This window comes from Betta splendens, chromosome 4, assembly GCF_900634795.4.
Source record: "Betta splendens chromosome 4, fBetSpl5.4, whole genome shotgun sequence".
Lineage (NCBI taxonomy): Eukaryota > Metazoa > Chordata > Actinopteri > Anabantiformes > Osphronemidae > Betta > Betta splendens.
The window spans coordinates 4082577-4223175 of record NC_040884.2 but is presented as its reverse complement, the minus strand read 5'-3'; the positions used below and the strand labels follow the sequence as shown (position 1 = coordinate 4223175).

The 140599-nt window shown below is 47.8% G+C and overlaps 9 protein-coding genes across 13 annotated transcripts; 5 read left to right on the top strand and 4 right to left on the bottom strand.

Annotated features, from left to right (window-relative positions):
* Positions 1-16235: 16235 nt before the first annotated feature.
* Positions 16236-17409, top strand: cfap144 (cilia and flagella associated protein 144). Its single transcript, XM_029148632.3, has 4 exons — positions 16236-16472; positions 16682-16741; positions 16818-16921; positions 17222-17409. The coding sequence occupies exons 1-4, from the start codon at positions 16352-16354 to the stop codon at positions 17312-17314; spliced, it is 378 nt and encodes a 125-aa protein (XP_029004465.1). The 5' UTR covers positions 16236-16351; the 3' UTR covers positions 17315-17409.
* ebna1bp2 (EBNA1 binding protein 2) lies at positions 17343-20351 on the bottom strand. The gene is made up of 10 exons (XM_041070580.2): positions 20280-20351; positions 20119-20203; positions 19721-19804; positions 19444-19616; positions 19214-19337; positions 18981-19070; positions 18723-18798; positions 18516-18606; positions 18228-18396; positions 17343-18032 (listed from the first exon to the last, which is right to left on the bottom strand). Exons 2-10 carry the CDS (start codon positions 20191-20193, stop codon positions 17985-17987), a joined length of 930 nt encoding a protein of 309 aa, XP_040926514.1. The 5' UTR covers positions 20194-20203; positions 20280-20351; the 3' UTR covers positions 17343-17984.
* Positions 20352-32547: 12196 nt separating this feature from the next.
* Positions 32548-42386, top strand: LOC114853847 (transmembrane protein 125). Of its 2 annotated transcripts, none has more exons than XM_029147672.3 (2): positions 32548-32831; positions 40368-42386. In XM_029147672.3, the coding sequence occupies exon 2, from the start codon at positions 40698-40700 to the stop codon at positions 41394-41396; it is 699 nt and encodes a 232-aa protein (XP_029003505.1). In that variant the 5' UTR covers positions 32548-32831; positions 40368-40697; the 3' UTR covers positions 41397-42386. The 2 variants fall into 2 exon arrangements, with proteins under 2 accessions (XP_029003505.1, XP_055364133.1); XM_055508158.1 differs by having other exon boundaries at positions 36695-42386.
* A 1201-nt stretch (positions 42387-43587) lies between these two features.
* On the bottom strand, positions 43588-60502 carry ap1m3 (adaptor related protein complex 1 subunit mu 3). Of its 2 annotated transcripts, none has more exons than XM_055508157.1 (12): positions 60384-60502; positions 55515-55671; positions 54950-55017; positions 54737-54867; positions 52102-52249; positions 51398-51524; positions 49482-49624; positions 49155-49226; positions 48848-49006; positions 47572-47697; positions 47071-47146; positions 43588-45134 (listed from the first exon to the last, which is right to left on the bottom strand). In XM_055508157.1, the coding sequence occupies exons 2-12, from the start codon at positions 55648-55650 to the stop codon at positions 45112-45114; spliced, it is 1209 nt and encodes a 402-aa protein (XP_055364132.1). In that variant the 5' UTR covers positions 55651-55671; positions 60384-60502; the 3' UTR covers positions 43588-45111. The 2 variants fall into 2 exon arrangements, with proteins under 2 accessions (XP_055364132.1, XP_029004782.1); XM_029148949.3 differs by lacking the exon at positions 60384-60502 and adding an exon at positions 59874-60060.
* Positions 60503-60596: 94 nt separating this feature from the next.
* Positions 60597-65704, bottom strand: c4h1orf210 (chromosome 4 C1orf210 homolog). The gene is made up of 4 exons (XM_029149246.3): positions 65534-65704; positions 62516-63010; positions 62244-62435; positions 60597-61694 (listed from the first exon to the last, which is right to left on the bottom strand). The coding sequence occupies exons 2-4, from the start codon at positions 62571-62573 to the stop codon at positions 61519-61521; spliced, it is 426 nt and encodes a 141-aa protein (XP_029005079.1). The 5' UTR covers positions 62574-63010; positions 65534-65704; the 3' UTR covers positions 60597-61518.
* Positions 65705-72893: 7189 nt separating this feature from the next.
* Positions 72894-85500, top strand: tie1 (tyrosine kinase with immunoglobulin-like and EGF-like domains 1). Of its 2 annotated transcripts, XM_029148362.3 has the most exons (24): positions 72895-73270; positions 74069-74362; positions 74466-74576; positions 74689-74844; positions 75126-75257; positions 75490-75624; positions 75698-75826; positions 76572-76717; positions 77249-77393; positions 77469-77624; positions 77730-77870; positions 78570-78872; positions 79274-79564; positions 79835-80028; positions 80127-80273; positions 80348-80411; positions 80577-80687; positions 81979-82169; positions 82301-82414; positions 82815-82885; positions 83791-83831; positions 83919-84015; positions 84112-84211; positions 84305-85500. In XM_029148362.3, exons 1-24 carry the CDS (start codon positions 73192-73194, stop codon positions 84374-84376), a joined length of 3420 nt encoding a protein of 1139 aa, XP_029004195.1. In that variant the 5' UTR covers positions 72895-73191; the 3' UTR covers positions 84377-85500. The 2 variants fall into 2 exon arrangements, with proteins under 2 accessions (XP_029004197.1, XP_029004195.1); XM_029148364.3 differs by lacking the exon at positions 78570-78872 and having other exon boundaries at positions 72894-73270.
* Positions 85501-87614: 2114 nt separating this feature from the next.
* mpl (MPL proto-oncogene, thrombopoietin receptor) lies at positions 87615-91458 on the top strand. The gene is made up of 12 exons (XM_029147166.3): positions 87615-87773; positions 88159-88279; positions 88417-88595; positions 88684-88838; positions 88908-89034; positions 89119-89233; positions 89317-89486; positions 89637-89779; positions 90108-90282; positions 90360-90441; positions 90542-90629; positions 90748-91458. Exons 1-12 carry the CDS (start codon positions 87665-87667, stop codon positions 91204-91206), a joined length of 1923 nt encoding a protein of 640 aa, XP_029002999.1. The 5' UTR covers positions 87615-87664; the 3' UTR covers positions 91207-91458.
* Positions 91459-91598: 140 nt separating this feature from the next.
* ddah1 (dimethylarginine dimethylaminohydrolase 1) lies at positions 91599-134751 on the bottom strand. 2 transcript variants are annotated; one of them, XM_029147169.3, is made up of 6 exons: positions 133902-134751; positions 104605-104704; positions 103718-103791; positions 100761-100880; positions 96382-96525; positions 91599-93806 (listed from the first exon to the last, which is right to left on the bottom strand). In XM_029147169.3, the coding sequence occupies exons 2-6, from the start codon at positions 104693-104695 to the stop codon at positions 93690-93692; spliced, it is 546 nt and encodes a 181-aa protein (XP_029003002.1). In that variant the 5' UTR covers positions 104696-104704; positions 133902-134751; the 3' UTR covers positions 91599-93689. The 2 variants fall into 2 exon arrangements, with proteins under 2 accessions (XP_029003002.1, XP_029003001.1); XM_029147168.3 differs by lacking the exon at positions 133902-134751 and adding an exon at positions 130605-131723.
* Positions 134752-135133: 382 nt separating this feature from the next.
* Positions 135134-137670, top strand: ccn1 (cellular communication network factor 1). Its single transcript, XM_029147167.3, has 5 exons — positions 135134-135339; positions 135526-135766; positions 135957-136301; positions 136392-136594; positions 136691-137670. Exons 1-5 carry the CDS (start codon positions 135292-135294, stop codon positions 136991-136993), a joined length of 1140 nt encoding a protein of 379 aa, XP_029003000.1. The 5' UTR covers positions 135134-135291; the 3' UTR covers positions 136994-137670.
* Positions 137671-140599: the final 2929 nt, after the last annotated feature.

The window sequence follows — 140599 nt, the reverse complement described above, 5'->3', positions numbered from 1 at the left end:
AAAAGCATATGTATTTATGTGGCAAGGTCACTTCGCTTGGCACTTTTAAGAGAGCTGCTCTCGGAATTTAATACCGTCGTTATGGGATGTTTGAGCAGGAAGAGCAGCCGTCCAGGTTGTTTAGGACACGGAGACAAACAGCATGTCCGCCGATTGCAGCTGTTAGGATGAGTAACACGGTAATCAAGGAGGTCATTAGGCTAAATGGGGTTCATCAAACTACGATGTAGCGGAAAGTGTCCACACGTTTCACATGATGTCACATGGTTGTGGTCTGAGCCATGAGCTGCACGTGAGATGCTGTAATTGATTGGTGTGAGTCATCGTTTGGGCCTCGGAGGATTTGAAATCCACTGCTGTTGTGTTTTATTGACTTCCAGTGAGGAACTCTGCTTTTGTTGAATACTGAAGAAAAAATCAAAACAAATAAGCCACTGTAATGAAACATGTCAGTGTTAAAACCTTTCTTCTGCATTTACACTGTGTTGGATTTCCATAGATTCTCAGTCCTAAATCCATTAGTCAGAACTCATCTTGTAACTCAAGTGACTTTTTGTAAAGGCTGTTATTTTGAGTGAGCTGATGGACGTCGTCGGCAGTAGTCCCTCTATTTATTTCAGTAAGTAGCTGCCACATTGTGTATCAGGGTTCAAGCCAGAGGGTCTGATGTGTGTGTCGAGCCGCCGCACACTTCACATTCTCTGTCCCACCCTGTCCTGCAACGGCCCCAGCTGGTGTCTGGTAGCAATGTCTGACCTGGAGATACTGGTGTGGGGTTACACTGCAGCTGTGTGTGTGTGTGTGTGTGTGTGTGTGACTAAAGCATCTTCATTAAGACATTGCTTAAGTTCAGCCAAAGTAAAAAATAAGAGAGCTCTGGTCCAGATGTGACCAGGCACTGCTTTGATGTGGCTTCACCTTAGTTCTGTGTCTAATGTTTAACCTTCCGTGATCAAATACGTGTTTGTGTGGAAAGTGAAGATACAGTTGGTGAAGATACATGGTTGGTCCATGTGTCAAAGCAGCAGCGCTTAAGGCCATGAAGTATTATATGAGAAATAGACCGACAGACACGGACAAACAGGGAGCGATCAATAGATCACGTCAGGGACAACCCAGATATATCTGTCTGCGCGGATCACACGGATTCCGAGCAGGTCAGGTCCGTCTGTGCTCTCAAGGCCAGGATGGGGATTTCACAAACATATAAAAATAAAAACCACAAAAAGCTAAAAGACGGAAGCAACAAAGACAACTCGAAAACTCATCTGTGTCTGAAAAATCAATGTCGGGCGAAGAGACAGTTTTCCACTGTTTTCGTTTACTGGAGGATCTCACAATTCTCAAGAAACACTTTAAAACGAGAACATAAATATGTTGAGTGGATCAACGTGGCGGCTCTGTAGCAACAATGCAACATCTAAAATACCCCAAACCCGGGCATTAATGTATATCCAACTCTAAAAAGTACATACTGTATGCAGCATTCACAACATGAGGCCTTTAAAGCGTATTCAGCCGTTCTGGGGACGTGTGGTCCATCTGTCACCTGCTCCAACACTAACAAGGCCCTAATAGAGGACAAGTGTCTGGTCCGCCCTCTGACAGAGACGCTGGTAATTGACTGTAGCTGGTTTCCAGTCCGACCACCGCCACCCTCCATTTAACAGAAGAGCAAACACGGCCTCAAAGACGGGCCCTGTGTGAAACCCGCGCTCTCACCAGCGCCCTCACAGCTTTGAAAACATCTTTGAAACAGGCCGGCTAGAGTTCTCCCGGCACCGGGGCACTCGGCCCGTCCCGGAGCGCTCGGGTTTTTCCACACACGCATCCCAGCGGCCTCGGGGACGCCCGGCGGTGCCCGCGGCCGCAGCTGTGTGCCGATCCGGTTACCGTCACATGGTGCCGCTTGGCCCCTGAAGAACTGCCGCTGCAGTATTAGAAACCGAAGTCGACCGCGCGACCGCACTATCGCTGCCTCCAGGAAACATTACAGCGTTAAAGACATGTTGACACAAAGGCCCCAGCCCTGAAGCCCTGCAGCGGCATCGAGGCGAGCCTCACAACCAAATCACTCCATTTTAGCTGGGACGTCTCCGCTGAAGTCGAACCCGCGTCCAGCGGCTGCGTTCGCGTGGGCGGGTGTTGATCTCAGAACGCTCTTTCAGGTTGCAATCTGTCACACGCTTGTCGCGCTGTGTTTCCTCCCTCGCTTCCTCTCATCAACATGCTCTGAACGCCCGCGCCTCATCAGTAATCAGCCCCTCCCTCGGGCTGCGGCGGCGGGAGAGGCCTTCGGGGGAGCGGTCCGGTTATCTGGCATATAAATACTTTGTAATGCAGGTTGGAAATGTCAGCACTTTCCTCTGAGACATTAAATCGGTTCTACTCACCTTTATAAGCTCACGCCGAGCAAGTTCGGGAACTTTATGGAGCGAGGGGGGGCAGTAATAACACTGATGCAAAAACAGCCCGGCTGCCGGCCCATTACAGCCGTATTTATCCAGCTTGCTTCACATTTCTATTCTATGGACAATTCAGCGAACCCAAACCCAAACAACCCCCTCGACCACGTTCTGACTGGTGGTAACTCGACCCACGGATGGTATTCGCGTCCCGATCTGTTTCTAACACACTGGCACGCTCTTAAAAGCGATTGATTAAGTCTAAGGGCCAAAGGAGTGGACGCTGGCGTTGGACGTGCTATTAAACCTATTCTGAGGATGAAGAATAACAGCTGGCGCAGATGGGGCGATAGCAGGAAGCCTGCAGCCCGCTGGAGCCCACAACCGGGCCGCCGCCGCCAAGATCAACAGCACGGCTTTAAACATTTTACTTTCCATTTTAGTTGAGAGAGATTATTGTCACTGACCGCTGCCAAGACCGAGATGTTAAAAACACAGGGAGGACTGAGGATGACATGCTAATAGTCCTAATAGTGTCAGGAAAAAGGCATTTTTCTGCGTGTCAGCTTTCAGCAGAGCATGTGTTAAAGGCGTCTATTTCAGTTGTGTTTTGACGGGTCGGGGATGAGTCGACCCGTCAGCGAGTCTGGCTTTTTACTCACCAGAACTTTCTGTTTCAAAATAAAACGCTTCCCTGGATTCAGCCGCGCGTCCTGCTGTTGACAGTCGACCTACACGGATCCGGGGCCCGTCTCCCCTTCGCTGCCTCGGAGCCAAAAATGGCTCATTTTACCAAATCTCTGATGGCTCTCTCAGGGGAAAAACATCCGCGGCTGTGACTAAGACACTTCAAACACTTTAATGCAGGACGGTTAACTGATGGGAGCAGAACGCTGAGTACATGCTCGAAATTGGGTGAACACAAGATATTCTGACACTTCACTTTCCCAAGTCCTAAGTGCTAAATGTGAACCACTGTACTGAAGCTGGGAATTCATGGGCTGCTGCTGTTGAATTTACATAATATTCTGTATGAGTAACCTGAGCCGAGTGAGTACCAGCGGTGGCCACTGTTCTGTACATATAGCATTCAGCCAGAGGTGCAGACGGCGCAGAGATTGTCTTATTCTACTGGTTGCATGAGTGCACTCATCTGCTTCTGAAGATTAACCAATCTGTATCTGTCTCTGCTTCAGTGGACTGCCCACTCTCAGCACACAACAGGCTATGAATCACAAGCCCGGTTCAGCGATGCTCCGTGAACAGCTCCACCAGACGGGCTTCGGCGCGTAAGCGGTGCAGGGAGCAAAATAGTGGAGATGAAGCAAGAACGCAACGCTCAACATTAACAAACGAGCCACTGAGATGAAGGAGGAGTGTTTCAGGTTTCATTACTCCATCATGTGACCACTCCTTAGTCTGAAAGATGCTGTTTAGTGTGTCTGATGCTAGAAGCAGCTTTTTAAAGACAACTGATATCTCCACTGATGACTTAATGATCTGCAGTGTGTTTATCTATTTGGCAAATTGGGTTTCAGCTCATCTTCGGCCTGTCGTTCTGTAAACAGACTCAAGGGCTTAAAAACAGATGCTGATTTAGCAGAATTTACTCAGTTTTTCCTATTTGACGTTAGTGCAACTGAGCAACAAACCCAGCAGCTGATGAAAGATTGAAAATAATATGCATAAAAATGTGTTTTTTTATAATATATTAATTTAATTAAATTGTGTTGAATGTTATTATTACCAACTACTAGACTTGGTTGTTGTTTGTTTTTGTTTTCTGTGAATGGGTTGTTTCAATTTAGAGTGGTACAATTAATGCAATATAATATTTTTAAATAAGAGCTTAAATTATGGTTTCAAATACCCAAATTAGAGCTCTTCGTGTTGCTAAGGAACTGAATGAGCTGTTATTTTCTGTTGTGGTGTTGGAGCTCAGTTCGCCCAAATCCTTGATGCCTGAGGAAAATAGAGCCATTTTTTAACCACTTGAGTGGAATTGTTTCCTGTTTCGTAGTAACAAGGTTTCCAGTGCAGAGGGTTCGAGAGAGCTGCAGCATGTGTGGCAGAGAAAATGTCTATTTCCACGGCCACAGTTCAAGCGCGGCGTGTTGGAGCTTGTTCGTGGACGTGCGAGCGTCACTCTCTCAAAGACAATAACAGAAACGGAGCCGAGTGGAAACAGACACTCTGTGTAGCTGCTTTCGTGTCAATATTACTCTTTCCCCCTCAGTGATCATGTTTCTGTTTCCTCAGCCCAACACACACAAGTGGCCACTGTGTCGATCCTTCGTGTTACCACCAAGCTGTGAGCCCTAATAGCACAGCGCACGCTAACACACCTGGCTGCTAGCTTCTTCAGTCATCCGCCACTTTTGCCACTGATGGATTTTTTTCCCCTAAATATTTGCTCTGTAACACAAGCTGCTCTGTCTGGTGTTTTCACTTCAAACAAAGCCATTAATCACCTTAATCGCCCTCAATTAACCCCCTGCGCCAGATGCTCGCTCCACACGTCATAGCCGCGGCTGCAGCTCACTCGCTAACGCGCTCACCTCTGCCAAACAGGTGATGAATCACCAGCACGGGCTCGTTCGCATTATATCACAGCTTCAGGTGCAGACGGACACGAGCAAACTAACAAGAGGATGGCGATTCAGGAGGCACCAAAGCGTGAGCGTGAGGCACTTTCAACAGTTAGATTTCTAGCCTTTGACCCGTCATCATTGGTCAGTGGATATTACATTATATTGGATATTACTAGCCTCGTATATCTGATATAAATAAGTCAAAATCAATCCAGTAAAAGAGCTCAGAGTAAGCAGCTTTTTTTAGAGACGTTACCCGCAGGGTCAGCTTTTATCCTCGCACTGATGATTGCTCATTGGGTTACTCTCGCCGGCTCCACTGCCAAATGTTTGATATCCAAGATGGAGGTATGCTCCCTTTGAACACCGTCGGCGGCACTCCTCCGTTACGGCCTTGAACGAGCTCTATCGCTGCAAACGGTGCCAACTGTGCTTGTTGACAGCAGATTTAATCAGACACACTCGTGGCGTTCACAGGGTAATGTGTGCATCACAGAAGGCCGCCTTTCTTTGTGCGACGTGAAGTGCTATTAAAAACGGGGGGATGAGCAACCGGGCCTCATCGTAAGGACAGAAGACGGCACAAATGTGCTGAGGAACAGGCGCCAAGCACTCAGAATGTTGACTGGAACCAATCAGTCAAAGAGTATCCGCCGCTCTGTGACCATTAACCAGATTTAAACCTTTGTTTAACCATTACACAACAACAGTTTGTAACAAAGGCCTAAAACTAAACAGCCATATGATCCTATTAAGTTAATTATGCCTCTGGACAATGTTGCTCAAGCTCAAACATACTAAACATTCAGAGCTTAGCAGAGTCTGAATGCACTGCTGCCGGTCCCAGCTGGGATCTCATCCATCTGACGGAGTCGTGACAAAACGAAGCCCAGGCCCGACTCCCTACACACATTGTATACAATGTATACAATGCATTGAACAATGAAAAGAAATGGCTAAACTTAACGCAGAACCATTCATGACCGTTGTTGTGCCAAAACATCTATTCTTGCTATTTTTTTCACGTTTTTTATAGAGACACAAATAAACCAAAACAGTGAGGAACGCTGTAAACTGCTGTAGGAGAAGTGTAATACTTCTAGACCTGTCAAAACCCAGTTGAGGCTGCGCCTTCCAAAAATGACAAATGCTCGACTGAAGCGAGACGTTTCTTTAAATAAGTCATTCAGAGCGAGCTCAGCCTCTGTCCAGTTGGAGGCTGATGTAAATGTGAGGTGTCCTAAATTGGCCTGAAATTGCGGCGTGCGGTCACCAGTGTTTTCGAACAATCCATCACGCTAATGCGTTGGCCAGAATCGGCCGACCTGAACTCCAACAGAAAGGCCTCAGTCGACGCCGATTAGCAGCGCGTTCGCAGACAGGGGCCGCACTGTTACAGCAGAGGAAACAAACGGGCAGACGGCGATGGAAGGACTGAGGCGTTCCTACGTCAGCGCTCATTACAGCGCGGGGGCTCTGACCCGGAGGCCCAGCGACCGTCCACCGTTCAGGGTACGAAGAGTGAAACCCTTCCTTCCCGCGTCAGCGGCGCGTTAGATGCTCGAGGAGCCGAAGCACGGGTGAAAAAACGGCGCTTCCTCAGTGTGTCCAACCCGACCCACAGCTTTGTTGTGATAATTCCCCGGTACAGAGGAAATGCCTGAGACTCTCAGACTCACTTACTTAAAGAGCATGAAGCTATAAAGATAGCTAGAGACAAGAGCATTATGATTTTGGTCTGGTGCAGCAGTAGATAATCTGAGAGCAGCTTGTTTGTTGCCTGGTGCCTATCTACCTGTTTTGTTTTGTTTTGTTTTGTTTATAGGAGGCTGATGTTATCCAGCCTCGCTGCAGCAGGCTGCTCTGAATCTGTCTCCAGGCTCACAGCAAAGGCAGCCATTTGTTAAAGGGTTGTGAAAACGGTCGAGGTGAAGAAACAGCAAAAATAAGAATACGCTACGGATTTGAACCCCCACCCGCTATCGGGGGGAACGATTCGCTGAAGAACCCCAGCAGCGACTCATCTGCAGTGACACACGAATGGCGGTTGTTGCTGCATGTTGTTCCTTCTCCTCAACGCACAGCGTGCGACTCCGGACGAGGCTCCTGCACCTGATGGAGGCGTGCTCATAGGCAGCGGCTGTGACGTCACACGGCGAGGCAGGTGGCGTCAGACTGTCATACAGCGGTTGGACCATGGCTGCAGGTTCTAGTGCCACAGATAGAATGGCTGTAATGAATGGCCTTGTTTCAGCGGCGCTGCGTTGCTGTGTGGTACCACCTCCCGGGTCTAAAAAAAAGCCAACTCGTACTGAAAAATGGAAAATGAAGAAATGTCTTACTTTCGCTTTAAAATGATCCTATTTTGAGCCAAACTATCTACGAACTAAAAACAACTTTAAAAATCACATTTAATTAAACAATTTTATGTGCACATAACCTAAAGACAAATACGGAGGTTTAGTTACTTTAATTAAACAATTATTTTATTTTATAAATTTTTAATTTATTTTTGGAGACTTCAGGTTTTGCATATGTTTTCTTTGACGTGGTTTTAACCCTGTAATGTCCGACACCACTTGAATGGCGCAGAAGCAAAGGCTTTAGCCTCACTCCCAGCAACAGGTTAAATCCGTCCCTGTAACGTAGCGTCTAACAGCCACACAGGCCGATAAAGCAACTTGTTTGCTTACCAGAGTGTTTTCCTTTAGTAGTTTCGGTTCTGACCTCACGTTTTGCACCTTTTTCGCTTTGGTCGCGATGCTGGACGAACGGTGCAACTGTGCAAACCAACGCGAGCAGCTAATTGAACCAATCAGCAGCGCTGCTGCTGTGATTGACAGAGGGGAGGAGCCAACCAGGTGAGGTCAAAACAGTTTCTGGTGACGCGCGCGTCAACTAAAACGACATTAAAATATGATGAACGGCAGTGTCCAAAGATCGTGCAGAACCCAAAACTGTCGCATAAATACGACAATTGTCGTATAACTGGCAACACTGGCCGTATTAGTAACCACACGTCCGCAGGCAAGCGGCACAAGCGCGTGTCTGTGAGACACACAGGCAGAAATCTGCGAGCGAGCTCTCGACATCTGTCATTTTGGAGCCACAGCAGCCGCCGCGGGGCGGATGATAATCCACGTGGGACAAATTAGGACGCTGAAAGGACGGAGCGGCCCCTGATGAAGCCGTGTTTGCCCAGCGAACGTGCCAGTGGGCCGTGCTAATAAATCGCTTTGCTTTTTCCAATTCTCTGTGCCTGGGAGTTCTTGTGGGACTCAATAATGAGCATTTATTTCGTCGCTCCTTGGGGAGAGATTTGCCGCGGACACATTACCGCTGCCTGAAGTCCACGCGGCCACAGAATGGGCCAACACAATGCAAATATTACAGGGTTATACAATACACGTCAGCCGTGGCAGCGACTTTGAATTATGGCTTTTGGCTTTTTGTGGCTAAATTATTTCACTGTGATTTATGTTCGAGAACGCGACATGTGCGTTTTATAAGCTTTTCGATCCAACACAAACACACTTTTTGTTCCTGACTATTGAGGTGACTCTGAAAACTTGAGTTCACTTTTCATCGCACATTACTTGTTTATAGGAATTCTATAACTGGGTTTAGGATTCAAGTAACTCGAAGAATAAATAGACGCCAAGAGAAGAGAAGGTGTGTGAATTTGCTGTAACAGATTTTGTGTCGTTTAAGTGGACACAACATCAGCATCACGGGTCTGGATGCGTTCCCCTGTTCACAGTCACCGTTTCCATCAACACGTACGCAGATCTGCAGGGCGGCTGTGATGAATGTGTCTCTCCAGGGAGGTGAACTCCGAGGACACAAACCCAGCAACTGTCACGCACGCAGCCTCGAGCCGCTGGCAGAGAGCAGGCTTTAATAAAAGCAGGCATGACAGGTAAAAATTTAATTATTTTTAAAAGTCACCGACTTCAAAGCCAATCTACCAGAAATCTCCACCAACCCCGGAAAAATTATTTGCTGCATGCAGACAGCTCAAACTTTTTACCAACAAACGACAAAACCCTGCATTTTAAGTGTGACTCTGTCAGTCAACGGGTTGTGCTTGTGCTGATGCCAGACGAAGGTTAGAAAAGCAACTTTAATTTCCTCGAGATGAATCACACGCAAAAAAAAAAGTAATGAGTTTGATACTAAACTTAGCTCTACACACCACCCACTGACACGAAGAACAGAAAAGCCTTCGCATCACCTTGACTTTAAGTTTGAAGCTTCTTTCCGCAGGGATGAATCATTTCCCCGTGTGTTTATCGGCTGTTGCCTAGCAACAGACACGTCACGATCAATGGAAAACGTTTCAAATTTCCATATCCTATATGTTTACCGTCTGTTTTTTTCTGGTGAGGAGTGACCGAGCTCAGAAAAGAAACATGCACTACAACACCTAACCCAGATATTAGTATCAAAAGTGCTTCCTTTTCACAGCTGCTGCATTTTTGAGCTTTTAGGACCATTCACGGGTTCACGTCGGTTGTAAGACAGCGCTGTGACAAATACGAGAGTTAATGTTGAAGGACTTGTTGAACCCCACGCTCGCTGAGAATTTGTTTTCCTTTGTCTTTGGTGTCAGCCTCAACTTTTCATATTTTTCCAGGAAGCGAAATAAAAGGCGTAAGGAGACGTACGGTCGCAGATCACTGGCAGCTGCTGCTGCTGCGAGGACAAATGTAATCCATTATAAATGAAGCCTATTACAACAAATAATGTGGCGGGAACACGAGCCTCCGCTCATGAACCGCCTTTCATGCTCTGGGCCTCACGTTGCCAGCACTTTATTTTCTGACACATTACCATATCAGAGACACAAACATTAACACCTGTGCAAACAGCCGCACAAACAGAGAGCCACGCTGTCCTGGCGGGTTTTAACAGGGGAGCTGGAAGAGGACGGGCCAGGTGAACAGCCTGACGACGGCCTGTTGGCACCGGCTGCTGGCGGAGCACCAGCGCTCCATGTAAAGCCATGTGGCGCGGTCCAGGTGTGCGTGTGCACGCGTGTGCATGTGTGTGCATGTGTGTGTATGTGTGTGTATGCGTCTGCATGCGTGTGCACGCGTGTGCATGTGTGTGTATGTGTGTGTATGCGTCTGCATGCGTGTGCATGCGTGTGTATGTGTGTGTATGCGTCTGCATGCGTGTGCATGCGTCAGCATGCATGTGCACGCGTCTGCACGCGTGTGCAGCGCGCGGCTATATGTGGGACCTGTTCTCCGTCTGGGTGCCGGAATGCGCCGGTCAGCAGTTCCGCCGCCACGGGGAACGCTTCACAAACAGAGCGGCGCCTCAGCTCTGCCTTCACTGGGACGCTGCCACACACGAGGTGCCCTTCCACGCAGCTCAACCTGACATTGTTGGTGTAAAGTTCACGTTTTAAGAAGCGGCAGTCTGGATGAGGACGAAAAGCCGCTTCTGTGCACTCGACTCACAGGCCAATCTGCACGTAGAGTGAACCCCAAACTACTCCAAAAGGACCTGGAAATATGCAAAATTAGATAGAAAGTATATATTTTTTTAATTTATTTTGCTGTGAGTGCACACAAACCAATAAGGTCTGTTATTGATTTGCAACACTTCAAAACTTTCCTGTGTCTGTAAGTGAGTTTCTGGGGCATGTTCCCATTGATGAAAAAGCATCATCATGACAATGGAAAAAAACTTTTGAAAAATACGTCCATTAAAATCTTTTTTAGACTGACAGCTGAAAAACAACCGTCCAGTTTGTGAATGCCCTGAGAGTCCTTCTGATGGACAAGCCTGATTTTGATCAGCTGCTACTTCACTGACCTGGCTCCAAACGCTGTAGTTTTAATGCTCTGTCTGTCCGGGAGTCCATTTAGATTTAATAAACTCATCAATCTCTATCTGCTCTTCTCCAGGCGCGGCCAAATCCGAACGCAAGTGACTGCTGTTCCAGTCCTGCAGCTTGCAGCCAGTCGCCTCATTGATAAATCCTCTAATTGAAGTTCACTGGGAAAAAACTGAATTTATCTGAAAGGAACAAAACAAATGGAAGAGATGACAGAGATGTGATGCTGATTGAAGAGCCTCCGAGGAACAGTTGGGCCTCTTTCATGTTAACACCTTCCTAATCATATGAGCGCACACACAGAGCTGCTGGATAACCTGCTTCATGATCCCAGTTGTTAGTGAAGCCAGATAATCCCTGAATTCTCCCGGAGTCAACTCTTTGCACCTCAATGACACTAAAACTTCATTCAGGCCCGGCGCTTATTCACGGAATCTTTAACAAGTCCAGCGTGATTGGAAAGAAAAGCATGAAATGTTAGACTGAAAAGAAACACGGCAGTGAGAGTGTCGGGCTCAGCAGCGTCACACCGGGTTAAATAAATGTCAGGACTCAACACAAATGTTTTACTTGACTGAAATATCCTCAGCAGCAGAATCTAATCCCCCGTGTGTCAGGCCTTTCCGGGTCCCTAGCAAACACTCCACCGCAGCAGCAACCTGAGCCGCCTTTTGTTGCTCGGGGTAAAGTGGAAGCTGCTGACAGATCTGACATTTAGCTGGACGCGCGGCGGGAGCCGGGGGGAGACGGCCGGAACCGCCTGGTTCTGAGCAGGCGCACGCGGCCCCAGTGCAGGTGCCGGAGGACCGTTCACGCCGGCGGAGGACTTTCAGGGTTTAGGAGCTCATTGTGTAGAAACTGAATCCCGTGCGTGACCTCCGCCATCATCGCACCTCGTTCGAGCCGCGCCGGCCAAACGGCTCCTTGAGCCTTGAGCCGAGTGTTATATGGGGCGTTTTAAGTGTCCTCGCTGATGGCTTGACATATTTATTGTCCTTGCGCGTCATGGCTGGTTTCCAGTCTTTCACCAAGTCCGCGGTGGGAGTGATTAAGTGGCCCTCTTCACTTTCAGCCTCTCAAATCGCCGCCAGATGAAAATCTCGCGTCTCCGCGAACGCCGACTTTCCAGGAGGCGGACTCGTATCGATCACGGGAGGAATCGCGTGGTGGAGTGTGAATGGCCGCCAATGCGGCTAATGGGCCAAGCGGCCATGACACCTAAATGAACACAAAGAGACACACGCAATTTCAAAAGTAATGAAAAAAGGTTTCAAAGTGTTTTAGTTACACTGCTGGAACGCTATAACCAGAGGTCTTGCTCCCCTTTCACTTAAGTGGAATAAATGGATTCCAAGCCATGACAAAGCCTGATCTTCTTCCCAGACAAAGTGGCCACTTTGGACAGGAATGTGACACGAGCGATAACCCCGCTGCTCTCTCCCCATTCAGGACATTTGAGCCGTGGATGCTTATGTTTGTGTCATAAGCCCCAAAGCTACAGAGGGTTAATGATGCAAAGCAACACGTACGGAGGGAAGGCGCTAATCAGGAGGGTGGAGGACGGAGGCTGGTGCCGAGGGCCACGGGGTGGTTCGGACCTGAGGTAGAAGCCCGGCTAAACTCTACCTGATGTCCCACAGAAATAAAAGTCCTGAACAGTGAAGAAGACACTTTTACTCCCCAACTTTATATCGGTGCAATAAATCTTAATGTTGCATGAACAGAGGTAGATGGGCCACTTTTAGTGCAAATTCAATATCTGGCAACTCTTTTTTTCCGCCAACTTCACAAGGAGTTTATCTTATGATCAAGATCAAGTGTTCCATCCTTATTATCAGTCGTCTTTTATGCAGCCCTTTTACTAGAATAATTGACATTGTCTGAAATAGTAGAGCTGTGAACGCTGAAGGTGTGTTTGAATGGGAAACCATTTAAATAGAGATCAAAACAACAAACCCTTATTATTTAGACTAATGTAAAAAACAGGCTCACGTCTTTTTCTCAGGTCGCATTTACTGACGTCCAAATTGTTTTCTTACGTGTTTTTTCTTAAGTGTTTGGAGCAGAGGAGGATCACGTTGAAATCTCAACGGGGCTGATTTTGTTATTTCACAGTGGTAACGAGAAACAGCGCATTAAAAAATAATGTGAAATTCTAAAAGAAGATTGCCTCGTGTTGCGATACGTCTCCAGTGAGATGTCAGAACAGAAACCCAGCGGAAGCGCTACAGAGCCTTGAAATTGTTTCGCAGCTTCCTACGGCGAGGCCTGATATGAAATCACCGGGCTAGAATCCCCCTAAACAAATTAAAAGGACAACTTCGCCTGCAGGCGCGTTGCTCTTAGAGAAATTAAACTTCCGCCGCACGTCATTAGGCTGCACGACTTCTCTTATGTCCAGTCAACGTTGTGCTGACGCCACGAGGGCAGATGACACAATGTAAATAAATCAATCCAATCATTTTTCTTTGACGTAGTATTTAAGTAGAATAGGGATGGCCCTGAATGCAGCACGAACAATTATTAGCCAACGACTTTCTGGGGCTGCTTTACTTTACAAGTGATCAATAATCCTACCAGCAATTAAACATAAAAACTCTGTTAAATGTGATGTGATGATACAAAGCAAATCATACTGAGGCACAAATGTAATGTTGCACATGGTTTCCTGGTGAAAACTCTTTGTAGGCTACTTTACACACTGAAGTTGTGCAAACCTGCGCTCACTGTCCGACCTCTCACGGGTTCGTTATGTGTCCGCGTGCGGCTGATGTGCGGCACAAACGCGGCTGCGAACGTCTCGGTCGGTCAGACAAAACAGGAGATTATCCACAGGCGCTGCGGTGACACGGAGCCACCATCTGATCGGGAGACGGCGTTCCCATGAGCGCGGCGGCTCCAGCGAGGCCGGGCGCCTGCCGCGCTATCAAAACAAAGGGGAAACAGCAGCGTGCACGCGTGTGCGATCACCTGTCGCTCCCAGTGCAACGGGAGCAGACAGAAAGGTCGGAGGAGCCTCCTCCAAAGACAAGACCACAAACCCAGCATCAGATAAGTAAACACAGTCTCTCCACAGAGGTAAAAAAATCTGATTAAAAGCTGAGATAAATTATTATCACGGGACGTGAGGAGACAAAGGGCCGATCTGCCGTTAGACTAGCGTTCTGGTTGACTGGCAGCCACAGACAGAGCAGACGGGTCCAGAGCCAAACCGCAAAACCACATTCCCACAGTCGCTGTGAGGCAGAGCATTCCTCGAATCGCTTGTGTTCACCAGAAATTCATGCTGAGATGATACAAGGCAGCGTTTACACCGTTTAGAAACTGAGAATGCTGCTGCGGTGCCATTCCTACCTGTCACGGGCAACAGTTCTACTGGGCCTACGCTGGCATGTACGGCATCATTATTATGTTCCCAGCATGCACTGTGCTCGCCTCAGCTGTGAGGGTCCCCATGGTCCCCCATTGCCTTTCACTGGTGATACTGGAGCGCTTTCAACGGAGCCGGCCCCTTTAGAATTCCATTCCCGGCTTCGCTTCTGCCACTGAAATTCAATTTACATTTTTATTAAGTGGTGCTTGATTGAAAATAGCACGGCTTCCTTTGAATCTTGCTCAGACTCTCCAAGCAAAGGTCAGCAGCTACGAGGTGGGACAAAGCTACGGCGGGGTCTCGCTAAGGTTAAAAGCCTCCACACACATTTCTACCGAGCAGAGTTCATTAACCGTCAAACACGCGTTGAAGTGGAGTCGCTGGAGTGTGACAGACATGAGTGTTCACCTGCTGGAGAATAATACAGTTCACAGGGCTGAGATTAGTAGCCAGTGGGCTCTCGGTGGTCTTGTTTGGTTTCAAATTTAAAAGGCGACTGGGACGCGGGATTGGCTCAAAGCAAACGAGAGGAGCGATTAGGAAGAGGAGGAAAATGTGACCCCGACCTGGTCGTTTCCTGAGTCGTCACAGGTTCAGACTCTCTGTCATTGGCCAATTAACACCTCACAGCCAATCACGCCTTCTTCCTGTGCCAGTCCAGCAGCCAATCACGTGCTTTGATTGGAATTAAATTGACAGACATTTGTATTAATCAATTTATTTTTGTGCAAATTAATGTTTTTTTTTACTCATTTAAATGGCAGAAAGCTTCCGTTCAGAACTTTCCTAACAACTTCGTCATGTCCTCACAGTAACTGGAGCGCGCTTTTACCACACGTTGGTCAATGCTAACATTTCAACACAATTGCCTCTTCCCTGTTTGATCGTGAAGGCGGTCAGATCCCGCGTTGGCGCCTCCGCGTCAGAGGCACCTCGCGCAGACCTTGTCGCTTCTAATCAGCTCACTCGCCACCTGCAGTAGGAGGTTGAACGAACCGGCCTTTCACTGTTCGCAGCCCGAGGAGCTCCAGAGGCGCTGTGACGATGAGACGGCTCGACACCGTGACAGCAGCCGGGGAGCAGAGCTTGACGCCACGCGCCCTCGCGTCCCCTCGTGAGGCGCGTTGCTCACTCTTCCTCGCACACGTGCACGAACACCGCAGGGTCCCGTCACGCACACACAGCGGGTTATTACCTGCTTCCATCACATCTCGCTAAGCCCGAATCGGGCCATGAGGCGGGAACAGGGAGCGTGTAAGAACAAAGCCGAGATGAGAGGGGGGACGAGGGGGAGGAAGAGGGGAGGAAGAGGGGAGGGAGCCAAACGAAAGAAGATCTCCTCGTGTGAGGGGACAACTGGTGAAGTCAGCAGGCGGTGCTGCCTTGTCACCGCTGACGGGCCCTGACGGGGCACGAGCGCGGCCATACGTAATATTAACAAGATGTGAAAGTGCTGTTGTTGCTGTGACACCACAGAGAGCGGGCGAAGTCAAGTGTGCTCCGGGAGACGTCGCTTCACTTCGCAGTTCACAGCCCACGCCGTCACAAGGTCACGTGGGTTCGGAGCAGCGTTTATTGCGCTCTTGAAATGTGGGTTCGAGTCATCGGCCGCGTGCGCGTGCGGTGTTTCAGTAGGAGCTGGAGGTCCTGGTAGGATGAGGAACTGTCGTCTGTTCCCGTCACAGAAGACGCACGAGCCTAAATAGCGAGCGCGCGCTCCGCTCGCGCGCGTGTGGCCAGATCCCATCAGCCGCTCTTTGACTGACACTTAAAGCGTTCGGTTGCCCCAGGCAAACATATCACCATGGCACAGACCTATGTCGGTAGAAAATATATCAGGTACTTACAAAGCTATAAAGTATACGTGCGTGTGTGCGCCATGATTCACATTGTTTCCCGCCCGACGCCCATGAACGCAGTGAAAGCATTACTTTGAACGGAGGACTGCCTGGCGCGCTCGTGCACACTGTCCGAATCTGAGCGCGTGGCTCCATCGTGCGTCCGCGCCCCGACCCTGCACCTGTGTGTACTGTTGCCAGGCAACGCGGACAGAAATCAGACGTGAAGCTCGAGCGCCACAGGTCGCTGAAAGTCTCCGTTGTCTTGGCACCGGGTCCGACATTTGCTGTGGAGCATGGCGGCCAACGAGAAACGGGATCTGGTCCATCAAAACGCAATTCACGTCGAGACGATCCGGAAAGAAGAACGGTGCCAGAAGCTGCACACGGAGTTCAGCATCAATCCACACAGGAAACGTAAGAGTCGACGTGACGTAAATGTTGTTAAAGACGCTGTGCGCTCGTATTAAAACGTACCACGTGGTTTACCACGTACCATTTCTTTTTCCATCCTACAATAAAACCTTAAATCAACCTAACACACTTCTCACAGGCTCCGCTTCCACAGTTCATTCGCTCTTAACCGCAGCTTTGATTGTGTCAAACATTGAAGCTTTGTGTTTCAGTGCACGTGCTGCCTGACAAACCCATGTCTAAGAAACCGACGGAAGCCATTGCAGAAAACTGTAAGTACCGGTTTCCTTTCAACCACAAGGATCAGTCATCAGAGGTCTGTGTTAACGTGTTCCTCTGAACCCACAGCCGACTTCCTGGGAGTCTTCCATAAGGCGCGTCAGGAACCCACCAAGAAATACCGGATGCCACAGACGGAGAGTCAGGAGATCGGATGGGTGTCCACTCCACTGGTGAGAAACGCACGGTCACAGCTCAGCAGAGGAGCTGTAGCTGCACGAGCAGAGTTCATTTCTATACAAAACAGCCCATGCTGTTGAGCCCCATATTTATGAAAAGCACCAGATTTGTTTTTTTTTTTGTTTTGTTTGGTAAATGTGACGTTTTTTATATTCAGGACCAACCCTCATTTACAAAAGCTGCTGCCAAATCTAGGTTTAAACGGCAAACATAAAAATCTATGATTCTTGTGCTAATTACCACGCTGAATTTCACTCTGAACGCTAATTCTGTCTCTGCTCGTTCTTCCCCAGATCTCGAATCGCAACGACGACAGATTAAACTTTTTCAGATCCAGCACAGACGTCACCAAATACAAAGAATCTGCCCTGCGGTCATCGAGTTAGACCGTGAAAAAGTGAAAGAAAACCTCCATAACGTGAACATGTAGTTCATATTTACTCGTTTTTCATATAAACAAGTGTCTGCACCAACAGACGTCCTTTTGCGTCATCGCCGCCTTTGTGAACTAAGAAAAAAATACAAGCAAGCACTCTCAGCCATTACATACTAATCATACTATTGAATGGGAAAGGGCAAAACAGACAGCTGCTCAATATTATAAAATGTCACGTCACACGGGAGGGAATCAACGCGTCAAGAAGCTGAGTCAGGGAACAAAAAAACAGTTCACACCAAACTGCGCACACAGTAAATGAACTGTCGAGAGTTTGTTGTAGGTAATAACACAAAGCAGCGTAATCTCTCACCTGCATTGGGACAAAACAACAGCCACAAACATACAAGTTGTTTTTGGACATTAACATTTTTATCTTAAAAGGTGGGAAAAACGTTTGTATTTCGGGCAGCTGCTTCCTTTTCTTCATCAGTGAAGTCCTTCAGAAAGCTTCCTTAGTAACGCAGCAAAACGACTCCCTCTGCCGCGTGAAGGTTCAGTCCTCCACATTGAGCCAGATACATTTTATTGTGTCTTCCTGTGGCGCAGACACGAGGAGAAGTTGTGTAAAATCCCTCCTAGAAAGTCTGAATTCAGTCTCTTGACCAGCGTCTGCTCATTTATGAGCGAGACTTCATCTTCCTGCGTACGGACTTTCCTGGTCGCTTCTGAAAAGACAGGAGGAAATGAATCAATCTGTTGCTTTTCTAAAGCAAAGAAGTGCTCATAGAATCACCTCTGCCCGTGCTAATATCTATATTTTATCATTCATTCAACCACATAATTAATGCATTTGGTATAAAAACAAATTCAGTGCCGGTTTCATATCCTCGTTTGTTAAAATTATTAGGCGTTTGACTCACATTTTTCCCTCCTTTGCCTTTCTTTCCACCTTTTCCTTCCTTGCCATGAGCCACTTTGGCACGAAAACTGGAAACATCGTTGTAACTCTCCTTTGTGTTCCATTTCTTTCCACTCTTCTTTCCTCCAAAACCAAACTTCTGGTCCTTGTACTTTCTCTTGGAGCTGGGGCTGTAAAAGTACCAGTAAAATGTTAACTTCTTCTGAAAAGGCCACAAATGGCAAGATAAATATTGAGCTTAATATTAAATGACTCATGCAATGTACAGTACTGAAGTGAAACACCTCACCCCTTCTTGTTCATGGCCTTCTTCGAGCCCTGAGCAGACTCTTTACCCGTCTTCTGGTCTCCATCCAAGAAATCCAGCTTGTCAGTCATTCCTTGAATTAGAGATGAGCAGAAACGTTACATTCTAACAAAAGGTGTTGCTATTCATGAACTCAATACACAAATCCACAGTTTAATAAACGTGGAAACAAAAATTACACCAACCCACCTTTTTGGTATTTCTTTACAGCGTTCATCATAGCTTTCTTTTCCTTTTGTCTCTTCTGGATCACTTCTATTTGCACCTGGCACATGTTTGAAATGCATGTTAATTTTTCAAAAAAGAAAACGTAAAATGTAAAAATATTTACACTGTGACACAGATTCTGGCAAGACACAATAAACACATAGGCAACATTATATCAAAGTTTGTGTAACGCGGGAGAAAGGGAGAGAAAAAAAAACAAAAAACAAAACAGGGACCAACCTTTTTGCCAAACTTCCTTTGCTCTCGCAGTTTTCTTGCCTTCTCTGACTTCTCCATGATCATCTGCTTTGTGAGGAGCTTCTTTCTGATCTAAATATAAAAACAAACCACATTTAATACATAAAGAAAATATTTGTCACTACATGCATGTAACAAAGAACCTTTACATTTGTCTTTCTAAAATGAGTAGAATTAACTGTAACGTCTCCTAAAAGACAACAGACACATCTCACCTTCTGCATGTGCTGGTCGGACTTTGCCATCTCTGCAAAGTAATCGTCGGGCCTTTTTGTGGCTATGCCCATTTTGTTTAGTAGAGGCAACGCTTCTAAAACAGAAGCTTGAGCCTGACGGTAGCTGCAGCGAATAAAGACCAAAAGATCATTCAGACTAAAAGTAAACTGTCTGTGGCACACATAGATAAAAGAGACGAATTAATCTGGATTGAGTCATGGTCACATACAAGAACATCTCTCTCTGGAAATCATCATCTGCGTTGACATCTCCATTTGCCAGATTCTCAACTTTCCCATCAACCTTGGAAAAAACGTCTTCAGCCGGCGGGTTCGTCAGGTCCAACCTCTCCACCCAAGGAAGACTTTTACGGAAGTCAGCAAGGCATTGCTTCAACCCCTCCTACATCACAACATACAACATGTTATGAGTAATGTTTACTCGTACTTACTTCTATTCCAACTAAAACATGTTTGAACGTGACCTGCCTCTCAGCACTAACTCACCACACTGTTCACAGGCGTTCTGGGTTTATTTGCAACAACGTTCATCCCTGGTTTCAACAGCCCTTTGGCGAAGGCTTCTTGCAGCTAAAGAAAACAACACATGGAAATGTAAATTAACTCAGGTTTTAGTTACGTTTGCTTTGAAAAGGCAAAGTAATAAAAATTTAGATTAATCCCGAAAGCACAGACTAGCGTTATGCTAAAGCAGACGTAGCAATGACGCCTCCTAACTTATGGTAAACAAGTTTAAGTTCTTATTACATTAAACTAACCCTTTAGACGAAAATAGCAAAGCTTGTTTTAACAGTCGCTTTGTGGCCAACAAGGCAATGTTTAAACGCACTTCTGATAACGTTAGCTATCGTTAGCCACTGCTAGCACGTCTAGAGTGAACTCACCTCACTGTCCGATAATTCGCTGTTCTCCTCCTCTGACTCTTGGCCGAGCATCACGTCCTCGTCTGCAAACTCCATGTTCCCGTTTCTAATAATAAGATAAGTGTGACTTAAATGCCTGTAAACAAATGGCTGCTTGATATAGTTGTGCTGCTGCGCCTCACATGTAAGAAGAGTTTCACGTGGGGAGGAAGTGACGCTGCTTCATGTTTCACCATCATAGTCCGCCGGAGGAAAGCTTGTGCTCCATCAAAGGTTCCTACCTTTAAAAACCCGTGAAGAGTTGTATCGATCTAGTTCATTAAAACTATGCCAAGTACCTTTTCATTCTTATTTTAATTACACACACAAATACACGCATTCATACAGGAGTAGAGGTAAAGTTTTAAAAACATTCTTTTTCTAAAATGGTTAGCCACACATCAAACGGTCTAATTTGTCAATTATGCAGATCTAAAATGCAAAATCCATTATCTGAAAGAATCTAGCTCCTTTAAATCTTTACCGCTTTGATTGTGCAAATGAAGCTGCATGAGTTTTACTTGCCACCTCATCAAGAAAGACGCTATTGACATTCACTTTTTCAAGGCTCAGTTTCCCCAAGTCAATTTCTGTCACTGTGATGAAAGACGATTGAGAGAAATGTCTGCAGTATTGGACCAGTGTCACTGTGCATTTGTCCTTCAACGTGATCAAGGAATAACGTGGCCAATAACCTGTGCTGCTCTGACAAAAGGTAAATTCTGCAAACCTTTCTTTTCTGTGACTTTTAAATAAATAAGTACCCTGTGCAATCGAAGAGCAAGAGGAAGTGTACAATCATTCAGTTAAATGTGGACAGTTGTGAACACACGTTGCATTCATCGTTTGTGGTCACACAGAGAGGAAGGACCTAAGTTTAGGCCTGCGTTTGCACATGCTGAATGCTAAGTGCTTTGGCCAAACACCATAACTCCATCCTACTGAAATGTCATTTGAAAAAGGTTGTGTTTGAGCAAGGAGTTGTCAAACATTTGTGCGTCAGTCCATAAAATAGATGACTACCTCTGACCAGAGTTCCTTTAACTTTAGATGGGGACAGTCAAGGCATTAGGATTCTGAAAACATTCTTCGTTTTAATTCTAAGTCTACTGTGACAGCTCCGGCACGTTATTTGCGACAGTGCTGTAAAAATGCTGCATTTCAACCATTAATTATAGTAATGAATCATTATTAATGAACAGGAAGTCATCTGCAGCTGGCATCAGAACAGTGATTATGTCTTAATTTGCCAGTTTTCATTGTCCTGCAGTGTCTTTCTTGGCAGGAGTCGAGTGAAATGAATAATGTTTTTATTTTTAATGAAAATCTGGTCTGTAACATTCTGGCTTGGGACAGTAACTTAATTCTTTTAGACAGGTTTGTAGGACATTACCTGCGTATTGTTTTTCTGTCCCACCTCACATGTTGCGTTATCCTCTCCTTTCTTTGGCTGGTTGTCAGTTTGAAGCGTCATCTCTCATATTGATTTACAGGATCTGACAGGACAGGTTGACCATGTTCCCTCAAACTGACATTAGGTTTGATTGGGTCCAACAAATATTTGTCAATATTATAATAATTAACTCCACTGATTAGGACACATATTAAAACCCGATTGGACTGAAGTCTGTCTTTGGACTCTTGTGTGTGACTCTTGTGACTCGCATGTCGTGATGTTTAGCATTTAATTATGCTAATTCCATTTATTTTAGAGCACAAATCCTTGCAGACACAACAGAAGAGCCTCTGTGATGTACCACTGCTCATTTCAGATGCCATCACTCTCCTTCAGAGGCTTATCCTCCCAGTCCTCAAAGCAGAAGCTGCTTGATCTCCCCTGAGACTGACATTCTTTCCATTCTAATGGAAATCGATATTTGGATCTGTACTTCACCACTCTTAATTCTTCAATTGTCTGGCATGGCCAGATGCCGGCGTTGAGACATCTTCAGAAGGAGAAACACCATAATTTCCATTTCTGTCATTTTAATCGCTTGAGCCAGACAGAAATACAGTCCATTGAATGCTCATCTCAGTGTCAGTCTTCGTCTCAAAGCGACAGGTCGCTCCTGACAGCAGATCGAAAATAAGTTGCTTTCACTGTCAGGCTCCTCTCTTAGTGTTATTCCTGGCTGTTTGGGACAAAAACAAAAAAGCAAGAACGCAGCCATGAATGTCTGAGCCTGGGTTGGATCATTGCACTCGGTGTGGAGCTCTGCTGACACACAAGTACACAATAGTCTGGATAAATGGGCAGGGATGTTAATTTGGGTCATTTTGTCCTAAACAGTCCTCATTACGTGGACATTTATTCCTTCAAAACATCCGTGATGTGACTGCTGAACAGTTGGCCTGCAATGACTCGTGAATCACTCCGTCCTCACGAGCCATATGCTGTTGTCTTGTACCACAAAGAGCGGCCATTAAGCATCTAAGCCCATTGCTTCTTGTGGGTGAGAAGCAGACGCCAGGCCTCTTTCCATCGGAGGACGACCACACAGTCTCTCAGTTTCCCCTGTCCTGTTGTTCTGAAGCTCCAGGCAAATATATGGATAGATTTCACTTTGCACAGTGGGACTTGACTTTAGCTCTTGAGGGCAACGTATCATTTATCTTCAGTGCTATTAGCGCAGAGTCGGGAGTGGGCAGAACGGCTGTTTTTAGTCAAATCAGCATTCATGAGCGGCCGTCCTGATGGTTTATGGGCCCCGTCCCGGGAGTTTAATAACACTGCCATGGAAACTGAGAGACAGTGAACAATGGAGAAGATGAGCAGCAGAGACAAGAAAGCAAAGTGAATGCTCATGCGGTTCTTATCGTCTGCTGTAGCCTCCTCGCCGCCCGCTGCTCCGCGTTGGTCCGGTCCAGAGGACGGACATGCGCTGGAGTGAAGATTAGGTCCTTTAGGTTTGGACAGGTTTGCTTAAACGTCGGTTATCAGTTGTTATCGTGCCCGTCATGATGCTGCGCCGACCCGCGGGCCTGAAGGTGCAGATCGCTGATACGGCTTAAACGCAGGTGAGCAGAACCCACTCAAAGCACATTTAAGCCTTAAAGTATGCTGCCCCCATCATTACCAGGAGGAGGTGCGCTTCTTTTTTATCAGCCGTTCTCCACATGGTCACCTTTTCAACGTTTAACACATTTACTGATTCCCCGACTGAGGAAATCTGTTACTGGGCAACATTCAAATGGGAAAAACCTTGTTAACAACCAACCCTGAGGATTTGTAAACAGGGAAAAGGTGGTGTCTTCTGCTGAGCTCTCCCTCTGAACGAAACCAAGGTGGGTTCTGTTCTTAATTAAGATTAAAACTTTCAGAACCAGTAGCGCCTCCTATAGGTTCAACTCATCATTACACTTTGCAACGCAAAGTCTCCCGTTACTGGTGCAGCTGCTGATTCTCGTCTTCGTGTCTTCTCCGTTTTGTGCCCCGCGCATCATCTGCCTGCAGCGTTTCATATGAGCGCCGACGTGCTGCGCCGCCTCAGATGTGATGAGGCTGCACCGTTTGCTTCCACAGGAGCGCTTTCCCCTCTCCGAGCAGTCAGCGTGTTCTCCCCCCGCGCGGCCAGGTGTTCTATTGCCCAGCCGGGGCGTTCCATGTATCAGCACTTCTCCGTGACTTTCTGTGCTCATCATCTGCCTCCTCCTTGTCTAAATGATGTGAAAATTGCACGCTTGCATGGCCGTGCCCCGGTGCATCGCTGGGATAGGACGCGCGCTGAATAAATTGCAAAAAGCAGCATCATCTGCGTCCCGGCGGTAAGAGGCTGCCTCCCTATATTCTGCTGTAGGTGTGTGGCGTTATTGTTAATTTACCATCCAAACATTTAGAAGCAAAACAAACCTGGGGTCCGCGCCGTCCAAAAAACTGCTGCTGTGGAGCAGTGCATGGAAACAGAATCCACAGGACTTAGAATGAGGAGTAGCCACCTCACTGTGTTCATGCAGATGTTACACTGGTCATTTGCAGTGAGCACATTCCAGCACACGGCTGTGGAGGGTTTTCAGGCAAAACTAAATGCTGTTGGACGGTCTCCAAAAACAGCATCACAGCCGACCTGACGTTTGTCTGAGAGCGAACGGAGCCGACACTGGACTTTACACGTGCGGCTGAGCACAGTAGCAGAGAGGAGGATCCCATGTGCAGCAGAGTCAGTGGCGTTGAGTCACTGTAGAATTACTGAAGTTCAAAATAGACTGTGAACGTCTAAAAGTGACAAGAAGCACAGGAAAAAAGGACGTTCAGGTTGAGACCGTCACTGATTACAGCTCAGTATTAATATCATAAAAGGCAGTCATATTTTAATATTTAGTAGATAATAAGCTGTGAACGTGTCAATGAACCACTCAGTCACTGGAGCTAAAGGGACAGATCATAACTTTAATATTATCATAATCAGTTCAGTGCATAACTTGTTGAGAATATTGTCTTCAAGTGTTTAAATGCATGTATTTGTGCATCATTCTATGGCAAATGTTGCCATAGAATGAAACGGGGAAGGCTCTTATTACTGGATTGCATCATTGCTTTTATAGTGAATTATGAAATGGTTGCACGCTGGAGCTGAGGGCATAGGAGGCTGAGGGTCGGTGCTGAGCTGCAGAGATAGAGGTCATCACGCGTGCACCGAGCTTCAGGGATCAGATCTGAAGAAGTCTCCTGGTGTCTTTAATGAAACGTTTACAGGCACCTTGGTTCCTCTCCTGCCTCCTGGCTCCCTCCTTTCCCCCTCATTCCTCATCTCTGTGTCCTTCCTCCATCCTGACGCTGATTAGAAGCGAAGAGACAAATTAATAGGGGGAGCACCAGGCTGCCAGCTTTCCTCCACGAAGGACATCCACAGAATTTTTAAGGGAAATGCGACGTCAACTTCCATCAGTGCTAAAGGGGGCAAGGTGTGTGAAGACGCTGGTTCGTGTGTGTGTGTGTGTGTGTGTGTGTGTGTGTGTGTGTGTGCGTCTGCGTTAAACTGCGAGCTGGAGCAGCGCAGGGCCCATGCATAATCACCCTATTATATTCTTGTGAATGGAACGGTGAATTGATCTGATTAGAGGCGAGATGAAAAGCGGAGGGGAGAGGCCCGGCATGTAGATCAGCTTCCCCACGGAGGAGGGAAGGAGGAAAAAGGAGGAGACGGAGGCTGGAAGCGAAGGACGGAGAACGAACTCGTCAACATGTCCATTCAAGGCCTGGAACCTGTGATCGAGGCACAGCATCTCCTTCAGCAGATGTTTGTGCACAGCTGAAATCTCCTCACTCGCCCTTGGGGTCGATATGAAAAAGTCAAGAGGAGAAACCACTGCTGGACACACGCTCAGCCTTCATGAAAGTCAATGTGAAACACACACACAAAGGATTTACGGAGTCAGAACCTTTTGTGCGGAGGATTTAGGGGCCGAGCAGAATCGACCTTGTTCTCTTTAAGTCTTGGCCGCTGTGAGAGGACGGAGACACAGTTTGGGACACGCTTTGTAACGTGTCTCTGTTACAGCTCACTCTCTCAAACTGAGCTGAGTTTAGTTTTCAGGTCACGTAAACCAGCAGTTCTACCACTCACTGGTACCTTCATGTAAATGTTAACGTTAACTCATTGACCCGTTGAAATGTGCTTCACTTTACCAGTACCCGTGCATTTGCTCCCTTCTTGCAGAATTACTGGGTTTCAACTAAATCTCTGGCTGTTGCCAAGAAAGAGCCAAGAAGCAGCAGAGTTCACGCGTCGTGATCAACAAATAGCAAAGGTTTGGAAGGGATGCGAAGAGAAGATAATGTGATAATGTGCCCGGACGCACATCGGCAGCGCAGAAGAAGAAGACGAGAACAACAGCAGCCTTCAGACGGATCCCTTAATAGGATCATTATGTTAACGCGGCTTTGTGCTCTGCTGGAAACTCTGAGGTCATCAGTTCAGCTTCATCACAGTCGCATCACGGCGACGCTCGCTGAAGTTCTCCAGTCCAAGAATCATTTCACTCTTAGTTTTCCCTTAATTTAACTCCACAGTGTTCAACATTTTTGGCGTTTAGCGTTTGAAAAGTCCTTTTGCAGCAGCAGCAGCAGACGTTTGTCCGGTGACACGAGGCTCCAGCGTCGCAGCATCAGCCTGTTCCAGCAGCACGTCCCACTTCCCCTCTGAGGACTCCGGCCTCGCCGCACGCGCCACACAGCTCTCAGTCAGCGGTTCTCTGGGAGGCGCGGCGGTAGATCATAATTAGAGCCAATCAGAACGGAGCGCGCAGCCTGCTACTTCCTGCCAGATCGTCCATCTGCCGCACGCGGGCTTCTGTGCTCCACCAGCGCTCAGTCCAGCAGAGCGCTTTCATTTGTGGGGAATGACTTGAACGCACGTCCTGGCAGCCGCTTCCACGCACGTGCACGTGCACGTGCACGTGCGGCTGTGAGTGTCGTGTTCACAGTCAATCAGCACAAACAGATATTTGATCCTGAACGCTGGCTCTAACGGCGCCTTGTTGGGAGGATGAGGACATTTTCTGCTCACTTCCACTCTTCTTCCCTCACTTTCTTTGTTTCCAACTCTCCTCTTTCCCACTCGGTGTGTTCCTCCCTCCATATAATTGCCTTCCTCACTGACTCATTGTCCTCTCATTTATCTCCTGTCTCCCCATCTTTCTGATTACTGCTCTGCAAATCGGGTTTCTCCATCCCTCTGTGCCTCCCAGTTACTTCTCGCTGCTGAAAGCTGCTGTATGGACTCTTTTGTTTGCAACGCGTGGACTTTTCCTGGACAGCTCCTCCATTATCTGTAATGTTGTATTATAACATATTATTGCATGTTTTATATATAGCATATAATGGTTTCCTCCCTTGTGTCTCGGTGCTGTGGTGCTGTGGTGATTCCCTCCCTTGCAGCGCTGCCTTTCTGCTTCCTCCCGAACCGGTGACTCTAAATCCAGCTCCGGTGCCAGTGGTGCCTGACTCCATGTGTCAGATCGGTGATGGACTGACAGACAAGCTGTCCAGGGTGGAGCCTGCCCTTCCTCACCAGTTAGGATGACGATGAGCCTTTACAGCCATAATCGTCCTGTTTATAAGGTTACTGTGCTTCTCAGCAGCACAAATGCATTGAACACATATAGAGGATAAATAATTACTCACCCTCTCAGCGATAGCAGCGTATTATTCCCTATTCATCTTGATTATCTAATAACATTGATACCGTATCATTGCAGAGCACTGAGATGAATTGTGTTACTACTTTCAGGCCAACAGTAAATATCTTTACCAGACTTGTGGAGACTGTGTCTTTGTTCCATAGTAATTAATCCGTATACTTACTCAGAGCCATTTAAAGCTGTCTGTTTGTTTCTCTGGTGAAATCCTGGCAGTGCTTAAGCTCTAAATAAAGTCTCTAGTGCCTCATAGTTTTCTGTGACTGGGCCAGTAATGGAGTTTCTGCCTCTTATTGTTTACTGACACATACACAAGGGTTACGGCGCGAGCGGAGTCCCTTTGGCTTCACACTTCATTAGAGGTGGACAGTCACACCCGAATAATTCGACGCTAAGCTAGTAGCAACGTTCCTACATTCACCCCACAGACGCGTCGTCCTCTCCTCTGTCATGTGATGCGTTCGGGTTGTGAAGTTAGGAGCCCAGACGTGTCTGAAGGTGTGAATGATAATGAATCTACCTGCAGAAAGGTGATATGTGTAATTATGAGTTTCAGGTGAAGGCCTGGCTGCGGTGCCAGCTGTGATGCTAATGAACATCTCTCACCAGACAATAAGTGCTGCTCGATGCTGTGCCAAAACCCCCAAATAGCTTTGTTTTATGGTTGTGAAAATAAATGCTTTCCAGCCTACTTTTAAAAGTCACCTCTATTGTTTTTTATGTCCAATTACTGAACCTCGCGTATGTTGTCAATGGCTGCATTTCCAGGCTGAACCGCACTGACGTGACGCCGGGGATGCTACGGTTCAGCAGCCTGGAGACGGAGCACGGAGCCCGAGAAGACAAAGGCTGAGCAGCCAAATATCAGACGCCCTCCAGAGAGCAGCATCCAGCCTGAAGACGAGGCCGCAGCTTCTCATTGCACTTCAGATGTGACATTTATGAATTATTTGAGCACCTACAGTAAATACTGCATGTGTGAACCATGGCGTGGGGCACTATATTTTGCTTTATTTTACACATTCCTGACAAAGAGGGTTTTTAAACCTCCTCTAATTTGTATCTGTCAGACCAATGTGCTCGGGGCAAAGACTCCTTTTGCAGAAATGCGACTCAAAAGCAGCGTCTCCTCCTGTCGCATGGGATTTGCTCGTCATCGATCATATTTGCATGAGTCTGTTTAAACTCTCCTGCGCGTCCGCGCCCGCTGAGCCGCGTGCTCGTCCATCACGCGGCGGCTCAAGGTGAATGAGCTGCGGCGTTGTTCATCAGCGATGGCGCCGACACACGAGCTCCCGCTCAGCGGCCGAACAGCGGCGACAGAGCGCTGCCGGAGCCGGGCCTCGGAGTCAGAGCACATCTGAAAATGGGGACGGAGAGGGGAAAAATGAAAGAGGTTCAAATTGATTTTGGCCACAAGTAGTGCATTTAATCAGGCTGGTTACGCGCACGCTCCCTGCTCCACACAGCTCATTAATACGTCCCCAAACTTTAGCCATTCATCACCGCCTTTGTAAAAGTCACGTCCTCCGAACGACGCCGTCCGTCCCTGTGGTTTGGGTTTGTGCGCACGTCGATGGTGTCGACTATGAAACGGGATGTTTGTCTGTGGGAAAAAGCAAATGAATGTGACTTTGTGGTGTGAGTGTCAGGAGTGCGTGTGCCTGGTACGCTCGCCGCCCATTCATGAATAAAGATTGGCTGGAAGTGCAGCAGCTGCTGTTCACATGGCGCGCTCTAATTATAACCATTTCAACACCACTGCTTACATTTGAGTTGGGTTTCATTTGATCACATCGCTGGAGTCGGACCTGCCAACAGCTCCGTTGATTAAATAGAAGTTATATTTATTCTCTTTCATGGCATATCAAAGCAGGTTCACGCACAAGTGGGACTGAAAATACAACTGGACTTCAAAGTGTACAGTGCAATTTACAGTGTGGCAGATAAAATGAAGAGTATGGAGAAAATTGGTCAGATTGTGATTTAGTAATTTGCAAAGCAATTAAACTAAGAAACCACATAAAAGGCACAAACTGTGCACTTTGAGCTCTACTGATGGAAGTCAAGAGGACACAGGAACAACAAGTTAGCATTGTTTCACCACAGGACGCCTGCAGAGCCGCTCAGCTCTGGGTGGAACTGTTCCCCCGTGTCAGCTGATCTGGGATCTGCCCGCTGGCAGAAGACCCAACAATCTACAATTAACCAGCATTTTAATAGGTTTTAAAAAATTTTGGCTCTCCACCAAAAAAGGGCACATAGATTATGTCAGATCGCTAGAAACAGCGAAAACAAAGCGTTATTGATTTTTAAAGCTTTTTTGCAGCTGTTATTAGACAAGAAAAGTTTCTTCTCCCCTCGTCCTCGGGGAGCGTGCGTTTCATCCCGCCAACTTGGGCCATCTTTAATTTAAATGGAAATGAGACGGTGGTCTTTATAGATCGAGGATCAGGTCCCTGATCACTGCTTGATCAGTGTGTGTGTGTGTGTGTGTGTGTGTCTAAGTATGATTTCCTGGTCACTTTTCAAGGTCTTGGCTTTAGATTCTCCTTTAAATTCTGGATAAATAATCCATAGAGGATCTACTGTTGGACACTGTGTGACCTGCTGCAATGAAACAGGTTTAGAGTCAAGTAGATGCATTTTCTAATGCGTGACATGGGACGTGAGGCTAAGTGAGAGGCTTCGTAGTGTGCTGTGTGGGTCTATGCTAGCCCGACGGTGTGTGTGTGGCTAGAAGTGTGTGCAGGTGTGTGGGTGTGAGAATCTGTGCCTCTGTGCTTCCATGCATGCAGATTGAAGATGTACAGAAGCGACTGGATCTATTCCTAAACGCATCAGTAACTGCTTGCAGTGTCCCAGGTCATCTCCCATTTTCTCCCCTCCTCTCAAAAAACTAAAATGAACCGAATGACTCCAATGTTTCTCCTCAAAAAGCACATAATCAACGTTATCTCTGCATTTCAGGGAAAAGGAGCTGATTTGCTACAACTGTGTCACCGCTGCTCACAGATTGTCGTACATCTGTCGGCGACATCGTTCTCTCTTTCTCCCAGGTGGAGCTGGAGGTATATTAAACGCAGATGGAGCTTTTCTGCCACGGGGAGCACCTGGAGAGAAACACGGTGCTTTTGAAGAGGAACATGATGAAAAACAAGTTATTGAGAATCACGGCGCCTCAGCCTCTCGGCTCGTGGGCTCTGAGCTGGGCTCCAGAACCAATACAAGCTCTTAATATTTAAAGTATCCCTGCCTTGTTTCAGTGCATTTTTAATTTACGCTTTTCACAGCTGTGCATCGCCTCAAAGGGATGTGAATTATTCCGGTGGTATGAAAGCGCTGCCCACATGTCAAAGCGGGTCTTTGAAGTCTGAGGCAGGTTCTGGTTGAGTAAATCAGCACAGATACACAAGCGTTACATTATCACTCAAAGGCGTAAATAAACGTAACATTTTCATTATGTGTATGCGTGAGTGAACCCTGAGAGCAACTTATGATTAATTCAGCAGGAAAGGAGCATGCAGTTATGGCCACGACATGCAAGTGATGAGCGCGTGTGAAAAGCATCGCAAAACATGACCTTTTGCAGTTTTAATTTAAATCTGAATAAAACACACCGCTGTGAGAATACATCAGCAACATTTTGCCTTCAGCTTCTCTCACTGGGTCCGTTTGAATCCATTCATTGTTGATATTTGGCTTAGCTCAGCAGGGGGGCTCATAATGCAAGCAGAAATAAATTAATGAATGAAAAAACTACAGCCCTCTTTACCTCCGAGTGAGAGCGCTCGCTGGATTTGGAGTGCAAAAACATGAACTCAGCTACTTGACAATGTTTTCGGGAAACAACATTTCATTGTGTCTGACATGAGTTTCAACAGATGTCTAAAAGAGGTGTCTGAAGGAAGTTGATTGAGGAAGATCCTTGAAGATGAACAAGATTAAAATACTGTGCTTGTGCTGCAGTGTGTAAGAAACTGTTAGTTCATTATTACTATCATTTAGTGGTGCATCAGTCTCAGAGGAGGTAAATGTATGTGACTTAGAGGCAAAAAAAATCTATTATTAATAGGATTTGTGCCAGAGATGCCACAGGGAGACTCTGTGAACGTAGAAGTCGTTAGCATTCTGGATATAAGCTAATAACCTGGTGATCATATGCAACAGCATAATGTCCAAATATGTTGACAGAGAGTGTTTGCATCGAGCTGCAGTCCCACTGTTCATGCCCTCGCACATCTCTCATGCACAACACACTGATCACTTCTTCTTTGGTCTAAAAATAAGACTTCTCTGTCTGCACATGCTATTCTGTGGAAGCACATTGTGCAAGTGACTAACTGTGAATCAAGCACTTGATCTAATTTTGGTTCGTGGCCCTGAACAGGATTAAAATACTGAATCCCAAACAGTAGGAGATCAGGAAGCAAACAGATCGATGCAGGAACTCTTAATAAATTATCTCCTCCCTTAATAAACATTCATGAATGTCATGTTAGTGACGAGTGTGGGAAGTCGAGAAAGTTTAGAAGGCAGTAACTTTTAAAGATAACTGCTATCTTATTTTCTTATGTTATTTAGTTCCTAAACCAAACACCAACTCAACATTTACATAATTGTTGCAAAGTATAATGTACTACTTTGTATTGTATGTTAATACAAAAGATTTGAAGGGCTGAACAACTGGTATAGAAGTGGTTGTGAGTAATGGATCAATGGGGACTGAACCGTGGAGCAGTGGGCAGCCGCCCCCCCTTCCCCCCCTCAGAACCACACCTGGAGCACCTTGACATACCAGTGGACATAACTCGGTATATGAAATGAGAGTTTGGAGCGGAAATGGAAATTCAGTTGCTGTATATACGTTAAACACATAAGTCAGGATGGAGGACGTTCATATCAGATAAAAGTAAACAGAAAAACAAGCGGGTCTCAGAGGACGAAAACGAAGCAGATCCATAGAAGCGAAGCTCCTCAACAGACTTAGTGTGACTTGACTCACGAAGTGATTGATATGAGAATAAAGGCTCCTCTCTCTTAATGGGAATCATTTATAACTACATTAACACTCGCTCGATAACGACCGTGTAGCGCGGAGACAAATAACACGCGTGTCCTTGGGGACTGGACGGGTTAAAGCTCCAGCGCGCAGCCTCCGGACCTCCCCGCTCCAGCGCGAGCCGTCGCTCCCCGCCTCGCGCGCTGCGGCTCCCTGCGGGGGACCCGTGCGCGGCGCTCGACTCACCGACGCGCTGTCCCCTCCCACCGGCGCGCGCGGCCACACCTGCATTAAACGGGGAAAGTCCGTCCAGCGGAGGCAGAGCGAGCCGGTCGCGCGGGCGGAGAGCGCGCAGCCAGGACGCGCGGCCACGGACGCGGATCCCGCCGCTTCGCTTCGCTTCGCTTCGCTTCGCACGCGGGGTGCTTTGACGCGAGCCGAGCGGACGCAGGCGGCGCTGGCGCTCCGTGTGCGCATTTACGCTGGTTCTGGATGCGAAATAAGGACGGACGGAGCTGCACTGCGCGGATCAGAGTCCGAACAGCAGGGCGCACAGGTAAGAATAAGAACGGGACGCGGGCGGAGGAAAACTTTACTCAGCGACGTCTTCTTTCGTTCCTACCTGTTCTTGCTCCTCATATTTCCCACCTGACAATTAAACACGCACCTGAACAGATAACAGATGCCGATAATATCAATAGATATCCGCAGGCAGCTTTAATAGCGTATGGACCTTATTGATTACATATAGCCCAGATGTTCATGCATTTCATCCGAGACGGTTTTTTATTAGGTTGAACCTAATATTTAATATTTATCTTGTTATGTATTAGACCGTTGTTAGCTGTTTGCTATGAATATTATTGTTGTCCTTGTCATGACACGTCCCTTCCAACGACCCTTTGATCCTGACCTGCTTTAAAGTTCAACTACAGTAGACTATTTAAACAAAAAACAATCTATTGTTCTTAGCTGTGACTGACCAATAAATCTTTACAAAGTAATTATTAACCGTCTCCGGATATGTGAACTCTGGACACTCCTTTTCCACATTACCCCAGTTTTATTACCTGGAGGAAGCTGACCTATGAGCCACAGGACTGTTGGATTTGGGGCCACCTTTCTCCCAGTAGCGGCAGTATAATGTTTATGCGTCCAGGGGGTTCCCAGAAGATTGGATTGCCTGTTCAGTTTCCATCAAAAACAGGGAAGTAAAACGTGTTGACACTGTATCACGCCCTAACCTTTGCACCAGCAGAACGATCTGCATTCAAATACGCCACGAGCAGTAACGGCGAAGGCCTCATATACATTTCATAGGGTTTCTGTCAAACAGACACAGGTCGGTTTTGCTGCATTGTGAAAAATCCATAAACCACATAGAGAAGAAATGTGGTGGACGCTGTGTTTAAGATACTGTCCAGGCGCGATCCGTGCTCCGACACATCTGTTGTCACATTATTCCTAAAAGCAACGATGACTCATGACGGTGCACCTGAGGCAGTTTGTGCAGCCTTGCTCTCCCCACACCTCAAACTCTTAAAAGACCTTTTAAGATTAGATCTAACACTTAAAAGGAGCGAAGCCTGAAAACAGCATGTGATAGGCCTCATTAGAAAAAGCCCGAAGTCACTGGATGAAAGAACAGAAGAAAAAACAAAGTGAGTCAGTGATTGAATCTGTGGATGACTGTGTAAAGTGGAGGAGTTATATGAGCTGTGTATAGGTGAGCTGCTGGTGTGTGTCTGTGTGTAGTTGTGTGACATGGAGTAGAGAGTAGAATCTTAAATATCCCCGAGAGGCATTTTGTTTCACAGTCAGCAGATACACAGACTCAGGCATGTACTGTGTGTACAGCAGCTGTACTGACTGTGTCCATCTCTGTCCCTGGGCATATTACACACCCACCAATAAACACAATCGGCTCAATAAAACAAATTCAATATAGCTGGAGTTAGGGTGTAGAGTGTCAGACATTTTGTTTGGAGGAAATTCACACGTCTCATATTGCTTTCCATAACTTGCATGTTTTTTATTATGCGAGTCTGAAGTCATTAGCATCTTTGGGACACTCTGACGAATGCTAACTTTTGCAGACTCACAGTGACAACATGCGCAGTCCTAGGTTCCACAGGCCTGTGCGACCATCGTTTGCTAATTAGGGCTAAACACAAAGTACATCTGAAGCGGATGAGATAATCATTAGTTTCGCAGGTATTTGACCACACGCTTTCTTAGCCAGGACCAGTTGCTAGGCAACCAGGATGATACAGGTCTAGATTATAGTCAAAGTGTAAAATAGTAAACTTTGTGTGTTCATCGATTAAAAGTGTTAACGACTGAGCTAAAGGAGGCAATTTCATTAGCTTACCCCATTTGATGTCGGCATGCTAAACTAAGCTAAGCTAACAAGCTGCTGACAAGCTTTTAGTTTCAGCATATGGACTTGATAAGAGTCTAAATGACCTTGAACGCACCGAGTAAGCTAAAAGGTCAGTAGAATTACTGTACACATCGTCCTGTGAGCACCATGAGTGTCTACAAAATTTCACAGCAATTAGTCACATTAACGAGACGGGTCCTTTAAACCACAAATAGATTCTATGGTGATGCAAGAACTAAAAGTAATAGGATTCAGGGAGCATGAATGGCTACAGACATTCTCAGGATGTTTCTATACCAACTAAGGCAGCAACCCATGTGGCTAAAAATACCAAAGCACAGGTTTCTCAATCTAAATCAGAAGATGCTGCTGCAGTGTGGAGATGTCACTTCAGGTAGTCAACAAACAAGACAGACAGTCAAACTAAAATTAGGAGTACGCCGAACGAGAGAAAGCTGTTCCCATCAACCATCATCAGCATGAGGAGCGAAGCAGAAGGAGACCAGCATGTTAATTGGCGATCTGATTAGCGTTTGAATCTTGCAGCTGTAGGAAAGAAGCTGCTCAGGTTCCCCTGTAACACTCAGACTGTCGGGTTAAAGCAGCGCGTGGCCATCGTGCTCATCGTCCTGCTCGTTTTCATCCAACTTTCAAATAAAAAAGCTATTTATCCGGTCTTTGTGTACGAAGATGGAGGCCTGGAAACAGGCTTCTTGAACTGGTCACAGTATTTAAAAGCCCCATTTGGTTTCAAATGGCCAAGACAAACCTTGAGTCTGTGTATTTTTATCAACACCAGTGAGAAGAGGAAGCTCTATTTAAACACAGTAAATTACGAGTAAGACGTTTTCGGTGGATTTTCATGAATCGTGTTTCGATTAAATGGATCCGTATTGTTAATGTGTGCTAGTGTTGGCAGCTGACAATACTCAGGAGTTTTACTGAGGCTGATGGATAGGTGGGGTTTTATTTGCTGGGAGTGACAGGAAGTAAATACAGAGGGGCAATGAGGGGGTAATAACAAGAGACTCTCACTGAGAAAACAATATAAACACCACAGCATGAAAACAGACGCGGCGCGCTGGGTGGACGCATTTTCTTGCATGCATTAGTGCCACAGGGGCTTTGATTCCAGCAGCCTTTTACCTGGAACTGCATGGGGCAATGATGGGTAGCACCACCCCATCTATCTATCGCACAACACCAAAATGCCAGAGCGGACAGCAGAGATAAGAAGTTAGCTGGATAAGGGAGTAAGAAGGAGAGCGAGGAGAGTGAGGAGAGCAAGGAGAGGGAGGAGAGCGAGGAGAGCGAGGGCTAAAGGGGAGAGACGGTGAAGCAGGGTGGGGAAAGCAGATGGAGACGGCCGTGTGTGTGTGCTCGCCGGTGGACACGGCGTCAGGGGGCAGGTCCTGGCTCCGGTCGGGGCCACGTTGAGCTGTACGCTGAGAAATGAGCTCGCTCAGAAAGGGGTGGAATTAAAGCATCGCCGAGGCAGCGCTGAAATACGAGGGCTCCGTGTAAAACCTTCGGGAGCGTGAACAGAGCCAAGCCTGCGTGCAGCGTCCTCCCTGCGATGCTGGAAGGAACGGTATTGTTCTACAGTTTGATTTAGAAAAGCATTTTGAAATGATTACGGTGAAGGCAGAGTATGGAAAAAGCGATTCATCCATGAACGGTATTTAAAGGCGCTATAAGTCATTTCAAACCACAGACTCCATGCTGGTGGTGACGGCCATAACAATAACTAGGCCCAGTAGCACTGGAATAAGAACAGGAGGCTGGTGCAGAAAGTAACTTAGGAGCTTTGAGGGAGCTTCAACTGCTGAGAGGCAACTCGCTTTGTTTCTGTTGATGCCTCTTGTGTAACATATTAATTATTGCAGCTTAAAGATTTCTAATATCTATTATTGATAAGTGTAGCTGAGAGAGGTGGACTGCTGCTGAAACCTGCTGATGGCTGGAGAGCTGACCTCCCTGGGACAACACGCAGCCAGCGTTGAGGCCTTTTCATTCTTTCTCGCTCTCTGTCTTAGGTTTTCCCTCGTGACGCCGTGACTGCCCGATTGTCCGCCCGCTGTTTCCGGACAGCGTGCGGCTTCCTGGGTGTCTCAGGCCTCCATTGTGATAGTAGACACCAAAGAAAGATCCAGCTTGCCTGCATAAAGCCCTATTCAGCACCGTTCCTCTTTGCCAGATACATTTGCAACCCTAAGAAAAAGCCGTGAAGGCTCAGCACTATCCCCGGCCCAGAGCCCTTCCCTCCGTCGTCAGCCCTCCTCCCCTCGAACCCCCGTAACCCCGGCCCACTCGCTCGGCCCCATTCAGAACCCCAGATGACAGCTCAGAAACATCCGTTAGCCTCCCACTCCACACAGGCATTCTTTCCCCTCCCTCCAGCCCCCGTGGCGCTTGGCACCGATGCCCATCGCACAGACAGATGGAGCCAACCCTGACCCCTTGTCCACGCCCGTGGGGACGCCGGGAGAATAAACGCCTGAGTAGAGGAGGGTGTGTGAGGAGAGGACTGCTTCGTCACCACGGCAACACTCGCCCGGCGTCCCGCGGCCTCGCCTTCAGCCCAACAGAAACGCGCTCCGCCCCAAAGGCAGCTGCAGCGAAAGGACGTCATTTCTTTCCTTTAAATCGCGTCTGGTGTGTTTTTGGTTTGATTATTCAGCAGAGGAGTCTGTTTCTGCGGGAAAGAAGGCGCAAGCATGACAAAACTCTAAATGTAGACGACATACACTCGAAGAAAGAGAAGGACTCTCAGTTTATCAGTCTAAGGCGACACCACCTTAGACTGGAGTCTCATCCTGAGCTCCATCCTTGATTCACCCTCCTCTAATGGCATCTAGACAGAAGTAATAAAAGCTGAAATGCACAGCAAAAATTTAGCTATTTTTCAAATGCAAATCAGCATAGAGGAGTTTTTTATGGTAAAGGAGCTGCTGGAAATGTTCCTTCCCACCTCTGAATGATGCAGCTGTTGTTTTTCCCCGACTGGGAAAAAAAGACACACATGCGAGCGCTTCTTTACTGTAGGTGTTTGCCTCCATCCAAAGCTGTAACATCCTGTGTTGCACCGCTGCAAACTCATCCAGCGTCCGCTTTGTGCAGCCAGATTTGCAATTTAACTCCAGAAACCCCCTCTGAATTCCCAGCGCTCTTCCCAGATCTGGACTTTGGCATGTGCGCGTTCCCTGGCTGTCGCCGCCGTCTCCGCCGCCCGCTGACCGCGCTCTGATTAGCCTCTAACGCCAGACGAACCGCGCACCAGCAATTCAAATGAGACACTAATGGCTGGTGAAACGGATGCAGCGGGCCGTCAGAGGAGGGGGGGATTACCCGGTCCCAAAGCTTCCCAGGTAATTGGAGTGCAGCGCAGCGTTTTCAACTGCGGAGCACAGCTCCTCTGGCGACGTCGCACGCTGGAAGCATAAACGTGGCAAAAGGGACAAAGAGGAGGACAATGAAAAAGCTGCTCAGCATCCACAGCTCATGACTTCTCAGTTTCATCATCATTAGCATAACAGAGGGCGTGCACACACTTTGGTCTTTGTGTTGATGACCATTTTTAAAAGCTTTGCATGCAGATACTCTACCGTGCATAGAAAGGTACATTTCAGCTCTCTGTTGCTCTGAGCTTTAATTGGCCAAAATGAGAGCAAATTAGTTTTTACCGTCAGGTGCAGCGGCCCGTCGGAGGATCCATATTGTATGAATATGCAAAGCATTGTGGGAGGAGTGTGAAAATTCACAGCTAAGGTGTAAGGACTGGTGGCGAGGCATAATGTGCTGGTGGGTTTTAGTTCACAGGTGTAAAGAGTTTGGTTCCTGGGTGAAGGTGTTTCCAGACAGCAGGAGCTGAGCCGAGGCGCCCACAAGCTATTTGTTCTGCTCCGCGGCTGACAACGCGGCGCGCGTCACTTTGTGCTGCTGTAATTGGTTGCTTTGTAGACAATGTTGTTGCAGCAGTCACACTGTGAGACTCCAGCTCTGCGAGTACGATCCACCGCCGCCTCTCGGCCTCTCTCTAATAATCCGTCGCCTGCCTCTTCGGTTCCAGACAATCACGGCGCTGCGGTTCCGGGCGCCGGAACGGGTCCGCGGCCGAGTTCGCCGCGCGGAGCTGGGAGAATTGTTTGTGCCTCTGCTGCTTAAAAGAGGCCCGGCGGAGAGCGAAGCAGCGAGTCGGCGCTTCTGCACAGATATTTATGAGGCCAATATGACACAGCTGATATGAGTCTAGAGGTCACGGAAGTGATGAAGGAGGGAGGACGCGCTCCCCGCGTGTGCGCAAGCGCAGGGAACGGCTCGAAGTGAGATGCACTCACGTCGTTAGGGCCTCGATTGAATGGGAAGAACCGCGGTGCGTTCAGGCGCCTCCCGGACGCTTTCCTGCCGCGCTCCACTGCGACGCTTCAACAAAGTAGGGAGACGTTTTCAAAAGTAATAAAGTAAAAAGATGGAATGTCACACACACGCGCTGTTTTGTCACTCTCAACACCTTTGGCGCCTCCGTTTCAGACACACGCACCTCAATTACAGAGCTATTTCTGTGGCGCTACCTGCCAGTGACTCGGAGCCCAAACCAGCTGGGATTAATTAGTGGCTCCACCAACACGCGCAGAAAACACCACTTTCATCCCTCACGATGAACGAGAGGCGGTGCCAGTGACACACACACACACACACACACACACACACACACACACACACACACACACACACACACACACACACACACACACGGCGACACAGGTGGTTTTCACATTTTCACCTTCCTACTACTAATTTCCAAGTGACGCACGAGCCTCCGTCAGGTCCAGGATGTGAAGCGCTTCCAGACAGCGTGTCGCCAATAAACACTCCTCCCGCTCTGCTGTAATTACCTCGCTCTTCATTTCACACCTTGTGTAAGCGCCTCATATCTCCCTGTTACTCTCCTGCTTTACAAGTCGGTGCCGCGCTAATAAGAAACGCGACCGGGCCTTTTCTTCCAGTGTTTTCCCTCGCCGCGGTTTCAAGATGGCGTCGGGTCACGCGGGTCCAGCGGAAATGAAGCCGGCGACGGGTTTAAAGACGAGCTGTCAGCAGCCATAACCTTGAGGGCGTGTGTTTGTGTGTTTATGAGTGCGTGCTGCATATGTTTGCATGATTGCATTATGGGAGTGTGACGAGGCTGCGTCCTACAGTAGAGAATCAATATGCTGAGTGAGGGGAAAGACAGAGGAGGGAGAGAAAGAGAGAGATGAGGGAATTGGGCCTGTCAGAAAAAATACATTTTTACCAGGTACAGCAAAATAAACAAGAGCGCAACAGCAGAGTGTAGATAGAGAGGAAGGAAGATTAGCCACACACACTAGTGGAAAGTTCAAATGGGAGAATTCATCAAGCTGAGGGTGTGTTTGGGAGGATGAGAGGAAGGAAATTTACATTTGTGCATTAGCGGTTTGAGTGTGTGTGTGTGTGTGTGTGGGCATTGTTTAGTTCATGCAGCTGATGCTTGTTTTATCCAGCCGCCTCTGTAGCGACTCATTAGCATAGCGATAATGAGAGACAGAAAAGGTTGCTGCCGTCAGCTCAGTCCAAACAGAGCGAGGTGCGTGAAGGGAGGAACCAGGAAGTCGCCGTCCACACACTCGACATGCACTCACATGCGTGACCCACAGCCTCCACCGCCTGTGCATCTGTCTTCTGTTCCAGGTGACTGCAGCCCTCCACCTTCTGTGGCGCCGCGGGGCCTCGACTGGATCCGGAGACGCGGCGCTGTGGGTCGACTCGGGGTCCAGACGGCGTGAGCTACAAGGATTTTCATTCATCGGCGCAAGACAAATGGATTTGTGGGACCACGTGGGTCACGGCCGAGAGAGCGCACAATAAGCTTTTAGTCCATTTGATCCGTTGCCGTTTCTCTCTATAGATTTGGCCCCGACGCTTTCAGACATTTGGGATACGACTCGGAGCAGCGCCGGGACCTCTCCAACCTGGAGTTATCAGCTGATCCTGAGCTATGTGAATGGGAGTGGCGTCAGGATGCCTGAGCTGGACAGCCTGCCCCCGCCGGGCCGCGCCCGGGGCCCGGAGCCGGGCCCGAGCGGGCCCGCGGACCCGGCCCAAATCCAGCACAGCATTCTGGAGGAGCAGGTGGAGCTGTGGTGGTTCCGGGACCCGGGGAAGTCGCTGCTGTGCTACTGCGTGGCCGTGCTGCTGATCCTGGGCTGCGGGCTGGGGGGGGTGGGGCTCCTCTCCACCACCACCAGCGTGTCCAGCGAGTGGCGCCTGGGCACGGGCACGGCCCTGTGCCTGCTGGCCCTGGGGGTCCTGCTCAAGCAGCTGCTCAGCTCCGCCGTGCAGGACATGAACTGCGTGCGGAGCCGCCGGCGGATTGACATGCTCAAGAGCGGCGGCCTGTCCGACCTGCTGGTGGTTCTGATCACCGGGCTGTCGCTGCTGATCTGTGGAGGCGTCCTGCTGCATCTGGCCCTGGTCAACCACATGCCGAAGCCGGGCCAGGCCCTCAATGACATGTACATCTCAGGGGTGGTGCTGGTGGCCGGAGGAGGGGCTGCGGTGGTGGGCGTCGGGATCTATTCCTTCGTGGTGGTGCTGCTGGAGAGGACGAGGCCCGGCCGCAGGCTGGTGGACCGGGTTTGGAATATTTTCACGGTTTCGGGGCACATGGAGCACCAGGCTCGCAGAGAGACCACGTCCAGCCTGGCCAACCTCATATGAGGAGTCGCTCATCGTGACTGCGTCTTCTGGGCCCTTTGAACCTTTAGCTTTTGGGAATCCTCACTGAATTTGTGAAGTGTCGCTCGCTGAAGACTGACTGAGGACCTTCTACTTCGCGGCAAAGCTCTCGGCCGTTTTTTCTAGCGTACGAGAGCAGGTACGAGGACGGACGCTGTGTGTGTCACCCGCATGTGAGGGGTATCGGAAAGTTAGACGCCGGGTTCCTTTTATCGCTGTAAATCTAAATGCCCATTGGACCGGTGACTGTCGGAGCATGGCACAGACAGCATCAGTCTGCAGCTCTCCAGCACTGACGCATGCGAAACAAGAAATGGATCAAAAAGCACAAGATTTAGCCCAAATATATTTAATACTAAAGGGACGTGTGCTCCAAAACGGGCGAGACCTTTTATGATGTGACTGGTGTCAGCTGTGGAGTGAAGGTAGAGCTGCTTGATTAGACAGAATGGAATGAAGCCGAAACCTCATTCGAGGCTGTGGTTAAAGGAGGCGTCCGCGCATTCGCAGGCTGCGTGTGCGAGATAACGTGACCTGATCTACGTCCACGGTCACATGAAGGTATCAGAACCTCCAGCCGACGGACCGGTCACTGGGCCTCGTCTACATCAGGTTGTGTTCTCGTTTCGGTGACATGCATCATGCGGTGATTGTGGCGTTTGTGTTTAACTTCCAGCACGTGATGAAAGACGAGGTGATTGTTGAAGAGTTATATCACAGCACTTTAGAGTGTATGATTATTGTTTGTGCGTCGACACAGTATGTCTGATCTAATACCTTGCTTCTGTTTTACACGCTTGGGTCCATGTTTTGCTGAACTGAACTGTATGAAAGGATCAATCATTGTGCTGAATCTGAGAAAAATCACCAAACCTGTCGTCTCACTTTTATTTTATTATTGTTTTCATTAGTCCCTGCTGGAAGGCAACCACAATAAAGCTCTGATAACCAGCAGCAGCAGATGCACAGCGAGATGAAGCCGTCTGCCGTTTGTCTAGTTCTCTACGCTTTGTCCTAATAAGACACACACGTCTATAACGCAGCTGATTTAGATGCATTTTAATGCTTTTCATTTGAAAATGAGCAGGTCTTTAATTTGAGCACAGGTCTGTTGTTGGACGTGTCTAACACTCCTCATTATATTAGATGTAGTTTTGGCTCAGACCTTAATTCCTCACAAATGTATCACATGAGCAGTCACGGAACTTCACTGCACTTACAAAACAGCACCGTTGATACTCTGCATCACGTTACACTGAATCTGCACTGTTTCTGTTAAAACGCTCACCGTCCCTGGAACACAACGAGCTCCCGCACTGATCAGACGCCATTAAGATGAGGGGGGGGGACTGCGAGTGGCAGACGAAGGTCGCCCGTGTTTGTGAAATGCCTCCAAATCCTTGGATCCATCGTTTGCAGTTATCACACGACCTGCAGCTCCGAAACAAAGGGGTTCCACTGTCATCGCCAGTGAACTGGAGGCACAAGGCAGCGGCGTGCAGGGGCTGATACAGGCCAGCACCGCTCAACACGGAGCCCATGCTGCGTTTCCTCACAACAAACAGAAAATCCTCCAATCCTTCCTGACACGAATCCTTCATTTGACCTGCTGTGTTCAGCAGCGGCGGCGGCCGGTCGTGAACCCACGCGCGGCGGCAGAAAGCGGTGCGCTCAGAGAAGAGGCAGCGCTGAGGCCGAGGAGAGAGGACCGTGCATGTGGAAGAGAGGCAGCACGAAAGCACTCGAAACAAGGAACACACACCAGACGAAATGTGCTCTGCTCCAGACAAAACGGACCCACTTTGTCAAGTTATTTTCACCTGATCACTACTCGTCACATATATTTTAGCTTTTTTGAGTCGGGTTAAGTTTAGTAAATAATTAACCGCATAGAAGTGCATATTAAAGGTCAGGCACACACAGATTTTTAACCTTCTTGATTTAACTTTCAACCGATTTATTGAATCTACTGTGGAGGAACGGTTGTTGAACAGCTGGACGACTCTGCAGCATCAGTATCTTGTCCAAAGCTGAACTGAGAGTCAAGCTGGCTGTTGATACCCACTCGCTCATTTTGACTGCAGTTGATGCTAAATGCGAACCAGCTGCTCCCACTTGCTTCATGTTTCATTTAATCTCACAGCTTTTAGTAAAAAACAAACTCCCTCCAAAGTAAGATAAAAAAAGTTGTTTATTTCCAAATATATCCCTTTGTTTCCTATGGACGCAGAGCAGCTTATAAATTAGGAAAAAAACACACACTTAATAAAAATCCCCAGACAGGATAATGGATTGATTGTAACAGGGGGTTTGTTTGTAACAGTGGAGATGCAATAAGTCAAATCAGAGCTGTTGGCAGTGCAGTTGCACAGAAAGCACAAACTGCTTAAAGGAGGAACAAAATGAGGGGAGGCCGACGTACAAAAGAGTGAACAGACAATTAGCTCAACATTAATATTCCCGGATTCCGACATAAATCGTTTTTTCCCATCCTGAAGAAGACCCCCATGTCCTTCAAAGCGTTTTCCACAGGGGAACCACCTACTGTACAAACAACAGACATACGACGTAAAAGCGGCTCCGCGCTGCGTCCTCGTCTCCGCATCAACGCTGCAAACCGATTCCCAGCAAAAGGACAAGGTTACAGGCCCGGAGGGAGTGTGGCCATGGTTTTATATTACACTGCCAGCGCCTCGGACAATATTGTGCCTTATTAATCATTGATCTGGTTGCTGGTGCTAGTTTCAGTGCACTGGGGATAATGTTCACAGTGCTAAAGGTAATGATACATAATGATGATATACACATTTTTAAGGCAATGAATGTATAATACAGACGCTCCAGCAAGCGTGCTGGAATAAATGTGGGGTAAAAATTATAAGGAATATAGTTAAAAAGCTGATGGCTGTGCCGACTTTTCTACAACAGATGTCTCGAGTAGAGAATGTAGCACATTTCATTTAGATAAAAAATAAATCACCAATCACATTGTCATGGCTACGATGACAGCCCATCACAGTTGCTCCATCATGGCACTTTGTTGGGTTACAGCCGCCAATGAGGCTAAATAAATGGTTTTATTTTTTCCCCCAAGGAAACTAGAGTGAAAATGATGTTTGTTTGCCGACTCGTGCTTTAAGTTAACCTTAAGAGACTTCATATTAAAAGTAAGGAAACAACAGCGCGTCCAGAACCAGGCAGTGTCACGAAGTTATCAGTTCATTATTCGCATACGAAATCGTTTTTACTGGAGTCCTGAAGAGCCCTTAAAAATAAATCACAGGTCGGAGTTGATGCAACAGCCGCTCCCGTCTGAGACGAGCTCGTCTCAGAGGAAGCCGCGATGTCTCGTTTCTTTAGAGTGTGTGTGAGTGTGTGTGTGTGTATGTGTGTGTGTGCGCGTGTGTGTTTGTGTGTGTGCGTGTGTGTGTGTATGTGTGTGTGTGCGCGTGTGTTTGTGTGTGTGTTTGTGTGTGTGCGTGTGTGCGTGTGTGTGTGTGTGCGCGTGTGCGTGTGTGTTTGTGTGTGTGTGTGTGTGTGTGTGTGTGTGTGTGTGTGCGCGTGTGTGTGGGGCTGAACGCGTCCTCCTGCGCTTGTCCTCTGCTGTCTGTTGCAGACGGGCAGCTGAACAAAGGCGGCGGAGAGCAGAGGAGACGGAGGCAGGAAACATCCACTGGTCCAGCAGCATCTGTGCCCTTTAGTTTGTGCGCAGCTGGTAATCTGCCAAGAGATGCAAGAGCGGAGCTTCAGCACGGCGTTCTCCCCATCATCACCTCTTCGTGTCACATCACTGCCAATTTAAAGCTAATTAAATCCCTAAACAAGATTTGCACTAATACTAAAAGCGGCACTGCTACGCTACTAAATCATGTTACCAGTGATTAATGCAGTCAGACATGATGATGTGATAAAATCGAGTGATAACTTATTGGACTTATTGGATCGACACAGTAATAAACAGATGATACCAGTCCTTTCGGTGGATTCTAAGTGGAGGAACACAATAATAATAACAACAAAAACATTATTATTATTATAACTATTATTATTACTATTATTATTATTATATCATTAGGTTTAACCCTCTGAAAATGCTTCTATCTAAACATACCGTGTACAATTTTGTGTTTCTTGTGGGTCTGATCATATTCGGAGCAGTGCTGCTTTACAGTGCGACAGCTACAGTAACTGCCTGCTCATCACTCATTAATAAGTCTGCACAGTATCATGATGCTGTTTAATCAGTGGGAGTGTGTCTATGTGTGGTGCTGAGTGAAACTTGATCATGCTCCTTTCTCTGCCTCTGTCCTTCCCTGACTGCTGATGGCACCAATAAAGGAGAGGCGATACCCTTCCCTGCGCTGCCCCTGCTTCATCACTCATCGTCACCGTCTCCCCCTCTCTCGTCCGCGCAGCCTGAGCTTCCTCGCTGCCGCCACGGCGGGACGGCGGTGACCTTGGCATTTGCTGAGTGCCACCCTGGGAGCCCCCTGGCACTCAGCGGCATCACTCAACCTCCGCAGCCCCTGATTCGCACCTGACGCGGGCAGGTAATGGAAAAGATGGATGCTACCGAGTCAGGTTCAGCCGCGGGGCGCGCGGAGCTACGAGCCGAGGCTACGAGCCGAGGCGCTGGGCTTCCATTACCACATCATTTGCATCTGGCCCCACCTACTGGAACTAGTGAGCTAGTCAGGAGGCTGTTGCTGCAGCCTCGTCAGTGTACTGTAACTTCAGCACGATATAAGGGACCTTTTCAAGCAGGTGTTGTGTCTTAAGCAGTAAAATCTCGGCTTAGTGCCGCTTCAGAGGCTATAGAAACGAGCAGTGCCTGCCTTTCCTTGACTTCACAATAACCCTGTTGAGGATTTGGACAACAGCACAAAACTCCTCTACAAACCCTCAATAAATAATTCCCTGTCACAAGCTAGCGGTTTATAAAGTTTCGACTCTCGGCTGCCGTGTGGTGTCACTGGGAGCCCCGGAGGCTGTGGCTCACGGAGACAGAGCCAGGTAATGGATATGATGGATGTGGCGCAGCAGGGTTCATTCCTGGGGCGCACACGGAACAGGGGTGAAGAAAAGCTGATTCTTATATTGCTCTCACAAGGAAAACATCACATTTAACCTGGAGGTAACCTCCCGCTTTCTAGCAGAGTTTGGACTCAAAGCTGCTTTTACGGATTATTAAAAGAAAGTAGTCAAACCGTATTAATCATTAATGCCTGTGTTCATAATTCATATCTTCATTTTCTGTGTTAACACGCTGCTTGTTAATCCCTTTGTCAATCACATCGCCTACAGAGGAGCTGGGCTTTGCTTGTAAACTCTTAATAACCACCCGAGGAGGCTTTTTCGTTTCAATTTTGAAACATTCCTCATTTGGTTTTATGAATTTACTGTTTGAAAGGAATGTGAGAGTGCCTTTGATTTTATATAATGTTACCTTACATATAAAACTTCCCCTCTGGTTCCACACAGCTCAGTGTGAAAGTGTAAAAAAACATTAACCAGGCTCATTTTGCATGTCCAGACTCCCTCACACTCCCTCCAGCCTGTTTGTCTAAAACACGATACAGCATCAGTCCAGTAGGTGTAAGTGTGATCGGTGCGTTTGCATTTAAAACACCCCTGATTCAGCCGAGCGTCCTCTCACCTCCGCTCTGCGTGATGTAACGCACCCAGGGCAACGCCTGGTAACCGCTCTTCTCTATGATCTTCAGGTAACGCACCTGGGGAACACAGGCAGTGTGGGAAAATTACCTCACTTACCTCATCCAGTGATTCAGACTTACAGTATTAAAAACATAATTAAATTAGATTTAATTAATGTTAATATTAACATGAAATGCTCTTGTGGGATTAGATGTGCTGTAATACATTTATTACATATCTATTGTTTGTTACTCTAACTGTGACCTTTTTACCTTATTGTTATATTTACATTCTGTGAAAAGGCAGAACGAACTATGACTCTGCAGAGATTTTAAACAGCAGGAGTGTTCAGAATTGTGACAAAGACTTAAAACTTATCTATTTGTTCTAGCATTGGTAACAGTCACTGCATCCTCGCTGCAGTGCAGCCGTGTGTGAATGAAGAATTAGTGCTTTTATTTTGTTAACTCTGTGTTTCCTGCCATCAGACTATAGGTCCAACCTGAATGCCAGACACGGTGAAGTAGGGGATCTCGAAGTTAACCGTGATCGGCCTCTTCGCCTCCAGCTCGTCGCTCTCCACGCTCGGCAGCCCGAAGTGCGCCCTCATGATGTACTCCTTCCCGCCCTGAACACAGAAGGAGGAGGGAAGCTGTGAATGCATGTGCTCAAACTGCAGCCTGAGCCTGTTTAGTTTGTCCCATTGAACGACACTCCAACGTGTCCAGCACCAATAAATACGCAGCCACTCTTTGCATGCGCGACAACCTGAGCTGGTCCCATTTGACGTCAAGGTGAATGAGACAGCGGTTTTAGAACGGGGTAAAAAGCTGGACTCTCGTTACTCAGTGAAATCATTGTCCAATTTTAAAGCCGCTGAAATCTGAGACGAAGAAGTGAGGAGCACTGAGACGAAACACAGATCCAGAGACTTAGTAAGACTTTAAAACGAATGTCTTAATAAAGTGAAAACACTGCAGCTGAAACTCCCATTACACTGTTAAACCTCCTCATCCTTATTCTCGCCTACAGCTCCTAATAAAGCATTTTTTTGCATAATGTCCCCATAACCAATAACGACGCACACATTGGGCTTTAAAGGCAGCTGATGGCAAACTGACTAATTCATGAAAGCACCAGCACCAGAACAACGTTGGGAAGAGGATGGAGCCGAGGGCTAATGGACGGAGGATTAGCGACTGAGCCGCTTCTCTTATCACAACACAGCACGGCTTCCAGTTGGTTTCCTCAAACCCCTATTAAACATCACACGGCGACTGTAGAATCTTGTCCAACTACCGCGATGCTAGAACACACAAAGGTTCAGGGCGACGGAGGGAGGAGCTGGAAACAGACTGGATAACAATGTGTCAGCGGCAGCGGCGGCGCCCGACCTGTTTGACAGGCTGACAGCGTAATGAATTACTGGGGAGATACCAGGAGCTGACAGATAAAGGGAACCTGCGGCGAATTAATGCTCCACAAGGTTCTTCTTTCTTCCTTTCTTTTTTTTTTTAAAGGGCTGAATTTGTCTTTTGAAGAGTTTGTGTTTTGGTGATAGCAGAGGCGGAGCAGAAACTATGAGAGGAGCAGCCAAACAAGAGATAAGAGTGTGTTACTGTACGAGTGCACAACTTTTAGTACTATAAATCGTATTACTGTACATATTTTCCTGACACTGGGCTGGCTGAAGCTACGGTACAATGAGGCCGGTGCCGCAGGAGCCGGGCCCGGGTCACGGTCCACTGCAGGACTTGGGACGTGTGTTTGCCACTGACCGGGAAGGACTTGATGTTCCACTGCACCGCGCTCTTCTCAGGCACCCACTTGGCGCTGCCTGTGCTGGTCTTGAATTTGGGCGAGTCAGCATCACTGGGCACCGGCACATAAATAGACACGTTGTTGGCGGTGGAGCGGCTCTTAAACTGACTTCGAGCCTGTGGAGAGTGAGAGGACGGAGTCAAACGTCATTGGAGGCCGTTTCAACACAGGAGAGTCTGATGACGTGAACGGTAACTGGGAAACAGGCATGAATCCTGAGTGAGTTACAGTGTGTGTGCGTGTGTGTGTGTCACTCATCATTACCTTCACCTTGATCTCCACGCGGCTGTGAGAGAACTTTTCAATCATGCTCTCGATCCATATTAGAGGCTTCACCTGTCAGAGACAGAGCACAAGGTCAGAGAGGAGCTCAGAGCGCTGAGGTGCATCACAGCAGACAACGTCTCCACTGTACCGTTAGATCTACCATCATCATCATCATCATCAGCAGCAGCACTGAAGAACTACACCTCATGTAATGATGCATTATTTTATCCCATCTCAGTTTTATATTGACTATAATACGTATTTTTAATATTTGCACTTTGTTGTACTCGGTGCAGCTTTAATGTACGCGTGTGTCCTCCTCACAGTAGTATTGAGACGGTAGGACATCAGCTCGCTCTCGCCGTCGGGAGGGATGAAAGAAATAGTCCGGTCGTTCTCGAAGCGCGACAGACGGACGCACTGGTGAAACTTCACGTCCTCCAACTCCACCGTTTTGCTCTTCTCTCCTGCAAAGACGCAAACACAAAAAGGAGAATATGAAGAGTTTTAAAACTCACACACACACACACACACACACACACACACACACACACACACACACACACACACACACACACACACACACACAGCTACTAAATCCATCTGCCTTCCTCCTGTCCCCCACTGAACAATTATTTATCTGCCACACAAACACACAGTTTGCTTTAAAACCTGCTGCAATCATCGTCTTTCACACTGAAGAGGTACACACACACACACACACACACACACACACACACACACACACACACACACACACACACACACACACACACACACACACACACACACACACACACACACAGACACACACAACCTGCACATATATTTTATCTGCTGAACAATAACTCATTAATAGATAAACCTGCCATTCAGAGCCACCTAATGTCTTCTCCACCTGCTCTGAATGCAGCACAGACCTGAGCCTGGGAGACCGAGTGTGTGTTTGTGTTTGACGCTTCCTTCTTCATTGTTCTCACACACACACACACACACACACACACACACACACACACACACACACACACACACACACACACACACACACACACACACACACACACACACACACACACACACACACACACACACACACACACACACACACACACCAGGAACTAAAGGTCATGAGGGACACTTAGTCACAGGTAGGACCTCAGCGGCTGTAAGAAGAGACAAGTGTGTGTGTCTGTATCTGCGTGTGGACGCAGGAGGACTGAAGACGTGACAGTCTCTCCCTGTGGTTCGTCTTTAAGGCTGCTCTCACCTGTTTCCATGCTTCTAGTGCTCAGCAGCCGACAGGAGACACCTAATCGGTTTCCTGTCGGCTGCTGCACACGAAATAAGAGGAAATGTTCAATCCAAAGCAAGAAACTAAGAAACTACGTAGCAGATTAGTTTATATTGATCACATAGAAACTATGTCTCACACTGTGTTTTATTTTAAAGGAGGAGGACTCAAGTAATTAATAATACAAAATGAACCTGAACAAATTTAGAGTTGAATTACAATTCTAAACCTCTACCAGCAGAGGGCAGTGTTTTAACGTTCATTTATAGTCTGTGATGGATCCAGCTGTGATAAAAAGTGCACACCATGCATAGTGATTAGACCTAAATGAGAGTCACATCGTATGTTAAATCGTCTGCTGAAGATGAGGTGTGTAAGAGTGTGTGTGTTTCTGCATGTTTGATCATGCTGTTATTTCCCAGACTGCAACGCACAGCGGTGGAGTCGAGGGCTACACAGAGGATATCCTCACACCCTCACCTTTCATGTGCAGGGTTGTAGCCCGGGGTGAGGATTAAATCAGAGGCAAACAGGCTCGACAGTGACGTTCCCCCCTCTGTGAGGAGAAATGTGGCCGACTGAGGCCGAGAAGGGAGCAGGGATTGACACACAGTGGGTGCTGCAGTGGGAGACAGTGGGAGGAGGGAAAGGAAGATGAGGATGGATGAAAGCTAAGCTGAGTGGGGGATTGTGGGACTGAGGGCTTTGGGCACAAAGAGGCAGTGAAGGTGGGACTGTGGGCGAGTTCACGGCGAGCGATGAGGCAGGCGAGCGTTCACTGAAACCGTCGTCGAACGTCCTGCATTTTCGGATTTGATATTTGCTACGCGGACTACTTCTTTAAAGGTGTGCCTGCTGGGGCTGAGAGGAGAGCCCGCCGTGGGCACAATGTGATTGTGTTGCCTTCTCACGCTCCTGCACGCACGGAGCTCGACTCGCTGTTACTCACGGCCTGTGATCTCAAACAGCACTTTGTCATTGAGGCCCAGTCGGAGCTCCGGCATCCCCGACAGGACCACTTTCAGCTTGATGCTGCCCACTATTTCACTGCGCAGGACGCTGCCGTTGGCACTGACCTGCATAAAAAGGAGCAGAGGGTGAGGAAAGTCTACGGATGTGGACGCTTTACTTGTCTTTATTTAAATAACGATGTAGACATCAGCAGGGAGTCAGGATCCCCCCTGGCCATAAACTGTGGTCATTAAACGAAGCAGCTGATGCCCTGAGCACTGATGCTGAGCGTGAGCAAGGCCCTGGTGTGGAAGAGGTTAAAGATGCTCAGGACACATTACAAATTCACAGCAAAGGAAGCAGCAGCGACGCAATCTCATCGCTTTCACGTGGGACTCAAACCTGCAGCCACGTCCTTGAGGTTTGGCATCAAGGACAAAGCATTTAACATGGGTCGTGAGCGTCGGATGAAGAATGAAGCGCTAATGATGCTTAACAGTGAGAACAGCGTGGCTCACTGCAGCTGTCAGTCACAGCAAATTGATACACAATAGTTAATTTGCTCACAATTCATTGCTCCGCATCCAGTGAATTATCTGCTCCAGTGCTCAGATGTTATTGCAGCAGCGTGACATGTGAATACTGCTCAACACCAACATGGCCGCGCACCGTGAGAATATCCAGCTTTCCACTACTACTCACCAGTAGATTTACCGACTCAATGACGTCCATAAAGACTTCATTCTTCCTGTACTTGATGCCCTCAGAGCGCCAGGACACGGCGTTGGTGACGGTGGCGGGGGGTCGGGGGGCGCCCACCTCTAGTTTGTGGCCCTGCTGCGTGATGTACCTAAAGGAGACACAGGCACACGCTGAGTGGAGGAGCAGAAAGCAAGCAAAGCCTGTGAAAAGGAAATGATCTGATGCCTCAATGAGGTGCAGGAAGGAGCCACTGCGTGTGACCATAGTCTGTCACCAAAAGAAGATTAAGAGTAAGAATGACAACAGTGATGAGTGCTTGTCTTCATCAACAACCAAATCAAACCAAGCCCAAAAAAGATCTAAACGTTTTTCATTTAACTGGACAATGGAAATTCTTACAAACCGTTAGCTTCATTCATCTACGTGAACTCTTATATCAGATGGTAAGATGTGAGTAAAACCTTTCAGCTGGAGGCATTTCTCCACGTTTGTGTCATGTTTTAGCTTCCTGTAACTGTTTGCTGCTGACTGAACAGTTATATTTACCAGCGTCTCACTGATTCTGTCTCACAGCTGCTCGGCTCTGAGCCACACGTTTTAGAAATTCTCCACTAATAGCAGCCAATCACTCCTAGAAACACATTAACATATATGTTCATATTTATTTCTATATTGATTCATTTTTGTCACCAAAAAGGAACAACATCTGATTAAACATCACATTCATAGTTAAAAGCACATAAATAGCTCAATCAACCACTAAACCACATCCAGTCTGTGTCAATCACATCTCCAAGGGGACACAGTGACCTATGAGAATAGAGGAGCTGCTCTGAGGTAAACAACACGTGACAAGGCCTGTTTGTCTCCAAACACCTGCCCACAGCACCTCTCCCTCAGGGCTGCACCCATCTAATGGCTCTATAACAATGTCAGTCACATTCAGCTCATTGAAAATGACCTTCTTTAATCTCTTCTTATTAGTTTAAATATTATGTTTCAGCAAATAATGACTTTAAAACAGCAAATACTGATTTTTCAGCCACTTGGGGGCAGTAGAAACAATCTGTAAATACTGATAATAATGTCACTTAAAAGGTTTGCGGCACAAATATTAAAATATTAAATACTAAAATTAAAGCATTGTGTTTTCAACTCAACTCTACATTTTCTGACTCAATAAGTGCAAAACAAACACGATCTAGATTGAGTGACGGATTGAGGCAACAGTTTCTCCCCGGTTTTCTGTCCCACTTCCACCCGCCGGGAGAGTCTGGCATGTGAGTTAACACGCCGCAAAGTCTGACAGGAAGATGAAAGACGGCAACAAGTGTGCACGGGGTCGATATTGGGTTGTTTTGCTCGGCTGTTTGTTCTGTTTTGCCCTGATTCTGTTCAGAAATGTTAATGAAACACGGGAAAGCGGTGGCTGGCAGTAAGCTGACATTAGAATCACACACACACACACACACACACACACACACACACACACACACACACACACACACACACACACACACACACACACACACACACACACACACACACACACACACACACACACACACACACACACACACGCGCGCGCGCGCTCTAGCAGCGCGAGCAACGATATGAGTGAGAGTAAAAGGAGCCGTTCTGTGGCGCGGGGCAGGAAAATGCCAAAGAACTCGAACAGCCTGCAGACAAAGAGCGTGTGGATGCACTGTATGTGTGCAGACGAGAAAAGGCCTCTTCTCCTTCTCAAGTGTGTCCAGCCAATGGTGTCATTGTGTTTGAGTGCCAATAGGAGCCTGGTAATTATCAGCCCCATTCAGCTGCTAAATAAACTGTACTGTACCCACACACACACACACACACACACACACACACACACACACACACACACACACACACACACACACAGGACCATGGTGCACCAACAGCTCCAAAAAGGCAAACAGTAAATCTGAGCTTTTCAAATATAAAGTTTGTTGTTGTTGCTGTGACTGGCTGTTTATCGACCGAGTGCTGAGCCTGTTCCTGGAAACAAATGCGTCTCAGAGGAGCTGCGAAGAAGCAAAACAACAGTGATCACACACACACACACACACACACACACACACACACACACACACACACACACACACACACACACACACACACACACACACACACACACACACACACACACACACACACACACACACACACACACAGGAGATCGGCGTTGCTTCGGTTCATTTCACCCGCTGAACAAAGCTGTGCTGTGATTATGGGGTGGTCTCTGGACGTGTGGCGCTGAACGGAGCAGAGAACTAATTGGCCCGTTGCTCTTCAAGCAGAATCATCACACACTCGTCTTTTCTCTCCGCCCGTCATTTACAGTGGGAAATACAAGCTATTATCTCACTGGCTGCTACATTTGTCCCCTGATGGTTGATGTGGGCTCCACTTGAGCTAATGTGGCTACATTCAAATCAGACTGGAGTGCAGCAAACGTGGCCTCTGAGAGCTTCAAACTTCAGTTTTATGCATTTAGCAGCTTGATTAGCGTTAACCTTAAACGTCAACGCGTGAACCCCACTCAGTTTTCCTCACGCTAAGTGCGTCAGCGTTGCGTTTCCTGCCCACGCGCACACGAGCAGCTTCTTACTCTTGAAGGATCTTGCTGTCGGTCGTCTGAGGGAAACCGAAGTCCATCACCTCGTCCATCAGCTCGTACACCGTCACAAAGTTGTCCCGAATGCTCTCCTCCTCCAGCTCCTTGAAGTACTCCTTGAAAACCTGCACATGGAGCGAAGCCCCGTGTAAAGCTCATACAGAACCTCCACTGACCCGACACCAGAACCACCAACAACAGACTCACCTGGATTATTTTGTACAGGAAGGAGTAGACCAGAGCCGCGTTGGCGTTCTTCTTAGTCATCGCCACCACTGAGGAAGGATGTTAAGGAGCAACAGCACGAGGAGCGAGCGGAGAGGCAGGTGAACACCTCCGCTTCGAACGCAGTGAAAAGCAGAGTTCAGAATCAGCACATTCACATGTGATTGAGAACACGGCCACGGGGAGGAGAAGCAGCTCGGCTGCATGAAGCCGCGCGCTGGGAATGCTTACTATTACTCACAACCTCAACGTGGTGAATTAATAACGTGCAAAAAAGTCTGCCTGCCTGATGTGATGGGAAAAGAGATGTAGAATAGAGCAGCTGAGTGCACGAAGCTTCAGAGTGAGTCTGCGTCTGATGATGACACACGATGGGAGTAAAACAAGATGAAGCCGACTGCTACCGAGACCTGGAGCCCAGAAGCTCAGATCCCTGTGGATGAGGCCTTTCAGCTACAGGGCCTCCATTACGGAGCTGCTGTGTATGAGAATGAACGCCTGGGATGTGAAACAGCAAGGTTATTCGGCCGTGAACTGGAGCGGATACAGTAAAGGTTGCTGTGTTTGAGCCACATGAAGTGAGCAGCGCCGTGGCTCACCAGCGGCGTCATTTCAGCCTCCTCCTCCCTCTTCATCAGGATGGGCATGAAGTGGTCGATCTCGTTCATGTCCATGTTCCCCATGTAGTTACGGCAAATCAGCACCTGGTAACGACAGCAGCAAATTAAGCCACGCACCCGAGCCTGCGGCCGCGACGCTGGGCGTCAGCACCGAAAGATGCTGCAGCATCACCAGCGAATGAATATTAAACATGCAGTGGATCCCAGTTAAACAACCATCAACCTTTATTTACGCCCCAATGCATTAAGGTCTGTTCGGTTCAGGCTAATAAAAAAAGGTTCTGCTATTTTTGTCAGAATGCCAGTTTCACCACTTTGGTTCCAACTGAAACATGAAACCCTGTGAATGTACAGTTTTGGGCTGCAGAGAATGAATCCCACTTACTTGCACCAGTGCAACACTTTCAGATGGACTACGCTGCACCTATTTATGCATTAAAGTCCTGACTGGGGTTTGTGAGCCTCATTAAAGGCGATTAGCATCAGTAGGCTCGTGCTATGACTAGATCTGCATCCTGTTTCCATAAAAGAAACTTTCTCCCCATTATTCATCTTATTTGGTTCTGTCAACAAGCGTCTGAGAAGTGCGAGTCTGAGCTTTTCAGTATTAAAATGGATTTCTTCACGCAACTCGAGATTTAAAAAAGGTTTTAGATTTATGTTTTCAAAAAGAGAACTCGCTGAAGCTGCCACACCTCCAGAGTTTAATAGAAACACATGTACACACACACACACACACACAAACAAGATGAGTCAGCAATCCTGAGAGCGTCCGGACAGAAAGGGTGAAGTGAAAGAAGAGATCAAAGCTACTACGCTTGAGGGATCAAGACCACACACGCACACGCACACGCACACGCACACGCACACGCACACGCAATAATAGAGGCGTCTGTGCTGCACCAGGGTCACACCGGAGCACATACAACAAAGGCACAAGGAAATAAGAAGTGAAAAAAGGAAAATTCCTGCACAGTAAAGTAATCTGTGGAGAAGAAAGGATATGAACAGGCTGCGGCTGAGCTTCCATGAGAAGGGATGGAAACCACAGAGGGAAGGGGTCAGAGGTCACCGGAAGCAGAGAATGAGGTATAGACCAATCTTTGTATGAAAGGTCCCTGGAGAAGTGTCCAGAGATATGAATTACAGTTCAGAAAACAAATCTGAGTTGAAAATGCCGCCCATCCCTCATATCACATAAATAAATAATTTGTGAAGTTTTCTCTGTTGCAGCTCTTATTGTTGTTTATTCCAGCATAAAGAATTTCGGTGGCCACTGTCCCCAGGACACAAACAGGATGACACCAGCTGACGCCGGTGTGTAATTCAAAACCACACAATCAATGTTGACGGACAGAACTCCCAGCGGGTGTGGGTAAAACCCAGATTAGACGTAATAAACCCGCTGAGAGGCGTAGGTTGTGCAGAGGTGCATCACATCAAACAGAACACCTCACACAAACAGCATATTTCATGGCCTAAAGCGCAGCTCAACTGCTTAATAATCCAGCTCTCATTAAAGTCTGATACGACGCTTCCAAGTGGAACCACCGGCTCACGCTGCTAAGTTGTGCTGGCTTTTACGAGTCTAAACATTTCTGCCCCTCATTTGTGCTTCCTATGCAGCTTCGTCGTGTCTTGTGGTTCACATATGCTCAAGATTCAAGCTCAGCTGAACTTTCAGAACACTTTCGCGGGAAACGAGCGTGTTTGGAGGCGGCCGTGATGTCTGCTGCCGATTTCGCTCCTGAACTGTGTGTTTAATAAAAAGAGGCGAGATCTACTGTAAGAGAACCATGAAGACATCAATGCTGGAATAAGAGCACCTTCAGCAAACCCCATCCAGCCCCGCAAGTAATAAATAGCTCAAATTAAATTAGATTTGTGGAGCAGTTTTAGTGTCGCTTTCTGGTTCAATTTGATATAATCAATTCAATCGAGTTTGATAAATACACCCCTAACAAAGTGTTAGCGATTAAATACACCAGCGGCCTTTAAAGTTATCAAGGAAAAATCGTTGCAGCAGTGGAAGTTTGTTAGTGGGTGAAATCAATAGGAACCACTCGCTGCCGTCCTCCAAAGGCAAACGGCAACAGAAAACCCTCGCTGGAAGTAAACAGGAGCCGGCGAAGGCCGGAAAACCGGCGGCGCAGCGACAGTCAAACAATCACAGCACGAACCGTACAACAGAAACATGCAAGTGTGTTCTGTTGGAGTGTGTGTGTGTGTGTGGCTGCAGCCACAGAACGATCACCTACCTACAGTATTTGACTGATGGCATATTGGAATGTATAAGAACGATACCCTGATATTTGATTTGTTTTTCCTTGTCGTGCAGCCTCCTTTTATTCCTCTTGACCATTCAGGTTGTGTCTTCATCCAGACGCGAGGATGACTAATTGCTGGAGTTTGTTGTTGTTTCTATCTCTCAGGTCTCGTTTGTGAACCTGATTTATCCCTTTTGCCACCAAAAGCAGGTCACAGGTCAAATCCCGTGCGAAAGCATCACAGAGTTGTGATTTGGTTGCTGGGTAACAAGAAACACCCGTCACTCATGAAATGCGTGTCATGTATGTTAGTCTCATCTTCTGGCATTAACCCAATTGAAGTGACCTTGAATTTCCAGTACTGCATGAGACTACCCACATTCTGACACACTACTGATGACAGCTGAACGCTTGATCACGTATTGAATATTCTGGAACAGATTTCAGGCGACACAGCAGCTCCCTGCAGAGCTACAGCTACAACTTAGAGGAAGTTTGCCTCCATGTGGTTGCGTTGGTCTCTTGCTGAATATTAGAGCATTAAGTAGAACCACGTTTTTTAATGATCGCTGCTGGAACAGAGGACGCTGGACCCGTCTGGCCAGGACAGGAGGAGGGAAGGCCGGCGGTGGAGCTACAGACCCCAGCTACTTGCCCCAGGGCAGAGGCAGACAGGCAGCGAGCGGGAGAAAGAGAGAGGCTTTAATCTGTACAATCACACATCCAGGCTGATCCTCAGCCCTGATGGGTATTGTCAAGCATACAAGGCTGTTTCAGCTATTCCTTTTCTTCTCTTCAAATAAATGAACCCTGTGAGGTTTAGACGTGGAGCTTGATGAAAGGAGAAGGGAAAACGGGGTGTCCTCTTTTTATTCACACCACAGAACTGTGCCCTTTCCTAGAAAAGCTCTTTAAAAATCTGTGTAAAGATATCAATTAAAAAAATAAGGACCAAAGCAGTGACTTTTGCCGTGCGCAGATGACCCATGGCTTTAAAATCAAAACACAAGTTTACTTTCACAGCAGCCACCAAGGTTTTATCACTATCCATTAATTATTACTGATGGAATTAATCTGAAAAAATGAATTCCGTTAACAACTGAAGTTGCTCATTATAAAATACCAAACCTTGACCAACGTCAGACCAATTTTTTTTTACTACCCTTTGATGCAAACACTCAAATGGCTTCGTTTATACTAATCTCTTTAGACCATAGTGTGCTGAATGAGCAGGAAAAGGTATTTGAGATATTAAGATGCATCAGAACATCCGGCAAAGCAAACATTAATCAGTAAATGCAGAAGAAAGAACAGATTGGTCATTAAATCAGAACCATTTAAGAAATGTATTAGCCATCAAATTTCTCCCATTCAGTTATCAACTCTTGACATTAATTCAGGGATTTCGGAGAGATAAATACTGAGCATCTGCTTGTTTTGACTTAAATGTGAGGACTTGCAGTGAATAGCGTTTGCTTTAAACTGTTCAACCAGCGTTTGTTCCTGCTCCCGATAACGTCACCTACAAGTTTTCATCTCTGAGCGCATTCCTGGAGCGGATCTCGTTCGTTTCCAGCAGCTGCCCGGACGTTTTCCGAACCGCGGCTCGAGGAGTGTGTGCGTGATTCTGGAGGAGATGCGCCGCTGCGGCCGCGGAGCAAAGTTTTAAACTTGAAATAGGACACATCAGTAAGAATAAAGGCTGCATCGCTGCACACGAACAAGCCCTCTGTGTCTACGGACGCGTTCGTGGAACGAGTTCGGCCAGTTGAGCGTCTCTTCCTGACTGTCGCCCGTCTCACATGAGGTTTACAGGCGCACATATAACCGGTATGTCCGGAAATAGACGAGAAGTAGCTGGTAGATGCATATGATTCACATCTAACCATCCGTATATGTAGGTTCTGTCACACTTGTGGGGTTCTTATGAGTAATGTAAGTTAACGCCCTCTCTCGTAGCAGGTGCTTCCTTCATAACGCTGATGTCAACTTCCCTCCACCAAGTCGCCTCAAACTCACCTTCCCCTTCAGGTCCAGGATGAAAATCGCCGACGCCGACATCTTGACTGGGACCGATCCTCGTGTGCAAGAACTAAGCTAGAAAACTGGCGGGTCTGCGGTGATATTTAGGTCACTTCTGCGGACTAGCGTTCGCTCCCATCCTCCTTCCTCCTCCACTCTCTTCAGTCGTTGCAACTGGCTGCTTTTCCGGAGCCACGCGTCAAGTCCGCGTCAGCGACGCGAGCGCGACTTCCGGGGTTTCAGCGCTTTGCTAGCGACGCGTAGATATTTCCGCAGTGTGCGTTCAGCCGCTGCTCAGTCTGTTGCACTTCACTACACATTTAGGACGCTTTTATGTTAAAAATCTAAATATATCTCTACCCGACCAACCAAAACGTATTATTACGCGTAACAATTGCTTAGCTTTTATTTTGAAAGTCGGATTCCGGTTCCCTCTCGCTCACGCGCGCGAACTTTCCTCGCCGCGTTTCCGGGTAGGCGCTCCTCGCTTGACAGCCTCTCACAGACCTGTCAGTCCGCGCTCATCAGCTGGACGGTTCTCCGAGGACCCGAACGCTCCGGGCCTCCCGTCGAGACGCGGTGTCAGGCCCAGTTACCGTCGCGAAGTTAAAAACAAGTGAGGAGCTTGTGACCCGTGAGGCAAACGACACCAAATGGTTCAGAACCAACAGCTCATATTAAGTGTTTGGGTTTAAAAATAGATTTGACCCACACAGAGAGAACACGTGTCACTGTTTATCTTATATTTAGATTTTTATTAAAGCCACACTATTATACAACATAAAAACAAAATCTGATGAGTTTACACCAGGAACCTCATAGTTACCATCCTACAATAGCACTGAAAGCATATGACAGCAGACGTGTGTGACTGTACATGAGCAAGCGTCCTGTTTTTACAGAACTGCTGTATATTTTTAACTGATAGTGTTACACAACGTTTCACAGACATTTATTTAAATACACTGCAGACAGGAAGCGATTCATGACTCTAAAAGCGATTCATGAGTCTAAAAGCGAATGGACACGAGTTGACCTTGTCAACCCTTTCATGGCTTAGCTCCCTGTCTACACCCACTGGCCACTTTATTAGGTACACGTGCACAGTCTAATCCAATCTGAAGCTGAAGCTGTTCAGACAGTTGTATCTAATAAAGTGTGTATGTGTGTTTGTTTGAAATAGTGACACAATACATTGTTTCCTCAGTCATAAACCCTACAGCGTTTACTGTAGACGTGTCACTGACAACTGACAGAACCACACCCACCAGGTGAGCCTGGTGCACCTGGTGCACGGGAACAGGCTGGAGATGATTTTCAGGACTTGAGCTGCTTTTACAGTCGCAGCTCAGCTATAAACAGAGTGGTTACTGTGGAAAATGTGGAACCTGGGCTTTTTTTACCCCTGTGCTCGTCACGCTGAGAATAGGCTGTGATCATGTGTCTTGGTGCCTTTTGTAGGTAAAATAATGCCCTTTGTGTTAACGGAATCTGTGTTGCCCTCATTTGTGATGTTTTGCTTCCCGTACCGGTATTTTATCCAAGTACGTGAGCGTCTTATTTACACTTCATTCATAAAAAAGCGACAGAAAACTAAGAAAGACAAGGTGGGAGTGGAGCGGCCGGGACGCGAGGCAGCCTGCTAGGCGATGGTGAACACAGTGTCGTCCTCTTCCTCAGAGTCCTCCTCCTCCTGCATCCTCTGCGCTGCCCTCTCAGCTCGCGCTCTCTCGCTGGCTGGGATGTAGTTGTCCTCGATGAAGCCGTCGTCGTCCTCCTCGCTCACGGCGCCGCGCGCGGCGAATTCCACGTCCATGACTGGAAGCAACGGCAGAGACAGAGGCTACAGTAACGCGCTTCCAGCTAATGATGAAGACCTCACAGCTGCCACAGGTTCATATTTGCAGTTCAGACGATCATCGCGCCGAGCTGATTAAATGACGTCCATCCTTCTTTGTTTCGTCTGCAGTGTCTCGTGGGGCCACATCAGATTAATCCTGGATTTATAAGCTATCCTGGTTAAACTAATGTCTGACTCAGTGACACATTAATCACCTTGGAGCTTTATTCAGCGCACTGAGGGCTTCGATCAAAGCTCTTTTGCATTGCATCCATGTCCACAGTGTATTTTGTCCAACTGCTATTATCACCCATCAACCATTATATTTTTGAATAATAATTGGCCTCTATATTTATGAAAGCACTGCAATTATATCATGTGTAATTGTCACATTGTTGACAGGCGGTTGATAAATACACAGAGTAAGTAGCTTTTTCTCCCTTCAACACAAGCTTCTCAGAGGTGAGACGAGATAACGAGGCGCGGTGTTAATATTCGCACACTAAACGTGATGGGGAGGAACTAACCGGATGAGTCGCACTGGCTGGCCGTGTCGGACTCCCTCAGCCGGGTGTGCCTGTAGCTCGCCAGGTAGCGCTGAATCACCTGACATTTCGCCAGGAGCGCGATGATGACGGAGACGGAGACGGCCGTGACCAGGACAGCCAGCAGGAACTCCCAGCTGTGGCTGCCGTACGTTTTCGGGCCTGTTAAAGTGTCTGGAAGGGAGGATTCACGTCACATCACCACCTTCAGAGCGCACACTGAGAACATTCGCTGGTAACAACTGGATTCCTACCATTGAGCGCTGTTGTTGGTGAGAATGTGCTGTTTAGAGGTTCTGCAGATGTTGCCATCTGGCTCCTTTGGGCAGCGGCTCCCTCTGCGTGGCTCAGTCAGCTTCCTGTTGTGTCCTGCTCTGCTGCACCATTAGTTCCAACATGAAACCATGGGTCATGGGAGTTTCCTGCACACGTTTCATCCAGGGAACAGCGTTCTTTCTGGAAGATCCCGCACAAGTCTTTGAGGGAAAGGGGGGCGTCAGCGGCTGAAGCTGATTAATGTTGCGTTTGAGGTACACGTTGCACAGAAAGCTTCTCCCCAGATGAGGGAGGCAGTTGCCTGGGTGATTTAGGTCGACCAGAGGAAGATGAGCCCACGGAGCTCCACTAGGTGGCAAGGTTGAGTGATAGGGACTGAGGTCAGTAACAAGTGGAAGGTGGAGCCAGCGCTAGCATCCTGTATATGAGTCAGAATGTTTACAGCAGAAAGGAGGCAGACACGAGATGAAGCTCTGGAGAAAGTGAAGAGAAAAGGGAATTTAAATCAGTATCAAACAGTTCATTTACCAATCCTGCACATTTACACACCCGCAAAAAGCACCTTGCTGTAAAATGAGATTTATTTACAACTGGCACAGCTCCAGCCCAGGTGTAATGGGACTTTTGAATTCACAGGGTGTAATTAAGCATGAGGCGGCGAAGGATCCCATCCACAACAGGAAGAGCGTGCCACAAACAGGAAGCACCACATACAGCAGGACCTTCCTCCGCGGCTCTGGCTGGTGCTAACGTATGTGTGGGGAGTGTGTGAAAGAATTTGACTGGACTTCCTCCAATACGGGCCCACATGTCGGCTGATTCCCAAAAGGACAATGGACCAAGACGTGGAGAAGCCTTTTAATGAACGTTTGTGTGGCCGTGAACGGTCAGAATCTGGAAGGGAGCTCAAACAAATGCAGATGGGTGATGATAGAAGCTGCTAAATATTGATCCAATCCTGGGGTATCACTCATACAGTACATGATTGTGTGCATCTCTCCTGTATGTGGCTCTGAATGCAAATGCAGCGCCGCCGTCTGCGTTGGCTGGTGTTTTAAACAGTGCGACCTGTGTGCAGCTATTTGCAAATTTGTATGTATTTGCCTGCACGGGTCTACAGGCCGGTCAGTGTTTACAGTACAGCGGTGAAGAGGTTAGACGGGTTCTGTTCGTATCCGTGTTACTGTTCCTGGTTGTCCTTTTGCACATGTTCACCTTTCATCGCTTACTGGACGTTCCAGCGCCAGGCTGACATTTTAATAATCAAATGTACTGTATAACTGTAGTGAGGTAACAAAGTAAAGAAAAATATTTTAATATTTAAACAGAATTATTTAAAGCTTAATTGACCTATAATTATACATAATTTATAGAATGGTGTATAAAGTAATGTAAAAAGCTAAGCTTGTCTTGAAATGGCGGAAGCAGAGAAACAAGAGTCCTGCTTTGTTTATGCTCATGACTGAAGACGGACGGAGCCGGTGAAGTCGCGGTTCCTCCACCATTACTTAGAGCCAGAGGTCGTCCAGGCTTTGGGGTTGTTCGAGAGAGTGTGTTTTAGCTAATGGCCTTCTTGTCTCTCGTAGCTTACATTTATGTGTTCGGAAGCGAACTAGACCCCCCACGCGTCTGAAATGAGGCTCAGGGTTCACGTGAACCGCCTCCTTGGCTCTGTGGCGATCCTTCACAGCAGGAGGCCTCCGACTACTTAGCGCCAGCCATTAGGCCTCTTCCTATTCATCTTGGGCAGCTATTCTCCTCAGCGGTGCTGGCTGTAAACACGCCAGCGGGGCTGCCTTTATCTCTTCCTGTTCTGTCCTCACACAGGCTAAACACAGCAGACATGCACACACGGAGCAGGAGCAGGGCTGGAAATGGACTGTGCAAAGGTGTGATGAGCTGCGTTTGAACGCGTCTGTGTGTGTCTGTGTGCGCACACAATGACAGTTTTTGTTTCAGTGCCCAGAAGTTGTCAGTTCACACACTAATGATGACCAGAGGGCGAAATGTTCTGTCATCAGACTGAATCAAACACCACTAATATATTCTGCTCATGGCGCGCGATCACGCTGCCTCCAACAGGCAAATAAACTATAGGAGGCTTCATAGAATGAAATCAACTTTCCATGAGTGCATTTGACCAGAATCCAGCGTTCACCGCCCTTCATTCTCCACAGACAAACCCGGAGCCGTCCTCCGACTGACCCACCGACCCGCAGAGCAGCACGCGAGCTCCCTCTCGGCCTCTCATCCCGCTGCCAAGCGCCTCTGTGTGTTTGTCCTGTTTGCAAACGTGTGGAGGAGTCAGACAGTGCGATTGTTTGCGGGGGATAATGGCAATAAGGGGGAGCAGCAAGTTAAAAAGCAGCTGCCAGCGACATTGTTCAAGCGCGCGATTAGTTAACGCACAGCGACTCGAGCTGTCGGACGCCACGGCTTCGGGTTGAACCCTATTGTGATAACTTCACATCGAAACAATCAGTCATGTGCGTTTGTTATTTACCCTTTCAGGCTCCAGGCTGAAGGTCCAGAGTCCCTTAAATGTCATGTTTGCTTTATGTATTTTAGCAGTGAAATAATTTCAGCGTCTACAGAGAAGCTACAGCAGCTCAACGCATCACAGTGAAAAACCTGTATCATGAGTGTTTGGGGTGAAAACAGTGGTTAACATGTACATAAGGGTCCGTGTTCTCCCTGGAGGTGCTGCCGAGAGACGACGGTGAAAGATAGGAGTGAAACAATGACAGCGTGTGTGTAACCACCACGAGGTTTGGCCCCAAGCTGAGAGGGAGCGGAGGGGAGTTCAGCTGCAGGTGCAGGAAACGGCGGCCTCCAAGTGTGAAGTGCAATCACTGATTGTGAACGCAGGCCTCGAGCAGCTGCTGCTAATCCGACTGACTGGACGGCGTTGACCCTGACTCTAACAGACTCCAACGCTGCTCTTTATGGCACAGTCCCGTCCTGCGTCAACCTGAGTGGGTGCTTTCGGGTCCTACCTGCTCCCCGGCCTGTGTCGGTCCCTGGATCTTCAGCAGCTTCGCCCTCCGACCGTTGAATCTCATATCGTTTTCCTGCGACCGGCTGCGTTCCTGTTTGCTTTTCACCGTGAAATGGAGCAACGTCGTGCAAAGGTCAAACGAGACGCAGCGCTGCAGCCGCTCGGCCGAAGGGCGGTTAATGGGTAACTTTGTAACCAAGGTGTGCTCCCTCCCCCCGCCTCCTCCGCTCGCTGTCCAATGGCACCGCAGACCTGGTCCTGTCAGCGGCGTCAAACCAGGAAATGCCAACAGAACCGACAGCCTGTGCCCCATTCTGTAGCGTGGCTGCGGCAACGCTGAGCACCAGCAGCAACCAGTCAAACCCGCTTCTTTACAAAGACTGCTGTCAGAGTAAACGCGGGTCCGGTGAATAATCACATCATTGGTTTGACACCTGCATTAGCTGCGTGTGCAGTTTGGCTGCTGAGGACAAGATAACTTCTGTTTATTTAAGGCGCGCAGCTTGAGCAGTGAGGGCAGACCTCGGGTGGATCTGAAAGGAAAAGCCAGGTGACCCCGAAAACAATGGGGCCACTTCCCTTGGCCCGGCCGTGAGCCGATGCTCCAGCGCTCTGAGCTCCAGGATGCTCCAGCTGCGTGTCTTGGGGCAGAAGGACTGGGATGGTGAAACCATAACTCAGCACCCGCCGAAGGAAGGAGGGGGTTCCCGTCACAGACACCGTGCACGACGTCTGACGTCCGATTCCGGGCTGAACCGGACCTTGCACCGGTCAAAGCACGCGAGAAGCCGAGAGGAATTAAGTTGGGATGAGAATAAAGTGAATAGCTGGGGGTTTTATGTTTAACAGATGTGTTGGCCAGCTTGAAGAAACACAAACACTGCGTTAATGACTGCACACGATTTCAACAAGCGTCTCATGGTCCAGCTCTGAGGCTCAATTGCTCATTAGGAAGGGACTCTACACTATGACTGGGCCATCGTTGACCTCAGTGGTTCATTTAATGTCAGCTCTTCTGTGTCATCATGGTTCTGACAGTGGATCTGGACCACCGTCGACTCTGCAGAAGAGACCAGGGGCTTTCCCCACTTCACTTCATGGGATGTTTACTGTCCTGCCAGTGAAGTGGTGAGGGTCAGAGGTCACGGCCTCCTTGTGGAGAAGATGGGAACGTTTTGCCTTTTAAGAGGGGCAGGAAATAACAACACGTGTCTCATTGTACATAACAATGGACGGCCAGACTTACGGACAAACAAAGTCCTCCTCTGAGCCGCGGGGGCCGACGCTCCAGGAGGCTCCACGGGCTCCACACGTTTCAGTCAGCGGCAACTGCCCAAACTTTGCTTTCCCAAAAGGATCCCGATCCGAATTGAGATGATGACAACATTGCGTTATCGTGGTTCTGCGCGTTACGACAAACACTTTTCTGGAGGTGATGGCTCAGTTTCAACACAGAGCTTTAATCTAATCTGAGGGTTTCCTGGTCATATGCTCAGAGGTGTAACATTACATTCTGTAGCTCAGTCGCACAAACACGCAGCAGGAAGAGCCTGGTTTTGTTTAGGATCATCTCACAAGTGTAATGTTATAACACAATTAGTACCAGTCCTATCATTTCCTTGTCTGATAATAATATTGAGTAATCGTTTCCTTTTTGACTCTCTTTAAATATGACTTCGGGTCCATGTTTAACTGCTCGAATGCCTCAGTGTCTCCCTATAATGTGCCATATAAGTGCACATGTGGAAGATTAATGTAAAAGTCACAACATTTCTAATAAGGTCCATCTGTGCAAAATCCCTCAGTGAACGCAGTGGGAGTGTTTATGTGCTGCAGTAGTCGCAGTGGTTGAGGGAGGACTCCATAGGTTCTCATGATGGTATTGACACGGAGTGACAGGATTACCACCACTACTACCTTCTCTGGTTCACTCGTATCCACAGCGGGTGCAGTTACTTTGTGGCCTATGAACAACACGTACAAGACAGCTTCAGATTTCCTGCAGAAAGTCGAGTTTCCATCAACAACCTGCATCTGGCAGAGACATCGCATTAGCGGCATGAAAGGGTCTGAGCCGGTTTCCTCTCAGACTGCAGGGTGTGCATGCACATCCACGTCCATCCAGCTCCTGCTCCTCGCACGCCCTGCGGAACGGTGAGAGAGGGAGGGAGCGAGCGGACGCGTTGAGCAAACAGCCATCAGACGGGAGCCGGGACCCTCCACCTCCACCCCCGCCGCCACCTCCACAGGCCTTTCCTGCCGGCGGAGTGATTCCTGCCCCTGCGCTCCCGACACTTCCTTCACACACATATCAGCCTCCAGCAGCAGCGCCTCTTCCTGAATTGGGCTCAAGTCCTCTGGACTCTGTGGACATCCATCGCCCTCGCTATTTGCTCTCCTTCTGTGTTTGTCTGTGGGTTTTGACGCCGGCTTCATCTTATACTGTTTCCAAGCACGTTGCTGAGCTGTGCTTCTCACACCAGGACACATTTGCATCAAATCACTGCTTTTCTGTGCCTTTCTCCCAGCGTGTTTTTCTACTTCCTTGAAACCACCTATAATCAAGGGCTATCAAGGACTCGCTGGCTGGAGTCGGTACCACTCCCTTTCCATAATTTCCTTGATACCCATGTTCTGATGGGACAGATATCCTATTTCTGTAATTACAACTTGTAGCACGAACTTACTGTAATAATAATAATTTAAAAACAGCCCTTGCATGTTTAGCCTCTAACTGTGACTAACCAAATAAGTAAAGTATAAAGCTTTAATATATTGCTGCAATATTTGTTTTCGTTTGATCATTTCTGTAATAAAAAACAACAAAGATGCTGCTTTTCTTACTTGTGCTATCAGAGTGTCAGCCTCACAGGGCCGTGACCAAACCAGAGACAGATGTACTGAAACCTTTGATATTACAAAACCTTTTTCCTCAGGGATCCGAGAAAGCTTGAGGTTCATGGTGCTCACAAGACATTCCCAATTATGACCCAACAGTAATTACAGACCCATTTATTATGGAACACTTTTAGTTTTTCTTATCTAGCTACGCCTGCTGCCTGAAACGCGTCTGATCCTGGACTGGAGGGAGCCTCAGCACAATAAACCTAGTGGTCGTCTGCGTGTTTTGATTACGGCTTCCTCAGTCGGATCCAGAGTCTTTCCATAACACCATTAATGCGGCCTGTGACTGTGCTTCTACGATCTATGAAATATGCTGTACATACTGGGTTTAATCAGTTAGAAAAAAGACATGCAGCCAGAGAAATCCTCCCTGAAGTCTAGTTTTATGCTTCTTGCTTTAAAAATCTGAACATACTATAAATTGTAGCTTTTGTTTATCATACTGGATTTTATGATGAAATGCTGCTGATGCTTCAGGCAGTTTGAACCGGAATCATACAAAAACAAAGAATGACGCCGCTTTATTTTCACATATAGACATGATATACATGCAAAACATTTTCATGAATCATAGCTGATGTCAGATTTAATTTTAAGAAAGCACCCCTGCTAATTGTTAGTATGAAACCAAAATTTTATAGCAGGGCAGCTCAGTGTCACCTCAGCGCTAGCAGGACTTCCTCTCAGTCCAAAGACTCGCCGTTAGGTTAATTAGTCAACATTTGTCTGGTAGATAAATGTCAGTGCTCCTGCAATTCCTAACGAGAAAAGCGTTAAGTTAATGAATGGATGCATTACCAATGGCCGAACACAGCAGTTCTTATATGCTATGCTGTAGTGGAGGTGAAAGTAGTGGTTTATGGAGAGGAAATGGGAGGATGTGAGGGAAGTGCTCTGTCCGGGGGAACCTGAGGGTCTACAACCTGTCAGTAACTCATTTTGTACCAGGACACTCCCAGTGAAGGTTTGGGAGGAGTGAACAATTATGGCTGCGAGCATGTGCACCATTTATATAATCTTCAAAGAGACAAAGATACGGCCGCACATGTGCTCTATCAGCTGTGCACATCTGGCTCACCCTGTGGACTCCATGAGGGCATTTTCTCATCGTCTGTCAAATCATTTCCTATCAATCCATGTGTCAGTTCATCTGCAGGGGGCATTTCCCACTTAAGGTTACTCACACGACGGCTTCTCCTGTGAGAAAGCGTGGAAGCGGAGAAGTGACAGGAAGCGCTGGGGACAAAACGGAAGCGCTACGCGACAAAGGTTGGGAAGCAGCGTCTCAGCTGCTCTCTGCTCAACGCGCTCCTGTCTTCAGGGCCTCGGCCAGAGACGCTGCAGGATTGTAAATCATTCCTTCAGTTCTGCAATTCCCACCGATTCTTCTCCAGAGGTTGAGCGACTGTATTATCAAACAGGATGTACAGATGAATGCGCAGCAGTCGTCCATCAAACCCAGCTCAGGGAGCATTTCACCGATTGCGTTCCTGCTCTATCGCTGCCGTGTGGTGCTTTTAGCTTAATGCTACCGTCGGCATGCTAAGATGCTAAAAAAGGCAATGTGTAAATTTAGCGCTTGCTTGTTGCGCTAGTTTAGCTTGTTAGCATTGCAGGTACTGGAACTCGTCACCAGCCAAACTGAATGAATTCATGACCTAGAGCAGCAATGGCCCAAAATGCAGGTGTCTAATAGTTTCATTCAATGTCAGCCCTTACAACTGCGTCACATATATCATAATTACTTTCATTATTTATTTAGCGAGGAGCCCCTACAGCCAAATGTGGACACGGAGTTGGCCAGGGCACGTGGGAATGTTTGTGGAATGGGAAGCTCTCTAGGTTTATTATTGTACTACTCGAAGGCCCGACGCTGCCCGGCTCCGCTGACCGCCCCGCGTTCACTGGGCTCAACGGGTCATGTAGCTGAGATAACTGCTTAAAGACCTGTCAACTTGGGAACTTGTCGCCTTGAAAACGTCCTTTCTTTTAAAGGGCGGAGCTGACAAAGCTGAGTGTTTAAGACGCTCTGATAACAGCGGTTTATCTTCGGGGAAATCCCACTTGGTAACGCAGGTCTTTGGACTGGATAGTAATGCTCGCACACATGCTCTATCTCCAAATCTGTGCTCGTCTTTCATCACGTCGTTGGCGCTAGAAGGCCTGGTGTAATCACGGACTGTAGCAAAGCCCATGCATGATTCATGTGTGCGTACGCAGGCCCGCGCGCTGCTGCCGCAGGGTCCCAGGCGGCGGGGAGGTCAGCGTGGAGGTCAGGAGTGAGGGTATAAGTGGGAGGTGTGAGTGACGCCGCTGCTAACGCGTTCCCAAGGACGCGGCAGCATCGGCGCGTGTGGAGCCGGGCCAGCGCGCCACACAATAAGGGGAAATGGGAATTTAATACAAACTTTCTCACAAAGTCTCAGAAGACCTCCCGCCTGTGCTGCCAGTCTCAGTCCCAGACACCTCAGCTGAGCCCTCAGCACCTCCTCCACTACGAGCACAACCAAATGTCAGGCCGCACTAAAACACGCTCGGAAACGTGGACCGTTTTGAATTAGTCAACAATCATCCATAACACGGCTACAGAACTGAACAGCACCGACACGGGCCGGAGAAATGCTGCAAAGACAGATCTGACAGCAAATTGGCCTCAACTCTCTTGGCTCTTTCCATGAACGTCTGCTGACATGCAGCAAACATCTAGACGCTGGACATGACGCAGTGTTACAACAAACAGTGCGCTGCACTGTTTGTTTTATTACTGTATTATTTGTATTATTGTACTGCTTCGGATTTCCTTCTTCTTTCAGAGTCACAAAAGCTGAATGCTGTGACTCATCCAGCACAAATGCAGACTGCTCGTTCTGCCTTGGACTTCTTCTACTTTTAGATTCAGTGGCTAATTTCTGGACTGCGTCTTGAACGTGGCCACATACAGTGTGGATGCACATGTAGTGTACTTGCACAGCAAACATGCATGTACACAAAAGTGTGCATGTCTGGCTTGTTGCTACTGACAGCCTTAAAGCAGCACCAGCCGATCTATCTGTGTTGACCCAGCCTTCGCTCTCTTCCTCTCTGGCTTCCTACGGAGGCTCTGCAAAGCTGTGTATGCAGCATGTAAATCCCTGTCTTTGCACCTCTTTGCCTGCTCGTCTCCTTGATTTCCTTTCACTGAAGGTTCACAGGGTGCACAATTCTGCAAAGCCTATGACGGAAAATGCCTCTGGTGTCACAGTAAGTTCTGATTTAAAAGCAGAGCTTTGCAGATTATTAAACATCATTGGATTTTACGTCCTGGGTTCACAGCTCTCTGTCTGTTTGCTCCATACAGTACTTCAGCATCACTGACTTTACTCACAAGTCCTTGCCCTGTGTGGCTGTTTTGTGCAGAGGAAACAAAAGGATCTTTTTAAAGAGGCTGACCTGGCTTCTGAACTCAACAGGTCACACTAACAGGTCACAGAAATGGAGCGTACCGATCTGAGTCAGCCACGCGAGCCAAGGCCCTTTGTTTCACCAAGAACCAAAATGGAAACACTGATTTTCAGACAAAACATCTCCGACCCTTCGCTAATTGAGCAGAAAAACCTGGCAGGACACCCATTCATTTTATGATAAATGCAGTGTTGCCTAGCAGATTCTAACACTATTTATGAGCTAGATTACATTTCAGTCTATCAATATTTAGCACTGACTTCTTTAATTCTTTGTGTTTTGAATCCAGACTTACAATAGAATATTTCTGGCCGGTGAAAGAAAACCATCTGAGCTCCTAAAATCGAAAACAGGAAATCCCAAACAATAAGAAGTTGGGAAAAGCTCAAGCTGATTGTCTGAAGCTGCAAGGAAATGTAAAGAAAACATCAAAAGAGCCTGGCAGCTTTTATAGATTGAATGAGCAGAGACGTGTGCAGCCGTCCCTACTAGATGTTTCAAAGTGAGAGAAGGTCGCAGCAGAAATGTGCATAGACACAACAAGCATATTGTTCATCATTTCCTGAGGTTGACTGAGTCCAACGCCGAGGCAGAGGAGAGGCCGAGCATAAACGCTGCAGGACTGAAACCAGTGCGTTGAAGTGAGAGAACAAAGCTGTTGAACTTGGCAAAACCCGATACCAGCTGCTGCTGCGTGAATCTCCAAAGAATCAGCAATAAAACAGCTCTGGGGGCATGTTCTGCACATCTTGACTACACAAACACGTGTAAAGCCGCTGGTGCAGCAGGTGGTCAACTGTGAACTATAGCCAGGAAATAAACGTGTATTTAAATATACCACGATCCCGAAAAAACCCTTTTGGAGTTCAATAAAGTATTTCAGGTTTTTTTGTATTTCCGTGAAAAGGGGCAAATCTAATGTATGTGTAGTTTAATGGTGAGCGGGGAACAAAGGCAGACTTTAATGTCGTCGTCATTAACGCGCTCGCGCAGGTCCCGCGCGCCACAGGTCCTCCGCTGTCTGGTGACTCTCTTCCTTCCTTTCCCACCCACAGAACGCTGCGCTGCCACGCCGTGTGACCGGCCGTGATTCCGCCTGCTTGGGCCAGTTCCACGCTCCACGCCGTCGTCAGCGCAGCGACCGCTCCGCGTCCTGCGCCGCGAGAGAAGCTGAGGAGAATTCGCCTCGTTATGCGTAAAAAAGCGCGCCGCTCGTCGTGACGCAGCGTCACCGCTTCGGATTCAGCGCGTTTCCCACGAAGTCGAGCTGGCCGTTGATTTAGTAACGTCTCCAGTGAGGATTATATATATATGGATTATATATATATGGATTATATATATACCATGAGGATTCTGTGGGTGTTTTTATTCCACTTCGTTGATTTATCAGGTAAGCGAGAACTTCGTTTGAATGGCGTTTGTGTAGTTGTAGTAGTGTGCACAATAGTAAATGAAGTAATGAAAAGAAGACGTTTCCCAAATAATTCATAATGTCATTAATATATTCCCTTAAAAATACATTTAGTTAAAGAAGTACTGTTGTTGTTGTAACTAGTGTAGAGGAACATCTGAGCCCTTGAGGGAAAAGGGAGCTCATCCATGTTTCCTGCCATTGTTTAGTGGAAGGAATTCTGGGCATTATTGAGCGTGGAACCTTTATTCAAACCGCTACACAACGTTCGTTTGTGCTGTTTGGTTTATCTTGGGGGCCGATTACAAACGTTTCCCAATCACCACCCGAGGTGTGAGCGTATAAAGTTTATTGGGTCAGAGTCACTGTAAGCGGTGTTTGGTTCTCGAGTGTGTGTGGATGTGTGATTCTTTAGCTCAGAAACAAACGTGTGACGGCACTGCTGCTGCACAGTTACATAGAACAATAGGAATAACCGCTGATTTAACTATATTATTATTGTATCAGGCAGCATTATCTTGACGGTACTTTTAGTTTTTAACACTAATCGTTTTATAGTCTCACTTTGAGGCCACTCCTCATTTTTCCTTGTATTTATTGTTTATATATTTAAATAGACACTATACTGATCTATGTGAACTGAACTCTGTGCTTAATAGTCAGTTGATGTAAAATACAAAGTGTTCAATAATCGTAGACAGTGATTTTTTACCTAATATCATAAAAGAATCTGTGAAAACCAGACTGGCTGACTGTCGGGTGGGCCTCGTCCTACAGATGCGGTGGTCGATCTGACCATGATCTCCACGGCCGAGGTCTCCAACGTCAATCACTTCACCATTTCCTGCATCCACGGCGAGGGCAGCTCCGTCCAGGACGAGCTGGACATCAAGAAGGACAACAAAATCTTCATGCTCCCAAAGGAGCCCAGTTTTAAGGTGCACAAGTCCAGGAAGGAGGAGGCCAAGGCCACAGACTTCCATGACGTTGAACATATCGGCATCTTCTACTGCAAATTCAAGTGCACGACTCCACCCGAGATGGTGACAATGATCAACAACTTTGAAAAATGTGTGTGCGGACGTTAATCATCATTTCATTCACTTTTTCATCAGACACCTACGTTATGGTTGATGCATTATCTGTACTGAACGGTGCTATTCTGCTCTTTCAGCTATTTTTATTCCGACTCACCTGACCATTACTGCAAACAAAGGAGAGACGGTTAAGCTGAGTATGCAGCTGCTCGGCTCAGAAAAGAGAGACGTGACCTGGAAATACAACGGTGGGTCATCTAACGCTAATTATCACATACTTACAAGGTTTGATTGGATGAAATAAAGATGGTAAATAACATTTTAACACTATTCCATTAATATTTCATATGCTCTGTGTAGGAAACTACTATTATATGACTCACTGGACTGAGATGTCGGACGACACGGCGGTGATGAAGGTGGAGAACGTAACTCTTGCCAATCAGGGCATCTACAGCGCCAGCTACGTGGGGGACAGCCCCCTGCACGGCGCCTGGATGAGGCTCATTGTCAGAGGTGTGTTGAACCCAAACACTGTGCATATGTAAAAGCAGGGACACGTCCATCGCTTCTGCAACACTTTCAAAGGCGGCGCTTGTTGCTACAGAAATCGCTGGGGCACCACAGCACAATACATAGAAAGAAACTTGTAATTTGAACACTTTTCAAATAAATGAGTGACACATCACTTTACACTCACTAGGATACATGTTTGTTTAATTTCCTGCTGTAATCTGACCACAATGAATGACAAATTATATAAAGCTATGACACGTGCTTCCTGCGTCCTTCTGCAGACTGCCCCAGTAAGAAGTGGGGTCTGTCCTGTGACAACGACTGCCCGGAGTGTCTCAACGGTGGAGTGTGTCATGACGTGTATGGAGACTGTATCTGCCCTCCAGGATTCATGGGGGCACACTGTGAAACAGGTTTGTGCTTTACTCAGCGCAACACACCCTCACCACAGAAGCTGGTAAAGATCATCTATCAGGAATGAACCTCATGGTTCGTCATTTCATGAACCTATTCCTGCACCTACTTTATGAGCCAGACTACATGCAGATACTGCACATCATCTTCCTGGCAGATGGAGGCGAGGAGCAGCACAACGTGTGGAATTTAAATGAGCGCGTGAACTTCTCGTTGTGTGTTGACTTGTAGCCTGCGAAGCAGGAAGGTTCGGCCGGAGATGCCAGGAGCACTCGAGCCACGACAGCAAAGGCCTCCTCTTCTGCCTCCCGGACCCCTACGGCTGCTCCTGTGCTAGCGGCTGGTTTGGGACCCGCTGTGATAAGGGTAAGCGCTTCCTCACACAGCGTCAGCGCCTCGTCATCGTTTAGAGTTAAACGTACGGCTTCATGATTTGCAGCTTGTCGCAATGACTCCTATGGACCAGACTGCAGGCTGAGCTGTAAATGCCAGAACGGAGGAGTTTGCGATCGTTTCAGAGGATGCCGCTGTCCCACAGGGTGGAGGGGACACAACTGTGAGAAGACCGGTGGGTAGTGAAACAATCATATTATTTATTTTTGTTCCTTTAGTTTTGTACAGTCTTTATTCCTCCTCCATGGAATGAAATGTACCCCTGAATACACACTTCCACCTACTTCATCACGACAGTAGACGTTTAACTCATTGTAACAAAAAAGTCACATAACTTAAAAACCTGCCACTAAACTCAGGGATTTAATGGACTTAAACTGGACTTATCGGATGTCTGATGAAATCCTAGTGAAAGTCTCATGAGTATAAACCTGAAGGCAGTAATGATCCTTATCTCTAGGCCAAAGGAGGCCGACAAAGAAAAATTGGCAAGCATTTAAAGCAAATAAAGTGATTAATGAGAAAAGTGTAAATAAAACTGAAAAGAAGTAGAAGATAATATGAAATGAAAACAAAGGTGATAACATATTAAATTATAGTAAATTGATGACACTGCTGAAGTTCTGAAGTTCAAAATCTGGCTTATTTTATGTGTCTTAGATAATATTTAATATTTACTGTAAAGCTGTAGACAGATGTGCTGGTGTTGGTTTGAAATATTGCCAAAAGCACAGCAACCAAAAGCATGTGTTGTACTTCTGTTTGAGTGGGTGGAGCTGCTGCTGCTCTGCGTATCAGCAGTTTGACTTGTTGTCATGGAGACCAGCGGCGCCCTCGGTGTCTGTCTTTGAGGTTGACAGGGTCAAATCTGTGGGCCTGTGGCTCAGCTCGTCTTTATTGGACCTCTCTGCATCTTTCAGACCGGGCGCCGCAGATTTTGGACTTGGAGGATTCCGTGGAGTGGAACGTCAACTCCAAAGCAACGATCTTCTGTTCCGCCACAGGCTATCCTCTCCCGAGCCACAACAGCATCGAGCTCCGAAGGTCGGACAAGGTGGTTGTCAAGGTACGAGGAACGTTGGCAGGGCCTGAAAATCACTGAGAAGGAAGCCAGGAACCAAACACCAAACACAAAGAGTGCAGTCAAATACTGTACATGACACCGAGTACTGACATAGATAATACGATGAACTGTAAGTCAGCAGAAACAATAGATTTCTTCTTTAATCTCTACTTTACTTTATTGTAAGAAAGCAGATGTGTAGCTGGACATAAATCATATTGTTCTCTAAAAAAAAAAAGGAGCTTGTGAAGCTCGGTGGTGAAACACTGAGGAAATCAACAACACAATGGCCTGAGCAGATAAGGCTGTATGGCTTTACAGTGCTGCATTTACCACGTGTGTCTAATAAGTGACATGTTCAGCTTATGCATAATTCTTTTTGTGCCGTTTCTTCATAACTGGAACACCAGATAAAGAATTCCCCCAGCATTTCCTACATGAACAAAGCAGTTTCTCAGAGTGAGGAGACACAAGTTTGAGCTGCAGCACGAGTAAGCGCTTTTCATTTGACTGTTGTGTGTTACGTTTGCTCAGGCTACTCGTACGGTCATGGACTCCAATAAAAGTAAGGCCCAGTTTGAGATAACTCCGCAGAGCACCAGCCGAGGGGGGCTGTGGGAGTGCAGGGTGTCCACCAACGGAGGGCAGGACTCGCGCAAGTTCCTCGTCACCATCAAACGTAAGCTATTCCTGTAGCGGCGTCTCACTGCAGCAGATCTAAAGTGAGAGTGAAATGCTCTGTCCTACATCTTAGAGCCCCCCGTGCCCACCACTGCACCCAAACTGCTAGAAAAGAGCAGTAAGCAGCTCGTGGTGATGCCCATGGAGTCCTTCAGAGGAGACGGGCCCATCATCTCCACCAGGGTCCTCTACAAGCCCGTGAAGAATGAGGCGTGGTCATCCATCATAGGTACAATATGAAGACTAAGACACAAGCACAGAGTTCGTCCATGTATAAAAATCACCAAGCTTCCTCCACAAGTCAACAGTGAGTAAACGAGCTTTCAACTTTCAGTCTACAGTCAAAAAGAGCCCATCACACTCATGAACCTGAAGCCTTCAACGTCCTACCACGTCCGTGTCCAGCTGAGCCGTCCTAAGGAAGGAGGAGAAGGGGACCCGGGGCCGGAGGCAACCATGGAGACCGACTGTCCTGGTAAGGGCTGGAAACGGCACACACACTGGACATTGACATACACAACCTCCCTGGGAACAAACTTCTGCGGCTTGGACTGCACGACATGATGGGTTAATTATCATGAGTCTGGCTACACTAAGAGTGAAGTCTGAAGCAAGATATCGGTCCTGATGGCAAAAATCTGGGACAAATTTAGAAAAGTGTCAGTGGCCTCTTGCTAGAATCAAATGAGACCACAAGGTCAGGTCTAGGAGTAAACCTATGCTCAAACGGAGAGGATTGTGGTGCAGAAAGATCACGTACAGGAAGAAAGGGTCTGTTTTAGAGGGTAACACACAGCTCTGTCTCGGTAAAATGGAAAAATGGAACTTTTTTATTTGGAAACATCGACGTCTTGCACAACTACAAACTATTTTTATTTGCTCGAATGTGGGGAAAGAGAAAAGGCGAATGAAATGGAAACAACCCAGTTCCTGTAATCAGACTGAGGAGGTGCTGCAATCTGCACTTTGACAAGAAACGGCACAGGTCACTCTCATTTATGCATTGATCCCATGAAGTACCTGTCGGAAAGTCCCCGATTTGAAGCTAGCAGCTCTTTTCATTGTGCAACAGCTAACAGCGCTAGCTAACATCAGTTTGAGGGAACTGAGCTAAAAAGCTCGCCCACTCGCCCCCACAGCTCACCCTGTCACCCTTTGTTCTCTGTCACTGCAGAGCCCACAGTGCAGCCTGAGATTGACATCAGCTCCACGGACGGACGCAACGCCACAGTACGTTGGCGACTGCCCGGCAGCAATGGCGTAAGCGCCGCTACAGCCAGTGGCTATGTAGTTCAGCTCTTTGGGCCTCCACCCAACAGTGAGAAGCTGCTGGAGAAAACCACTCTGCTCAATGTACTTTCTACCCACTTCCCCAACCTGGACTACCATCGAGACTACACTGTGCTGGTGCGCCTTATCAACTGCGGCAGCCAGGGACCCCCGTCCAAACCGTACAAGTTCCGCATCAACAGCCAGGGTAACTGAAGCCACCGCTGCAGGATGAATGTTGTACTGTGATGTAATTAGGGGGGAATTTTGCAGAACGTGAGGTTTGTTGCAACACGTCTAATAGTCTGTTAGGGGCTGAGATAATTCTTTGGTTCATGAATAAATTAGATTAGAGGGTTTTGGGTGTTTGTTTAGTGATTCTCTCTCTTCTCTCAGGCTTTATGTAAACTGAAGACATTTTTGAGCACTGACAGACAGGTGTCAAGCTGTTGTTAGTGTGCAGTCAGTGGGATGCACAGGTTCAGAAACACTGATATCTCATGCTTTTAACTGTCTTTAAAGGTTTTGCTACTAAGGTCCAAGAACGTCTCAGGGCAACAAGCTTTTGTTTGGTGAAAAGAATGACCCTTGGTTCATTTCTCTCCGCAGGTCCCTCGTCCCCACGCAACGTCCAAGCCGTGCCCCTGTCTGCGTCCTCCGTCCAGGTGAGGTGGCAGCCGCCCGAGGATCCCAACGGAGGCATCGTCAAATACACTGTAGAGTACCAGCCGGTGGGCCAGGGGAGCCCGCACCCCTGGGTGGACACAGATGATGGGAACGAGACGACCAAAGACGTGACAGCGCTCAACGGCAGCACGCTCTATCAGTTCAGAGTCAGGGCTTTCTCCAAAGTGCCGGGGGAATGGAGCAAAATCGTTGAAGTAATGACACAGGCCGATGGTGAGCAGTCACTCATTGTAGGGTCGCCTGGGTCGAAACTTTCAATACAAACTCCAAATAGCTCTTAGTGGAAAAATCTGTGCACTACTGTACTTGTAGCCAGAACTAGGGTTTTCCCAGGTGGCCTGTAACTCGGCCACCCACACGGGAACAGGGATTTACCCAAAGATAGTAATACTTTCACATCACACAGCCTTTATCTGACCTCATCTCCATCCCCCGCTCGCCTTCATCCTCCCTCTCCATCTCGGCCCCTTTTGCTACAACCAGGGCTTCAGGTTCTAACTCCGACCACCATGGGTGTGGCTGGGAAGCCGGCCGGGGACAGTTACCAGCTGCTGGTGGCGGTGGTGGGCTCAGTGACCGTCACCTGCGTGACCATACTGCTGGCCCTGCTGGCGCTTTTCTTCATCCGCAAGACGTTGATGAACCGCAGGCGCACGTTCACGTACCAGTCTGGATCGGTACGAGCTCATCAGCCATCGGCGCTTTTTGTCTCTATTTGACGGCACTGCTCCTACTTTAATGTTAAAGTCCTGCCATATGTTTTAAATGATGACAGGGAGAGGAGACTATCCTGCAGTTTAACTCGGGAACTCTGACCCTGACACGGAGGCCCAAGCCCACCCCTGAGCCCCTCACCTACCCAATCCTGGAGTGGGAAGATATAAAGTTTGAGGATGTCATCGGAGAGGGCAACTTTGGCCAGGTTCCTAATCTACAGTTCTTCTTCTTTGGGTTCAACTCACTATTAACAAAGCTAAACGACTGTCTCGTAACCAGGTCATCAAAGCCATGATCAAGAAGGACGGCAACAAAATGAGCGCGGCCATCAAGATGCTGAAAGGTAAAGCGTGCAAATGCACTGGCACTGAGACGCGGAGCGGGCGCGGAGTCATTCCCGAGCGCCGCATTTTCCGACTAATGTGGAAATTGAATTTCAAAGACGGCAGTGGAAACTGCTTGGCTCGCACTTTGTTTACCCTCGGCGCGTGTGCTCATCCTCCCGCAGAGTTCGCCTCAGAGAATGACCATCGGGACTTTGCAGGGGAGCTGGAGGTGCTGTGCAAACTAGGCCAGCATCCCAACATCATCAACCTGATAGGAGCGTGTGAGAACAGAGGTGAGTGGGTGACACCTGGTGGCCGGCGTAGATAGAGTTCTTGCTGTATGTCTTACATTAAGTGCTCATCCATATGTTCTGCATATGTCCTACTGTGGTGGTATCGGTCCTGTAACAAACAGGTTAAAATCTTCTTGATGATATGCAAAGAATATCCCTCGATCCCTCTGATCCTCTTCATCTCCACCTGGAAAGCACCAGAATGTGTCCAATCTAAATAATCTGCTCGGAGCGTTTTAAACTATCGCATTTGTTTGGTTTGTCCACGTGCCTCGCGACCGATCTGCTGTGGCACGTATTTACCATTTCCTTGGCCCCACTTTCTCCCAGCTGCACAGGAATAATTGGATTCCTTGTGTTTGATCAAAGAGTGATACCATATGACAGAGTACGTTCAGTGTGCGGCGTGCATTAGTGGGGGCATTACCAAACCAAATCAGACTGGAAAAATAAACATCACATTCAGCGGCTCCTCTGCTTTGAAGTAGCTGACTCTGCAGAGCTTCACTCCACCGTGTTTACATCTGAAGTTCACTGTAACTCTGCAAGAGCAAGTACAGAGATAAAAGTCAGTAGCAGTGATTTATATACAGGATGCACTAAAAATATGCAGTATAAGAAAGTAGAAAGGGAGGAAGGAGAAAAGAAAAGCAGGAAAATAACTGCGTTGAAAAACTAAATGTTTCCATCAAATTTCTGAAACTCGGTTCATACCTACTATTGTATTTTGCAAGGGACAAGTTAAAACGTCCAGAGCACACTTAAAAACAAGTTCATTTGATTCAGGAAAGACGAGCGCGTCCTGCTTTAAACCGAGCGTGCTTGTGTTCCAGCTCTTTGACCAGTCTGTCCACTGCCCTCAACTCTTTCCTTCCACATACAGTCCTCACTAGCGCCGCTGGCACTGTCCCTGCCCCGCTGAAATCAACATGGAACCCTTCCAACAAGCCCAGACCCGGTGGAACCCTTTGCTTTGCTTGGAAGCTGTCGCTATTACGCAGTCTTGGCCATCTGCTGGGTCCCCGTCAGGGTTTCATGAAAGGCCTGGTCCACCTCTGTCTGTGTTGAGACAGCGCTGCCAAAGGCCGGGCCCCTCACCAGCTGCAGCTGGGGCTCCTCCCGCACTGATGCAGGCAGGCCGGCCAAGGCCACAGTCACAGTTCCTTGTAAAAGTTTGGCTGAACTGCTGGTGCAATGTTTATTTTCACCAGCAGGATCCGTGTTGTTTTTGACGGGCGTGAGTCGATGCCGGTGAACGTTTGTGAAACCTCCTCGCCCCCGTCTCCTCCAGGTTACCTGTACATAGCCATCGAGTACGCCCCCTACGGGAACCTGCTGGACTTCCTGAGGAAGAGCCGCGTGCTGGAGACAGATCCGGCCTTCGCCAAAGAGCACGGCACGGCCTCCACCCTCACCTCCCAGCAGCTGCTGCAGTTCTCTGTGGACGTGGCCACTGGGATGCATTACCTCAGCGACAAACAGGTGGGAGGAGAGAACGTGTGTCCAGAGCTGGTCCAGGGTCCTCATTCGTTCATGCCAATTTACTGGCACTAGAAAAGTACAGGGCACTTATAAATGTATACTTTAAAATCTAGCATCCTCTCCTGCATCAGTTCATACACAGGGACTTGGCTGCAAGGAATGTTCTCGTAGGCGACAGAATTGTGGCAAAGATCGCAGACTTTGGCCTGTCCCGCGGAGAGGAGGTTTACGTCAAGAAGACGATGGTGAGTCCCAGCGATGAGCGAGTCCTCGCTCACCAGCCTCCATTGTTAGACGTGCTTGTTCCTTTGTTTTAGATGTTGTTCATGGTTTAGCCAGCAGAGGGCAGCAAGCGTGTAGCAGAGCTGGGCTGTTATTCTGTGTATTGCCACTTCACTTAGCAGTAATAATTTAAATTCACCTGATGTGTGTCTCTTACATCATAATGATTTAGCAAAAGAGAAGTATGTCAACAAATGCAAACAGCAATGGATTTGGACTTTAAGTACAATACAACAAACATAGTACTGCAACAGATTCTATGTCTCACCCATGGAGATTGTCATGCATACACTTTTGATTCTGCAAACCATTTCTATGCTGTCGTGTACGAAGGTTTGACCCGACCTGTTGTTGGGCTTTCAGGGGAGGCTGCCTGTGCGCTGGATGGCCATCGAGTCCCTGAACTACAGCGTGTACACAACCAAGAGCGATGTGTGAGTTAATTAACCAAAGACCTTTGTGTCATTTGCTTCATCAAGGCAAATCAGCTTAAAACTAAAATGGGGCTTTAAAGCAGTTGCGTTCCTCGCGATTCTTCATTTTTTGTTCTGTTTCCCTTTAAAGGAACTTTAAATATAGAGCATACAGTAGCATTTCACCATCAGTACTTAAGTTGTTAACCACAAAGTTCCTCACCACAGAAAACAACAAATCATCCTCCTGTCACTGGCGGAGTGATAATAGTGTGCTGGGGAACTGATAAGCAGCACCAGGAAGCCTTAGAGCACAGCTTAGCAGACAAGCCGAGACGTTGGTCTGTCAACTGCAGCCTATTTATACACCGAGGGGGGAGTGGAGGAGCCGGGACAGCTAACGGAAGAGTGTGAAGGGGGAGCACGGGGGAGAGAGAGCAGTAAACAGCAACACAGGGTGTGAGAGCGATGAGAAGGTGAGAGGCAGCAAAACACAGTGCAGGGGAGAGATAAGGCGAAAAAAGGAACGGCAAACAGCACAAGCAGCACTTGTCTCCTCCTGTGATCTACCGCATAGAATTGTGACATCTGAAACTGGTGGCATTTAAGTTGAATTCAGTCACTCGTCATCAGATTGCGAGAGGAGGTTTCGAGTTGCTTGAGCCGTTCAGCGGTTCGCCGTGGGTTTCTGCGTTAATGATGAGATTTCAGGTTGGAAGCGTGCACGCAGAGTCGTAAACACTCCTGGTTATTAGCTGCTCCTCACTTTTCAAATTGCTGCGTGCAAATCGCCCACAGTCGTCACAAACCAGATCCTACAGATTCAGCATTCATTCAGCAAAAATCATGAAAATCACAAAATCCTTCCCTTTGCTCTTCTGTAACTTACCAGTGTCTCTGTCTCGTGATCGTGTCTTTCCTCAAAGGTGGTCGTTTGGCGTTCTCTTGTGGGAAATCGTAAGCTTGGGTAAGTCAGCTGTCAGCGCTGCTGGTGCACAACAAGGTTATTTGACGCACAGTCACGTTCTCCCCCTCTTGTCGGTGGCTGTTTCAGGGGGCACGCCGTACTGTGGCATGACGTGTGCTGAGCTCTATGAGAAGTTGCCGCAAGGATACCGGATGGAGAAACCGAAAAACTGTGATGACGAGGTGTAAGTACTGGTGTTTTCATGCAGCATCCAAATTGGAACTTCCATTGAGAAAGCAACATTTTCATTTCATGATTCTCACGGTGGCCTCATCTCCAGCTATGAACTGATGAAGCAGTGCTGGAGGGACCGGCCCTATGAGAGACCCCCCTTCTCGCAGATCTCTGTCCAGCTCAACAGGATGCAGGAGGCCAGGAAGGTACAGTAACGCCGCACCCGCGTCACGCTGGCAAAGAGAAGGCGCTCGTACTGGTTTGAAACTCCACCTGACAAACTCCCGTTCGTCCCCCAGGCCTACGTGAACATGGCGCTCTTTGAGAACTTCACCTACGCCGGCATCGATGCCACCGCCGAGGAGGCCTGACTACCAGCCCCCCCAGACCCCAGCAGGCCACGCAGCTCCAGGAGGACGCCCCGCGGGCCGCGCTACTGCCCCCCCCCTGCCGGGCAGCGCCGCCACCGGGGCGGCCGGCGCCCCCTCACAACCACCCAGCTATAGATGGAGGACTGTGAAAGGACACTGTGGGGGGTGTCAGAGGTGTGAGGGGCCTTGGACGGAGAGAAGCGATCGCGACCGGGCTTTTGGGAGCAGTGTGGCTGCTGCTTCTACAAAGCTGTCGGTGCCGGATCCTTTTCTCCGAGCGCGACGGGGAAGTGGCAGAGGAGCTATGTGACTGAAACACCGCAGGGTCTGTGGGGTGTCGACACCGGACTTTACGTTCTCCCCGTTCTTCTGAATGGAGAAGGAATCTGTTTATGAAACGTGAAAGGCACAGCGGATCATACGCCATCAAGCTGTCAGACAGAGAAGAACACTGTTACGATGTAGCACTTAAAACCAGCCTGATTCTTTGCCATCTGTGTCTTTTGTTTGCTTTTCACTGCCATGCGATTGTACTGTACAATATTGTATGCCTCCGTTTTCAAGAACATCTATCGAAGCGTCATATCTGAATGTGGTCAGGGATGCAGCTGCTCAGTGTGTGCATGCAAAACTCCACCACAAGAGTAGTAATTTGGAAAATGCAACTAATAGAGGCAGAAGGACTCGTCCCCACGTGCAGAAGCCCCAGCACGGGTTCTGCTTTCTGACCCTTTGACATCGGTGGGCACGACTTTGGCGTTGATTGAACATCTGTGTGCCTGCTTCTTAGAAAGCACACAGGAAAAACACAGGAGTTGAGGAACACTCATCTTCCCTGCTGCACTCTGCTGATCTGTCACTGGGTTTCCTCCACAAACCGACCACAGACTCAGTCTCAGTTTCTACAGAGAAAGACTGGACCAAAGTAACCAAAGTCCAAGTAGAGGAACCAATAAATACTGTCTAAAAGTCTGCATCCCAGGTATTATACACAGCCTGCATGTGATGTCCACACTTTCTTATCTCAGTAAAGTTTAGTGTTTGGAGTAAGAAATATTTTACTTGTTATTTACCAAGAACTTTTATACTCATATGTATATTTGTAATAAAAACCTGTGTTTAGATTCATAGTCCGTTTGCGGTTTTGTCCATCATGGCTACGTTGAGCTCGAGGTGGCACAGTTTCACTGATCAATGCAGGCGCCAGTGAGTCTGTTTCGTTAGATTTCATTTCATATTTTGGCCATGAGACGTGAGGGAGAAACATTGATGCTTCCATTGTGATGAAGTTGATGCATCATCTAGTTTTACTCATCGGGAGTTTTAGTAGGAAGCCTCATTAAATATGTCTATGTGTAAGGAGATTTGCAACCTGTATCAGTTTTTATTTATCCATTTATCTCATAATAAACAATTTATGTATTTTTATAAAGACAAAAATATAATGTTACAAAATTCCAAATTCCATTAACTGAGCACAAGCGACAGGACCAAGGTTGCTCCTCTCTCGTGGGACTAGCATTAAATCCACATTAAGCACAACTTGCTTGAGCTAAAGTTGGCTTCATTCATGTTTGGTTAGAATGGTTTTTTAGTCAAGTTCTCATGATCTGACTGTTCAGAGAGGGAATACAGTTTTGGTTTTTCTTAACTCGTGACAAATATAACTCATGAGGAAATGCAGTCTCATTTTAGGCCTCTAGAAATTTGCCCCCTTGATTTTTGATTTTAGAAATCTAAGCATGGTCCTAAAGTGAGGTTGTGCTGTTTGCTTCATTAGGGTTATTGTTTGAATAGTATGAGACATATCAAAGTCAGACATCTATAGAGACAATGCATGTGTTAGTCAGAACAGAGTTATCACACAGTGAGCGTCACGACAGCCCCACTGCTCCGGAAGATTCTATCAGACTGTGGTTAATGCTCAACGGCAGAGAAGTTTCAATTACAACGTTTCTCAAGATGATAACAAAGTTTCTATTTTTAGTGATAAAACAGATTTTACATAATATATGAAAGATCCTTATACACGAATTAAAGTGATCTCTTTCAGAAATAATAATAATATTAACCATAGAAAATACTAACAATACACTTGTATAGCATTACTATATATCATACTAGTATTCATGATACTTTAGACAAGTAATATCATTGAATTTATGTTTATGTAAGAAAGATGGGGCTGCATTGATTGGTTTATAAAAAACTGAACTTTCATATTGCTTTGTTTGTATCGTCATCTAACCACATTTATTTACCATCACTAAAATTAACTAATGAATGTATTTTTATATTAATAAAAAGCCTAAAACATTAATGTATTAGAATAATTGTTCAATATTAGCGTTGGAATAAAAAGGCTACAGTACCTAATACATAACCGCTGTAGTGAAAACCAAGGATTCATAGAAATACTACAGGACTACTTCAAAATGGAAAATTTTTAAGACACTAGTGTGAGGTGTTTGGAGCTGATGATGAGGAGTCCTTAAAATCAGGGTTTGCCAAAAGAGGAAGGTTTGCTGAGGATGACTACAACAGCTGTTGGTTCTTTAATCCATTTACTGTAGATTAAGAAAATCAGTATCACTAAACTGATCATACAAATTTACCTGATGAACGCTCAGGTGTTTTGGTCAGAAGAAAGTCCTGGAGCTAAAACAGCCTTAAGTTTAACAATGAAGACACTGATTCACTGCATAGCTTCATATGGATGCAAGTCTGAGAGTTCACTCATTCTATTGGATTCTTTTAAAAAATACATTTGTACCTAAAAACCTGATATAAGTTGAACCTAAAAACATGACCTTGAAAGCACAATCTGCTGTTGTGCAGTGGATCAGGATGTGGTAAATCAGCAGAGATGATCAGCAGAGGCTGTTTGGGCAGATGGCACGAGCAGACGTTTATCGGGGAGGGATTCAGAAGTGGAGATGCTCAGATACGCAGAGGGTGAAAGCGAGGGGCTTGAAGCCATTAAACCACGTCATCCTGTTTTTTCTACTTTTTGGGCTTGTGAAAACCTCAATGATTCCCCTAAAGTCTTTTATAACGTGATTAGTGTTAAAAAAATGTAATTAGTGCTGGACGAGAACTTGCAGAAGGTGAAAATGTGTGTTTACTGTCAAGCGTTCCTGCTGCTCTGGCTTTTTCAGCCCACTTCCTGCTCCACAACAGCTCGTCACACTGGGTTAACCTCTCCTCAGACCTGCCCACCCCTGCCAAGCCAAAACCAGCAGGCAACGCAGTCATGTGCAGAGTTAGTCTGGGTGCTACAGTGGAACAATGGCGTCCTGCAGGTGGGGGGGGGTTCTTATCACTCTGTGGATACAAGCGAGCTTCACACCTGGAATACTCTGCACAGATGGAGCTGTCAGTCATCTGTCAAGAGAAGGTACAGTACAGGGATTAATGATTACTTTGAACTGTTGGTGACGTTGGATTTGAACAAAATCCAATTAAACAACGCAATTATCTTATTTAAGCCACAAAAGTACTTCTGTGTCCCAAAAGTCTTTAGTTAAGGAGGAAATATGCCAAGCTAAAACCATAGCGACCACAAATAACAGTATCTTTTCACCAGTTTAATGTGAAAAGATCAAAATACAAAGAACAGAATAACCAGGACCAGGTCATTAAACTTATATAACTCATAAAACAGAAACGATATGCTTAAGTTAATAACACACAAACAGGCTGATGTTGATTAAACGAATCCTTAGAGGAACTCTGAGGCTTTAACTCTCATCACATTTAACGTTCTTGTCATCACGGAGCAGACGTTCTGTTGATCAACGACCAGGAACATCCTAAATGTTTCACACGGACAGCAGAAGACCTAACCTGCTTCTTTGAGGCTGCAGACAACAGGACTTATGACCTGCTCTACAAGATCGAGAGGTACGACTTCACAAGTGTTAACGGGTTTTTGGACCCGTTCGTTTGTCTTCAACCTGTTTTGCGCTCTCTCTCTCTCTCTCTCTGAGACTTCAAATCAGCCACTAGACTAGTTTTCATTGTGTTTGTCGCTTCCCCAGCCTGTCCTCGGAGAGAAGGTGCGCTATGTCTGTTCAGAGGACAGAAGAGGGAACATTCCTCAACATCTGTTCCTTCCCAGAAGATGACGTGTTTGTTTTTGAGAGAATACCTCTTGAAGTGGTGGAGCGTGAAACCAACACCATCCTGCACCGTCGCAACGTCTCCGTGGAGGAACACTGTAAGTTCACACTTTGAGGAGGCAAGTGGTGGAACAGTAGCTTCCGTTCATTTGAATACTGGAACCTATAAGCTGATTTCCCCCCCAGTTTTCTTGGATTCCCCCTTCAATGTGTCCTTACATGAAAATGACCAGGCAGGACAGCTGCGGGTTTCATGGCTCACAAATCGCACAATGTTCTGCCAAAACCAGAAGTTCAGGATTCGCTACAACTCCAAGTCGCTCGGGGAGAGGAGCAAAACGGTACAAGCCGCTCGGATTCATTATATATGAGTTTGACTACTCGATCGTAAGTCTGTTGAGTCCTTCCAGGAAGGTGCCGTTTTAGAGTCTCTGGTCCCAGGGGAGCCGGTGCAGGTTCAGGTCTCTGTCAGGTGTAGTTCAGGATACTGGAGCAGGTGGTCGCACCCTGTGCAACACATGGTTCCTCAGAGTGCAGGTGTGTGAGCAGGGGCGAACGACGCACATCATGTCTCCCTGCTGTTTGCACACATGTAACCAGTCAAAATGATTGGACTTTCAGATGACGTTTCACTGATGTGCTTCACCGATGACCTGCAAAACATCACCTGTCGGTGGAATGGGAGCAGATACGGTGACGGACACGGGTACGGCCTTTTCTACAAGACGAGTCCCAGGTAGAAACGCTGTGTCCAAGTGTCTCTTAATCAAACGCGGACTCTTTCACTTCACTCGGCACCGCGATGTTCTGACCCCACAGCCACACGTCCAACTGGACACAGTGGACCGAGTGTCTGGCTACGAGGGGCGTCACTGGTGTGTGTCACTTTGTGGGTGACGTGTCCAGAGAAGTCCTGGTCAAGATCAGTGACCATCCAGCTCCACTCAGCAAAACCTTCTACACTCAGAGGTTCACTCTCAACAACAGCAGTGAGTGGCTGCGTTTCCTGTTTGCTGAAGTCAGCGGAGCTCTAGTTTAATTTGTATTGATCACATGCAGATCAAACCTCTACTTTGCCAGTTATGCTGACGAGGCAGATTTGATCTGTTATCCTTTAATAATGTCCTGTTTGCCTTCAGTTAAAACTCCTCCCCCACACCATCTGAGAACCAGGCTGGAGAAAGGCAAGGTGTGTGTAGGGTGGGAGGCTCCCCTTTCCTCTCTGTTGGCTCATCTGGGGTACGAACTTGGCTACCAGACAAAAGGGGGTGAAGCATGGATGGTGAGATGTGGTCCTCAGTGTTTGCCTTTTTCAACAGTGCTAGAAAAGGGGCCGATATCACTGAAAGGGGACGAATCCTCTGCAAATGTACGATATTTTGTGATTTAAAGACATTGCATGGGTGATTTCAATAGCAGAGTGTTATTGTTGATTTGACCACAAGGTGGCGCCACAGTACAAATGCTTCACTTTAATACGGTGACAGATTTCACTTCTCCTATGCATTACAACAGTTAAACAAACTGTTATGGTTTAATCTACGGTAAGAATAATGAGCATGATAAATGATTAGTAGAACTATTTAGGGAATGGAACATTACATTTACAGATCCATCGTGAGCAGGCATCAATCCCAGAGGGTCCAACAAATGAAACCTGTGTGGAAGTTGCAGCAGGTACAAAGTACAGTGTGAAGGTCAGAGCTGAACCCAAAGGACCCACGTACTCCGGCCACTGGAGTGACTGGTCAGAGGTGCTAACTGGGGAAACGCCTGCTGATATAGGTATGGTCTTACTGACAGCCATGTGGTATTGTGGGATTCATATTCCAACCTTAATGAGGTGCTAATATTATTTTCAGGCATGATGCTCATCCTGTGGGTCCCGCTCTTAGTGGTAATAGCTGCCATTTCCTGCTGGGCCATGTTTTCCGTGTACCTCAGGTAGAGTCCCTCTCCAGCTCATTCACACAGTCTGACTTTGGCTTCCCTTCCGTTCGGCTGTTACACTTTGTTTTGTTTCTGCTACCTCGCATTTTTATAGCAAAATAAAACAGGTTATTTGGCCACCGGTGCCCAACCTTGATAAAGTCCTACAAGGGTTCCTAGCAGAGATCAACGGCCAGAAATGGGTAAATTATTCAACCACAAACCTGATCAGGCAAAATCAGGACACCATTGTGTTATGAAATACAATAATACATTTATTATACAAACTGAACTTACTTCTACTTTGGGTTCATGCTACAGGATGTGTCAGTAATAGCAAAACAGTGCCCTGAAGAAACCATGTCATCCATTGTGGAGGTTCTGTCTCAAGAAGACATTTCAGAATTGGGAAAGAAACCACCAGAGTCCACGCAGCTCCTGTCACCAGAGGGACTATTCTCCAGCAAAGAAAAGCTGGACTGGAGCTCGGGGACTGACAACTTCCCAGACTATGTGACTCTGAACAAAGACAGCACTATTATCTGCCCAAAAGGAAACAATTATGTGTATGAACAAGTTGCTGAAAAGGGCGGGAGTCATTCAGTGGCGGCAGACGTGCTTCTGCAAACGCGTCGCTGTTCCTGCACTGTCGAGTCGTGCCCGTGCGCCCAGTATCTCAACCACTCCTACCTGCCGTTGGCTGACAGATTCAGAGAACCTGGCAACCCCTACGCTAACCTCCCCTGTAGCTACTGTAAACGTACAGCGCTGCATATTTAACGTGCACCACGTAGCCGTGAGGCCTTTAACCTCATGTAAAGCTTTAGTTAGCACTAGTTATCAGTTTAGCGGTTAAGCTAACGACGGCGATTCAGTGCCGCTACGTAACTAGGCCCAGATAGTACATCTTGTCCCGCACGCTTCAACAACAGGCAGCGATGCACTGCATTTCAGGGTTTTTTTTCTAATACTGTAAATTATGTGTGTTTTTAATTCTTGTGTACAGTTTCTAATGAAGTAAAACTCAAAGGCTTTGAATCAATTCTTATTATCTTGTTATAAACATGAAACTTTCAAGTTCAAACCTTGTTTTACACAGTTGGTGCCACTTGGTGGCGGCAGAGCAACGGTAGATCACAGTTAAGATGACAGGGTTCATGAAGGCACCACACTTCTGATTGACAATTGTTAATTTATTACACAAAGTAGATGAGACTTCTTTTAATTTGAGTCAAATAATTACAACAAGAGACCTGAGTTTGAACATGGACACTGGCAACAGAAAAGCTACTGGGGGTGAGAGGAAGGACACACAGAAGCAGCAGCAGGACTCGTACAACCGTTCTATCCGTTCCCATTTTAGCAGGCGGTGGTAGAAAAAAGGTTGCGTTATCTCTGAACTGTACCGACAAACAGGGGAAAACGGCTTGTTACACACACATATCAGCACAGGACTGTTCCCATGTGGCCCCATCTTACTGTAAGTGAGAGAATCTGAGCTGAATAACCTGCAACTCTGCCACCACCCCTTCACTCAGCCAGACGCCGTCTGTAGAATATACTGCTAGTGTCACAATTTAATGTAAGGCCGTGACATCCACAGTGCTTGGCAGGCTCCATGATATTATGGTCATAAATAAGCCTGGAGGCTAAAACTATGAGGCAAGAGCTGACAGTGGGAGAAAACGATTGTCGAGAGGGAGACGGTGAAGAAAAAGAGAAAATGCAGTCAGTGTTTACTGGCGTACGAGCTTCTCCTCCCAACAGGAATTCTTTCCATGTTCCATCACTGCCCGCTTGCCCATAAGCAAATGTCTACACAGGGAGTTTGAATCACCTCCTGATGTCATTTCCTTAACTTTCACTTACAATCACACTGAGAAACAACACGGCTTCTTATGTGACGGCTGATGTACGTGTACAAGTATGTGTAATATCGATGTTCACGTATGCGGGGTCACATCTACAGCAGAGTTAAGGCCCCTGGAGCAGAGCTCATCTTTACGAACATGCATGTGAACTCACCACGACACGCCAAGGGGGGGGGGGGGGGGGTCACCAGAGCATCATCAGCGTCACAGCAGGCTCTGTTTAGGACTTAGGGTGATGGAGGGGGGGGCAATCAGAGCCTATACTGTATATCTATATATATCAGCTTTTCAATAGAGTGAACCAAAGCAAGAGAGTCACACCTGCGTTGTCTACACTGACGGCCTGTATCTGTCCGCTGCAGCTCAGATTAGTACCTTCACATCTACAAGGGGTCTAACAAAACGAGCACAAAAGGTCCTTAAAGAATCAATTAACAGGCCACCAGTCGTTTCCTATTAAGAGGTCAGTCAAAAATGGTCTCTGGTGTGCTACAATCAATGGCTATGATCAGTAAGCAGTAGTCACAAAAAGTAAGAGCACCTCAGGTCTCAGTGGCAGTACTTTCAATATCAATCACAAAATCATCAACTCAATCACAAATTCACATAATAGTCACAAAAAAGCAGAAAACTGTGGCCTCACACAGTTCTGTACCTCCAGCAGGGTTTAAGAAACGGGTCTCTATACTAAAACATCCAGTGAGTCACAATGCAGCAGTTTGAAAACTGGGTACCTGAAACTGAATGAGCTCAGCACCAGCTATAAAGAAATAAAGAAAACCAGTAAAAGTTGAGCAGTGAGTTTTTCACCTTACAGCAGTAACCACATTTATCTCCATCCCTGCTCAGGATTTACACCTCTGTGAAGTCATTAGACTCTGATTCTGCATGTGCACTAAAAGGCGAATCACAGTTAAATGTTAAGCAGTTTGAAGCGCCTGTACATGGGACCGTCATTAATACATTTGGACTTCAAGGAAACGGGCTCCAGTGCGGTTACATGTTGGTACTGATGGGAGGTGGTGGAGATCTATTCTGTTATCTTCATTACAGGCGTTTGATCAAGCAAAATCATACTTTCACAGTTTATAGACTAGTTGCAAAAGACAAACACATGGCTTCACATGAGCTGATTCATCACCCGAACCAAACCTGCTAAACTGAAGGAAAGCAGCAAATGTCTGAATTTATTCAAATTAAGAATTGAAGATCATATAAAATAAGACTCATTAAGACTATTTACGGTTTTGAAGACCTTTGAATGTCATCCGAGTGTTCGGGAGTGTTGTTTCTGCACCACAGCGCGACCCAACCTGCCCGCTCCACCTCGTGATCCGTCACGGCTCAGGCTCAGCACCGGCGCCGGGCGCTGAGGCCCCCTGCTGAGCGGGCTCAGATGTTGGCCTTCTTGTTGATGAGAACAGAGCAGCAGGTGAGGGCGCCGTCCACTTTGACCTTCTCCTTGTTGGACACGGGAATCAGCATGTGGTCCTTCAGCTTCTCGAACACCTGCGGGACACAGACGGAGCGCTCACTGGAAAGCTGTATGTGGGCCTAGTTTACATAAAAAAACAGACGTCATCATGGCCACGAGTGGAGCTGTGCCTCATTACTGGGGGCAGTAGCAGATCTATAAACCACTTTAGAGGCATCGACCTGTTAGAAGAACTGAACTACAGCAACAAAAGCAGCTGAAAGGCCGAACTTATGTAACCTTTAAAGCTGATTCCTGTACAAGCCCAGCAGAGGCCTTTATACTGTATATTTATATATATATTGTATAAGATGGGAGTGAGAAGCATTACGGCATGCTTTAAAGGCCCTCGTAAAGCGTGTGTCACCCTGTGGACACGCTCCAGATGAAAACCAGTGTTTTCCTACTACACGTCCAAATGGGGAGTTTTTTTATTTCTTTAGATGTTCAACCCTGCTGATGCAGAACGAGGCCTTGCCTCACAGCCACAGGGGCTAAAAGATTCTGATGTCATGATGCAATGTGACTGACACAGCCTTCGATGATCCACATGAACCTTTTAACCCTCACTTTTAATTTTCATTATTCTCTCCAGCATCTAAACAAAAGTATTTACAAAAACTGTTCATTTTTATACTTATTGTCTCTCTCTTTCTCAATATTTCTATATTAAACACTCATCATAATTACATAATTAACATGCCAGTGAAGTTCCACTGCATCCTCTGGAATAGTTCACTTTAAATAGACAAACAGGGTTTGAGGTCAACATAGAGGAGTTCGTGCTCCTCCAAAACAACATCCGTGGACCCCCTGCTGTCTGCAGCATTTCCGTCTCTAAATGGTCTCCTCCTTTTGATTTTTTATGGTTTCCAGCCGTGTTCTCATTCCTGCAGTTGAGATTCCTGAGCTGATTCAGGACGATGCGGTCCCACGCACTCGGGACCGGGACGTTTCACCTCCGTCCCGTTCTACGTCCCACTGCATTTGTTAATGTGGAACTAAAAATAGAGCGGAGATCAGGACAGACAGTGTTTAGAAGAAGTCTCGTTCCGATGGGAAACGAGCAGAGCTACTGTGTTGAAAGGCATCAAGTTTCACTGCTGTTCTACAGCTCATCCGCCTTCAAAAAGCTACAATTTGTTGAACACAGGTCTTCAGTCCAGTCTCTGGTAGGTCTGAACCGAACTAGATCACTGAACAAAATCCATTTCTTACATGTTGCTCCAACTGGCCTGCTCAAAGCTGCTACCACAGTAGGAAGCATGAGATGCACAAACAGATTTTATTTTGCCTGAGATGAATTCCCTCAGTTAATCTTCTTGGAAAAAAAAACACGCTTAGTCCAAAGACACATAATTTTGTGAATTCTTCCTTCTAAAAATAGCTGGCGGAGGTTGGGGTTTAACCGCGGAGCACATTTTGAGGTCTGAGCCCGGTCTGTGCAGATTGCAGGGTGCCGGGCCGGATCCCGTGAGAATACTCTGACTTGTTGTGATGGGAAGTGACCCCAGAACATGCAGACTCCTGCGGAGCGTTCCCGAACCCCCAGCAGACGAAGCGGGACAATAACACGTCGGTCGGGTCTTCGCCCCTGATGCCAAACTCAGGTACTGGCTGCGTTTGCTTATGCAGCGGATGCATCTGCTCGGGGAAGAGCTGAGGTTTTATTGAGATGTTGTACATTAGTGGGAAGGTTTTTGCTTGATTGCTGCAAATTTGTTTTCATCAACAACATATTTTATCTTCATCTACATTATCAATCTGGGAACCATAACTTTTTTTATGACACAGCACATTTTTGCCATTTTGCCAAGTGACAGTACTTTTACCACAAAGTCATGCGGAAACACAGAATCAGTAGCTTTAATACGATGAAGCCGAAGCAGCTGGAACAGCTCTGGACAAACGCATATTTTAGCCTTTTGAAGTTAATATGAGGAATATGTTCGCAAACAGTGGCTTGTTGACGCTGCTCACTCCACAGACACACACAGAGCAACGTCTGGAGCAATAATACAGCAGAGGAGTCCATTCAGCTGCTAGAGGCCTCGGCTTCGTTCACCCAGTGCTTCGTGTATTTATTTGCTGTTTGGACTCATTATGATCCATGAGGCCGGTGGAAGCTGAGCTGTCAACCACCACACAAACAGGAGACATTTAACACGCTTTCACAGGACTAACAAGCATCATTGTATTTGAAGGACTGAGCTAGTTGCTTTCTTTTGTTACCGTGAGTTTCTTCAACCTTTTTGAACCCTGGACCTTTCGAACTATTTTGTTGCCCGATTCAGACGAACCGCTGACAAAGTAAAAACAACCAGGTTTTTTCCTGCATCTCTGGCTCCTGCTCTCTGCTCTGCAGCCACGTGCACGAAAGGTTCCTCCACATTAAACTGCAGGTTCCTGGCTGTGGTTAACCTGCCGTGGTCTCTGTAAAACAACCGTTTAGCTTAAGGAGAACTTCCCCATTACGAGAGTTGTTTTTCTCAGAGACCTGGACAAGACAAAGACCAGCAATGACAGGCTCTTAAATCCAAGCCACTAAAGTCGTCTGCTCCCGTACTGGAGGTGACACCTCAGAATGTGTGCGACGGAGCTGGACCTTACTTTGACGCTCTCAGGGAACTCGTCGGCCGTGCTGTGCAGAAGCACGTGTCCCTTGTCGGGCAGGTTCATGTAGATGCAGTTGGCGGCGAGGTCGTCGGGCACCGTCAGCTTGTCGTAGCGATGGTCACTCATCTGCTGCATGATCTGGATGGACAGAGAAGAACACCACACTGAGACCAAGTCCACACGGACAACAGGTCACAGGCTCTGAGTCAGAGGCGCCACCACGACACCAACGGCAGCACCGCATCCGAGGGCCTGAACACAGCAGCACTGCAGCAGACGCACATTCCTCCTCAGCAGATGTCATGTTATTTATGTAATGTGTGTGTGAGGCGAAGGTGTGTGTGTGTGGGGGGGGGGGGGGGGGTTCAGCGTGTTCAGGAGCTGAGGATGTTATGACCAGCGGAGAGACAGGTGCCTGTTAATGTTTACGAGCAGAACATCTGCGGGCGGATCCCTCCCAGACGAACGGGGAGGGAGGAAAAAGGTGTTTCAAGAAGTGAGACTTGAACCAGATGAGCTTTTCCTGCAGCTTCTTAATCACAGTGGGTGAACTATTCAATGATGATCCTGATTAAGTCAGGAGCTTCTACTGCGTCACCCTCAAACTGAATGCGTGGGTGTGACGTCTGCTCGGAGAACACGAGGGATTGGAGGAGCGGCTGTGGGCGAACGTGATGATGTCTGAACTATCAGGAAACAACAGGAAGTGTGTTTATAGTATGAACCACCACGGATTAGTATGTTTGGATAAAAAGATGGAAACAATCAATCTCTGCATCTTTAAAAGGATATTTAAAATAATTATCGTCTCATCCAACCCCATGACATAGATGTTTTTTTATGGATTTATGGGGAAAATGTTACTGGACACACATTTGTGTGTTTTCTGGCAGCAGCAGCAGCTTTTGTCCCGATAAATACGTGAACAATTGTACAGTTAATCTTTGCAATAAATCCCACCATTAAGTAGAAAAGCCATCGCCGGCCACAGGGCTGGACTCCACGCAGGCGTGATGTCTGGGAAACTACATGATGATCTATGAGTGGCAAATTAACAGACGCGGCAAATGACTGACGATACAGAAAAATCAATGGAAGCAGCTTGGCGGGCGCTGACGCTGCCGTTTCCAAGGCGTGAGCTGCAGGGTGGAGCGCGGGCGGCGCGAGTGGGCCTCTGGAACCGGACCAGACACATTCCCAGGTCGCTGGTGGGTGCGTTACGTGATTGGAGCAGCCCTGAATGAAAACACTGTCCATGTGCGTGACGGCCAGCGCTGTCTCTCACACACGGGGATTAAGGGAGCTGGAGGGGAGAATAAAGGCCGACTCGAGCAAAGATCACACTTGTTCCCGCTCCACTCCTCGACTCAGGCTCCCAGTGCAAACAGAGTGCGAGGTAAAGGTTCTGCAGAGAGAGCTCACGTTCCGATCCGTCGAACGCAACGCGATCCTCGGAGAATTCACCTGACTCGCCTTCCTCCCTCAGACGCTGCTCTGTGGCTTTGAAATCGGACCTGCTGTGTGCATAGTCATCCTGGCTCTGGACCAGGAGTAAGGCCACAGTAAATCAGCAGCGTTTGGACAGTGGCTGAGCTCCAGTTAATACACAGAGTGGTAACTGGGCAGCAGAACGTGCTCAGTCAGAGCCGCTGAACCAAATATTTACTGGAAGCTAATAAATTCCCCCCGTGGGCAGTGACAAAGACAACCTGGTGTTGTCCACTGCACTCATCAGAATAATCTACAGTAGAAGCCGGTATGAATACGGCAGTAATCCTTCCCAGAAGGCCTTTAAAAGTTTTACAATACTTCTTTTCACTGATCAACAGCAGCACGTACGAGAAAAAGCCTTCTAGAGGCTACTTCTAAAATCCAGAGGGGAAATGAGAGTGCAATAGTTTCCTGTTGATGTTTAATAAATGTTTGTTATAGTTCCTCGACACTGGAGCATTTACTGCTGAGCCCCAAGGAATCCAGAGGAAGAGGAAGATGAAGATGAGGATGAAGGAAGGTGAGAAGAGAGAACGCGTGGATACTCGCTGATAAGAAAAGAGCACAACGCAGAGACCTCCATTCACATTTCACAGGTTCTGTTGATCCAGGCATTAAATGGGTTTAAATACTGTTCTTGGGAGAACAGTTTAATTTCTATTTATTAAGTCCCCATTCAGAGAAGTGAGGATTGTTCTGGTGTGTATTTTCGTATTTTGTGTGTTAATATTATTGGTTATTATTATTAATATTATATAACCAAGGTGCCGCACACCGATATCACAGAATGCTGCACAGCTGCTGTCTATGACTCATTTCCTCTTTGTTGTTTAATATAAACAAAGTAAATCATCCATGATATGACGACCACCCAGAGCAAACTCATTGATAAACGCATTAGCGTTATGAAGCTCAGACAGGCACAAACTCAGAATTTATAACCTCCTAAAAGCAGAATTAATGGTTTCTACATGGGACTAGACAGCTGTGTTAGATTCCTCAGGTGTCTAATAAAGTGGTGCGTTGCTTTAGACATCGCTGCGTCACGTCGTCTCCAGAGCTGCACTGTGTCAAACATCCTTAAGACGACAAGGAGAGTCCGACCGTAGACGTGGAATGACCTCATGGCTCACGCAGGGCTGAGCGAACGGGCCGCTCCCGAGCTGAGGAGCTGAGAGGCTGAGGAGCTGAGGAGATGAGGAGCTGAGAGGCTGAGGAGATGAGGAGACGAGGAGCTGAGGAGACGAGGAGCTGAGGAAATGAGGAGCTGAGGAAATGAGGAGCTGAGGAAATGAGGAGATTAGGAAATGAGGAGATTAGGAAATGAGGAGATGAGGAAATGAGGAGATGAGGAGATGAGGAGCTGAGGAAATGAGGAGCTGAGGAGATGAGGAGCTGAGGAAATGAGGAGCTGAGGAGATGAGGGCAGGACGGCGGGTGAGAACGTGGTTTCTGTGTTGCAGGGCTGCGACTTGACGATGACCCTAATGAGCGAAGCCTGCGGCCGATGAATGAGGAGCTCCGTCCGGTCAACGCGAGCATCACTAGCTCACAGTTGAATGAGCGTCAGGGTGACGTTCAGCAGACGTCAGTGAGACGTTGGCTCCAGACCTTCTGAAACTCTCATCAGTAAATGTCCGACTGCAGTAAAATTCACTTCCCTTAAGACACGTCTAATTTATGAGGAGTCCACAGACAGGGAGCCTTCGCCATTAAGCTCCACATCCACATTCCAAACAGCCTCTCTGGATTTATTAAGCCAACATTCATAAGATCTCCGTCCTCTCACAAAGACAACATTACCTAATTATTTGTTGAAAGCCCTTTAAACAGGAGCTAATTGCTGCCGGAGAGGGTGACGTAAGTCGTAATTAGAAAGTGAGCGCTCTGTCATTATAAGTCTCACTAACGGCCACTCCTCGCTCCGCTAGTTAATTACCAGTGCGATCAAACAGACTGGAACCTTAACGAGCCGCTGCTGGAATGTAAAAATTAATTAGTGCATGTTTATGTTGACGTTCTCGCCTTCTTTACACAATGCAAAGTAAACATGTTTACAAGCCAGCAGAGCTCATCCTGCGCTTCTCCCCAGAGCACAGGCTCATTAGGACGCGCTGTCTGATGGTCTGCCTTTAATTGCCCCCGGGTTCCTCAGACGGCTGTTTTGCTGGTGTTTGCACCTTGGCCAGTAGGGGGCACTATCACACTGGGAGGCAGGAGAACAGCTCTGCCAGAGGCCGGGGTGGATGCGCTCGTGAGTGTAGGTCCCCATGCTTTTGTAATTAGATGTTCTGCATGTGTCTGTGCCGTTTCAGTGCGACATTACACATTTCACCGTAGTTCAGTCAAGTGTGCCGCCAGCAGACTTCACATGAAGTCTTACTTAATGGTGTTGGGGGATTTTGAGGATAATTCCACACAAGGGATGGGCTGAGATTTATTTGCTCCCCGTGAAAACGACAGTATTTCTCTGTCAGGGCGGAAACTGCCTCTCTGTCATGTTGAGCCGTCACCGTCCCCTGGGTTCCTAATGTCGCGCCGAGCCTCAAATCAATTCAGAAGCCTTTCATGCAGTAACGAGCTCCAGCTGTTTAATGGGAGGACAATGCCTTTGTAAGCGACGCTGCAGCGCGAGCGCCAGGGGCAAATTAAACGAGAGAAGACAAGAACGAGGAAGGACTAAGGTGACAGGTGGCTGCGGTGGCAGGAGGCCGTCAACATCTACATAACGGAGTGTAAATCAACAGGTTGAGACCAACCCAAGTGGAAAAAAACCCTCCATCAGCTGCGTCACAGGTGCAACAACACAGGCACCGCATTGATCGGGCGGTTTCCATGGGGACAGCGACAGCACAATGCTCCACCGTACATGCGGCACGTACTTTGAGGGCCTTTTGAGCCGGTTCACTGGAGCCGATGACGATGAGGCCCGGTCCCCCCATGCTGCAGAAGCTCTTCAGGTGCAGCCCCTCCAGCACCGGCACGGTCGACACGGCGTAGTCCTGCAAAACGAGGAGAAGAACGTGAATCAGAACGCGGTAATCCACAGCATCTCTGGGCAGAGCCCCACTGTTGAGTGGCAGGAAGGCTTTTCATTTGCAGAGTTGCAGGTCATTATCTCTTTAAACTTGTCATCGTCGTGAAGCAATCATCCTGGTGTAAATCTGTCTCGCTACGGCTCCATTCAGTGGGAGTGGAGCCACACAATGCATTGGTTAATACTTGAAACAGGGAGCGCTGCAGAGGTTTGTGCACCATCATCAACCGGCCTTTTGGACCAGAGCACTTGGCAGCTCAGCTCAACAGCGCGAGTGTCAGCGAGATGATGTCACTGAGCCGAAGCCTTCTGGGACGATTATAGAGCAACTGGTGAGAGTCCGATTGGAACGGCTCCAAGTGTTAGCAAACAGTAGGTACGAACCACTGATCCTCTGTAAATGACAAAACCAGGCCGACGGGCGAGCGAATTCACGTCACGATGACCACAAAGAGACGCAGAAGACTCAAAGACACAAACTACAAGCACATTTTTCACACCAAACAAACAGGATAACCTGCCCATATGTACAGTACAGCGTCTCATTTATCCTGGTTTTAGCCTGGCTCCTTTATGAAGCGGCCCCTCGAAAACCACTGAGTTTGCCAGAGTCTATATTTGAAGAATTACTGCACATCCTGTCAAAAAAAACAAGAAGCCAAAACACAGCTTCACCACTGGCTTCATTCCGACTTTGATTTAGTGGAGAGCTGGAATTTTTCCACTTTCATGTTGATTGATAGAAGTTCTGATAAAGCAGCTCGGTTTGTGACAGCGAAGACTTACTGTCGGCCTCTGGAGACTTACTAAAGCCACAGCTCGGCCCTGCTGAGACCTATAAACTGAACTCCACTGGATTTATGGTAGGATGTGAGACTTTAAGCGGACTTTCCAAGACTCTTCCTTCCTCGATCTATGTGAATGCATTCATTTGACCAAACCAATAACTTTCCCAACTGACGTCCGTGTGTTTTTGTAATCACATAATATGTTGTGAATAGGATTGAATAGCTCTCATATAAACCCTATGAAGTATTTAGAATTTTCCGTCATTAGCACTCATTGTGATTTTTTCCATTCAAAGATGTGTTAAAGATTTTCAGGTCAGAATTTGTAACACATCATTAGCTCTGAAACAGTGCTGTGATTCGCGGTAATGATTATTTTGACTTTTAACAGCGAAAATTCCCTAAATTGCGCCGTTCTTGATGTTTTCCTGAACTCTTTCCTTGGCACTTGTATAGAAGATCCAGCAGGACAACTGGGGGTTATGTAATCTGAGCCTCATTCTTCATCCTTGAACAGGATGTTTTGTTGCAGTTCAAAATTAGAAACAGGAGATTTTGTTGTTATCAATGCGAATCCCAAGCGAGACTCCGGCTTCCTTTATATCTGCTGATACGCCTCCACAGCGCGGGTGAAACGAGTCAGGGTAAACTGCACTTCAACATCTGTATACAGGCGCTAAACAAACCCGTCAATTAAATGATCCTGAATTTGATAAAGGGAAAAAAAGAGCGATAGCTGGAATCAATCTGATTAAAAAAGGGAAAAACAATACGACGCTTAAGTGATTTTTCCTTGTGCCGTTTGCCAGAGACGCATCATTAAGTCCCGTCTTATCAGACGTAAAACAAAGAGGGATCCATAATGAGGAATGCAAATCCGACACAGATGCGAAGATGGAAGAAGTGCGTCGAGGCCACGCAGGTTGCGCTAACGCGCTGAACTATTCACACCGTGAACCACCTCTGAACTGCAGCCCGACTCACTGACTCAGCCAACTTTTCTCTTTGGTCATGGTCTCGGAGCAAATCTAACAACAACACACTGCAAGTCTGCACCATGAGACAACAACAGCAAACAGGCAGATAGCATCGGTCTGCGCTTGTGGCCTCCACTCAGGCTGCGCGTCTGGATCCTCCCTGAGGCAAAGCTGCTGCTAAACTGATGTTTGGGAGATTTCTCAGAATGTTTCCTTTGGATGCGAGTCACACAGCAGTGGTTATCAAGGCCGGGCCTCAGCACACAGACATTAGCAATATATGAGAAAATCTTCACTTAGGCTTTTACTGAGCTTTAAGTAAGAGGTATTTTTTTCTCACTCTTACTAAACTAAACCAACAACAACAACAGGTTCTCAGTCCGAAAGCCCGTTTTATCCCTTGACAGGACCCATCACTTGTCTTCTTTTCTTGGCAAGATTTATTACTATGAAATCAGAAACATAAACATCCACTCTATGAGTGGCTCCACCCCAGGGGCCCCTTGACCTCTTGACCCGCTCACAGTAATGAATTATAGATGAAGGTAGAGATGGAATGTGTCCAGCTGAAACTTACAGTTTATCTAAATGCTGTAACTGATATCACTCTTTTTTTACAGTGCACCCATTTGAGTTGGGTTCAGTATATAGAGAAAAGGAGGCGTAGGTGGATGGATGGAGGACAGAGACAGTATATTGTGTAGGGCGTGGATCGTGGCAGATACAGAGACAGACAAATGGAATTAAGACAGAAAGGAAGATGGAGGAGAATGAAAATTACAAGACGGATGCAGTGCTGATGCTGTTATCCAGTCGGCCTAAAGCTATTACCATTTATAACATATTTATCTCAGGCTCTCCTGCGTCTGATGTCGGCATAGTTGTGTTAAGAGACCATTAAGGAGCCTAAAGGAGAAATACAGCAGCAGCTGAGCGATAGGAAAAGTATGTTTCTCTGCTTCATGCATTACAACAGTGCTCACTCTTTACCTGGAGCTATTTTCCTTTGAGTTGTACTAGTTTCCATTTCAACACACCTTAAATGCGTCTGCGAGGATCTCCGCTCCTCTCTGATTGGTCCGTTTGGAGAGGCCGACGAAGAACTCCCGACCTGCGGGAGGAATCAGAGGCCGTGAGTTGAGTGCGACGACCGGCGGCGCTGCAGCGACGGAACGCCGCCGTATTTCATGCACGTCTGTTTGGTGGGGAACAAAAAGAACCGGGCTCGGGTCGGCGGTGGGCCGGACCCAGCTCAGCTCAGCTCCCGATGGAGCCGCTGCAGAGCCCTGACAGAATGAGCCGTCAGCCGGGGCCGTGCCAACAGGAAATGTTTCTAGCTCTGCCATGTGAAACCCATTTGAGCTGGGGGAACAGTAGCACAGAGCCAGCGTCTAGAAACCCAATTAGATGTACTGTGCCTTTTTTCCGAGTGGCCTGCGCAGCGTAGGAAGCACTGACCCACATTCTTTATGCGCCGGTAACGGAATGTACAGAAAAGACCACCGTGTTCTTGATTGTCAGCTTTAATAGTTTTACAATCCGACGACGGCGAAATCGAAGACCAGGACGGAGGCCTGGACGGAGGCTCATCTGATGTGACCGGGAGAACGGCACACAGCGTCTCTGCTGCAGATTTCTATCTGGAAACCCAGCAGGCTGCTCAGGCACCGGGTCAGCGAGGTCGCGTAGAAGAATGTTTGTGTGGAGGATCCCGAAGCGCAGACGCGAACGTACAGACACGCGACCGTCTGCATTGGTGAAGTGTCTCTGAGCTCAGTGACTCCAGTCTCTCATCCTCCACGTTGCATTCGCTTCACATCATTTCCCTCGACACAGTATGAACAATTTATTTTTACCTTTTAGTTTTATGTCATTTAAGGGGATTTGCCTGTGTGTGTTAGACGCAGGCCAAGTTGAAGCCCACCTGTGAAAAGCACGTCTCCTCCGTCCAGTGTTGCATTCTCTTCAGTCATTTCCACAATGTTCAGGTCCAGACCTTTCAAAGCTTCCTTCATCGCCTCCGTCTGGAAGAAACACACACAAATAAAACTCTTTAAAATATATAAATGTGTTTAAGGCAGCATATTCAGTCTCTATATGACATGATCCCAGTTTAACTACTCGCACACAAACAATCGGAGGATTTTTACTGGATTTTTACAAGGCCCATGTACTAAGTGCAATGAAACAAAGCGTCTCTCCCAGAGGACGTGATGATGTCATTTAAATGAGCCATGAAATAATGCGAGTTTAGCAGAAAGATGGTAAAACTTTAACAAGACGGTGCCTGTAGTGATGAAGGGCGAAAAGAGAAAAGTGAAAGAGCCGACGTTATCGGCGTCGCAGCGGTTAAGTAACGCGTTCATTCTATGGAACAAGATGGAAAAGCCACATTTCTGAACCTGAAACATGAGCAGAGAACGGGGCTGTTGGCTGAACCTCGGCCCGGTCGGCTCTCCCGTCTGGCCGCCCAGGGTGATTTTATTGCGCCGCTGGAGGGGGTTCCTGCGGGAATTGTTTCCAAGGTCAGTCATGTTAGCGACGCCATCACTGTTTCCACAGGCCGTATCTCGCTATGACCTCATCCTGCTCACTGAGCCTTTGGGCAAACACTACGTCTCTCCTCATTTGGAAGAAGCTGAACCATGAGGTCATCCAGGTGGACTGCCATGCACTCAGCTACAAAGCCTAATCTAGGAGGAGCTTTATGCAGCTTTTTACCCCATCTGACTGTGACCCAGTGGCTCACAGCCACAAAGCCTCTTCTCCAGTAGCAATATGTACAATTACGTTCAAATCAAATGCCGTCCTCCCTGTTTCAGCTCTGCTTCAGTCAATCAGGAGAAACACTATGTGCTTCCAACTAAGTGGGTTCACAAATTCATTAGCTTTAACAGCCACCGTGTACAGCACATTGAGTATAGGTAGCAGTTAATCTCTCTCGTTTGTGCTTCATTCAAAGCAAAAGTGAAGCCAAGACGCCCTCTGCTTCTGATTTAGCTTAGTTTGTTGAAATGTTGGGCAGCGAATAAAAGGTTGAGTCACGTTTTGAGGATGAAAATGATCCAGATGCTTGATGAGAACTGCTACTTTAGATGTTTGCTCGAGTCATGGGTTTTCGTGGCCCATCATTCCTGCTACCTCCAGCCGGTCCCATTGAAGTGACGTCTGTGCCACTGATTCATCACATACGAAGAGACTTCAGTCGTATGAGTCAATTCAAAAGTGTTTTCAGAAAATTCCTGGTTGTTGCCGGTGCCTACGAGAGGCCAGATCAGCACAACAAAGCTCAGGAGCTTCACAGTTTATCCTCAAACCCTGAGAGATGATTCTTGATCCACTGGACCAAACACAGTATTCTCTGTTAGCATTTGTTACGATATATGACAAAAGAATTAAAACCAAGTTCCCACTTTCAGTTTCACAGAATAAGCCGTGTGTTGGTCACAAAGAGACATCACACACATAAATAGTTCAGATCCTGGGTCAGTAGAAAGACTGCGATGACAACGGCTGCACCTTTTCCTTCTCAATGTTTCCACTGGATGTGATGTTTCAACAACTCGGCTGTACTGTATATATCACCAAGGACTGATTGATTGACACTTGAAGAAACGTTACCGAGACAACGTCTCTCAAAAAATGTCATCCACATGTTTATCAAATTTTCATTACTATAACGTGTTTCAGTCTTCGCTGTTGGCAGCTTCTTTAAAATGCAACTGCGACAATTTTATCTAATAGGAGGAAATGTGGTGGCATCGTCTGCGTCTTGGCACCGCTTCACAGGAGAATGAAATATTGCAGATGTCAAAGACACAGATGAAGTGCTAGAATCAGTAAATATGAAAAGGCAATTAGACACATGGACATTATAACATTAGATCAAACACCAACCGAACCGAACCGAACCTTTTCTGTTCGCCACATGTGCCGCACAGTCACGTTACTCAAGGTCTGAGAAATAGAAAACGTCTGTGTCAACAGTGTAAACAGGCAATTATACGTCTAAAATGAAGCCCGTTCTGAATTTAATTGAAACTTCAGAGCAATTTCTTGTTGTTTAGTCATCTCCAACTGTCAAAATGATGACACGGTCGTGAGCTGGTGGCAGAGCGTTCAGTCGGACGGGCTCTGAAGCAATTACCACCTTGAGCTCTGAACTGCTAAAGACCATCAAGGAGGAGCTTCCTCACAGGGTTCATGCATTAAACTGGAGCGGTTTCAGATGGTGAAACCACAGCTTCCACCCTGAGTTGAGTACAGTACGACGGTGGATAAAGCTTCTCTCTCTTCGTTGTATCCTCTCCTCCCTCACTCTGCTTCTTTATCTCCCGCATTCCCTCTCCTCTCCTTCGACCCCTGCCGCCGGGTCAAGAATGTTCCTGCGGTGGCTTCCCATGCAGAGTGCCCCATTATCTCGGAGTGTAAGGGACATCCAATACCCGTCCCTGCCCGGGTGCCAAGTCGCTCTGCCAGCACCTCCTTCTCTTCTCCCTCCAACCCTCCTGCCCTCCACTCGTCTCCCCTCCTCTCCAGGCGACATGCTGTTAGCCAGCACCCTGCTTTGAATGAAAAAGGCCTTTTAAAATTCATTAGGGGCTGAAGGCTCTGAAGGCCGGTCGGTCTGCTTGCCACATTCCTGCCGTTCCAGCCCAGGACAGGGGAGACAGAGCAGAGAGAATAGCCTTTTATTTGGGCCTTTTTATGGACCCCTTCTCCCATCTCTCGCCCCTGGTACCCGTGGATATCGCATTCTGCTAAAGAGGACCATCAGTCTGATAGCGCACGGTGCATTTGGAAAGGGAATCGACTACACAACAATGGCATTCCTGGAGGTCATCCTAGCCTCCTCATACCAGGCAACAGAGTCCCACGCTCCGGCATAATGGGGTACAGCATTCCTCCGAGCTTCACACGCACAAATCGAGTCATGGCAGTTATCAAGTGCTCCGCATTGATACAGCACAAGCGTTTTCAAACAGCAGACACGGGTCAGCCACAGCTTTCTCATCTCAGGGTCAACAAATGCACATCCATTATCAAAATTGGTCAAAGGTTTGCACTAAAACAAAGAGAAGTCTCATGTGGAGGTACAGTATGTTCAAAGAGCAGAATAACGCTTTAGGGCAATCGACCAAAAGAAATTTGGCTTAAATGCACAGGCCCCATAAGCTGCAGCATGCTGGAAGGCGGATAAGCCTATCTAACCTTTGGGGTATGACGTCTTTGCTTTAGTTTGCTCAAATGTTTTTAATGGCTCAATTACAGATTCATTAGAACTTTATCTTACTGTAGGTTCAAGTGCTCCTTTAGAAGTAGTACATTAGGATTTAACTACATGACAACCAGATTGGCAGTCAAGGCTACTGTTGGGTTCATGGCTCCTAAACTATATTGCAAAAACCTGCAGAAAAATGCATGTGCACACATCCTCATTCACCACACAGCAGAGGATGCACAAAGAAGAAATATGAAAGAGTGAAGAGCTACTGTAGTATGGATGTCAGCGTTTTCACAGTGATGACACAGAATCACAGAACAGGGCCGGCCTGACGCTGTCACGGTGGTCAAATGGCACATTCCTGCAAGCGTTTCCACTGTCACAGCCTGTTAACTAAAGTGAAAAAAGACAACAACTCATTTAGTAGCAGCCAAGGGAAAACAAACCCTCTGTGGCCTGTCCGTGCATTAGCAAAACAAATCCATGGTGTATGTTGGAACATACCTGTGGTTAACCAAGTCATGGCGACCCCCTCCCTCTCTTACACCCCCCATTAGCCCATAGATTACATAAATGTTGAGAAGTAGGTCAATGTGACGGCGCGCACGCTTAACAGTAGCACATTTGATCTGGCAGACTGCCTCAGGAGACAAGCTGCTTCAGCCAAACCCCCGGCACCGTCAGACTGCAGTGACGGGGCTCCAAAGGGCCCCGAGGAGGAAAAGGCCACGCAGTCGTCCTGCTTGGACACAGGGTGGATGGCAGCAGCTGGGCCAGAGGGACCGAGGGGCCAACACAGTCAAAGAGCCCTCATGGTTGAATGCTGGGGCTTGGGCTTAATAGGAGCCTGTAATACGCATGGAAGATCATTTCAGAGGCGAGAAAGGGCTGCTGTTCTCTTCGTTCTATTCATGTAATTAAACATGATAGAATGGATGATTGCTTCCTGTTTCATTTCACTGAAATAAAGACTTCGTTTTCTGTCAACGTTCTAGTCGCTCCTCGTTTGCTATTCCTCGTTTTCCAAATTGAAGGACAATACCGAAATTACATGGCATCATGAATATTTTAGTGAACCGTGGTCTAAATAGGAGTCTTACTTTAGACTCATTATACAGCCGACATTCTACCAAGCAGGAGTCGTAATTAATTCTTCAATCTAGACTTAAATAATCCAAGTCCAATTTCAAAAACTGAATTTTAAAGCTAATCCTTAAACACACTCGCTTCAATATTTTTAAAATGGCAAGAATGACCTACAGGTTTGTAGAGGATTGTAGAATTGATGAGGCATCTCTCACTTTTTAAGGTAGAAGGTTTGTTACGTGACATATTGCTAAACGGGAATAAATTGAAGTAATTCAATGAAACTTGTGATATGTAGTTACAAAAACCAGGAAATATTAAAGTCAATGAGGACCCACTTCAGCATCACCTTCTACTGTAGCACCTTGCTCATCACAGTCTGCTCTCATCCAAAAACACCCAGGCAAAAATAAACAGAAATGTGAGTTTGTTTGACAAGTCCAACGTCCGTCCCAGAGCAAATAAAGTGCTCGGTCCAATCAGCAGGGCTGCAAAGAATGTGGCTGCTGCTTACCGCTCACTGTGATGGCTCCACAAATACCAGAAGAGCTGCAGGCTAGAAATTTCTGGAGAGCAGGAGGACTGAGACTGCTGGACGCTAATGGACGGGAGCCTCCACCGTGGGGAAAACACGGGGGGCTTCAGTAAATACATCTTGGCACTGTCTCCAGCACATTTATTAGGTTTGACCCCCACAGACTGGACCTCTGCACCAAAACAAGGGGAACAGCCAATGAACAGACCTACAGTTTATCCATGTCTGGCTAAACGGACCGGATAAAATCTGATCGTATTAAGCCAGAAGTGAATTCACAAGGACGCAGGTTAAGACAAACAGCGTGCATTTGTTCCGGGTTGGGCTGCTCTATACTAATGACAAGCAATAAACTACTTTTACAACCAATATTCCCTGCGCTGTGTGACATCAGTAGGAAAAACTGAAAAGGTCAGAAGATTTGATCAAAGTACTGTGTGTGCTCCTAAAAGACCTGAGTTCTCCAAAATCCTGTAAGGGAATAAAATCCCTAAACTCTTCCCCAAGTGACTAAGATTTATATTCAAGTATTTACATGACGTTAGCATCCAAAACAGATAAAAATACTTATCAGTTAAAAGTCAGAACTCAATGTTAAGAGTTGTCCGTGTTAGGAAAAAGGCTGTATGCCCTGTTTTCTTTCCTTTTTTCCATGAGGGAAACCCAAGTGGGAAACCCTACTCGCCCTCACCTCTGCCCCAACTGGACTGAGAGACAGAGGACCACCCACAGCTCCACTAAAGGGTGATGAGGCTCAGGAGTTCAAGGTGAGCATTTGTGTGCATCAGGCTCCATGTGCTACAGTTTAAGGATGAAGTGTGTGAACAGGGCTCCAAGTAGGACTGTACAGTGTACAGTACGCTTTGGCGTTTACGACGCATCACGGGAAGCTGCCGCGCCTCCACACACGGCGGTAGGAAAGTGCAGCTTGTCTGAAATGTATAGAGGCATTTGCACAATAATTGAACCAAGTGCGGCCAATGACATTCGGAAAGTGGGCGATGCTTCGATAGGTGTCTGCCAGGGACGTTTGGTGGCCGTACATATGGGTGACAACTGAGAACAGGAACTAAAAGTTGAATGGAAAGTGGAAAGCCAGACAACCGTCACTAGAAGTCATAACCTGTCAGGCTTTCTGAGTGCTGTGGTTAACCGGAGCTTATTATCCTTACAGAATCAAAACTTGGCACTCGCCTCACGTGTACCGAAGATGATTCAATTGAGATGATTTGACTAGAAATCCCGTTCGTATTTGTTTTAGTTCCACAGGTCGGGGCCCCTGGAAAGCCAAAGTAAAAATACCCAGAGCTGCCTCACATTTAAACTGTTCCAACATTTGTGAGGCCCAAGGTGTGCGACAGAACAGAATGTACAACCAAACACAGTCTTGGCTGGTCTGGATTTATGTGGCCCGGAAACGACCTCCCGTGGCCTTTTCCATGGGAGGAAAGAGATGTTTTTTTGGATCCGAGCTACAGGAAAGCTCAAGAAAAGAGGTGGAGTGTTTGGGTGAGTCATGTTTAGAAAACTGTCTCGCCTTCCTTCCACGCAGGGAGTCCTCTTGTGTTCGGTGCTTGCTATCTGGGAAGTGGTGAAGACTGAAGGATGGAGAGAAGCTGGGCATCACTTGACTTGAGGAGTTTGACACAGGGTGTGTTTCCACCACACACTCCAGTAGTGCAGTGTCTTCATGCCATTGGCATTTTAAACACCTGCAAAAAGTAATCTCAAATTCTTCTAATGGTTTATATAATCGGCTTTTTTTAAACACCTTTTGAGATCTTTTATACATCCACTGTTAAAGGATTTTTATTGATGTCTTTTCATAACCTTTCAAACCTGCAGAAAGAAAATACCATCGTACACACAGCTACGCCCATGCTTTCCAAAAAATGCATTGAACGTGTTCCCAAAAGGGGAAAAAAGTGGAGTTTGCCAGGCAAAGTACAGACTGACGGCCCGTTATGAGGGATTTCCCAAAACAGCCATCTGAAGTTAGGTGTATGGGAGGGGTTGGTGTGGAAAAACAAAAAAAGGGAACGCGCGTTAATCTTAAAAAGGGGGAAAAGGTTTCCCATAAATGTTAATGAAGGGCTTTCCCAGAAAGTTTTTTTCCTCCTTTCAACATGAAACAAGGGGTCAGGTGCTAATGTGAACCAGCAGGCTGGAGAACCAAGCAGGGCCTGAAGAAGACTGCAGGGGTTTAGCTACCTTAGCATGATGTGTCAGAAGACAAATGTGAGCAAAGCCAAGAGGAGTTCATCCCTGTTCCTGGATATACAGTACAGTAGCGTCAACGTTTGCACATAGATGGATGTCTCAGGTTCAAGTGTTGCTGTGGCTGCACTACGGACAGAGAAATTCTAAACTAAATTACAGGCCACTTGTATTTTTGTTGTGCAATAAATGATGAGTTTTCTGGTTCTAGTGTTTTAACAATCAGAGCTAAAGTAGTAGGGAAGCTTGATTTAGCTGGGTGAAAATGCAAAGCTCTGCTATGGTTTCACAATCCATCCCCAATTCACTATACCAACAGTGAGATGCTGTGGAGACGCCCGAGCTCATTAAATATTTAAAATGATTTTTTATAAAAAGCCATTTGGCCGCTCAAACACTTAGAGGCTGAGTCAACATACCGTAGGTGTGTTGTCATGTTAGTCTCCATTGGTCCAGTTTATTTAAAGGTAAAAATGATTCATTGTGGAAGCAACCGATGTTGAAGGATGATTACACTGATAAAGTAAGTGTTTAACCAATCATTTCAAAGCGCTTACGGGGCATTAGCTAAGCTGTGGGCTACGTGCCAGCTGCACTGTCTGGCCTAGCTGACCAATGCATGAGCTATTCCCACCTAATCCAGTCGCCCACAGCTTCTGCTTGGCTGTCAGTGATAGCATGCGGGCTGTGTCTTTGAAGCCCTGCACTAAGCCGTGAATGAACCACATCCTTTCCCTCCCTGCCTCGCGCCGCCGAGGTGAAACGTGACAGGCCGTAATGTAAGCCGCGTTAAACACACATCGCCCGGTCTGCGCGTCTGGTCAACGAGGCGACCTCGCCTCAGGAAATAACCGCGCCGGTTTTATAATGAATCAAATACTTAAGAAACCCTCGAGTCTGATGATTTTTCAAAGATAACAAAAACAATGAAAAGCCTCATTCATCAAGACTCCACATCAAGCACGGACCTGCTAAGCCTTAGTGATGTGAAGTTCTGCTGTGTCGCACTTTTTACTTTTGGAAGTGTAGACATTCCTCAGACTCATGTTTCAGTTTTACAAACTAGAAGTCTAGACTAAAATAATGTGACTTTGATAATAATCCTTCTCCGGAGTGTTTCTTCTGGAATGTGAAGTCCCACTTGTGGACCTGCCAGGTGCAGAGATGGATGGATTTGCTCTGGGGAACAAAAATCCTTTCTGTACCGTCTCTTCTCCTACAGGTCTTACAGTGACACCTGTTAAAAGCCTTTACTTCTACCAGGACCAGGTTTGGATCCAGTGGCCATCTGCCTCGACTGGTTGTGGTCATCAAACTGTGAGACAATGAATTACAATTACAGCAATTCAGGCAGAATGGCCATGACCTACATCTACATCGGATCATATTTGAGTGGCAGCTCCACATCAGATCTAACACATCTGCTATAGGTGGATCAGAAAGAAGAATCTATAAAAGGTGAAGAAGCGTCACCTTCTCCTCCCTCCTTCCCCTCACCGTTACAGACGCTGATCAAATTTCCACCCTCCCTCCAATCTGATAACATATAGCACTGTTCAGAAGCTCACCATTCCTCGCATTCTCCGGATTCTGGATGGCGTGATCTCATTGGGTGAGCGAAGCGGAGAGGAAAACCGCCCCCGGCCGAGCCTTTGCTTCGACACGAAATGCTAAGCTAACAAAAAAATGCACGACTGCGTGCAAACTTGACTGTGAGCACGCTGGGTAAAAACAACACGTACCTGTGCACCATGTTTTAACTTCGGTGTCCAGAAACCTGTGCAGGTGCACATGCCAGGTGCCAGCGTGTGCATACGGTTCCCACTTGACCCAGTTTAGATGTTTATATATACACATGCATGCACAGACATGTGCATACACACACAAAACAACTACAAACCTTCAGGCAACTACACGCATCATTTAGATGAGCATCACTCCTGCTCAGAACAGGATCACATGTTAATCAAGCGTTGGACTTGCGTTCAAGCTCAGCGTTTGAACTTAATGAGCCTCTTTAATTCTTCCTCACCTTGCAGCAAAATGACACAAACGGCCTGACCTCCTACCTGTTTCCTGTAATCTCTCAATGCGCCCCAAGCGTCTGTAAAAGACTTTGTTGCTGCTGATATTTTGCACCACTGCCAAGCAGACAACTAGAAATCCTCAAAGGGATAAGGAACAGGACTTTTGTATTTTTCACAGGCCTGTGCTAGGCATAACAGCTCAACAAGGGATTTCACTCATTAAGCAAATGAATTGCCTTGTTGTTTCACGTCTGAAATCTAAAATAAAATGGCATTTCTCACAATTTGTGCTCCTTTGGTTTGAGAAACACTAGATCTTAACATGGTAGAGCATGTCTCACCACCTCTGCACAATTGAGGAAACCAATGAGAAGAGGAAATAGGAGGTGCAGGTGGAGGTAGATGCGGAGGAGGAGGGGGCAGTTGTGCGATAGCGCTTGTCGCGTTTTTGCTGTTGGAAAGCAATTATTTGGCTCTCTGCTTTATGGAATGTTCCTAGAATACAGAGCGAGGTGATCCATTAGGTTTACTAATCAAGTCAAAAAGGTCTGTGTGTGCATGCGAGGTTGTGTGTCTGTCGATGGAGCACGTAATTGCCAGCTGGTGATACAAGCAGAGACGGGGACGCTGTGGTGCGGGTCGCACCGTCGACCGGGGACCAGCGAACGGCCGGAGCCTCGCGGTTCGGCGCGAATCGCACACGCATTCACAAAACCGGAATGTGCAAAAGGCCACGAAAGAGGAGAAGCTACTGTACATGTGACACGAAGGCGTCACGCCGATGCGAACGTGCAGCGTACACACGGACACGTGGACGAACCGCAGCTCAGTCACCATCAGCACAAGACGACTCGAAGGCTGTTTATGCTCATGACCGAGCTCTGAAAACATTCGTTCTGTCAGGCACTGCTGAATCATTTACCAAAGCTAAGGTGGAAAAATATATATAAGCGTGGAGTCTGGCTTTACGTAATGCCAGCAGCCAGTCACTCAGAACCACAGGATGCATACGGCGAAGCAGAAAAAGCAAACACTCGAGCATGTCCTTTCTGAATACTTGATGTTTTTCCCAGCCGCAAATACCGACGTTCGCCCGAGACGCTGCAAAACAGATTCACTCCAAACCGACCTGCGGTTCTACCTCACGAGGGGCTGCATCCGTTGGGCCCCCGGTCGTGTGCATATGCGCGTACGCGCTGCGAACCGTAGGGGCGGCGCTGATCGAGATGCGCTGCAGTTTGGAGCGAGCGTTTCGCCCAGCTGGTGAGTCTGTGTTACCAACCAGAGACGCTGCCTGTGGCAGAGCCAGCTGTGGTTTAACGAAGCCTAAAGCAGATGAGGAGAAAATTCCACAGTCACCACTGGTTCTAACACGGTTCCATTCCACGGGCCTTTGCCAGCAACACACACACACACACACACACACACACACACACACACACACACACACACACACACACACACACACACACACACACACACACACACACACACACACACACACACACACACACCCTCCTGGTGGTAGGTCTGAGCTGGAACATTGCTGGAATTCTAGGAGCCGCTGATCCAAAGCCTCCCTCCCTCTGCAGGTCTTGAGGATTCTGCACCATTAGGGCTAATGTATACTGCAGCCGGCTCCACTGCCGCTGCAGCATACCAGACATTGTTCCTCTGATCATTGTTATTATCCACCGACACGCTGGGTGTTTTGCAGGTAGTGCAAGGGCCTGTCTCGCTGAACTGCAGTCTAACTGTTCCAGGAGTCCACTCCTCATTCTAAAATGATTAAGTGAACTGTCTGCACCATTAAAAGCAGCAACTTTATGAGTTTTAGCTTTAATGAGTTACTTTTTTCGGTCCTTCTTCTGACAATCCCCTGATTCATCAGTTTCCTATTAAACGTCTTGTATATTAAACATTATAGCAACTAAAAGAAGAATAGCAGCTGCTGTCATGAGTGACTCATCCTGATAACAACATGGTTCTTGAGAAAGTCGCCGAAAACTGATTTGCCTGGATCTGAATAAACACACGTTGTTGACACGTCAACAAGCCGTGTGCTCATTACAGGCAGCGTGTAGAGGCAGCGCATGATGCTGTTACTGCCGTTTACTCTCCCAACAGCCTCTCTTCACTGCTGATTGTGTGTATGAACAAATCAAGCGCTCCCCTCTGTTCCCCGATTGATGATTACTGCGCATTCATCATTTCATGCGGCTTCAGTTTGCACCTGGCGGTGAAGGTCTCACTTCCTGTTTCACAGACAGAAATAGTGCAGTTGCGAGGGCAAAGCCGAGGCGTCAGTACTGGAGGCGAGGAGGACGCTTCACTGTGTGAGCACGTGCTGACATATGTGGTCATGGATGCACACAATCAGACAAGCACGCACATGCAGCCTGAACTATAATGAACAGCTGCTAATGCACACATACTAGTGTGCTGACTTCATGCTCACGCCCCACCTACATGTTGAAGTCAAGGTTCATAGAGGTGCATGACGATAAATACTTTAGTGAGTGCTAAACAAAGGCCACGCGTTCAGGGCCCAGGCTATGTTTAGCGCCCTGCTCACGGCATGTAGTCACTGGACTAAAGCATCACCAGGTGTAAAACTCTGATTGCACGACACAAGGTCACTGTCAGTCACTCATTTCAGCAGCTGACGCAGAAATCCAAAATTTGCAGCGGTCCAAACAGAGGGTTCAAGGTCACACAGTCCCTGTTGGGGATTTATGCCACATCCTGAAAAAGCAATGATCTGCTCAGGCGCTGGGATCATGTGCCACGAGAAAGACAAGTTACAACATCGTAGGATGCATTTAAAATAATAAAACCTTTCTGCACCTGAGCGACTTCCAAACACTGGTCTCCTGAGACCCATGGGAGCGATGAGGTGGACCGAATCCTCAGGGGCACAAAGTACAGCGATCCTTAGGTTACATACAATGGTAATATGACTAAAAGACAGGAAAATGGACAGACTGGGCAGACTCCATCTCCAGACAGCGAGCGAGCGAGTGAATTATCTTTCATAAAGCATTCGCTTGGCATTTTCTCGCCCCGTTATTTATTGCTTCTTCTCAGTTCAGCGCTCGTCTCACTGGTACAAGGATAAACGATGCTCCGCTCGTCAACTTCGGGCCCAGCTTTATTTCTGTGACTAATTGTAATGCTGCTGGTTCAGATCCACATATTTCATCAGCCGCTCCACAGACATCAGTTGCATAATTTAGTGCATTACAAAATGAAAAGCTCAACTAAATCAAATGACGTAAAAGGCTTTCAAACAAATAAAAGTCTGGAAGTATAAATGAAGGAGGGGAGATTTTCCCACTGTGGGCGACTACTGGGGTGTTCTCCATTCAAGGGTCCTGCTCATCTAAGCGCTGGAAACCAAAATCAAATGTTCTTATGCTTCAAGCAGGAAAATAGTCCGACAGAGACAATCTATTCGTGCATCATTCGAAAACCTTTCCAAATCCCTTAAACTTTGTTCTGATTTCTGGCCCAGTCTTTTAAGAGTTTCCCGAGGAGGCCAAAGGCTCTCATGGCGTTATCACCCGATGATGTCATATACCCAATCTGAGAGGATTACACAGATGGTCGGAGAGACGAACGCAAGGAAAATGTGGATTTCTCTGAGAAACTATGGCAAGAATGACAAGGAATTTGGCTTCACGCTAATCCCTTCCTCATTACGGAGGGGCTTTGGCTCCGCTCCAAATTGCTCCATTGTAATCGCGGAGGCTTGTGGTCGTAGGTTCTCCAACAAAAGCAAATTCCACCCGTAAGCAGCAGTAAATAAACAAAGAGGGGCCATCTGACACAATGGAAAAGGAGCGCACGCAGGACGCCGTCCTGTTGAAGAACAATCAGTTCCACTGGTCAAAGTCCTTGAAGAAGAATCAGGAGGTGGGAAAATGTGGTTCCATTTTGTGCTTCCACTTCCCTTACGTGTCCACTTCAGTAACTGAACATTTCCTAAGGACAAAAGTCCAGCTGATGACTAAGTGAGCCATCAAATATGATACTGTATGACAAACACTAAGAAATCTGGAGAGCACATAGTTAACATTCCTGGTGTTTTATTTCAGTCCACAGCTGCTGTCATTAAATAGCTCATAATAAAGTCATTCTGTCCTTTTCCCTGACGACTGGCTCCATAAATGGCCACTTTGTTCTCACGCCTGATTTTTAATTGATCAGCTGATTAGAGTCAAGACAGACGTTGACCTCTGCCACTTGGATGGTACCGTAATAAATAATAAAAAAAACTAGTTGAGACACTGTAAATGAGTTACAGTAAATGATGACATTGGTCTATTTCAAGGGCCTGCAAACCAAAAAAGGTTCGACAAAAGCACAGATTTAATGATTCATAAACCAACAGGTGCATTTTCTAGCCGTTCTTCTGAGCCTGAGACGCGCTGAGTCATGATCCGCACCGGCACCAGAGCCTTACATGGTCCGTCTGTTGGCTCCGTGTCTGCGACTGGTGCTGACTGGTGCTAAGCAGGTGACGGCCGAGACCTCCGCTCCCTCCTGAGGAGGCTTTGATGCGCTGACGCCCTGACACGGAGCCTGCTGTGACTCGCAGGCGTGACTGCCATGAATGTGCAGGGTTACGTGCCATGTGGTCCACACGTTCACCGATGGAATGATGTACTGGGCCACCAGAATCTGAGTAAGAAACACTTCAGTGCAAAACTCTAACGGGTATTTTACATTTAGAAAGATTTCACTTGCTTACTTGTAAACACAAATCTTGGCATTCTATATACAGTAATATTCTGGAAACAGGGCTGTATGAACTGAATTATTCAGGTGCTTACTACACAGGAACGTGCGACTCAGACAGGTGTAGTTGGCAGAAACAAACCTCCCAGCCTGTAAACTACGACTTTTATTTTATTTTGAAAAACAGGACCACCATCAGACAGACCCGACTACATGTCACCACACAGTGGACCGGAGGGCACCAGACAGTTAGTTACTGGGAGTGAGTCTGATGCAAATAAAAAATATGATCCTGTGTCAAACTCATTGTCACCTTGTGATAATTGATGTTCGCAGAGAAAAGGACGGAGGAATCACAGAGTTTACCTCAACTGTGTAAACCAGGGATGTTTAATCTGACACATGCTCAACACATAGATGTCATCCAGGAAGGAAGCTGCTAAAGACACAGTAGAGGGAATTGAGCTTCTCTGGTTCCAAGGTGAATATTGGTAACAACAATTAGAGTCGATACTGATGAGACTGAAGTAAATCTCTACAAAACAGTAACCTTAGATGCAATGACTTTGGCAGCACAGGATGGAAGCCAAGCGAATCGACACGAAGCAGTCTGCTCGGCTGCTTTACCGCTTTTGTGGTGACTAATAATTTAAATTATATTACATAATATAACAACCTAGAACACATATTGCAGAAATTATTTGCAGTCTCACTTACATAGTGTAAGGTTTTTCCCCACTGCATCATTATGTAACATAGAGAGCAGTGTAATTTATATGCGCTCAAGTCTATAATGTGAAATTGTGCATTTAATTGTAGTTTATGATTTCTGCGCTTTGTTCAAATGTCTCGCTGTGCAAATGAGTTCCATTTGTGTGACCTAATAAAATGTCACATACGGCATAAACAATATTTTCTAAAACTAATCATCAACACAAGGATCAAACGGAGACGGAGCCACATGTTGCTCTGTCTGAAACATTCAACAGCTGAAGTATAATTGGTCTTTTTTTTCTCTCAGCGGTGGACGCGTAAAACAAAAACACATCTTTCAAACTGAAGGTGTCATTTACTTTTGTAAACCTTGAATATAATCATATAAGAGCAGACGCGCTGTCAGAGGATCGGTATGTGAAATGGAGCACAGTGGGAACGTCTCACAGGCTCCCAGTGTGTGTGTGTGTGTGTGTGTGTGTGTGTGTGTGTGTGTGTGTGTGTGTGTGTGTGTGTGTGTGTGTGTGTGTGTTCTCAGACCTGGCACATCACAGGTGTGCTGCTGGGGGACGTCGTGGACGTGCCCGACCCGTCGCATGCTCGCGGGTAAACAGGTAGACGAGGGAACAACCATCAATCACCCGGTGGCTCTCGTGCCAATTACTCACGCACAAAGAATGGACCCAGCAACACAAAGCGCCGAGTGTATTTTTTGGTAATTCTATTTTTCCAGGCATGTTTCTGTCATTATCATTCCTGAAGTAGCTCATGTTTGAAGTCAGCGGGCCGTAGAACAGCACAGCAGAGAGGGACGGCTACAAAGGGATGATGGGGAAAGCAGGTGCTGTGATGGAGGCTGTGTAAGAGACAGCTCTCTGACCCTTTTTCTGACTGGACCCCAGCTCCATCTGATTAGTTCTCATTTCCACTTCCTCGCTGTGTGACCGGGCGGCTTATTCTGTCACCAGCCCGCGCTGTGCATCCACCCGTCTGTGGGCCGTGTTTATGTCTCAGAGCAGCAGACAAAAACAGGGAAGTGGAGCTTCCTCCTAAGCAGCTGGAACCTCACTGTAAACGTTACTTATCATTATTATTGTGTTATCAGTATTCTCATAGGGTGATTTTTCAAAATAAAAGTTTATTAAGACTTGGCCATTAGCTCAAACTTACATTCAGTTTGAGCTAATGGCGTGTTGGCAGAGGAACCAGCAGTAGCTGAGGATGTGGGTGTTTGACCTGCACGGTCTGTGGAGGCTGATGTCATCTTCCTCACAGACAGTAGACAAAAGGAACACGACTGAAGGCGGCGAGAAAAGGGGGGGGGGGGGGGGGTCGGAGGGGTAAGATTGATGTTAGCTCATGGCTCGGGGTAAACGACTTCTGCACCAGGAGGAGGACTATTTAAAGCGCATGACAGCATCCACAAAACGAGCACGTGTGTGTTTGAGTGAGCGAATGTGCTGAATGTGAGCGTTTCAGAGGGTGACGTACAGTAAAGCTGCTCCAGGTTCACAGCTCAGATGAGACCACATGTATTTACTCAGAACTCACAGGTGCTGCCACACACACACACACACACACACACACACACACACACACACACACACACACACACACACACACACACACACACACACACACACACACACACACAGATGTGATTAGGCCGGACAAATTCTAGACACATCCTATGAGTGAAAGACATAATCACTCTCTAACTCTGCGCAGCTGCAGAGGATCACGTCTATTAACACCTCAGTAAACTAGTGCATCGCTTTCAGTCCGAGTGCTGTGCTAAATGTGGCACAAGGCGAGCGGCTCCGCCAGTGGCTTGAACGCACAGTGCTCACCCTCCTCGCTCCTTTGGGTGAGTTTGGGCCGAATGACGAGGCAAAGTCACGTCGGGGGTTTTAATCATGGCGCGATGAAAGCACACCTGGCGCGCGGCGCACTGAGCCGCATGTAACGTTATCTCCAGAATCCACAGACGTTTAAGAAGCCGGCAAGCCTGTTACCACAGCAACGAGTGAAGCTGCTGACGATGCGCGACCTCGACGCCTCTGGGCAGAGGTGCTCGTCGGTAACGGGAGCACGCGTTGGAACCAGCGTTCGCATAAATCGCCCGCTTTCTCGTGCACAGAGCTGCAGCAGCCGGACCCGAGCTGCCGCCCGGTTAGAAGAGGTCCAACGGTAGCATCCGGGAGCAGAGGATCGACGGGTCGGAGCTGCACTGCCTGGGCTGCACGCGGCTCGGTTCGCTGACCAGTGCATGCTGGGACCCCCGGGACCCGTGTCTACTGGTTTGTGTGGGACGCACTCCTCAGGCGCGAGCACTGTTCCTGGACCCTTGCCTTTCAGTTTGTTTTCCCATTTAATGGCGCGTATGTGTGTCTGTCTGGCTCTGGATGCATTTGTGTATTTATGCGTTACAGGCTTTGTGCGTCTGTGAGTGTTTGGGTGGGATCGAGGCTCGGACTGGGAGGTCTCACCCACACAAAGAAGCGGAACCGTGGATTCGGCCTCGGCATCGTCTTCCTTCCAGACAGCAGGATTATCTGTGTGTAGTCTACAGCAGACAGTGTGAGACAGTTTGCCAGAAATCAACAATGTAAACCTTTACAACAACAGGTTGTCATCTAGGTTAAAGTGACAATTCAAACTCTATAAATAGCTGTGTTTTTTTTGGGGGTTGAAAGCGTCTGAACTGCCTCCTTGAGCTGTGCCACAGCTGCTCCAGCTGCTGACAGCGTCGGACTATGAGCCAAATCACCAGAGCGAACCCAGTAACTGACCTCTGCTGTTCAGCGCGCTGGAATGCACCTGCGCCTCAACGTCCGCTCCCCCACGGACCGAAAACACCTGATCCTCGCCGCACGTGGCCCTCGTTGCAGCACTTCCTCCGCTCAGACGCAGACGCGGGCGGCCTCGTGGCTGAAACGCATTTATCTCCGCGCTATCGAGTTAAGGTTCTATTTCTGAGGCTGCCGAGCGAGCCCCTTATCGTCGTCCGTCCACATTATCCCCTGCAAACAGGCCCTGAAACATGACCCGCACGCTCCTCTCCATCACCCGCGCTCCCCGGGGACACGCTTCGCCAGATAAAGTGATGGATCGCTTGAGACAAGCACTTGTGAGCAGACTCCTCGGTGTTCCGGCTCACATGAATTGATTCTGTAGCTGCGCTGAACATTACTCAAGACTGAGTGCAGCCGACACCGTAAACCAGGAGTTGGTTCTTCTCCAACAGAGCCCGACATTCAAGTATTCCTTTGAAATGATGCAAAAGTTACTGAGAACTGTCAAATATTTACACAAAGCCACAACCAAATGTATTCAACACAGTTGTTATCCGGCTTATTTCATTCATAAGCTGACCGACAGAATGAATCAAGAATATAATCCTTATCTGCATCCCCACATTTACTGAAAATCACTAGAAATACCGCAGAAGGCAAAGTGGCTTGAAGTTCCTGGAAGCGGCTGTTGTTGAAATAACTGCTTGACCTGCAGAGCTGATACAGTACGGGGCTGTCCAGCTTCCTGCTCTGCTAATGTGCTGATTCATTCTGACCCGCTGACATGAGCCTTCCTCTCCCGGCCAGCGGGACTCCGGCTCATGAGTGCCTCCCGACCCGGCGGCCTCTGACCTGTGAGCACCTGCCTGCAGTTCCAGAGAAGCGGGAGTCCGGCAGCGTGCCAGCGTTCACCCCACGCAGAGCTGTTATTATTAACTCGAACCTGTGACCGCGACACAATGGCATGCACGCGTAAACACCCACAGACTGGGTTCTGCTGAGGGAACATGAGCAGAATCAGCTCATGTTTGCGTGTTTCGTTTGGTGGAAGATAAACTTACAAGCGCACACGCGTCAGCCGTTCCTAAACTTTCCAACTTTCCGGAAGTCTCCCGCTGCTCCGGGCCCCAGCGGATGAGCTCTTATTGTGGGTTTGGAGCCCCAGAGCAATTAGATGAGTTTATGGTGAGCGCTAAGAAGCGGAGAAGCTTGTCATTCTGTCAGAGCTGATTTCCCCTTCACTCTACACGGCGACCCCTCTGGGCTGCCGGCACCAGCAGAAAAAACAGGAGCGGGGACGTGCAGAGAAGTTCGTGAACCTTCGCTTCTTGCTGCATTGTGATGCAAAGCAGTTTAGAAATGAGGAGATGCAGGACGATGAGGAGAAAGGTCTGTGGAGACACAGTGATGTGGGCGGAGCTCCTCCTCTAATCAGGTGCTGTGATGCAGGTAGGTACAAGTACAGTGAATGCAACAGCACCGCCACAATAAGAGTCTCCAGCCTCAGCTTCCTGTCACTTCCACTGAGCTGCAATGCTTCTCTTCACGTGTGGGACGTCGTCGGCATTCTGTTTAAACAACGCATTCAAAATGATGCCGCAGCCACAGAACCAGCGCCGGATCGCACAACGGTGAGACGTCCATCTGCAGCATGACTGCAGATGGGAATGAGAGTCTTTCCACACCAAAGAGTAAAACCACATTATACACAGTGGAAGCGCTCCCATAGAATTCCCTACATGAATGAGAGGACAAAAAAACCCCTCCACATACGCTCTCAAAAGCGTTTCCCAACACTCTTGATGTATTTTTTCCAAGTGCTGTGCCAACGAAATACTTCATCCGCTCCACCTCAGAGGCCCGCGTATCCTCCTGAGTCTTTGGACCAGATTCACCTCTTTAGCAGAGCATTTGCTGGAAAACTAAATAAACACAGTTACACAATAGAAAGGGGCCGTTATGTAACACGCACCGGTCATGCTGTGGCGCGAACATAACAATTACACGGCCCTGAACTTCACCACCCCTGGACACACGCATGCATAAACACAGGCTGGAGCCGCGGCAGCCACCTGCTGCACTATGTTACATGGACATGTGCTGGGATTCATGAACGGTCCGCGAGCTCCACATCCAAAGACTCCAGCTCAGCGAAACGTGGCAGATAATGACATTAGGGTGTAAAACGTAAATGTGAAGTGACACGTGTGGTTTTTAAAGAGTCCCAGAGTTCATTTAAGAAGGAGAACATGTGGTAAAACGCTTGACTGCTTCCAGCCGTGTTCCGACATGCGCCGAGATTAAACCGATAGCGACGATACGGTTTACATTCCCGCTCACATTCGCCAAAGCCCATGATGTCTAATGCACAGCTGACATAAACAGAAATGCATTTGAGGAGCTCAAGGCAGGGTTGGACTCGGCATGAATCATGTCATCACGCTGACGTTTCGGACTCGGCCCGTTTCTGCTGGCTCTGCAGAGGAGCTGTGTGCTTTGTGCTTTCTCTACGACTGTTGGCGTGAGAACAGACTGAGAGCGGACATCACACCCCACTGTGAGAGCCGGAGCAGACAGGGCAGGCCATGCTATCACCCCCCACCCCCGGCTGGAGCCCGGTACCTGCCCGGCCACACCGGGCGCCTCAGCTTCCCATGCACACGCTAACTCTGCAGCAGCAGGCACCACATGCAGCTGTAGTTTCCTATGGAATGCCATTCGTTTTAATATTTTAACAGATTAATACAATCTTATTGTAAACAAAACAAGACACTTGTTGGTTGGTGATTAATGCCTTTATCATAAATACAGCGCGGCATTAAGTGTGTTGTCAATATTGGCTGTGTGACGTCAGGATGGAAGTGACACACGCTAATGGTGCACACACAACGGGCCGCGACGGGCTGCGACACCCACTCACACTCATTTCCTGACGCGCCGTCATGTGGAAAATATTCACCTGCGTTTCGCCGCCCGTGTCTGAGACCTCAGATCAACCGAGGGAGTTAAAGGGCAGGCGCTCGACCTTCACAGGCTTTTTACAGGGCGCGGGGCACATGTGTGACCCAATGGGAGGCCAAAAACAATGATGAGTGATGAGCAGGTCCCAATGAAGCGCAAGCTGAAAACGCTCATATTGAGGCAGTGATATTTGTTCCACGCTTTGATGGACGTGCAAAAACTGAAAGAGAAGACGTGAAGCATGCAGGAAAAAAAACCCTAAGACAAATCACTTCTTGTTCACGTGTGAAAACTCCGGACGGGGCAGCGTTTAGGAGGATTTTCCTTTTCAACACCCACAACTGCAGCGTCGCAGAAAACAGAGCCCCGTTCAGCTTCAACAGCGCGACTTGTTGCTCACGCAGATTCTCAGCGCGTCGTCATCGGTACACAACGCCGCCGCGCCGTCTCCGGGTCCAAACCACACGCTGGTTCTGGTGTCAACGACTCAGGACGATCCCAGAGGCGTCGCCGTGCGTCACGGCCTCGCGCTGACATCATCCTGACACGTAAATACAAAAGCCCAACGCCTCTGAGTTGACGTGAGGCCAAGGGGTGGGGGGGTTCTAATGTCTCAGTGTCAGAAGAGCCCGACTGGAACCGACACACGACAAGCGGCGTTACAGTAGATCAGCGAGGAATTTCAGGAGAAACGTCTCGTTATTGACCTTATGGTAACAAACGCTTACGTCACTCTTGATTTGAGTCCCAGTCCAGATCCTTTCAGTCTCAGCCTGCGTGGGCTCAGTGGAAGCTGGTCTAATGCTGGGATCCTTCAATGATCCACAATGAATCATCTTCGTTATTTATTGGGGAGTTTGTGTGTTTCAATAGAAAGTGGGTGGATGAGAGTGAGAAATCATCAAGCGTGAGAAGTTTATCTACCGTAACTCAGCAGCAAAAAGCAACCAAGCAGCTATTTGTCGGGTTAAATAAGGGCCACCTTTAACATGTGCTGCATTCAGGGACTAATCAACGCGTGTGCAAAATCTGCCTGATACTATTAAAGTAAACAAACCCGGCCAACGGGCCAACGCAGGAGGCTAATGTACTCGGAGTATTCCAGGTGCTTTGGGTTGATTTGGGTTTATCAGCGCTCCTGCAATCAAAGGTCAAGATGCTACAAAGTGATGTGAAGCCCTCGTTTCTGCAGCAGACGATGAATGTGATTATGAGGGCAGAGAAAGGTTGTTCCGGCCAGATGGGAGCGCAAGGCAAGCATGACATTTCCACTCAATAAATGGGGCCTTTATTTGTCTGGGGCCCTTTCTACAGTCTCTCTGACCTTAGCCAGACTGTTCTCCTCGCCTGCCTCCGCGTCCTCCGCTGCTCCGTCTCGCATACCGAGCCAGACCTTCACACACCCACGGCGACGGCTGAGCGCGACCCGGTCGTCTGCTGGAGAGCAGCTCCTGTCGGCGAGGGGGCGGCGCCGCGCGTCAGCCCGGGGGGTCGCAGGGGTCGACGCGGGGCCAAAAGGGGGCAGGTGTGTGTGGGGGGGTTAGGTCTGCTCTATACAGGCTTCACAACACAGGGCAAGGAGTCCCCGCACATGTTGGAACACAAAGAGATGATGCAGCCGAATCCTTGAACCCACTGCTCGACACATGAGTGTGACTCGAGTAAAATTTAATTCAGTCGCAGTCTGTGCAATGTGAGAACAGCGCGCTAGCGCTAATTCACACTTCAGCTGGTGCTGCTGCTTCCTTCTCCTCCTGCTCAATGGAGACGGACGCTCTGTAAATATTATCGCTCCGGATCAGGTATGAAAACGTTAAAACAAAACACAGGTGAGCTCCGTCTCCAGGTACCGGAGGCCGTGTTCAAATATCTGGCGAGCTTCAAATGTGTTCTGAGTGGAATGTTCCACCGCTGGTCCTCAATGCGTTTCCAATGCGAGTAACAACAGGCGTGTTGGCAGAGCGATCGTTTGCCGCCGCTATAATCGTATTACTGGAAATATAATTTATCCGCGTCTTGAAAGTAGGTTAACCAATATCGCTCAGACCATTTAACGGGAGCGGCTGAATGTGAAGGCTGTGGACGAGGCGCGGCGGGATGAGCGTGCCAGATGTGGAGTCAGACGGAGGAAAGGCAGGAATGCCACGACCCCGTCCCACATCCAGGTGTCTCGCACGCGGATGTCAAGCCTCCCTGAAGGAAACCAGAGCGCTTCCGTCGGGGAAGTCTTCACGGGAGCGGCGAGGAATGCGTCTGCCGGCCAACTCGCTGTTTGCTGTTAGTTTGGAGGCGGCTACGTGAGGTATGAGCGGAAAGGGGCCGCGCGGCCGGAACACCGGCTAAATATTACGTCTGCGAAAACATGACCCAAATATTGTGTCTGTGCTGCAGATATTCCCGTCCTGCCTCCAGACATGACACCAAAGCTTTCACAGGAAGACGTTTACATTATTTCTAATGACTCAAAGTTTGCAGCTTAATTGGTTGTAGACATCACTCGCTCACCATTATGTTCACTCTGAAGCTGGTACAAATACAGGAGACGAGTATAGAAAATGTTGAAACAATATATTATTCTGTCTTTCTGTTTCCACTGTTTATGCTCTGGGCTGAAACCTGACAGGGACAAGGATGTGGACATGGTCCTTAACCAGCGTCACAGCCACAACACGTCTAATTGCCAATTACATGCTTGACTGGGAGTTAGCAGGAGCCGCATTATAGAAGCGCAGCACCTCAGCTCAGTGAACCGGCTGAATGTTCACAGACAAAGGTGCTCTGCAAGCCGCGCTGCAGTTGAAGGGATCCTAAAGCGCTCCTCATATCACAGTCCAGCATTAGATAAGGTGCTGCAGCAACGATCTGTTGAAGGTTGAAGTGCAACACATTCGTACCTTGAACTCTCAGTATCTGAAATGTGAGACGACCTTTGACCCTCGCGCACTCTACATCCACTGCACACACACTCTCCATTATGCTAAACACCTGTGAATGTTTATGAACATTTCCTTTTCACATTATTGGTCCTTTAGAGAGTGTCAGACCAGCGTTTAATGACTCTGGCTCTTTGTGGGAGACTCTGTGCTCCAGTCTGCTGTAGATAATAACTTAGTGCATTTAGGCCAATATTCCCGCCAGTATTGAAGCTTTTAAGCCGCAGCCTAATGGATCTGATCCCTGCAAACAAGAAACGTTCATTAAGTTCTTTCAATCCATGTGTCATACGGACGAAACCAGCGTCGACCTCTGATCGGTTATGAAACATGCTGGTTTATTCTTTAACTAACAAAGAAGCCACCGTTTAATCAACATCCCAGGATAAGAACACGTAGAAACGGCTCGTGCGTTCACTGCAACAAAACAGACACTGATGCACAGACAGAAAGAAAGCCTGTTTTCTGGCGGTCACTCATTAAACTTCCAGGTCAGATATCAGAATCGTGCAATTAAATTCACAGCGAGGGTTGATTTCCTCCTGAGGATCAGGTTGGCTTCTTCCTCGCTCCAAGACTGAACGCTATTAGGAGTCTGTGCAAGGCTGCGCATGGAGCAGCGCTCTCACTTTAATCAGCAGCAAAAAGGAGATACTTCCACACAGCCAAGACGTTCAGAGGCCACAGAAGTGCTGCTGGTTCAAAGCTGCAAATGAAAAAGTTGGATTTTTTTATTATAGATTCAAAAATACAAAGAAATACACTATTAAATGTGCAAATGTGGAAGTCTCAGAAAACTGAGCCGTCCCACGATGGCACCAACCAAGTGCACACCAGTCAAAGTGAAGGATGGGGCTGATTAGACAATTGCAGGTTTCTCTCACACCCACAAGTACAATTATTCATTACAAAAAAGGCTGACAAGAAGTGGAATTGGGGCTGTCGGAGCAGCGGGGAGGCACCTAATCATTTCAGCGTCGTCTGCCTGGAGGTGCAAACAAAGGCATGACGTTCAAACTCCCAACAGACCGAGCGACGTAAACACATCGGACGTGCAGCGCAGGAAGCATCAGCGGCATCAGCTTATCCGTTACCACGGCAACGGTGGTAAACAGTGAGGGAGATGGGAGTCTGTGGCCTGAGAAAAGTTGTAAACGACAGTGTTTTGGTCCTTTGATCGTGCTGAACATGCAATAGTCAGGTTTTATCGCTGCAATAGTGATAAATGTAATGATTACACAATGAACAATGGGCGTCAGGAGCACATGGGAGAAAATATGACCCAGATTCAATGAGCACTATCAGCACTGACCCTACAGCTCGACTCTCGCCTCGATGTATAAAAGCGTTGTGTTAGTTTAGTTTCCAGCAGAAGTTCACCTCCGATGACAATGACGTTAAACTTTTAGACAGTTGCCTTCTATTGGAAGCTAAAGGATCCAGTTCTGCATTTGCTGGAATCCATCTGTGATTTGCAAACTTATTGTTTACGCACTTGTGCCGTATTTGCCAAATTTCCATGCATCACTGCTGATATCTCCCGCGAGCAGAGCACTGTTAGGAAACCAAATAAGAATTCCCTCTAAAATGGGAGCGATTTCACAATCCACAGGGGAGGATTCAAACACAGCGCATTCTGCGCCGATGAAACGCGGCGGCTCAAGGTAGCTGGAATTTTCAATCAATATCCGTGCTGCCAGTGGAGCCGGGGACCATTAGCACCAGTGAGAGGGGAGAAGTGACTGTGATGTGAAATGACAGGGGCTTTGAGAGAAGCCGTCCTGCCGTCTCCTCCATTGTCACAGATACGAACAGGCAAACACACACACACACACACACACACACACACACACACACACACACACACACACACGCACGCACACGCACACGCACACGCACACACGCACACACGCACGCGCACGGCTTCAATACCCTCAGCTACTGCAACCCAGTGCACTCACACTGGTTTATTTTCAGAAATGCCTCCATTCATTCACTCGCTAATTCATTCATTCATTTTAGCGGAGACAAAGTGTTTCAGCTGCAGGTTTCTATACAATTTCCTCTTCCTCACAGCTTGTCATGATTGCACACAGTCAATTATCATGTCATATTATTAGTTATGAGGGAAGAACTCGTGGGACGCGCCGAACCCTCGACCTGCACAGAATATAAAGTCAGAGGAGACGATGACGCTGACACGCTGCCTCACATAATACACGCGTGTATAATAAAGAACACGGTCGTCCCCGCGATGGGCGTTGCCTCGTGGATAATCACCGCGTCCCTTTGTTGAGGCTGGAGCGGTATATGGTTAAAATGTGATGGAGCTGCGGCAGCGCTGCTCCAGCGTCCGCACATGTGGAGCTCGTGTGTGATGATGAATCCGCCAAACACCAAGTTTCGAGCGGTTCTGCAGAAGAATTCATTCGGCATCACGCGACTCCGGCGATTAATCAATTAGGTTAATTGTGGATTAAGCATTTGGAGAATAAAGCGGGATTTTCTCGCCCCCGCTGAAATCTAGAAGCTGCCACTCAGGCTAAACGCAGCACATTTACGTGTTTCCCTATATTGTTCGTCTGTGGGTAATTACTCGCCGTGAGCACAGGAACACCCGAGGGGAGGATGCTCACATCAAACTTTTTTCTCGTTTCCCTCGTCCTGAATGAAGCTCTGGAAGCCTCCCTACCTCTCTCCTCCTGCTCTCAGCCCCGGGTCTGGTGATGAGCGCCGTGTCACCGCACACCACCGCCGCGTCCTCCACGAACACGCAGTCCGGCATCGACTCGTCCGCGGGGAGCTCGAGCACCTCCAGCCCGAGCCTGGTCCTCAGGACCTCCACGTACGCCTCGTGCTCCCTCCGCGCCTTGTCCAGGTCCACGTCCGCCTCCGACGCGCTGGTCCGGAGCGCCTCTTTGACCAGGGACGCGGGGATTCCCCGCACCACGGCGTGGGTGTAGTGGCCGAAGCCTGCCATCAAACCAGCCATGTTCTGCTTTCCTTTACTTGACACCTTCAAATGTGGCAACACAAGAAACGGGCTGCGCAGAAGCTCGCGGACGCGTCGGTGAATGAATGAAACTAACGCCGGTGAACCTGCAGCGGTCTGCTCGCCTGTTTGTCCCCCTGCAGGCTGTTGCGTTTTTATTCGTTATTTTGCCACATTCGGTGTCAGTCGGCGCTGCTCCGGTCTCTTTAGGCGAGCGGCGGCGCGTCGGTGACGCGCAGCGAACATCACGTGTGGAGTGGGAGCTACACGTGATGGTCGCACCGTGACACGCCGGACCCGGGGTCAATCAATGTCCCACTGCTGCACGGCGGCGCGGGGAGCGCACGCGCCGGCCCACGCACGCGCCGGCTCTGTCCCGCAGGGGAACCGCAGCAATGCGTTCATAGCAATAATATTAATGGGCATCGTTCATTTCTGCACATTCACAAAGGCTCCACGTGCTTTTCCCCCTCTTAGGGTTCAGGCTGTGGTTTTACTAGAAGTATCTGCAATCTGTTCATTGAATGCTCCCACTGTGGAATCAATAAAGTTCATCCTCACCCTCACGGGTATTTTTGCAGGACACTCTTTTTGCCAAGAAGAAAATAGTCGGTTCCGAATGGAACCTGAGCGATAAGGCAACGAGGCTGTCAAGCATTAACCTCAGTCAGTTGATTGTGCTAATCATAAACAGACTCAACAAGCAGCATGAGAGGGGAGGTGTAATGTAGGAAGTGTGTCTGTCTGGGGGGTCCTATTCCCTGTGGTGCCATCTGAGGAAGCTGTGGGCCCGGTGAAGCCGTCTGAACGGATGGAATGTTTCTGCAGACGTCCCAGAAGCACATTCTTCCACTGCGGGACCTCGGTTTGTTTTTTCTTGTTCCAGATTCACTCAATTATCCCGACTGCTCCAAACATTCCTGGAGCCCCACATTCCTTTTCTCCTCTATCAAGGATCACCCCCCCCCCCAACACTAACACCTGCCCCCACCCAGATCGCTCCCCTTTGTTCCATCACCATCTGTGGATGCGGCCCGGAAAAAAACCCTCTCTTCTCCTCAGTCGGAGGAATTTCTGATGCTTTGGACGGAGGAAATCCCTTTGACTTTGAGGAGAGATATGAGAGAAGAAGAGTGAAAGCAGACGGGATCCTCCCCCACATTATTGTCTAGCACGATTAGCCTGAGACGCTACACAGATGTGCATGATTACACAGGTGCACAGGGCAAACTGTGATTAACATGAGACAAAGCAACGAGATGAGCGGCGCTGAAGTATTTTGATAGTGATCCAATAGATCGGCTCTGCTTTTAATTCCACGTTCAAACATGACTAACACCTCTTCAACACATCGTTGTGTCAGAACATCAAAGGGAGATTCTTTCCTGGAATTAAATGTATTCGGCCTCAAATGTCACACGTGTTTCCGCGTAATCAGAGCGGCTGATTGTGAATTCTCGGCAGAGGGCGCTCATTTCGGCTCACTTTTCGACAGAGCTCCTGGATTCCACTCTTTTTTTATCTGACACGCGCTGCTCCGCGCTGTTTCACATCACGTTGGAGGCCGGTGACGTCGTGTTTGAGCAACGCCTGATTATGAAGTTCCAGCGCATAAATGGGTCATTCTGTACCAGCAGATCACAGGAAACACCACGTGCTGAACCCTCACTGTGACTTTTAAAGCACGCAGGGATTAGACAGAAGATGAGGATTATCATCCATGGATTAAACCCATCATATCCCTTATTAGGACAACTTGTCTCCTAATATCAGAGACCGTTACTGTGTTTGACCGGATTTGAGACGAGTTTGAATCACCTCCATGCAGCAGAACACATGGACTGAATACGCTGCAGCACCCGACAGACAGTTGACCTTATAGGAAGCACACGGTCCACGTCGGTCCACACGCCTCGTTACAGGACGACTGCTTCTCCACCAACGGTGGAGGAACGTGGCAGACGAGCGTCAGACGCATGAGAGGCCGGCGTGGCTGCTTCTGGAGCCGTCTGCTCACGGTCCCTCCAGCGTTGTGGGATGTGGTTCTTTTGGAAACTATTACGTCCAGGCATCACAACACGTTGGAGCGACTTTCCTGAATGGGAAGCGGTGGAATGAGGGCCGCTCGCTGCGTGTTATTCTCCGCTGACGTGCAATGACAGCACCGTTTCCTACTTCCATAACACACGGACGGATGCACGCACAAAGGCTGCACGGACGCACTGCTGACACATTAAAGGAATGTTCCAGCAATTTATTTATTGTCCTTCAACAAGGACGGGAACAAGGACTGACCCACATCCATGCGAGCAAACACATCCTGACTGCAAACACACTGAACCCAACGACCTCAGCTTGTGAGAAAACACAATTTAACAGTATAAATTCAACTTGAACCAAGATGACGTCATTCAGTGTTGGGTTCACATGTTTATCTGAATAACACGCAGCTGAGAGCACATGTTCCACGGACACACCCCCTCCCCACGCGCGCGCCTCACGCTTTCAGACTCGAGCCACCGACTATAAATACGAGCCGCGTAATGGTTTGGAACACGACACGGACTATTTGGAGGTGAGGCGACCGCTGACGTGTTCTCACACTGGTCACTCTTCACAATAAAAGCCTGCGCGTCGTGAAGGCAGCGTTTTCACGTCACCGCCTAGCGTCTCGAAATGGAAGTATGAGAACAGGAGCGCGGTCACAACCTCGGCTCCGACGGTCGCTGTGAGAAAGTTCATGACGCGCATCGCGACGTTCACCCCGTCTTCCGTCGTCCACGCGGCCGCTCGGGAGATCACGTGGTTCGTTTACGGTCCCTTAAAAACAAGACTTCTAATCATCAGCTGACCTTCGCAGATTCTCACACTCATAACATAACGTAACGCACAATGTTTTGAAGCGACCCCCCCCCCCCCCCCCCTTTATTAAAAGCCCTTAAATTCAACCACACCGGAGCTCGTAAAAACAAGTGAACAAAAGAAGTCCGAACTCACCGGAGACGCTCCTCAGCCGCGTGGCTCAGTGCTGCGGTCTCACAGCATGTGCGTTATGTTAAGTCTACACGGGAGATCTCCCACAGGGAGACAGAGGTGAAGGGTCCGATCCTGATAAACACAAACACACAACTGCACGCGTCCCGTTTCGTGGCGACGATAACACTTTATTTTGCGTCTCCACGCATTTCGTTTCCCTCGGGTGACTGTTTCCAACTGGAGGGGACTGATTGAAAGCCCTGGGGTAAAAATAGACACGCACCAAGTATTTGTCTCCTGCACCGCTAACAGAACAACATCCCCGTGGAAAACTGGACCGCGGGACCCACGTTTCTGCCCCGGAACGTGATGGACAGATTGCGTGAAAAGGAATGAATGGAAAAGGAATGCCCGTGCGTGGGGACCGCGTTTAACAAGCCTTTATGCTGTCAGGAATGCTTTGTGGTGCGCTGACCAAAGGAAGTGAAATATGTTAATAATGTAGGCTACTGCCATACCAAATATGGCAATATCGTTACGTCTGCGCTCGAGCTCCGGTGCGCATCTGGAAACGTTTAGCTGCTCTGAATAAAGGCTGGCGAGCCAGAAATAGACGCTGGTAAAAGTATTCCTGCCCACACCTTTCAGGATTTACACAGGAAAAACTAAGACTACAGCTATTTTAACCGTGGACACTGCAACATCATGATGCAAACAGACTGTATTCATAAGGAAGTAGAAGAAAACACTGTTAAACGGGGACAATAACTGAAGTAAACGTCTCGATAATAACCTGTTAATCCTTCATGACGTGGTTTGATTATATTTACATATGTCACGTTTTAAACGGAAAAAACCAAAAAGTCACCGATATTTCTTTAGTTTTGGGGAAAGTGAAACGATGAAGTCCAACATTTACAGCAGCCAATACAGTTACAATACAGCTCATATACGTCGTGAGAAAAGGACCCGAGTTTATATGTGAGAAGCAGAGGAAGAAAACGAAAGGAGGAATAAACAAGCAGGGGAAAATGTGAGACGGAAAGTGTGTTCAGATGGGATTCAGGGGGGAAAAATCCATTTCAAAAAAGAAAAAACGCTTTAGACAGGGTGGAGCTTAGCTTCTTGGATGGAAAATGCGCCGAGAAACATTCCTGGCATAGTTTGGGAACAGTTCAGCAGGCAGCCCGGGGATGACGTCAGCCTCCACTCCTCTATAAATGTCCAGAGGTGGCCGGACCTCAGCAGACTGAACGGCGTTACCGAGAGCTGCGCCTGCTTCACACTAGAGACGAGCAGAGAGCCGCGTCCAGACGACTCGCTGAGGGAATACCTGCGAACACGCGCTTGTTGACTTTTCCTACACCTGGGACAGGAACCTGCTGGAACGCGCACACGGTTTTTATCCAAGATGCTGATGCTCACTGTTGTTGTCGCCTTCCTCGGAAGCCTCGGCTTGGTGAGTTCTCGTGTATTTCTCAACCTGTCTCTGAATAACAACAGTGATGGCGGCAGCCGCTTTGTTTCCTTTAGTCTCACGATGGGAAACTGATGTCGACACGCGGATCGAATGATACATTTCCTCTAATAATCTTTGCCGTGACTTCAGAAATTCCAGCTTTTAACGGTGGATTTGTCGCCGCAGGTCCTCTCCTCCTCCTCCCCCTCCTCATCCTCGTGCCCCGCCGTGTGCGAGTGCCCGCTGGAGATGCCCAAGTGCGCGCCCGGCGTGAGCGTCGCGCTGGACGGCTGCGGCTGCTGCAAAGTCTGCGCCCGGCAGCTGAACGAGGACTGCAGCCTGACGGAGCCCTGCGACCACACCAAAGGGCTGGAGTGCAACTACGGAGCCAGCTTCACGGGCGCCACCGCTCGTGGCATCTGCCGAGGTGCGTATGAAGCCTTCCTGCCTCTGGTTTAGTCTAGTTCAGCAGTCAGCCTGAACCTCCGAGCACAGGCAGCTCAGTGTGGAGCCACAGACTCACAACTGATCCTTATCTGGCAGCCATGTGATGCCTTCTGCAGACGTCCCTGAGCAGGGCAGGAAAGAATAACATTCCTCCGCTCCCGCTTTTGCAGCCAAGCTGGAGGGCCGGCCCTGCGAGTACAACAGCCGGATCTACCAGAACGGAGAGAGCTTCCAGCCCAACTGCAAGCACCAGTGCACGTGCATCGACGGGGCCGTGGGCTGCGTCCCGCTCTGCCCCCAGGAGCTCTCCCTGCCCAACCTGGGCTGCGCCAACCCCCGGCTGGTGAAGGTGGCCGGCAAGTGCTGCGAGGAGTGGGTGTGCGACGACGGCAGGGACACCGACGTCCTGGAGAAGATATTTGGGAAAGAGCTACTGGCCGACGAGCTGGAACGAGACCTGACCAACAGGAACGAGCTCATCGCAATAGTCAAGGGCGGACTCAAGTCTCTACCTGGTAAGACTTCAGCATGAGTCTTTATGAGCTGAAACGGCGTTAGGGTTGGTTTTTCTATAAGGTACCAATGCTTTATTTTTCATATCGCAGCATTCAGACCACAGCCCGAGGTCCACATGTTTGACAGTCAGAAGTGCATCATTCAAACCACGCCCTGGTCCCCGTGCTCCAAGAGCTGCGGAACCGGCATCTCCTCCAGAGTCACCAACAACAACGCTGAGTGCAAGCTGGTCAAAGAGACCCGAATCTGTGAAGTGCGACCGTGCACCCAGTCGCCCTACTCCAGTCTGAAGGTACGTGTCAAACGCCCGGATGAGAGGGGAACCGGGCCGGTGCCGCGGACGCGGGGGCAAAACTGATCCCCGTCTCTGTCGTTTGCTCCCCCGCAGAAAGGAAAGAAGTGCAGCAGAACCAAGAAGTCCAGTCAGCCCGTGAAGTTCACCTACGCCGGCTGCTCCAGCCTGAAGAAGTACCGGCCCAAGTACTGCGGCGCCTGCGTGGACGGCCGCTGCTGCAGCCCCCACGACACCAGAACCATCCGCGTCAAGTTCCGCTGCGAGGACGGCGAGACCTTCAACAAGAACGTCATGATGATCGAGTCCTGCAAGTGCACGTACAACTGCCCCCACGCCAGCGAGGCCGCCTTCCCCTTCTACCGCCTCTCCAACGACATCCACAAGTTCAGGGACTGATCGGCCCAGAGCCGCGGTCTGCGTCATTGGCAGCCAATGGCAGTGCAGATGAATGCAGGGGTTCCAACAGACCACCAATCAACTGCCAGCTTCTTGTTGTAACTAGATTCCCAAGGAATTGTGGGCTTACATCACGAGGACTTATTGAAGTGCACTGTTTGCTGCGACGACGGCAGCATTCTGAATAAGAACTGCTTCATATTAATGGAGCCTATCGAGTAGCTTCGTTATGGAGCCGGTTGTAATTAAGATTTGTACATGTAAGTTAGTCGCTGATATCAATTCACTGTGTATATTTTGATCCTTTGCATCAGACGTGACCCAGACTCCAGATATGTGGATATGCACATGCGCAACTTCAATTAGTCTAACGTCCTGTATCTTAGGAGCAAGACGCAGAAACCCAAGTGTAACCTATGGACTTGTTTGACAAGTGTGCAGTTTCATTCCTTCCTGACGTGGGCATTACTGTTCATGTTTACTGGCAGCTATCGATCCCTTCACGAAAAAGACAAAGCAGAACATCAAAAGGATGAATGAATGTTTGGATTATTGTTATTAATATTATTTATCAAAAGCCGTAGCTTCTTTATTTGGATATTATGTGTCATACTGGAATAAATTGTAAAATGATTTAATTTTATATGCTACAAATTAAACAGTTTATTTATAAAGGACGCCGTGGTGTGAGTTGAGTTTGTCCCGAGTGCTTCCGTTTAGAGAGGATCCTTGGGTTCTATCAGCGCGTAGACCCAACAGACTGAGCCGGGTCACCCTGTTCTTATATAACACAACCTTGAAGACCGTCTCTCCGGACGCTCCGTGCTGTGGAATGTGATCTGCAGCAGCTAGCCTGCTTTCATTTGATCCGGCTAAGCCATATACATGACTGATTCTGGGGGGGTTAAGTCCATGAGTAGCAATGAGTATGAGAGAATGCCAAGAATCTAAAGTGCTGCTTTGAATGGGCTGGGATTAGACGCCGTGCAGATGGACAATGACTATTCTTGCGTCTGCGAAGCGAGGATTCCTGGGTGCTCTTCTCACACACCACTAAATCATCCCAATTCATTAGCAGCTGCCTTTAAAATGAATTAGACGCATTGGCCTCTGCTGCCTCTTAAACTGCAGGGATCTGCTGAACAGTTGTAAACAGCCTGCGGAGGAGGGAGGACCAGCGTCCCCGTCCAGGTTCCACTGTGATGGGGATGGAGAAATAGTGTGATGGGGCAGAAGCAGGAAACACGCCTGCTCGTTTGGCCACAGAAAGTCACATTTCCAGCTCGGAGTCCGTAAACACCACCGGGCCCAGCGCGGGTCCAGGTGTCACACCTGAAGCGTGCGTTAGGTGTGACGGTCGGCGCCTGCACCGCACGAGGAGCCGCGGTGGGCCGGAGCGGGGGGGGGGGACAGGGAATCCAGGTAGAGGGAGCGGCTCAGGAATGCAGCAGTGGCTCCGGCAGCAGACGTCCTGATGGGCGGCAGATGTCGGAAAATATTCCAGGGCAACTCGTTCACTGCAGCGGAGACGCTTTTCCAAAAATACCCACTCCCAGGTACTGGGTTGAACTTTCAAAGCGCTCCGTCTGCGTGTGCATGACACAGCTGCCGAGAAGAAGCTCCAATCAGGGGTGTTTGGCAGTAATGCATGGCACATCCTGCGTGCCGCACAGGATGAGGCTTTCACAGATCGCACAGATCAAAGGCTGCCGAGGTCTAGATAATCACAAAGATGTGTGGCTGCCTGGATTTACAGTAAGCCCCGCGTCTGCTCCTTCCTCCTCTGCTTCTCCACAAGGAGAAATTTCCATCTTTGCCCTTCATCGTTCAGAAAGTGCCATGCACTCACGCTGGCATTTGTCATGTTAACACAGCGCAGCTCGCCGGGTTATGCAACGGGCTTCGTGTTATGTGAGCAGTCCCTTTGTTCAGCCAGGGTCCTCCCTTCATAGTGTCCAGATAAGCACGGTAGCGAGGTCCACAGTCCCTCCGTGGCTCAGGGAACGCAACCATCATGTTTATTGGGAGAAATAAACGGTGCCGCTGCAGCCAACCAGGCACGGAGCTGTAAAAAGCACGGGGAAGCGAGCACTCGCACACAGGCGCCCGTGCAATTAAACCTCTCAAAACTTCCTCACTCCCTGAACCCCAAAAGTGTTTATATGACAAAGACATTAGCATTAAAGCTTCATCAAGCGTACGTAATGCTGTGCTACCAGGAGCTAACGGGAGTGAGGACGTTACACACGGATGTCAGCTACTTTACAATGCACTTGTCTATAAGCCCAGACTCATATTCGTTCTTATAAAGAGCCCAGGGGCAAGAAACTAAAAGTGCAAAGCAAGAGGCAGGCTGTTGTTTTGAATGCGCCCCCTGCTGGACAATAGCGGGGAAAGCAGCCCAGCCATGACTCCACATGAGAGGACTCCTGAGAACACCTGCAATGGAACGAGTGCCGCTTTAAATTATAGGCGTTTTGCTTTAACAGTGATGCAAATTAAATCCATTTGCCAGAACTTGACAGGAGGTGAGGCCTCCCTTCACAATGCAAACAGCACAGAACGTCTCTGCGACAGTGATGCAATTGTCCTGACACACCCCTCCAGATCCCCATCTGCAATAACACAGGAGCACCTGATGAGCAGGCTTAAGGGGAAATCAGAATAAATCCCTCCCAGGCGGGCGGATCGTTCGGCCCGTCCCCACAGGGCCACTGGCTTGTGCGCCGAGTATTTGCTGGAACAAGCTGAGCATTGATGGGAGAGGCGGCTTCAGCCTCTCGGCATCTTGATTCCCGGCCCAGCGGAGGCCGCGTTGGACTGAATCACTTCCAAGAGGGCAAAGACTGTCAACAGCTGAGCTAATGTTGGCGCCTGCTGCGCCCGCTATTGTTCGACGTGGGCAGATCAATGAAGTCACATGAGCAGAAGTTGTAGCGCTGCCATCACAGCTTTCACACTACAACAGCCTCTGTGTTTGAAACGGACTGCAAGTTTGGCTTCCGTCAAACTGAATATATGAACCTTCAAATACACAGCACTAAAGCAGCTGTAGTTATCTAAATGACAAAGGCGTGAACCTCTTACAATCTATACACAAACGCTGGCCCTGAAACCTTCAGCAAATGTGGGACACATGACTGGAGACAAGAAAAACTTCATTTCTTTCACAGACCACAAAGATTAATGTCACGAAACATCATTTTCTTGGGTTTATTTTACAAAAGCGCTTTGTCTCAGGAGCAGCATCCTGCTGATGTTCCTATGGAACATTAAGTGACAAGGGTGATGTATTTTCCAACTGCTTTGTTTCCCCCATGCTGTGTAATTGCCGGCTGGTTTCCACTATTGTGGACGACTAAGGTCATTATACTGCTGCCCGCTTCCCCTTTTAACATACTTTGGGATTCTCTCTGCATCTTTGATCTCCAGAGCTGACAGCGTTTGTTCTATGGAAATGTGGCTAATGAGCGGCAACTATGACTCTAATATTAGTGGAACTCCTCTTTTTAGAGTAGAAAGTAAAAGCACAAGATGTGACCAGAGAAAAGTTCAAGGATGTGATGAGAACTCGTTTGTTTTAATGCATTAAAAGAAACGTTCATT

Bases quoted from the DNA above. Each gene is read 5' to 3' on its own strand.
- cfap144 (XM_029148632.3), top strand. From the start codon at position 16,352: ATGGCGGCCAACGAGAAACGGGATCTGGTCCATCAAAACGCAATTCAC. The intron at 16,473-16,681 runs GTAAGAGTCGAC...TTTGTGTTTCAG, and splicing joins CATCAATCCACACAGGAAAC to TGCACGTGCTGCCTGACAAA. The intron at 16,742-16,817 runs GTAAGTACCGGT...CTGAACCCACAG, and splicing joins GGAAGCCATTGCAGAAAACT to CCGACTTCCTGGGAGTCTTC.
- ebna1bp2 (XM_041070580.2), bottom strand. From the start codon at position 20,193: ATGGAGTTTGCAGACGAGGACGTGATGCTCGGCCAAGAGTCAGAGGAG. The intron at 19,338-19,443 runs GTATGTGACCAT...TATTCGCTGCAG, and splicing joins TTCCAGAGAGAGATGTTCTT to CTACCGTCAGGCTCAAGCTT. The intron at 19,071-19,213 runs GTGAGATGTGTC...TTTTATATTTAG, and splicing joins CCGACCAGCACATGCAGAAG to ATCAGAAAGAAGCTCCTCAC.
- LOC114853847 (XM_029147672.3), top strand. From the start codon at position 40,698: ATGCCTGAGCTGGACAGCCTGCCCCCGCCGGGCCGCGCCCGGGGCCCG.
- ap1m3 (XM_029148949.3), bottom strand. From the start codon at position 59,915: ATGTCGGCGTCGGCGATTTTCATCCTGGACCTGAAGGGGAAG. The intron at 55,672-59,873 runs GTGAGTTTGAGG...TGTCGTTACCAG, and splicing joins TCCTGGACCTGAAGGGGAAG to GTGCTGATTTGCCGTAACTA. The intron at 55,018-55,514 runs GTATCCGCTCCA...ATCCTTCCTCAG, and splicing joins CAAACACAGCAACCTTTACT to TGGTGGCGATGACTAAGAAG.
- c4h1orf210 (XM_029149246.3), bottom strand. From the start codon at position 62,573: ATGGCAACATCTGCAGAACCTCTAAACAGCACATTCTCACCAACAACA. The intron at 62,436-62,515 runs GTAGGAATCCAG...CCTCCCTTCCAG, and splicing joins ACCAACAACAGCGCTCAATG to ACACTTTAACAGGCCCGAAA. The intron at 61,695-62,243 runs GTTAGTTCCTCC...CGTTGCTTCCAG, and splicing joins CAGCCAGTGCGACTCATCCG to TCATGGACGTGGAATTCGCC.
- tie1 (XM_029148362.3), top strand. From the start codon at position 73,192: ATGGATTATATATATATGGATTATATATATACCATGAGGATTCTGTGG. The intron at 75,625-75,697 runs GTAAGCGCTTCC...CATGATTTGCAG, and splicing joins TGGGACCCGCTGTGATAAGG to CTTGTCGCAATGACTCCTAT. The intron at 79,565-79,834 runs GTGAGCAGTCAC...TGCTACAACCAG, and splicing joins AGTAATGACACAGGCCGATG to GGCTTCAGGTTCTAACTCCG.
- mpl (XM_029147166.3), top strand. From the start codon at position 87,665: ATGGCGTCCTGCAGGTGGGGGGGGGTTCTTATCACTCTGTGGATACAA. The intron at 89,487-89,636 runs GTGAGTGGCTGC...GTTTGCCTTCAG, and splicing joins GTTCACTCTCAACAACAGCA to TTAAAACTCCTCCCCCACAC. The intron at 90,283-90,359 runs GTATGGTCTTAC...TATTATTTTCAG, and splicing joins GGAAACGCCTGCTGATATAG to GCATGATGCTCATCCTGTGG.
- ddah1 (XM_029147168.3), bottom strand. From the start codon at position 130,904: ATGGCTGGTTTGATGGCAGGCTTCGGCCACTACACCCACGCCGTGGTG. The intron at 104,705-130,604 runs GTAGGGAGGCTT...TGTTTCTTCCAG, and splicing joins CTGAGAGCAGGAGGAGAGAG to ACGGAGGCGATGAAGGAAGC. The intron at 103,792-104,604 runs GTGGGCTTCAAC...TTCCTCCCGCAG, and splicing joins AGGAGACGTGCTTTTCACAG to GTCGGGAGTTCTTCGTCGGC.
- ccn1 (XM_029147167.3), top strand. From the start codon at position 135,292: ATGCTGATGCTCACTGTTGTTGTCGCCTTCCTCGGAAGCCTCGGCTTG. The intron at 135,340-135,525 runs GTGAGTTCTCGT...TTGTCGCCGCAG, and splicing joins TCCTCGGAAGCCTCGGCTTG to GTCCTCTCCTCCTCCTCCCC. The intron at 136,595-136,690 runs GTACGTGTCAAA...GCTCCCCCGCAG, and splicing joins CGCCCTACTCCAGTCTGAAG to AAAGGAAAGAAGTGCAGCAG.